General features: G+C 41.2%; 2 protein-coding genes across 8 annotated transcripts; one reads left to right on the top strand and one right to left on the bottom strand.

The window, feature by feature from the left end:
* The first annotated feature begins 10,686 nt into the window (after window positions 1-10,686).
* On the top strand, window positions 10,687-86,842 carry ROS1 (ROS proto-oncogene 1, receptor tyrosine kinase). 5 transcript variants are annotated; one of them, XM_068938124.1, is made up of 45 exons: window positions 10,687-10,975; window positions 12,741-12,794; window positions 14,594-14,653; window positions 15,317-15,343; window positions 18,175-18,235; window positions 18,909-19,057; window positions 20,392-20,530; window positions 22,040-22,241; window positions 22,919-22,995; window positions 25,373-25,495; window positions 26,516-26,700; window positions 27,881-27,978; window positions 28,476-28,987; window positions 29,622-29,834; window positions 30,837-30,947; window positions 31,427-31,608; window positions 32,565-32,756; window positions 36,930-37,030; window positions 38,650-38,864; window positions 39,208-39,371; window positions 39,967-40,129; window positions 40,937-41,199; window positions 42,089-42,152; window positions 42,751-42,953; window positions 43,487-43,698; window positions 44,047-44,333; window positions 45,263-45,439; window positions 48,116-48,333; window positions 48,990-49,134; window positions 52,571-52,803; window positions 55,276-55,452; window positions 56,451-56,625; window positions 57,078-57,195; window positions 60,170-60,357; window positions 61,008-61,100; window positions 61,810-61,945; window positions 62,375-62,537; window positions 62,813-62,877; window positions 65,414-65,543; window positions 66,556-66,653; window positions 67,287-67,490; window positions 68,663-68,797; window positions 73,960-74,123; window positions 77,054-77,116; window positions 85,164-86,842. In XM_068938124.1, the coding sequence occupies exons 1-45, from the start codon at window positions 10,853-10,855 to the stop codon at window positions 85,307-85,309; spliced, it is 7,008 nt and encodes a 2,335-aa protein (XP_068794225.1). In that variant the 5' UTR covers window positions 10,687-10,852; the 3' UTR covers window positions 85,310-86,842. The 5 variants fall into 5 exon arrangements, with proteins under 5 accessions (XP_068794225.1, XP_068794224.1, XP_009680007.2 ...); XM_068938123.1 differs by having other exon boundaries at window positions 48,984-49,134; XM_009681712.2 differs by lacking the exon at window positions 77,054-77,116.
* Window positions 86,843-100,722: 13,880 nt separating this feature from the next.
* Window positions 100,723-108,100, bottom strand: VGLL2 (vestigial like family member 2). Of its 3 annotated transcripts, none has more exons than XM_068936453.1 (4): window positions 107,977-108,100; window positions 105,134-105,425; window positions 102,845-103,354; window positions 100,723-101,852 (listed from the first exon to the last, which is right to left on the bottom strand). In XM_068936453.1, exons 1-4 carry the CDS (start codon window positions 108,055-108,057, stop codon window positions 101,812-101,814), a joined length of 924 nt encoding a protein of 307 aa, XP_068792554.1. In that variant the 5' UTR covers window positions 108,058-108,100; the 3' UTR covers window positions 100,723-101,811. The 3 variants fall into 3 exon arrangements, with proteins under 3 accessions (XP_068792554.1, XP_068792553.1, XP_068792555.1); XM_068936452.1 differs by having other exon boundaries at window positions 101,718-102,014; XM_068936454.1 differs by lacking the exon at window positions 107,977-108,100 and adding an exon at window positions 107,773-107,841 and having other exon boundaries at window positions 101,718-102,014.
* Between the last annotated feature and the right edge of the window lie 22,474 nt (window positions 108,101-130,574).

Genomic DNA, 130,574 nt, shown 5'->3' with positions numbered 1-130,574 from the left:
AGTTTACACTAGGTCTAGCCCTTCTTCCTTACTTCAAGTTTTCATACAAGTTTTTTGCAGGATGCAACATGAAATCAGGCAGAAAGTCTTAGGGTGAGTATCAAGATGCTTTTTTTTTTAAATTCAGTTTATTTCTTTGAGGAGAGAGGGGTGGGAATCATGCTTATTAATTTAGAAATTGGTTATGGGTGGGTCTGTGCTCCCTCCCCCTCCTCTTGCTCACTTTGGGCCTTATTAAAGCCCACATTCCTCGTGAGCTTCACAGAAGTAAGCCAGTTATGCATAGTGGAAGCATGGGTCATAAATCTGTAATAATCATTATGTGTGGAGAAAAAGCTTCTTGTGCAACTTTTCCACATAGCATTGGGGCATTATACCAATGAATTACAAGGTCAAATTCCTGTAATTCATAAGTGTCACAGCTGTGAATTACAACTGTATATATAGTTTAAGGGGTCACTGTCACTTGCTTTTAAACCTAGATTATCTATTACTTGTAAAAAATTGATAAAAAATCATCTGAGTAAATATGTCTTCTTTTTTTTAATAATGCCAAAAAAAGTGCTTGAGTTTGGATACTGTCATATTTTTAATTACAGTATTCAATACATTATTGTGCTTATATGTGGGGAAAAAAAAGCACAGGGCTTACCCATAAGTTCCTTGTCAAGGATAAATGGATAACAGAAAGTTAACTTAGTAGGGTGATGAACGCTCAAATCAGTGTTAAACATTTATTCCTCATAGCGTAATAAATGAGCAGTAGCTTCAAACTTTTATTTCTTAAAGCTAGGTTTATATGGACAGTATCATTTTTCAAACATTCCTTCTCAAGCTAAGAACTTCTGGCATCCTTCTATCCACTTCTTTCAGTCAAGTACTGCATTTTTAGTTAGTCAAGACACACATACTGTGCAATTGGTTGTTGCTGACCTGGTGGTTCAGGTGCAGTCCTAAAGACCTGGCTGGATTTTGAAATGTGGTATTTACACATGCAGCCTGGTTAGATCTCTCATCTAGACTTAAATTCAGCCTGAATTTCTATTATTTGCATGACTCTCTCTGCATATCCAGCATGACTCTCACTCATACAAACTGAAGGTGAGGGTACCCTCTTTCCCTTGAACATGGTGGTGTTTTTGGTGCAGGAGAGCTGGGCTAGGCTCCTACATGCCCACATGGAGTCAAGCCTGGGTTCGCCTTCCTGCAGGCTGCTTGCCTGCACCTGCGGCAGAGGTTGGGCCAGGGACAGGCTTTCCATTGGTGAACAGCTGTGCTTTGTGACCGCTCAAACCAGGGGAAAATTGACCCCAGTAATACTTAGTTGATATAGTTCTGCAGTAAAAACATATTTCTTGTCTCTAGAGAAAGGCTAAGCCCCTGCAACTTCTAACTTTCTCACTCAGCACCACGTTCATCTGGGAATTGAGAGGACTCAGCACCCCTTTGGAGGTTGCCATCATCTTTTAGGCTCAGACTTCTCTTGGGTACATTTGAATATTGTTGCCTTTATGCATTTGTAGATATTTGACCTACTGTTTCAAAGACAAGTGTTCTATGTTAATCAGTTAGCAGGATTCATATTAGCACTGTTAAACTCTTTCCTGACTGACTTAGATTTTACTTGCAAAAGAGAGAGATCAAATGGGCTGTGGTTCGTGCTGAAGGCATTAACTGGCCTCTCTCCCTCATTCCCAAGTCCTGCCTTGTTGGGTCTACCGGGATCCAGAGAGGTAAAGCCAAGCAAAACAGTGGTCAAATGTCCTCTGTGCCACAGTGAGCACTTCTACTACCTGTGATATGTCTGGAAGGGTAGTGAATTATGACTTCCAAATCTGCCAGTTTGATGACTACTAAGCAGAGCAGGAGCGGGAAGCCAGGCTGCTCTTCAGCCTCCTCTGGATTAGACACTATTGTTGGAGCATGTGCAGGTCATCCCACACTGGTTTGCTCTGATTGCAGAAGCTGCCTTTGGTAGACCGTGAACTTTCACTTACTTGCCTGTATTTTAAAAACAATATATATTTTTTTACTATTCCTTTTTCTTTGTTTCAGTGTCCCGGGGATTTTTTTTGTGGAATTGCATTAATATAATAAAATAGCAAACAGTGAAGCAAAAGAAACAAAAACAACACGGCAGAGATACCACAATCAGAAAATACTGATAATGTTTGCAGACAGCTACTCTACTGAGTAAAGGCTAACTTGTTGCTACATAACAATAATATTTATAGCTATTTTATTTTCCTGGATTTATGGAAATCCACATACAGTTGATTTCTGTAATGCACCTATTTATTTGAAAACTGTGTGTGAAACATCAGTAAACTAATGTTGACCAGCACAGAGCCTTTAGGTGTATGCGCGTGCATGCTCTTTATGGACCTGGAAACTCCACCGCAGGAAGCATTACTGCTTGGCAGTCTTGCTTGGGCAGAGCCTTTGCCTTCTGCTTTGCTCTCGGGCCTAATCTAGAGTGCTTTGAAGACAACAGAGAGCTAGTGCAGATATTGCTGCAGTGGTTTACAATGGTGCTGTGCCCAGGGTGCTCTGCTCTGCTCCTGCCCTTTCCAGAGGAGCAGAGTCAGCCAGAGAGAGTGTGTGCCTATACCTCAGCTGTTCAGCCCTCACTTAAATTGTTTTTAGGGTGGGTGTGCACTGGACTGCAGACACAAACCACTGAGGAGGTTGAAGGATATGGTCGTTTCTCCAATCTCTGCTGCGGGTAGTAATTTTCTGCAAAAGGGCACGGTAGCCTTTTCTCCAGAGTAGGCTTTCTCTGGTTTATAGTTTAGTCCACGTGCCAGACATTGCTAGAAAAGAAAAGAAATATAGAAAGACCTCAGAAATAGTTATTACAGTGACGGTTGTTGTAAAATAAGCAATTCTGTTAAATCTATTTTCATCTTGTGTTTTTCTTCCTTGCTTCACTGAGCCCCACTGACTCCTGTCAGCATTAAAAGAGGAGTGCGAGTGTATGTATTTGTGCCTACGAGCAATATCAGAAAAAACAATGCACTTTCCATCAGCCAATTTATATGTTTAATCTTAGGAGGATAAACGTATGAACCACTATGAGAACCCTTGTTTAATGCTTCCCTTCTCTTATCCTGCTTTACCTTGACATAGTGTTTGTCATTACAGCTTAAACATGTCATTGTTGTTGCAAATCTTTTGGGAGTCCAGCTGTGCTCACAATTAAAGGCCAACTCTTATTATTTGTATTACAGTAATGCAGAGAGAGGTCACTGCTCTATTGTGCTAGACAGCGTTCGAATGCATCCCGAGCAGCAGGCCCCACTCCCCTGGCTTGTCTCTGTTAAGGGACAATGACGTATTCTTAACCCCAAATTTAGTTAACAATAGCAGCTGTTAGAGTGAAGATTCAAACCAGCTGGGTCACAGGGCCCTTTTCCTGGCCTCCCTTCCCCTCTTCCCGGTACTCACCTGGTGTGTTAAGCCAATTCAGCTTGGCAAGGCAGCAGAAAATTTCCTTGACAAGGTGAATGGCTTTCTGTTGTGTCAGTGAGCTGAATTATCTCAGCCAAGGCTCAGAAAAGCACAGGAGGCAGTGTGAAGTGGGGGGCTACGTGGTTAGGGTAGGGCAAGAGAAGGTGAGGCCTGGGAACATGGTGGGGGGAGAAAATGTCAGGGGCAGGACCCCTCTCTTTCACAGGAGTAGTAAATGGGCTCAGCCTTGATGTACATCCTCATCTTTTGTTTTTGGGTGGAGATCTATGAGATTGAACCAACCCCAAGCAGGGTTGCTGCTTTGTATTCCCACCCCCTTCCTCACGCTGGCATCTCTCCGACATCTCCCCTGCCCAGACTGGCAGCAGTGCCTGATGCCCCCCAAGGGCTGCCCCCGCTTTCTAGTGCCAAATCCCTGCCATGGTGCCAGGTGCATGTCTGTGCCCTCGACAGCAGCAGCTCCCAGCCGGGCTGTGCTGGCCGGTGGTGCCGACCCCCCGGCAGGGCTGTCCTCAGGGCGCCTGGCCTCTCCTGCTGCCCACCCTTCACAGCGGTGGCTCCCACCAGGGCACAACTAATGTCTGAGGAAAGCAGGTGTCTTAAATGGCTGCAGCTGTTTATGCTCTGGGAAGGGTTTGGAAACCTTTGGAGGGTGAGATCGTAGGGTAGCTAAGGCTATGTGGTGTTTGCACGTGTTAGCGAGTCGGGACAAAATGCTGCCTGTCCCACAGCCTTCACCTTTTGGCCTGTTAGTGCACATGAAAACTACTTGCTGGGTTACTGTCACCAGGAGTTTCTTCTATTGGTAGTCCTAGTTAACTGTATTTTTCCTAGTGGACATTACCACCTCAGAAATTACAGCCAAAAACCAGAAAGTGGAGATGTGGACAGAGACCTCATCCTGCGCAACCGCGCAGCGTCAGCAGCCCGGATATCATGGGAGTTAGCCCTGTGCTTGCGCTTGGCTCGTCGGACCATGCTCTCTCTCCAATGAGAAGCGATCTGTCATTTGCCCCGCTATTTGAAACAAGCCTGTTTTGTCCTTTGGAGGCTCAAAAGCATTTTAGAAAAGTTGTTTAAGTTTATTTAAACATTTAAATTATTTTGCGCCTCTGCCTTTACTAATTTTTTGGCTGCAAGCAGCTTTGCTTTTGCTGGTGCGGAGAAAGGGAGTTACTTATCCCTACGGGCTGGTGGGGATGCCTGTACCCAGGAGAACTACTCAGCCAAGGGGAGGGGAGAGCAAGCTTTGGATTCCCCCCCCCCTCCTTTTTTTTTGGCTTCTCTCCCTGCAAGCTTGTGTTGGGGGACTGGGCCTGAAGCTCCAGGTATCTCCTGAAAGAGTGGCATGTCCAAACAGCACTCTAGCAACACTCTTTCACGGGCAGATAGTTGAAAGGGTCAGATCCAGCCCCTGCTATCTCCCCGCCCCTCCCCAGCAAGGGCTTTGCAGCTTTTCAGGCTGTCACAGACTCCGTGCAAATTGTCTCTTTTCTGGACTGCTGGCTGAGAAATTTCTTCTTAAGAGACTACCAGGAGATAAAATGTTCGGGTATTTTAGAGTACCGCAGAAACCAGGAAGTGCTAGAGGTGAAGCCTTTTGTGGGAGATGTTTACGCAGACTGAGTATTTGACCGTTCTGAGGATCTCTACAAAGATTATGTAATCTACATTATTGTTTCTATTCCTTTTGTCTTTTGCTTCCAATCTTGGCCTTATACCTTCTTATGCATGATTACATGCTCAGACCAATAATTCACGGCCTTTGCAGTAAGCAATCTTCTCCTCCTTCTGTTCCTCTCTAAAAACCTTTGCAAATCTTTTCCATGCAGTCCTCTTCAGAGAGGTTACATCAAGCTATTTTACACTTAAACTGTTGTCCCATCTGATATTTGTGTATGTTGAAATCTAATTTTCTTCATTTTTCAAACTGCACAACTAATTAATACCAATCAGAAGATACCTAATAGATAATATTGTTGAAAAGATCACTAAAGAGTATTGCAAATACCCTTGCCAACCTCTCCTTTTTAAAGCAATACAAAGGGCAACCCAAGTTTTATCTCCTTAACAGGAAGGTTTTTCTTTCATTGTTGTTTTGTGCTAGCAGCTCTCTTTCTCCCCTGATCTCATGTAAGATGATTACTCAAACATAATTTAGTAAGCTCAGTATATTCTTATTTTAGATGTGATCTTTTTAGCAACTAATGATTTTTTTTTTTTTGGTAAAGTTAATTTTTGTAACTAGCCATAATACACACTTGGCCTATTTATAGATCCACAATGCTCTTTAGGCAGTCGTTACATTTTCTGTCCTAGCCTAGCTTTTAGATCTCTTGCTATTGTTAATCTCCACAGCTCAAATTTGCCCAGTCTGAAATCCTTCATTGTACGTCATTTAATGAGACATTTCTGCAGTCATCATTACTACAGATCAATAGAAACAAATCCCCGTCTCCTGACTGGTTTAGCTAAGTATCTCACGCATGACTGTCTTTCCAATTTTATCCAGTGTAACAGTCTGCTTTTTTTTTCCCTTTTCTCCTTCTCCACTCCCCTAATCTGCAGATAGATATAAATCTTGAGTCAGACTCCAGGGGGTTTCTCTTGTATGCTCTTCCCTCTGTTTGTGCAAAGCGTTCCCTGACCGGTTGGCTGTTTTTTTCCGGCCAAACAGCTGCCTTAGCAGTTGCACTAACAAATAAAAGGGGTGGGCAGTGGGCAGTGGGGGAAGCTCTTTGCCCTTAGGGTCCGTGTTCACTTACTTTCCCGAGAAATTTGAAAGCTAATGAGGGCCCATTGCTGGAGGGAAAATGAGAATAATCTGTGATCTTTGGGAAAGAGTGAAAATCTGTCACCACTAGTAAGTGCTTCATGTCAGCATATCTTTTCAGGACTATTCCCAGAAGACAAAGGAGTTGGACACTGATAACTAAAAGCTGAGATTTTCCTTTTAATTTCTCTGCTCAGTAGGCTGGCTGTGGGATGGACAGTCTCTCCTTGCTCCCTTCTCCCCGCTTCTCTCCCCCACCAAGACAGGATCCACAAATGTTGTTGCATTTTCAAGGAATTTTTATTGCTATGTAACTGGACACAGGCAGTCCACATTAGACGCAGATATTTTGGGGCTGGCTGGGGGGGGGCGTCTTTCCCCTTGCCTCCTCGGGCACCCCCTTTCCCGTTTTCTCAATCCTTCCAACTGCTGCTGGGTGCTATAGTTTTGTGAAACTGCGCTTAAATGGCAGCACGTATTTTACTCAACGAGATTTTAGGAGCTGGACTCACGCGTGACAGCAGGTTAAAATTATATGGCTGCAGTGGGTACTGGCTGGGGCAGCTCGGGGCTGCCCCTTTGGCGGAGGACCCCGCGGCAGGGAGGGCTGAACACCTCCTGGACCCAGTCTGCCAAGAGCTGCCCTGAAATTCGAGAGCTTTTGCTCTGGACTATTGAGATAAACGGAAGCTGACATTAGTTTATGTTCGTGTGTTGGGCTGTAACCTTTGGTAGTTCAGGAAATGCTTCCCAAAGGGATCAGTCATTGTGGCTGTAGGGGCAACACCCCCGTGTCTGTGTGCTGGGGTGCGTGGTGGGGGGGTACTGACCACCTACCTTGAGCAAGTGATCTCAGGCTACTGCTGTAAGTAAGTTAAGAGCCCTAAAACTGTGTCTGAGTTCACTAATCTGTATATGTTCATATCATTCCTATATACATATACATTCAAGCACACTGCCTTTACTGATCCTGATAATTCCAGTTGTAAAGAAGATGTTAGTTACTTGTGCTGCTGGCAAAAACATGTACGTTTTTATCCCCTCAAGATATAGTAGCCCATATTCATACCTATCAGAGCTGATCGTTCATTTGTATGTATTTTTGTTGTTCTCAAGGGAATTTTAAAGATGAAACTTCTCTTTGTGAGGTGCTCTGCTATATGCTATTTTCAAATATGGAATTGCAACAGAATTTACTTTTCTCTAGTAGTCACTATGTTGTTGTTTTGCTGCTCATTCACACTCCTCTCCTTCACAAATCCTAGAATTTTCTCCCCTAACACTGATCTTAAGGATGAAGGAAATGATGTGTTGCAAGTGGATCTATAATATAAAGAAGAAGCTTTATTAATCAACTCTCATAGGGTTTGAATCCCTAGTTCTGTGTCAAGATGCAGTCTTATGGAAGAGATGACCTTAAAAATAATAAACAAGTTAATATTCCACAGATTTTACAACCCCCCCACCTTTTAAAGTTCAGTTTCTAAAGTCTACAAATACTCTCTCCCTGAAGGCTGCCCTTGATATTTAAGTGACAAATCCAGAGGCTTAGACGGCTGCTATCATTTGTTTGGCCACTGTGTTACAAGGAACATAACAGGAGACATTTCCGCGCTTTTTTTTTTCTTTGAAGATACTGGTTAATGGCATGTTACAGTGACACCTGGTGGAAAACAGTCTCTGAAGTCTAAGAAAAAATTTTGGTTCTTAAGTTGTTCTTTTCAGTAATGTCTTTAATATTATTATTTCATTAACTATCCATATTGCAGTAATGGTTACAAGTTCTCCTCAAGGACAGGAGCCCATTTTTGCAAGGTATGCATGTCAGTACCCATATATAAATATGCCAGTGATCTCACACAAGATTTATCAGCATTAGTAATGACAAATCTTTCCAGTTATAAAGAAAATGTTAGTTACATGCATTTGACAGCAATGAATGTACACTCCCCTGTAACTCCTCAGGACTTGCAATAGTCTGTATTGATTCTTAACAGAGCTGAATTTTTGTTTCATATACAAGTTAGCATATGTAGTATTCAGTATAGTGGCCAAATTTCCTTCCCCTAAGACCTAAATACTAATACTTTTTACGGCTGCCAAACTTCCTCTTCTTCAGTTGTGCCTTGATTACATTCCTCACCAGGACCTTAACTTGATCCCTCCCGTTCCCCCTTCCTACTCCTCCTTATACGTCCCCAAACAAGAACCAGAACACATCCTTCTGTGCCCTAGCCTTATTCTTCCTGTCAGTCGTGCCTTCCCAAGCCCCATCTGCACCTGCTCCAGGCTCCTGATGTCCTGGACATTTATAGCCTTTGACCTGCGAAGAGCTTGCAGTGTCAGGCTTTTACTGTCTTTTCCCTCCAGCAGGGCAGTAGGAGCTAGGGCAACGTACTTGTCCCATCCCAAACCCGTGTGCTGTAGGGTCTCTTCAGCTCTGTGATCCCACATGTTGGATGCGGCTATTCAGTGTGATCAGTGATCTGCCAAGCAGCTGTACCTTATACATAACATTATGGAGTAGAGGCCCAAGTTAAGTGGTGCATCCAGGGGGATAATGCAACCTTTGGCAGTCCAAGAGCACAGTCACCAGCTGCCTTTGTGGTGACCCAGCACCAGCGGGATTGACTCCACCCCCTGCCATGGAGGATGGGGCATCAGGTAAAGGGAGCTGTAGGAGGCAAGCTGTGATTTGGCTGCTGCTGAACTATACACTTCTTCAGCGTTTGCATAGATGTAGCATAATGGTGTAGTTGGTGCTACCCCAGAATGAATAATGGAGATAACCAAACAATTTCTTAAACAAACAAACAAAAAAAAGGTTGAATAACTGAGAGCAACTCACAAAGTTTTTTTAAAGACTTTAACTTAGGCACACATGTTTATCCAGGCTACCTCAGCTAGTAAATCAAAGCTGTGCCAGGGAACGTTCCCGATCGGTAGGTTTTGGTAACTACATGGATGAACAGTTAGGTTGTTAGAATGGTCCCTGGCATGGTTTTTGTCCGTGTCAGCACTACCCCAAACAATTGCCAGGAACAGTATGGGAGCTAGTAAAAGCCAGGGACCATTCTCCATAGGTGTTTTGGTTGTGGCCATCTTCTTTTGGAGTGCCAGAGAGTTTTCAAGTGTGATGTGGGCTGTTCCATACCACTTGGCCTGCATGCCAGGGTTTTGGCCTGGGCACATTTAATTTGCCGGCCACAGAAATCAAATCCTGAGGGTCCTAGAATTGCCTAAAGATCTATCCAAGGACAGACTGCTCTACCTCTGGAAGAAACTCCAGCCTACAGCTACCTCTCACTGGCTCCCTTTTCAGTTTTGCTGCTCATGTAAGCTCTTATGAACCTTCTTCAGCCAAACTGAGCCGGATTAGCAAAGAGTAACTATTTAAGCAGTCAGATTAACCCGGCTCATTTTAGCTGGAGCTAACGAGTTCCCTCTGGAGTAACTTCACTGGTGGGTTGGAGGGGAAGTGTTCTCCTGGAGAGGTGGACAAGCAGACGGGGCAGTAATTCTCCTTCACTGATACAGCTAAAAGCCTACAGTCTCGCTCTCACCTAAGTACTCTTTCGAGCAGCAGCAAGGAGGCTGAGATGAAGCACAAGAAGGCCCCTAAATGTGAAAAGAAAGGAAGGGGCCTGTTCCCTTCCTTCCTTGGGCTACCTCATACCATGTGCTTGGCTGTATTTATTGGCTCTCACCATCCCAGCTCAGCCTTTGCTCCTGTCCCTGTGCTGTCAGTTCCTTTCATCTACCATGTGCCGGCAAAGCAGCCGCTATGGGGCCGTCCCGTGACCTGAATCAGAGAAACCAGCATGGAGGTTGGGCTAGATGATCTCCAGAGGTCCCTTTCAACTTCAATCATGCTGTGATTCTGTGAATTTATCTCTTGGTATCAATTTCATCATGGTATGGGCACAAAGTCATTAAGACAATTGTACCTACTCATATAGAGACTCCCTTACAAATTGACCCTAATTAGTTCATGTCTGCACTGTATCAGGAGGTAAATAGGGGTCTGTTTTGAGTGGAATTTTTGTTTTAAGGTGGAACATTTGGAAAACTATTTGGAAAGAGTCATTATAAATAGAATTAATTAACATTTTTGGGCTGACTGATATGGGCTGTAGCTACGGGTGATCTAGCAAAGTTATTCTTCATCATGAATAAACTTTCTCATTTGTAGCCACTTGAATATTTAGAAATGGCTTAACCGTAGTAGAAATGAAGTTCTGGCTAGGCTTCTGCCACTCTTTCCCTCTTTCTTTACTGTTTGTAACACCTGATTAAAAGCTTTCCACTTAGTTTCCTCTTCATGGCAATGCTATTCAAGTAAGGAGATACGCTGATTTTCATTGGTCACCTCTTTTGTTTCAGTGGTTTAATAAGAAACTATGAAATAGATGTTGCGCAATTTGCAGACAAGTGCTCCAGGAAGCTGAAAAGTTGTAGAAGGAATGGATTGTAAACAAGGATTTAAAAAATATTTAATAAATTGAAATGTAGAAATTTCACAGTTGGGTCTCCGTCATCTAGACTTAAAGGAATTTGTATGGCTGAATCAAGGAAAGTATCGGACTGCCAGATGAACTTGTTTAAGTTATGAGGAACACTTACCTTTGGAATCTCCCGCTAAACAGACTTGCTGCTTTTTACTGTGTATGGATTTCTGCAGTGTGTTGTACTTTCTCAAAGAATTGTCAAAACTTATGTACAAGTAACCTGGTAAGTTTTTAGAAACTATACATAATTTTATGAAACATATGTGGTTGTTAGCACTGTCAGAATTTTCTTCTACAAATCAGGTTTTTTATATTGTTTTTAAAGAATGAATTGAGTAAAAGCAGAGTTTGAAAAGTTATGTTTTACATTTGAATTTGTAGAGTACCTTGTAAGGAAAAAAATCATATTAACCAGACTGCAAGGTTTTTGTTTTGTGCCTTCTGTTCCAACAGTTGCTGAAATTACTGTAAATGCTAAGACCCTGGATGGTGGAGGGGGAAGCCCTTTGTTCTTTCAGTATATTCACTGTACTTGTGGATTTCTGTCCAGTCTATGACTGTTTTTATATAAAACTAGGAAAATTATAAATTCACGACAAATTGGCTAGAGCTCTGTGGCTTGCATATACATCCTGAACTAATTCCAGCTTCTTTTTATAATTGTCTATGCTTTTAATAATGGCTATTCCTTTAAGAAGAAAAGTAAGTTGTTAGATCCTTAAGGTTATGCTTTCTCAGTGTTCCTTTGAGTAGTGGAGTGGAATTTATTGTTTTTCCTTCTACTGATGCATAACAAAGATAAGCAAAAACCCTGAAATCCAAACAATAATTCCGCTTCAGACTTTCAGAAGTTACCTGCTTGTTTTTATCTGCCCTAGATGTTGATATTGTCTAGAAGACCGTGTACCTTTGCTCTGTGAAAAGGACATTTTGTGCCCTGGGGCTAATTAACTCTGCACAGCTACTGCAAAGAACTATCACCTGCTCTATTTCACTTCATACACGTGTCTGACAGTTCCTTTAAAACTGCTTCTGAACCACAGTCAACTCTGGCACCAATGAAAGAGCTAATTGCCTTCCCTGATCAAAGCCTAGTGTGAAATGATAGCTTTAAAGGGGATTCTTTGATTTAAGCTTAAATTAATTCAGAAGAAGAAATAGTTTGCTCTTCTTATCAGCTTTGAAAAACAGGCAAATGGTATTCACGTTCAGTGAACAAGAAAAAAAGATAGTCTTGGAGTCTGAGAGTTGTAAATCTCATTTTTCTCCTCCAGATATACTTGTGTGTTCGCATTTGCTTTGTGATAGCTTTGCCATGAGTGAGGGGTTGTCACGTTATGCCCTGTGTGCTGAAAATTTCTTCTTGAGAATTGTCTTGTCGAGGACATTCTTACCTGCTTGCAGGACCAAACTTAAGACCTAACATTCAGCTTCCTGAGGTTGGTTACATACCTCCCCGAATCGTTTGCACTTCACAGGAGGTGACTGGTTTTACACACTTTGAATGATGTTGTGAAAGAATAGGCACCTTAGCTCTGAACTACTTTCAGCAAGAGAAGGCGGCTGGTCACCATATGGCTGCATAAATCCCCTTCAAAAGGAGGCCAGACAAAAGGCATTTAGCTTAAAGGAAAATCGTTCTGCTCCTAAGAGGTCAAAACTACTTGGAAACTTTGTCATTTACACCTAACATATTTATGAAGCATTCGTGATCAGTGAACCAGAATTGGGAGATTAGGGCCAAGTTCCTACCTGAGATAATTTAACTAACACCAGCTGATTTTGCAGACTTCTTTGTTTTGATGGTATTCTCACATTAGTCTCAAATAAGAAGCTACTGGTGTGTCACCTATACATTTCTTCATATCAGGAAGCATTAGTCAAGGAAAATTTGTTATACAAGGAATGGATGTTTTAATATATTTTGATCAAAGAATTTTGGGGAAACATTTTCACTCACGGTAAAAAGAAATATATTTTCTTTTTAGGAAGGAGAACTTGGAATTAATAACCTTTGCAATGTTAGTGACATCACTGGAGCGGTGAGTAATAGTTTGCTTTGTTAATTACCAGTAGTTTACGTCACTGCTATTTGAATAACCTGGGTACAACGATCATATTGTCAAAAACTTCATGTAAGTGTGTACAGTTCTCTGTCTGGCATAAGTCATTAAGTTGCATGCTTAGATTTGGCTTAAATTATCAAGCAGACAATCCCTTCTTTGTTTGAAGCAAGCCTTGCGTAATAGAGTGTTGGTGTCTGCTGTGAGTTCTGTTGAGATTTGTGATCTACAAAATTCACAGTCTAGTCATTTTTGAGAAAATTGGTCAAAACCAGCATCCCCTCCAAAATGCAATTCATGAACACTGTTGTCTTTGGCCAGCCTTGTACAATGAAGTATTGTTGATTTTGTTTTCTCACTGATTTGATGGGAGAAAACATAAAATGACAACTGTTGAAACTTTAGAGTTATGTCTGTCTGTCTGTCTGTATAGAGGGGGGCCCTAGCTTAACAAGAGTTTCCATAGAAGCGTTCTTGTGAGGACCTTAGCTGATGTTCTTGTAGTTTGGTTTTCAATGCAATTCATGCTGGTAGTTGTGGAGAATTCATCGATATTTTCCACAGAGGCAAGCGGGAAGCAGCCTCTCAGCAGCTGGTATCTAGTGAGGCTGGGTAATTTATGATGGTGGGACCATAAAAGGCTATGTTGTCATGACAATACTTAGCAACATCGACCTGCCTCTTTAGGTTACTGTGTATCTTTGCTCAGCCTTATCAAGTTTTTTTTTTTTGAGAAAGTTTGCAATATACGATGTCCGAACTCCCTGCTTCTAGAATCATTCCATTCCAGCCTCTATTTTAAAAGAAAAATGCACATGACTGCTAGGAAGAGGATGGGACACAATGAACAAGAAACGTTTAACATCAAATACAAAGCACATGATATTTATTACATCTTTCAAAACTCACAGTTTTAAAGCCTATGCCATGCCTGTGGGGAGAGCGTGGGGCTTGGACGAGTCACAGCTTATGACTGTGCTTGGCCATGCATTGCACAGAATTTTGCATTTTCAACTCTGTAACTTCCCCCCAGTGTGTAAGTGGTAAAGTAGGGTTGGGAGAGATCATGGCTGGCCAGGTGCCTCATTCCCAGAGCAAGAATGTGGACTGGCTTAGCCAGACCTCCTTCTGCCCCTGGTGCTTTGTATCAGCCCCCTCTCAAGGCCTATGAAAGGATAAGTGCTCCGCCCCAGTGATAGTCACAGTCCTCTCAGGTGTCCTTTAGTCCTTTCAGTCCTCTCAGTACAGGTGATGGTATTACTCTTTACTGGAGATGGACATGTATTCTAGCCTCTATTATTTTGCACAAACCAATCTCTAAGAAAGATTTTTTTTTCTTCTACTCCATATTTGATTTTACATTGAGAAGGACATTATACAAGGTAACCCCACTAGCCCATCTTTGTTATACCTAATATTCTTGTTACAATGTTGTGAATTAGGATAGTGCTATAAATCACAATTTTATATTTTTTTATATATACACATATATATAAACAATACAAAAGCAACATATAAAACTATATAAACAAAAACAATATATATATATATATACACACACACACACATACTATATATATATATAATTTTACAGGGAACGAGTGCATGGAGAAAATAAACTACTTACTCATACAGCATGTTTTACTGCAGATGGAAACTGAGCTCAAGTTCCCTAACTATACTCCTCATGCCCTTAACAGTAAAGTACCCCTGCTCTTGAAAAGGACTTAAAATATATATACTTTTAAGGTTTTGAAAGTCACTGTCTTTCTTTGCAGTGCACAGAGGGATGTCAGTTTTGGAATGCAGTGGTGCAAGACAGCTGCCCACTGAAGTGTGTGAGTATTGCCTTAGTTGCAGTTTCACAGCACTTGCCTCGAATCCTTCGATTACATTATCCAAGGGTAGGAATGCAAAATGTAACCAGACCAATGTTTCTGTGATAAAAGACATAATGTCAATTTTTTCCCAGTATGTTTCTAATTTCTTTGTTGGGAAACTAATAATTCTTGTTGTAGGAGTCACTTGTAACATTAAAAACTTTTGTTATGTTTGTCAAAACGTGAGAACACTTTCATTAAGCTCAATCTCTCATCCAGATTTTCAGGCAGTGTTACTGAGTTAATACTTTTCAGGATTTGACCCTTCTTGGGCCTATCTCAAAGTTACATGCAGGAGTAAATGCAGCACATGCCTTTACGAGATTAATTTCTTGCTTTTACTAAACCGGATGAATTAGCACAGATTTACATGAAAGTTTTTAAACCGCTCTTCTTCTGGGCCTTTTTCTTGAACAACTGAAGCTCATTGAGCCTTGGCATCATTTTAGTGCTGGCTTTGTAATTTTTCAGGTGTAGGTTTTCCTTCTTCCGTTATTTACCAACGGTAAAGTTTTGTAGTGTACCTTTCACTGTAAGAAATTTGTAATTCATTGATATTATCTGTTACTCTGTGTTTATATTTATGCTAATCCGGTGTTTTTCCAATTTACCTCTTGGCAGAACAAGACATACACCAGAGAATGTGAGGTAAGTTAGGTGCCATCATATCAATACAAGCTTAAAAATCGTATTTTTTAAAATGTTCACTTACAGTGCTCACACAGTGCTAAGAAATACAATGCAGATACATGAATTAATGAATCTAGATCTCTAATTGTTTTGTGCTCTACAAAACTGAAGAAGGAGATAAGTATTTGAATATGTAATCCCTGCTCTCTAGCATGGTAACTAAGGATATGTTTGCCTTGAAGACTGCTGTGTAAAAATCATATTACCTTAAACAAAGCAATCTGATCATACCAGTATGGAACTCAGCGCAGACCTATTTATTTTCTAGGCTCTCGCAGGAGATTTGTTCTGTTCAGTTTTTCATTAATAACACAAAAGATAAACCAGAGAATGCTTATTAAGTCTGATATGACACCAGCCTGAGGAGAAGTGGCAAAAAAAAATTGGGAGCTAGACTAGAATGCAAAACATTCTTTTGATTGGAGAAAAGGTCTGAAATAAATAAAACGCAATTCAGTAAGGACCAATGTGTTGCCCTTAAGAAAGAGATGTAAAAATGTGCGAGGCTGAAATGAGGAGTGCCTGGTCCATCTGTGCTGCAGATGGACTGGCATTTAGAGTGATAAGTACAAGTCAACGAAGTGCTGCTGCTAAAAAGACAGTGCCTTTCTGGGGTCTTTTAACATGAATATGGCATGTAGGATCGGATGGTGATGAGATGACTGCAGGATTCTGGTTGGGGCTGTTGAGACCTCAGTAAGAAAGCTGTGTCTAGATGGGGGCTACACACTTCAAGGTGGCGATGGAGGAGTTGGAGCGAATCTCGAGTAGAACACAAACATGCTAAGAGACTGGAAAACTTGATTGAAAGGATTGCCTTTTTTTTTTTTTTTTTTTTACTTCCTAATCCGTGAAATTATGAACATGACAATGGTTTTAAAATCCACTAAATATTTGTTTTGGAGAGCAGGGACAGTCCAAGGAGTAATCAAGTTACTTTGTAGCAACAAGGAATTAGTTTGATTTTTTTTTTTTCTTGTCTGGCTGCACAATATGCCAATTCAACTCACTGACCCTGCAAGGGTTTTTTTGCTGGATTGTCTTTCTGTTGGATCATCTGGCTGAGTTGTCTTCGTATGTGGTCAGGTGAGCACCAGACCAGCGCACGCAGAAGTCATTACAGTCTGCAGGGGAGAGGAGGAGACATGAGAGTGAGGCTTCTCCTTTGATATTGGCTCAGCTCTACTGTGCAGCTATATCCTGGGGCTCAAGTGTGGTAGTATTACTCCTGTTGAAAATTACCTCTCTTCTAGAAAGAGCAGAGTGCCGCTGAATTCAGTGGGAACATTCATGAGAAAGGGCATCAGAATCTGGCTTATAAAGGGGCAGTTCTTACGGATGGAGAATACATGAGGATTTCTTGTTTTCAGGGAGAGCAGAGGACAAATTTCCCTCAAAATTTTTAAGGGTAGGAGCTTCAATAATCCTCTTACTTCAAGTAAAAATTGGATTTATGGCTCTGACAAAGATCAGAAGGAGAAAGAAAAACATGATAAAAGACAAATGGTTGGAAATGTCTGTGTTGAAAGAAGCTGAAAATGCTATGAATCAGCATGTAAATCTGAGGATACCACCCCCTACAAAATAAAGGTTTCTTGGATGTAAAGAAAAGCTCCAGTTTATTGATAATAATTGATATCTGTTAATACTCAAACTTTTGCCTGCTAAGTTTCATGATATTTTACTTAGAAGTGTTTAATTTATCTGAATATGAAAACACAGGGAAAAACTTTAAATGCTTGCACTTGGCACTGGTTGTCTAGATGTGAGATAATGTATATTGGAATACAGTTATAAACTAGTTTTTAAATCCATCTCAGCTGCAGCTGTGAGTGAATTGTTTGGGAAAACTCGTCTGACTGGTTTCCATGGGGTGCTGGAAGTGCATCTCCTAAAACTGAAGGTAGAGAGCAAGCCAAAAAAAAAAAAAAAAAATCCAACCACTTAATATAATGAATTGCCTCTGAATAATCTAAAGGTTAATTATCACTTGAAAGGTGGCAGCTGTATGAAGTAAACTTCAAGCTTTTATAGGCCAAATCAACTCACAGAATAAATGAGCCCAAATAAAATGCCTGTTTAGAAAAAGCTGAAGCCATCGCTTCTGTATCGACTTTCAGGAGACCCAGTCTCATAAGTCATTTTTAAGCTACGGGGATCCTTTTTGTAAAATGTTACCACCTCTTTAGTTCTTCACCTATAAAACAGAGCAACACTATATGTCTTCCCTCCCTAAACTGAAAACTCTTTGAATTCTTAGGGTGCGAACGCGAACTGCCCTGGGGTCTTTGTTACTATTGCAGCCTGTAGGCTGTGAGCAACTACTAACAAGGAAGTGTGAGCTGGTCAGGGCTGCTGTGAAAAAGCACTATTTTCAACCATTTTGAAAATTCATAGGAAGTACATTCATAGGTTTGTGCTTCACTCATAGGAAATACACAAAGTGGGAAAGAGTAAAACCCAACATGTAGACTGTATCCTTATCAAGTTAAAAACATTATTTCCAAACTCCATGATTGTCACTGAAGTGTATTTCCAACTTAATTGCCCCATGTTTGTGCTTTCCACAAGGGAACAGTGTATAATGAACAAAGACCCTAATTTAGTGCCCCATTTAAATTGGTGGAATGGTTTTCAGTAAACTCCTTGGAGAGAGTCTGTCATACTGTTATTTTTTTAGAATGAGTGTAATCATTTCCGCAGGGTTTGTATGTATTTAAAAAGTGTCTCTATATATGTAGTAAGAAACTGCATTTACACAAAACTAACCAGTGAGTTCTGCATCCCAGAGAGTTTCCTGCAAGTTTGGCTGTAGCCGTGCAGAAGATGCATACGGTGTTGAAGTACAGGGTAAGTCTGAACACAGTGCTATGTTGGATTCACAATCTGATAAATTCAATTTGAAGAGTAGAGTTTTGCTCTACTATCAGGAGTTCTTCAAAAAAAAATCAGGAATGTCTTGTCATTTTTGATTTATCAAAAAATTACTGCGCTCTCCTTTTTTTTATTTTGGCAAATATAATGAAGTTAACTCTATCTTACAGTAAAATTGTTTTTTCCCTTCGTGTGAACATGTGACCTTTTGAATCCAACAACCATTTAAGATGGCGCTTGGCAGTGCACTCTTCCTTGATCAGACTGCTTCTGTTGCGATCATTGGATAAAGCTCCTATGACTTACATGGGAAAAATTAGGCCAATATAGTGTTATTGAGATAGGCTCTTAGAAAACCTTGTCTTCAGAAATTTATCATATCTTCTCCAGGTTTCTGTTCATCAACATTTTACTAATTACCCGTGACTAAAGGGGCATTTACCCAAGTGCAGTGCTGGAGTCATGTTTATTAGCACTGAATTTTGCATACTTCAGACTTACTAATCAAACTATGTGTTTGCCTTATGTCTTGCAATTTATTCTGCAACATTTTTAATATGCTCTTTACTGTATTTTTTTTGGCTTCACAGCTCTAAGGTGTAAGGTAATATGTTTTTACCATTAACATACTATTGTATTTTCTCTCCAGGCTATTTGAACAAGCCTAGAGCACCATTTGCATCTACCATTGGAAGCCACAATGTGACATTAGGATGGAAGCCAGCTAACATTTCTGGGGTAAAATATATCATCCAGTGGAAGTTCAGCCAGCTCCCTGGAGACTGGAGGTACACAGAGGTAAAGAAGGAAAAATCCTTTTACTTTTCAAGGAAAATGAGTTCTTGGTTTTATTTCTAATGCAGTCCTATTTCACTAGGAAAAAGTGACAATTATTAACAAAGTGAAATCACATCAAAAACCATGTGAGAAAAGAGAGTAAAGACCAGACTCTGAAGCAGAAGTTGCTGAATGTGAATGAACTGGTTCCTTTACCCTTCTGTAGCAGTTGACTAAGAAAGGTGAAACGTATTAGGATTGTTTGTGTACTTGTAGTGCACTGGCTGTATTTGTTGTCTCTGCTCTTTGCTTTATTTTAGATAAAAATGGATATTATGTTAGGCACGTGGCAGAAGTTTATGAAATCATGAGTAACATGGAGAAGCTGGACAGTTATTTCCTGTCTTGTCCTGCATGAGAACTAGGGACTTTAACAGAAACAGGCAGGTTCAAAACATGCAGACAAAGGTATTTCCTTACAGAATGCGTAGTTAAGGTGTTCAGTTGCATCCTGGCACACGTGAATGTTAAAATTTAGAGGAGTTCAAAAAGTGACTGGACAAATTAATGGAACAAAAAAACTGACTCCTACTAAACACAAACGTTACCGTTGCTACCCATTGATCCATGCTCATAAAATGCAAGGACTGAGAGTATTCTGGAGAAATATCCCTGTAGGCTTTCTTTGTTCTTGTACTTTTCCCTAGAGATCTGCTTTTGGTTCTTGTCAAATACACAATACTTGCATAGATGGACCTTTGTTCTGCAAGATCATTCTTTCATTATGTTTTTTTATGTCAACTGTATGCTTGTTATTTCACCATCATACCTATCAGACCAGTTTATGGAACGTGACAAGTTGGTGCCAAAAATCACAGTTAAAGATCACTTGCTAACTAGGAAGTCTTTCTGAATCAACTACTGGTGAAATAATGGGGAACGATGACTTCAGGACATACATATATCAGCCTATCCAGAAGCCTTTGAATCTTAAACCTTCAGTATGCCTATCAAAAGCTCAAAACATATTGCCTGGAATATAGTATTATTTTAGTTCTTTTGCCTTATCCTTCAAACTTACTATTACCCATCCTTTCACCCATCTGATCATCATTTAAATTTGGTAGTTTGTTCTGAAGAAAAGAGAAGGGAGAAAGTTCTGAAGGGAAGAAAAATCAATGTTTTCGGTGAAAATACCTCCCAGAACTTTTTCTTATTGAAATATAGGATGCTGAGCTTTAATATCCCTGAGTACGTTTGTTGTTGCATCAGACCTATTTAGACTGATAACACCCTACACAACAACTCCAGAATGGAGGAAGGAAGAAAATGATTGTGTGTATGCATTGGTTTAGGTGGTATCTGAAACTTCATATGCAGTCAAAGATCTTCAAGCCTTCACAGAGTATGTGTTTCGAGTGGTTTGGATCATCACATCTCAGCTGCAGCTCCATTCTTCATCGAGTCCCAGTTACCGAACACATGCTTTTGGAGGTAATGAATTGCACTATTAATAACACCTTTCAGGATCACGTCAGAAACATTTAGGTTTCCTTGTTGCTCGTTTAATAGAAAACACTGATGCTTAATCTTCAGAAGCATATGTATGTTGTCTGCTGGGTAGCTGCAGAAGATTGAACTAAAATATTACAGGTTCTTCTATTTGAACTAAAAGATTTAGGACTGTTTCCTGCTTTTAGTTTAAAAAATACGCCCAGAAAAGTACCTGGTCAAAATTGTGAGAGCACATTGTATACTATATGCATAAATTATATGCATGAACTCTTTGAGTGGAATACACACACATTTTCCCAAATTCACCTAGAAGTTAACTGTTGCTGAAATGTTGATTATGACATGTCAGTTAATATGTTCATACTTTAAAATATGTAGATTTACAACAGAAAGATAGTAAACTTCCAGCACTCCACTGTGTGAAATAAAAATGACTTATAAACAATGCTCCTTAAATAAGACATCATGATGAGATGGGGGAAAAAGATGGTAATATTCTTACCGCAACAGAGATAAGAAATGGCTCCCTATCAGGAATGCTGCACAGAAGCAGTTTTCAAGATATAAGTTCCTTTCTATTGACGATACGTGCACAGTTTCATTTTAAGAACTAGATGTGCTCTTGAATAAGGCACTGGGGAAGATGTCATAACTTTTCAGTTTGCTTTCCATGGCATAGTGAACGTAATCCCTTAGAAAAGCTGGAGAATATAGATGGTTTCAAATTGTTTTGTTTTCCAGCTTCACTGAGCTTAACATTGAAATAATTACTACAGCTTTGTTCCATATCCCTAAAGGAAATACATACTTTTTTCATTTTCATCTTGCATCTGCTGTTTAGGAAAATAAATTAAAACAACAAACCCTCAGGACTGGAGGTTGCAGGAATGAACAAAACTTCAGGGTTTGTACCTTATGGACTGTGACAAACCTATTTGACCAGAGAATACAATATAAGGAAAGGTCTATGGAGGCTGAAGATTTGGCTCCCAGCAGGATCCCTTGTATACTGTAGCAGGCATCCCAGCTATGTGAGAAATCAAGAGCCATCCCATAAGGCTAGGTCTGTCTCTTTCTTTCTTTTTGTAGCAAGGTCATTCTACAGGTGCCAAATAAGCTTCAGTGACAATATGATAAGGATGCAGCATTGAAGACTGCACTCAATCTAGAGGATAATGAATCACAGGGCAGACTACTCTTGTTGTGCCCTCTCTCACATGTAGCAGAGTAAGATATGCATTTGGGAGTATAGACCCAAAGTGGGAATTATTTACCTTCTGCAATGTGCAAGGAGTCTACCCATTTTGCATGATCATCTGGAAACAGTGCTGGTCCTAATGTCTTACTTCTCAACAGCTTATGTAACATGAATTAATACCATCCCTGATCATATTTATCAGTATAAATTAACAGGCACAAATTTAAAGAATGGAAAAAAATTAATGTCTTAAATGCCATTCCTGATACAGTTACTTCTGTCTTTTACAGCTCCTGCTACACCTCCTGTCATTAAAGATATTCAGAGTTCGAGTCCTAACACTGTTGAAGTTAGTTGGTCTCCACCACGTTTTCCCAATGGATTGATTGTTGGATATAACTTGCTCCTGACCAGCGAAAATCATGAACTGTTGAGAGCCTCAAGAGGGCATAGCTTTCAGTTCTACTCCACCTTTCCAAACAACACTTACAGGTACAAAAAGAAGTAACGAACATGACCAAGCGTGTCTGTAGCACCTCCTGCCTGGACAGTACAGGATATGACCAAATACCACTTCTCGAGGGCAAAATTCTCTCCCTACTTACGTTGCCAAAAACAAGGGTATCTTCATTCAGATAATGGAGTTACTTGCACATAAACAGCCATCTCATCTGGAATAATTAAAATGGGGAGGAAGGAAAAATAATTTGACACAGGGTAGAGGGGCTGGATTTTCTTTGCTGAAGCCTTTTTTATGTTTTCAGTGGATTCAGGGAATGACAGAGCGACCCTCTCTCATCCTTTAAGCATCTGGAAAATTTCTGTCATTTTTATTGAACACAAACGGCTGCATTCTGCTTGCCTTTCTTTGCAAATGCACACCTTTCTTTGAAATGAAACTGAGTTGCCCTTCTGAATCTGCAATTCCATCTGGCATCTTTGTTTACCAGAACTTGCTGTTGCTCCACCTTTTAAAGCTGGGGAATTCAGGTTCTAGTTGGTTACATTTTTATTGCAAGTTTCCCAGATATTTTGTTTAAGTACATATTTTCCAAAAGCAGGAATATGGAGAGCACTTCTGTAACAGTTGCCCTGCTTGATAAAATGTTTTTTAGGCAATAGTTCAAAAGATAATCCCAAACCAAAAACTGCTTTTTGATTTCCTGTAGGTTCAGCATTGTAGCAGTGAATGAGGTTGGTGCTGGACCACCTGCAGAAGCCAATATCACAACTCCAGAATCCAAAGGTACAAGACTAACAGAGTCCTTATTGCTGTCTGTTCCTAGAGGCAAAGTCACATTCACTGGGTTGCAGTGTACCCAGAAGAAGAGAGTGATATTTAGACTGTAAACAGTCAGGACAAGGAGTCATACACTGAGGAGCTGATAGTACATCAGGGAGAGCCCTGTTCTTTGGCTGTAGGCGTTACTGGAATACACGTCACGGTAATAATTTGAGATTCTGGTAGATCCAGACAAATTCAGCTTGAATTGCATTACAGGTGAAAAACACCTCAGTGGTCTGAGGGAGTGACTGAGAGGTCACACTTTCGTTTTTGAGATGAGACTTTAACTGTTGGCAAGCAAATGCATATCTTCCAATAATATTAAAAATTTCATATAAGACTCTCTTGTCAAAAAGTCCTAATTTCTCTTATGCCAAACATGTGAAATCATATCAGTTTTCTTTGATGCTCTTTCATTATTGCATTTATTTTTACTATGTATCCTTATTAATGATAAAAAGATAGATATACCATAAGTACCACTCAAAGAATTGCTGAAATGTTAATTATTTGTCAGAGAAAGGTATGTATTAAGATAGAGTGTAAGTGAGAATGAAATTGATGTTACCAAAATGTATCTTTAGAAAAGAAAGCAAAGGACTGCTACCCCCATGAAGAAATCAGTTGTCAAACACCTGGAAACTGTTAGCCAAATTCTAGCAAACACTTGAACTCTGTCTCTGAATCACCAGTCTTCTCTGTTGATTGGAGAAATTAAGTCCATATCTACATTAATGCTTTTAAAAATGTGACTTAAATTGTTTTGTAATTAACCTAAAATAGCTAACACACTAATATGTGCTCATCTGGGCGCTCTGTAGCGATTTACTCTGGGACTGGCTGAGCTGGAGCCGTAAGCATTTGTGCCATTTGTGAAGTGTCTGGACTGGTATATCTGACTGCGCTCATTCACTCAAGCCATTTATTAGCCAATTAATTAAAGCTAAAAAGCAAAAAAAAACCTCTCCCTCCAACAAACACGTTCTGGTGGTGGTGGTAGGAGGGAAACACAAGCCTTTCTTAGTTGCCACCTAAAACTTCAATTCATTCCTCTGAGTTCCACTGGTATATACTTTCTTTCTATGTCAATGTAATCGGGAGCAAGCCTTCCTGCCTGTATCACATTCAGAAATGTTTTTACTGCATCAGATACTGAGTCACCTAGATTTGAGACCTGAGTCGGGAAAAGAATCTGTAAGGAATGTTCCCGGAAAAGAAATAAGGAAGTAATATTAATTTCTTGTACTCTGCTCTGATGAGATCATTATTAAAATGACTTGCAGTATGTGCATCCCATGAGAATATATGCAGCTCAGACTGTTTAGATTATCCAGGAAAGGATTGAGACAGCATTCGATCAGTCTCCTGGCATCCATGTAAGGAAATTTTGTCTCATAACACACAGTGGTTTATACTAGAGGAAAAAGACAAATGTGGAGGTTTATTTAGAAACTGAAATTAGCGAAATTCAGACCTGAAATAATGCACCAGTGTTTAAAATGAGTTAATTAGTTTATGAAGCAGTTTAGGAGGGGTTGTGGTAGACTTTCAGGGATTTGAAATATGGAAGCAAGGCCAGCTATCTTTTCTAGAGCTATGCGTAGCTCAGATAGAAGATATGAATCGGCTGCAGAAGTTTTTAAGTAAGATAGTTGGGCCTGTATAAGCAAGAAGTCAGGTTATGCATCCGTAACTCTCCTTCCTGACCTTTAAAACCCTTAAATTTATTTAAAAATATTATTTCTTATTAAAGTTTATTTACTCTAAAGAAGATGATAACAATACTGTCCTATTATCAGCCTTTACTTATGAAGATTTCTTGAATATTGGATTACTTGTTCCTTCAAACAACTGCCAGTTAGCATGATGAAATACATGAGTTCAACATACTTGCTTTGCTCTTGCTCATCTATGTGGGATAATATTATAGTTTGACTGGGATTTTTAAAGAGGCTTGTGAGGGCTAAATATCCCATTTCCATTGGATTTTGGGGTGATATAGATGTCTTAGTGCTTCTGTTTTCTTGGGAGTCTGTAGGGTCTTGTTTGCTCTGGTGAAAGGCAGCTTTTCCTCCTTCACTAGGGATTCGCTCGTGTTACAGGAAATACTGGTTTAAAATTCATGTGGTGCATTTTCACCCTGTGTGAACAGCCTGAAGGCACAATAATGGTGAATAACTCAATCTGCTTTCCAGACTTAGAGAGTTAGTTTTAGTCAGTCGTTGCCAGTGTAAGAACAGGTGCACAGGCGTACATGCACAGATATTAATGACATATCTAAGTTAGCAAGATTCTGCTTCAATTGTCTACCTTAATTATGACTTTCTCCTTTTGTTAGTTAAGGAAAAAGCAAAATGGCTCTTCCTATCCAGAAACCAGTCCTTAAGGAAGAGATACATGGAGTCTTTCTTGGAAGCAGCCCAGTGCCTGCAGAACAATATTATACATCACAAGATTACAGGTAAATCAGATTAATCTCTCTCATTCTCTCTTAAGTATAACTTAGACTTCTATATTCACCGAGGACAGAATACATCTCACCTAGGCTGAAAGAGTATCTAGCTTCCTGTTATATCCAGTGGGGAGACACAGGAACTTTCAGGACTTGATTTAACGTGTTTGACGTGACAGACATTGTGAGGGGATGGGTAGTTTCCCTGAAGTGCAACCTCTTCTTCACTGAATCTGGGCAGCTAGTTCAGAGGTGGACTTCTACACAGTAGGTGTCTAAACTGAGACAAGATGAAGCCCAACTAGATGTTTCCCTATTGTTAATGAGTGTTTTCTCTCAACATAAATGTGAGGAAGGAAACTAGTTCAAACTAAATAATTAAATTATTTGAAGTGTCAAAGGATACTGACCAAAAAACATGCTGGTGTGTTAGTTGGTCTGGGGCAAAGAGTTTTGTAACTAGGCATTTAGTAGTCTAAATCGCCAAACAATCATGTTTTCTGAAGTTGGCCATGACGCCATGACCCTAATGCCTCTTATCTGCCCTGTTGCTGTATTTAGTCCTTGGAGACAATATGGAAATCAGAGTTCATCTACCATAGTTCACAGAGCCGCAAAGACGCCAGCAGAATGAATGGTGCCTCAGACTAAATACCCTTTTATAGTAATGTGGCCGTACAGATAATGTCTAGCTTGAATCAGAGCGAATGGTGCTCTGTGAGGAGATGCAAATTGCATCTCTTTGCCCTGGGGAAGGGGAATCAGTGTCAGCTGGTCTGCTTCTTACTTATCCTGTTTCCGATTACCTTTCTGAAAAGCAATTGTCTACGGTAATGTCACTTGCATAACATACAGGAAAGTTTCCTTATTATTTGAATGAAGACTAGAAATGGAGGAGATAAACAGTTAACTATTTTCCAACGATGTTGGATTGCAGATTGCAAAGTACCTCATTTTAAGGCAAAAGTAACTGAAAAATTGAAATGTATTTCTCACATTATGTGTGTGCACATATATTTCTATTTTTAGGAATTTCTGTGAATGTTTATCAGCAAATGGTCTACTTTTCTGAGGGGAATTCCATCTGGATGAAAGGCGCTGCAAATATGTCCGATGTGTCTGACCTAACGCTCTTTTATACTGGCTGGGGGAATGTTACATCAATCTCGGTAGATTGGCTTTACCAGAGGATATACTTTGTCATGAATGAAAAGGTAGGGCTCTGTGACTTAACTTATTATTTCATATGAGTCATTACTGTGATTTGTTCTGCATGAGAAATTCTGATTTATGTATAGTTACACATGCATAAAATATAATTATAGAAATACATTCTTTAGTTTAATAATATTCACATATTTCAGAGATTTAAAATAGAGGAATAAGCTCAAATATCAGATCATATTTAAAGTAAGCAGGCTATACAGAACTCTGGCTCTTTGTCTTACTTTTCTTCTCAGGAAAGAAAAAGCTGCATTGGTTTCAGCTGCATTGCTTTTGAGACCGACTTCACATCCTGGTCACACCCAAAATGAATGACACTGTTTCTGTTGCTCTGCTTTCCATCTAGCCTGTTCAGTTCCTACCGTGCCTCAGAAAGGTGGTGTGATAACTAGTTGGTGATTATAATACTCTTCATAAATGGAAAAGAAGGTGTTCAAGAAGGAAAGAATTTCATTCCGGTGATGACAGCTCAGGTTAGAGCTGTTTCAACCTGAAGTAAAAATATAGATGGCAACCCTGCACTTGATAAACTTGAAAACTCACAAAACTTCAATTATGTTAGTGGCCAGATTTTGCATGCCCTTCTCACTCCTCTAACGCGCACAAGTTGACAAGAAATGGGCAGTGGGAGAATTTTTTTTCTTTTCTTCCACAAGCCTCTTGCCACGTCTGACCTTTCACTTACTGCTCAGGGAACATACAGTAGCAAGAAGAGAGGTAGTGAGAAAACTATGCAAATACAGCTGTAGACTAGCAGACTGACGGCAGAGCTTTCTGAAGCCGTTATAGGTTAGAAAAGTCCTGAAGTACCGCTGCCAGGATCAGGAGAGGGCTTCCTTCCCTCTTATGCCTTCCCTATCAGATTCTTTTCAAAGCATAGTTTGCCTGCACTCCAAAATCGGGCTTTTCCCCCCAGCTTAGAGACAGGAGGTTGAGAGGAGAGTGACTGACAGCTCTTTTGACGTAAGTTCTCATGGGTGCCGTCATACTTGCCACACTGAGCAGGTGTTGTACTTGGGTGACTGACAACACAGGAACCTGGAAGGACCTCAGATTGCGAGAGGTGTTTCGTTTCCAGCTTCACACCCCTGGAGGGATCTCAGACCAGGTTGTTTGCACTTTCACAAACACCCTATGAATGCATCACCAGTTTCTCTTCTGATTCCCTAGATACACGTCTGCCAGTTGGAGAACTGCACGGCAGCTGAAGACATCACTCCTCTTTCAGTTTCGTCCCCTAGGAAGGTTATAGCTGATCCCTATAATGGGTAAGTGTCCTCCTTTGAGAACTTTGTGTCAGAGGTGCTATAAAGCTTGTCTCTAATTTTCTTCATTAACAATCCCTTTCTTGTTTCAAACCCTTCCCTTACCAAAACAAAAGTACAATGGCAACAAATAACAAACTACAGTCAGAACAAGAGTGGCACCATACAGTATCGTCTTCTGCATTTTTTCTCCCACGGGTGCTATCAGAGGAGATAAAGAATTTGCAGTGCAGAAATTTGATGTTTTAGACATTTAGTGCTTTATGAGTATAAAGCTCTTTGCATTTTAAATGTCTGCACCTAACACTTGAGGTATTATGGAAGAATATTCTCAAATAATCCGCCAGCCAGATGCCCTGAGGTGAAAAGCAATAAAAGTAAAAGCATTTTGCTATTGTCTGTATAAAGACGGGCATGTCTATGAGCTGTTAAAATATTTGTGATTCATCTACACAGTTCTTGTGCTGCAGTTATGTGGATCTTTTTTGCTCCATGACCAGGTATATTTTCTGTCTCCTGGAGGATGGCATATACAGGGCAAATCTTCCGCTCTTTCCTGAGGCTGCCTCCGCAGCTTTACCAGTTGTGAAATCTCGTGCTTTGAGAGACTTCAAGATCAACTTCCAGACTAAGAGACTTATTTTCTTCAACAAAACAGAACAGGCTTTTGTGTCGGGTTTTCTCGATGGTTCAGAGTTTCACACATTGCGATCACATGTGCCACTTAACAACATAGAGAGCTTTGTTTATGAAGATAACACATTTACTGTCACAGATGGCAGGGCAGTCTTCCATGAGGAGCTGTCTCCAGTAGGGAGCTCTAGCTTCAATGAGTATGTAGTGGATTGCAGTTTGGCATATCCAGAGTACTTTGGCTTTGGCAACTTGCTTTTTTACGGGGCATCAACTCAACCTTTTCCTTTACCAACTCCTCCTCGGCTTGTCATGGTGCTATTTGGATCAGACCAAGCTACGATCAGCTGGGAACCACCTGAACTCACTATTGGGACCAGTAAGTTTGACTGCTTCTTCCTGAAAGTCCAGCCCTTTGCTTTCTACAGGAATAACTTCCTGATTTTCCTTTTCCTGATGACTCTCTTGGCTGTGGGACTTCAATAGCCTGTCCTGCTGGAACATGTGGAATTACCTGAATGTGAAAATTGTAAACCAAGATTTGCCAATAAAATAACTGAATTGCTTGACTAAGCTAATAAAAGTTTATGTTAGTAAATTAACTCATTTATTACTTGCAAGGGATTTTAAGCAAGGCTCTATCAAGTATGGTATAGGGTGACAGTATGGTTAGTTGCTGATATCACACAGAAAGTGCATGCCGGTAACATAGTGGCTTTTGATCAGTGAATGTACTATGGCCTCTATCCTCTCTGCATATGTGTTTAAACAGTGACACCAGGTTGGGGTTGGGGAAAATTTTGGCTCTTTCGAATTGGTTTATCTTCATAGGGGAAAGGGCCACTGCTCTTTCTAGTTCCCTGGGTAAATGTAAATTTTTAATTTATCTCTTTCCTAATTTCTCTGATACTGGTGTTTTTTGCAATAAGTCTCTAACTTAGTTTTCTCAAAGATTATGTGTCTTCTGCTATAGTCATCCAGTCTGTAATAATGTCTTTGTTTGCATCTCACAGGTCCTTCCGCTTGGCAGAACTGGACCTACAACCTGAAAGTATCCTCTCGGTGCCCCTCTGAAGAGGAACGGGTTATTTCAAACATTAGTGACACCAGGTTTACACTGGAGGGGCTGGCCAGCTTCACAGCATATGAAGTGGGAATCAGAGCTGTGTCTCCTGCTGGCGAAGGGCCATGGTCAGAGCTGTTTAGAGGCATGACTTTAGAAAAAGGTGAGAGTTGCTTCTTCACCCAGGAGAAATGAAAAATGAGTCAGTATAGCTTTCTACCTGGTGAGATGCCCAGGCTTTGGGCAAAGACTGCAAAATGAGTGACTCAAGAAGGATTGCTTAGAAACTTCAAAGAATGTCGGCTAAGTAAGCTAGCATTTAGTTAAAGTAGTAGGATTCTCAACTACAATATTGGTATTTTATTATATACTAATCTTATTATATAATACTGTATGCTAATAGTATATAGTAATAGTATGTCATTTATAATACTATATACTAATGTTAGTATATAGTTAGTACAGTATATACTGATATTATGTATTATTAATATTAATATCAATTTTTCTAATATGACTATAATAACAAATGCATTATTTGATATAGTGTCAAGTAAACATGTACAGGAGAAGCTTTATGCTTTCCTGTGCTCTGCAAAGCACTTTCTATGATAAAGTGACAAGAATAGCTGTCTTTGGTTTGAGCAGTGTCTTGGGGGTTAATTACAGTGTTCAAGGTAGTGTAGGCACACTAAAGGAAATAGCTGAGAACCCTTGCTTTTAGTATAGACAATGGGGGAAATGGATGTGTGCACAATATGTGAGATTATACATCTTTGGAATGTTTTCTGAAACCTAGTTTACCCATAATAACATATGTCTGAGGGGAGAAGAGTTTTCAACTTAAGGCACTGGACCGGCACTTGAGATCTGGGATGACTTTTGCATGACTTGGGTAAGGCAAGGTCCAACAGTGGTGTTCAGGCATCTAATAAGGTTTCAAATCACCTTAAGATTCTGGGTCTAAACCTATCTTAAATGTCTCAGTTTTTCAAGTTGTTATACTTTCATGCCTTTGTTCTTCCTCCATTACTCCGTAAGGCAAGGACAGTTTAAACTGTGTTTCCGTAACTTTCCAGAAACAGACACCCCAGTTATTAGAATATAAACATTACAAATTAACTGTTTCTTGGAATGCATGATTGCTGTTTTATGTGTTTATCAGCCGAAGAAGAACCGTATATATTGGCAGTGGGGGCTGAAGGGCTCTGGAAGCAGCAGTTGGATAGCTATGGGCCAGGAGAATTCCTCTATCCTGATATAAGAAATGTTTCAGGTAAATACTAACCAAGCTGGGTGCTGCGGCTACCAATTTGTCTGCACTTATCAGAACTCCGTAAATTTAATCAACAGGATTGAAAGATGAAAGCTTTCATCACAGCTGTCCAGGCTTGAGTGTGCAGTGCAGCAGCTTCACTGAGTCAAGACTTTGTGTCCATCCTCTTTCTTCTACTTATGGATCGAATTAATCCTACTGATTTCACCACAGCAGACCTGAATTCAGCTCTCTGGGCTGAACAGTTGCGCCTTCAGAATCTCAATGTATATGTAATATGTTTATAATCATTGGAGCTATATATATGCAAGTGTGTGGTTCCTATAGGAAAGTATTTATTTTTATGTTAACTGAGTCTTAGTGTTTGCTTATACTGATTTTTAAAAACTGTGAAGTGTCTGGTTCCTTTTTATTCTTCCTTTATTTTTTTTAATTAGTGTATTTATGAAATGCTTAATATCTTCCCTTCCTTCTTCAAGACCTTGACTGGTATAATGATACTCTATATTGGAGCAATTCCATGGGGGAAGTTCTGACCTCATCATTGAACAGGAGAGAGGGTACCACTGAGAATAATTATGTATCTGACATCAGAAATGCAAGACTGTTGGCCTTTGACTGGTTGGGTCAATGCTTGTATTGGGCTGGCAAAGCAAATACGGTAGGTAGAGTTGCAGTTCTGAAAAAATGAATGTTATAAAAAAGGCTGTAAAACAGTATTTGTGCAGATAATCCTTACTTCTTGCAACCTGAGATGCGTTTGGGCCTTTGCTACAGTAATACACAACAAGGAGGCCTTTCTTCCCTTGTGCGGTTTTCCACAGTTATGCAAAAGTTTGGAGTAAAATGTTCATTAATATTCACTTATGCAGGATGCTGAAATCCAGGTGCAAAACAGGCAATTCAAATGTTATGTCAATAGTTTTGTAGAATTCAATATTGTAAAACTAAGTGAAGATAGTGAAAATGGAGACTGCCAAGTTGCTCTCTGCTAAGAAGCAGATGGACTTTATTTTAATCCTTATATATGTAGCAAATTTAATATGACTTGTTTACACGGGGATTTTCAAGACTGGCCTCTGTAAAGTGATATTTTGCAAATACCTGCTGGTAAAAAACAATTGCACTTTGTGTGCTCTCATATCAGGAATATTGACATGTGAATTATTTAAAAGGTATTTGACTTCAAAATTGCAGTGCTAATTTATGCAGTGCTGTCAAATTATGCCTTTCATTTCTTGTAAGTGCAAAGTCAGAAGCTGTTTTAAAAACTGGAGCTAGAAGGCCAGATTTCACACTGCCTTGCACCCTCATTTACACTTGTGAATAGTGAATACGAAGTGGGTGAGAAACTTAGTCAGACAGAAGGCTGCCAAAACTGGGAAAGATAAGGGGAAAAGAAATTTGAGTTTTTTCTTTTGTTACTTTCTGGCAAACATAAACTAATAATTTTGCCTTATTCCTCATCTTACACTTTAAATGCAAAGGCTTAGGTTTTGAAAGCCTAAGGCTTGTATAGGTTCGAGGTTAACGACTGTGGAAAAGTACTTATGTGTATACAAAAAATCACGACTGATAATTTAGGTGTGATATTAAAAGCAATTCTTTCGTCCCTAGATATACAGAAAATCACTGCTGGGAGGCCATATGGATGTTGTGGCTCATGTTGTGTTCCTCGTGAAGGACCTAGTAGTGGATTCAGTAAATGGTTATCTTTACTGGGCCACAATGTACTCAGTGGAGAGTGCAAGACTGAATGGAGAGCATTATCTTATGTTACAAGAACAGCTACAGTTTTCTGGTAAACAGGTGACTGTTTTTTTTTTTTTTTTTGAAAGGGTGTTTAGTGATTAGGTCTCTAGGATACAGTCAGTGTTTGTAGTTGTCAAAATCACATTTTTACAACCAGAAGAATAACATGCCTTGCATGTAATAGCTGTATGGAAACTTTGGCCTTTAACGTTGAAATCAAACGCTTGCAACAAAAAGTGATATTAAGGATGTTTTGGTAGTTGTAAGACTACTCCCTCCCACATGAGAAGCATACTTGCCATGAGCAACTAGCTGAACATCATTTCCCTCAGTGACCGAACTTACTTTTCCCAAAGGGCCTAGCTCTAGATGTCAATTCTGACTTTCCCATCAAGTTGTTACAGAAAAGAAGGGCCAGAGTTCAGTGCTCCACAGCATCCTGCCTTCTCTGTGCCATTGCCCAGCTCGCAGGTCCTAACATGGCCATTTTTGGGCCAAGACACTTCTCCATTCACCCCTCTCTGACCGTCCTGTCAAACCTACGCAGCCAGGGAGGTGAGGGACTGAGCTCCCCCCATGTAAAGACCTGCCAGGGTCTCAGCAGCTACAGTTGCTGTGCTTCCTTCCTTCGCCCTACGTGTGTGTTTGGGAGAAAGGAGGTGGACGACGCAATTCCTGGGCAAGAAAACCCCTTACTGCTGCAATGGGTCCACAGGACAGAGGGGGTTGGTGTGATCAGAGCCCCAAACGTAGCAAAGCAGGTCGGACTGAGGGCCATCCCACCTACTGCAGTGCTTTTACTCTATGGACTCAAAGAAAAGCTGAATGTTCCCCTCCTCAAACCTCTATGGAGTTTCTTCCTCTGTCCCAAGAATTTGAATGATGCACAACCTGACTGCCAGAGAAGGGTTAAAAATACAAACACACACAAAAAAAACCCTCAGACATATTATTACTGCAAAAGATTTCTTTAAAACACAGCTCTTGCTAAATCAACCTTTTTTCTTTTGTTCCATCTGTCCTATAAATTGTGCTCCCACTTTACCTAAATACATATTCTTTAGTAAAAATCCTCTCTGAACTTTAGAGATTTATATCTCTTGGTTAGCCTTGTGTCATTCCCCAGAACATTTCAGTCTTCTTTGCCTAGATGAAAAGATGCTGATGTTTCTCCAAAAAAAGCCTGGCCTGGTTAAGTCTCTGACAGGCAATTAGCATTCGGAAAGGTCAGCCGGTTTCACAGGTCTCTGTTACGTTCGTTCTGTGAGAGGGTTTGGTGAGAAAAGGGGAAGCTGGCTCCGGTGTGGCCCTTGCTGTGCTTGTAAACATAAATACAGAAGAGCTGAAAACCCTTTTTCATATATAAAGAATAATGTCTGTGCTGCAAAGGGTTACTGTTTTTTCCAGTACTAGCCTCACACCTTTCCTCAATGGCCGGTGTGGAGCACCTTCATGGGAAGATGTACACTTTCCCAGCCCCACAGCACGCTTATGTTTATCATATATCTTCTAGGTGACTCTCTTGTAAGAGCTGACAATTGGCAGTTCAACCTAAGCTGCTAAAGCCACCTTCCTTGCCCTTCTCTTTTGACTTTATTGCCTATTTCTCTGAATTACCTCAAGCTAACCTCAAATTTCTTATCCTCTGCTTCAAGGCCCTTGGCAGCAAGAAGGCTGCTTGTCTGCTGCTGTCATTTTTTTTTCTGCACCTTCCTCTATGTCAGTGATACCAGCCTTCAACCATCCATTTATTCACACCTCCTACAAACAAACATCTCTTCTGCTTCCATGCTGCCCCTAATCTATGCACTGACTTCCCTGAACTCAGCCTCCTGCTGTGATGCATACAGGAAAAAAGCCAAGTAAAAATGTCTAGATCAAGAAGTGACCAGTTATAGCTGACAGGTGTTTATTCATTAAAATAAAATCCAAAGCAAACCCATCAGAACAAGACAGTAGAATACACTTTAATGATGAAACTATTGAGCTGGTTGTTACTAGCCCATTTAAATAAATAATAATAATGAGTTCATATTTGTGGAAGTAAAAATATGCATATCCCTTGCACAATGGGGTCCTTTATCCTGAAAAGAGTATCTCTTACCTCAATATTAAGACATAGATGTAATAGTTAATTGCTGTTATCAAAGGTTAGAGAATGCTTCCTACAAAACTGGATCGGTGCTGGAATTTACTAAATGCTTTTCTGATAAAGAATAGCCGTTCAGTGGTCAGCACAGGATCTACAGCAGTGTATAGCTGCACCTCCTTTCAGCTTGAAATTTGAGTAACGTGAATACAAGATTCCTACTATAGAAACGATGGATTTCCTAAACAAATATGAAGGCAGAGCTTTAAAAGGAACTATGTCCTTTTATGACAATTATTTCATTTTGCAATCAATTGTACAGCTTAGCTGGTACATGTTGGCATAGTTTGATTGATTTTGGTAGAGCTACTTTGACATATTCCAGTGTAGAATTTGGCCCAGAGTGTCCCAAGCACTTAAATAAGTAGTTTACAGTGCACAATCTGCCTGAGAGAAAAGTAATTTATAGAGGAGCTCTGTATAAGTGTACTGCATGCAAGTGGGGCCAGAACCCTTTAAGTGTTGCCTCTTATTATTGCTAGTCAAGGGGTATTTCAAGTAGCTAAATTTATGTGGCATCTTATGATGTGGAGTTACACTGCATGATCCCAACTATATATCATGTCCAGAGACTAATACCTGTCACGAAATGGAAGAAGTCTGACTATTTTTGAAGCATAAGAGAAGGGAGGTGTTACATTACTGCCTAACCCCTGAATACGAATAGTGCATTTCTTTGCCTTTTGTTGATAGGGATATAGGTGTGGAAATGAGGAGAATGGGCTTATCTGTGGGAAAATATAATAGTTGCAGAAAGAAAGAAGGAAAGAAGACCCAAACACCTTAAAAAAAAAAAAAAGTCAAGGTAGATTTAGGAAGACATAACACGGTGATGAAGGTGGGAGGGAGGCTAGGTAAACGAGATAAAATAGTGCATGCTTGGCTAAACATGTGCTGAACATGCACTCAGGCACATACGTACTGTGAGATATTTTTTAACAAGAAAACCTACAGGGGAAATCATTCTAACCTTGATTTCCTAACACATAACATCAGCAGAAATATACCAATAATGTAATTACATAAGGACCAACAGACAAGTAAGTTATATGGCATTTGCTTTCCTGTTAACATCTTCTGCAGTTTATTAATGAAGAGTTTAAAAAAAAAAGGAGATCCCTTTGCATTCATAATGGAAATTTAACCTTATAAAAGAATAGCTGCACCTATTTTTTGGATGAGAATGTGAGAATGCAAAGTTTGAGAGCTGCAGGAAAACATTTTCAGAAAGGCCCATAACAGCTTGTAAGCTGAGCTGATGACATGACATCTACTGAAAATAATATTTAGCAGTCTAATTTGTGAATGCAAATTTTTTGTCACTGACCAAACAGATTATTAGATGTTTGATTTCTATTATTTTTGCATATGGTATTGAATCCATTGTTTATTGCAAAAGCAAGAAAGCTCTATTTTGAATATTAGATCCTCTTAAAAAATCAACAAAAAATTCCACAGCTAGTCTAACTGAAAATGAAATATTGGTGCAATGAGCAGGAAGATTGTTTTTCCTCTGACTCTTATTTAATAACAAATATTTTACTAAAATGTGAACATTTGAATTTTATGTTTAAATTGAATATTTTACCAACAAATTATCATATATTTTCTATAAATAATGCACCACATTAAATATTCTATGCATAAAATCAAACCTTGGAAAAAAAGACAAAAGATCTGAAATATTTCTTTCAAAAAGTGATCCTGACTTTCAGACTGTACATCAACCATCTGTTTCAGACAAAGAATATTAAAATACCAGAGGTGTTCTGGAAATTTTGATGGGAAGTTTCACTAGCCACTTGATACACTATTCGCATCATATCTGAAGGCATCAGATGCTTTAGGGATGAACACTATAACAGATGCTCATAAAATGCTATCTAGAAAATCATCAGCTGCTATAAATAGGTGTCCACCAAGGACCTGATTATTTTCTAGCGTTGCCTCTCTTTCTATTAGACTAAATATTTATGGCAGTAATGTTATTTTTGCCAATAAAGAGGTATTCATAATGTTGTCTGGAGAACATCCATGCCTAAGGGTTTCTCAGAAGTGTTCAGATTGCCTTTTTTTTTTAGGTGGTTGGTCTAACTCTGGATCTCACCTATGGTTTTCTTTACTGGCTTGTGCAAGACAGTCTATGCATAAACCTATATAAAGTTTCTCTTTGCAAAGAAGGGTAAGTAAAGGTGTAGCACCGGTAAGAAAGTCTATACTTTCTAGTTTTTGTGATTGTGTCTCCAAAAAACAGATTTTTATCAAATGCTGAGCACGCTGTAGTTGCTAATTGAACAATAGGCAAAAAGAAGATCTAACACCTAGTTGTTAGTAAACTATAAGTTATGAGGTGGTTGTTACCATGGTTTTACAGTATGAAAAACATACAGCGAATAGGATGCTTGAGTGAACTGAGGTCATGCTCATCACTTGTTATATTTAATTTTGAGAAATAATCACCATTTATTTTCTATTTTCTATTGGCATTTGCAACATCTCACACTTTTCAAGAGCTATAACTTGTTCATCTTGCATGGAGCATGGGACTTGAATTGACAGCACTTTCTCCCCTGAGCAATCAGTACTCAGTGGGCTTTCCTCTTGATCTTCCTAAGCATGAAATGGCTCCCCTATTCGTGAAAGACAAAAGTTGAAAAAATGAGACAAGCTGTGTGTGTGTTTGTGTATGTGTGTGTGTATGGGTCAACTCAAGTATAAGTGATAAGACCACGAGAACAAATGATATTCTTTTCCGTATGTGCCAAACCCATCATACAAAAACTATTTTACAAGGCTGGTGAGTAGCTCATTAAACTGTATTTTTGCTCCCTTTTGTATGAATAGTAGCCCTTTTTCTACAAACATCAGATTAAACCTCTTGAAATCAATTATGTTTATGTGTGTGTGTTCATAATGCTGCAAACCTGTTTCATGTGGAATCAGCTGGTTTTTCTAATTGATCTGAGGCTTACCCTGGTCAATAGCAAACATTTAAAGAATCAAAATATGTTGACTAGTTTTAGCTAGAACATGCAGCTCTATTGTGGACCAATTGCCGGCTATAAATCATCTCTGGCATGGCAGAACAGAGAGATTAGAAGTAATCCATCCTAATGGACCTGATGGTGTGTCAAAGCTTTTCCAAATTTGCTTTGAATAGCACGTGTCTAAGCTGAACGACATTTCTAAGGTGGTAAAATGATGCCTCTTACAATATATTTAATCTCTTACCGAGAAGATAAATTGGGATCAAAGAAAGCCTTTAAGATTTGACGTAAAGGTAACAAGACAGATCAAATCACCAGTGATACTGGCAGAGGAAAATGGTAATAGAGTTTTATAGATGATGGAAGGTTAGCAGGAAAACTAGCAGGGTCAAATTCATCTGGGGACGTGCTTTAATGAAGTAGACTTAATCTCACACTGTGAAATAGACTCAATTGTTTCCCTGGAATTGCTGAGAGGAGGGGAACTGATTTTTCAAAATACTCAGTTTTCTACATGCATTCCTCAGAATACTTTCTTTAGATTTTTGGACACTTTGCCATTTTACAATGATCTTCTAACGAAACCAAAGGAGTAAAGGGTTTTTTTTTGCTGCTCCTGCAATGTATCATTCCGAAAAGTGTTCTGCTACAGAGAACTTAAAGAAAGCCTTTTGATTTATTTTCCTTCCTCCTCCATCAGTATTAAGAATTTGAATGAGGAAGAAAAGCACATTCATGTGTCAAACATTGCATAAATCCTGTTCTCTTTACGCAGTGTATTTTCAGTTTGTTAATGTCATACATGTTTTCACAGTTGCAGTAATGCCATAATCACAGAATTTGCAGCATGGAGTACTTCAGAAATATCTCAGAGTGCACTGGAATACTACAGTGGACGGCTGTTCTGGATTAATAGTCTTCAGTTCATTACAACACAAGAAGTCAATCAGAGCATTAGCATTCCCTTTTCACAACCGACGGAGTTTGCAGCCTTTACCCTTGTTCATCGCTCACTCAAACCTTTGCCAGGTACATTAATTTCTTTATCTAACCCCTTCAATAAAGGTATTCATTATCAGTCTGTAATGCTTCATTCTTAAAGTTCTTAAAAGTCATTTGACAAAAGATATGAACAATAGGAATTTATTAATAAATGTATGAGACTATAGCTGGATAAATGCAATTATAAAAGCTGATAAGTATGGCTAAAGATAATACCTAGTGTTGTTATTCATAGGCCATTGTTTCTATTTAACAACAACTTACCAGATTTTCCATAGTACCCTAATGTTTTAATAATCAGATCTGAAAACTCTATCTTTCACCTTTATTCTTTAAATTATTGCTATTTTTTCTGTCTCTTTATGGACAGGAAATTTTTCCTTTATACCAAAGGTGATTCCAGATTCAGTGCTGGAGTCTTCCTTTAGGATTAAAGGGAATTCTTCAAGTTTTCACATATTTTGGAGTGCCTCCACAAATGTGGAATGGGGAATTGTCTTCTACTGCGTGGAATCAAAAGTTCTACAAGACAGGGTATTTATGTGCTTCTTCCATATTATCTACACGTATTACTGCATCTAGTTGTTGTATCTATTTTGGAACAGAAATATAGTTTCTTTCTTCTCAAGCATTTAGGAACCAGCCAAGCAACCACACTGAACTGTAAATATAAAGCAAGCTGTCCTGTTTCTCCACCACTGAGGCCAATGCTGGAGGAGCATAGGCTTTGCAGTAGCCGCGGCTTAGCTGCTAGGGTGTGAAACGCCAGGCGAGGAGCTCCCAGCGCCTGAAGGCGTGTGAGAAAGCCTTCGCAGTAACTCAGAGCTGGAAGCATCCTCTGAGCTGCCAGTGGGACAACCTTTGCCTGAAAGTGAATTCTAGCCTTCATCCACACTTAATTTTAACACGTTTGACAAGCTGTACTTTCAACTCAAAGGGCAGATTGCTAGCAGATTGCTGTATGTTGTTACAGTGCCACAGTAGTTACTGAAACAGCAATCACAGCAAGAGAAGCTCTGCCTTGATTTAATTAACCAGTGTTGGTGAGGGGAATTTTGGAAAACTCAAGGTCTTTCTGAGAGAAAAAAAAAGTTTTGCTTTGGTTTGTTTTATTTTGTTTCACTTGCAGTCTTTGGAGAGTGAACGGTGCCTCCATCCCCATAATCTGACAGTGCCAGCCTACAGAGTTGATTGGTTGGAACCGTTTGTTCTCTTCGATTTTACTGTCACTCCGTACACGTACTGGGGCAAGGGACCAACAACATCTGTATTCCTTCGAGCCCCTGAAGGAGGTACCAGTATTTCAAATCCCATTCTTAGCCTTCAACGGGTACTGAGACTAGGTCATGTCAACAAGTAAAACCCTGTCTTCAGAGGAATGAGCCACTTTCAGGGCTAGTCAGCTGTCAGTGGAGTTGCAATGACACGGTCTTAAATATTGTTGGCAATTATCTGTTGCACATGTAGATGAACACAGTTGCAGTAACAGAATTTGGAGCAGAAAGCACTTGACAATATCCCCGCGTACCTATAACTATGAAGAAGAAAGAGAAGTTGAGATCTATTACAAAGACCATCAAAGGCTGCATGTAGTATTTGAAGCTCTTTTTAGGATTTTAATAAACGCTAAACATATTTTACTTCAGTGTATACTTTTGCCCACATAAAGTTGAAAATTAAATTAGCTAAGATATAGTCCTGAATGACAGGAGCACTGAGAAAGCAGCAGGTTTTGAGCTAGCAAGGAGGAGGGACAGAGTTTGTTCTACACTGTAAGAATTCTTGCAGCTCCGTTGTTATCTACAAGGCTTGGCTAAACAGACATGTGCCAATCTGAGTGCGCATGAGTGCATTTGAGTCTATCTGGTCATATATCTTTTTTTTATTAAGTGAATTAAAATCAGATACCTATGTGAAGATACAAAACAGAAAGGGGTCACCGCCAAGTTTTAGATACTCTTCTATAACTTGCACCTCATTGCTCGCTCTCTGTCGGCATTAAGGTTCAGAGCTCAGGCTCAAAACTGAAAGAGTTAATCAGGAAGTAAGGTGTGTTGTTTAACAGAAGTACTTAAATCTGTGTTTGTTTTTTAATACAGTTCCTTCAGCACCTCTAAACCCTAGAATATATGTGTTGCATAATAATGGACATGAAGGCAATGAGAAAGTCCGAGTGGAGTTCAGGTGGGATAGGCCTGAAAGGGAAAATGGAGTATTAATGCAGTTCAGGATTTACTATCAGCTATTGCATCAGAGCGGCACTATTGCCACTTTCCCAGCATGGAACATGAGCGATGTCGAACCCAACCTGATGCTCTTTTCACTCGAGGATGTGCTTCCCAGGCTCACAGTGAGGTTTCAGGTATGAAAAAGTGCTGAGCTTATCTAGGTCTTAGATGTTATCAGTACAGCTTGAAGTGTGTGTCTAGGAGATGGTATTGGGCTTGGGGCAAGAACTTGCGTTTCCTCTCTTGACTCACCAACTCACCCTTGGGTACCTGGCATAACCTTTCTGTATATTGTATTGCCCACTATGTAAGGTGGAAAATAATATTGCAGTATTATGCAGGTTTGGCCTGGCTAAAAGGAAGCTTTCCTAGAGGTCTTCCAAAGCCCCTGCTAATAGCTGCAGGTTAAACACGGATCCTGTAGAGCTAGTGGAGGGTCGTAGGCCAGTAAAGCAGGCACAGATCAAGAGAAGTTCCACTGCTGGAGAAATGCAGAGATTTGTGTGAAGTCTGTAATACGAAACTTCCCTCTTACAATTTGGCAAGAAGCCATGTTTCCATCACGATGAAAAATTTGAAATACAGAACGTGTGCTCAAAAGACACTGAGGCAAAAACGTGAGAGCGTGTGGCAGGCCAGCCATTGATGAAGGAGAACATCCTAGGCCTGAGCATCACCCAGCAGTGGGAATTCCTCCAGCCTGGGGACGGAGAGAGACCATCTGGCTTCCTTTGGGCTCTTAACTGGTAGATGCAGCATGAATTGTCATTCTCCGGGCCACTTCTAGAAACCCTTCTCATAGCCATGGTCCGCTGCTCCAAACAGCCTGCAACCAACATAGCCTTCAGTCATGTATGTTCTTAGCTTTTACACTTGGGCAGTTGGGGATCTGGTTGTGTTTGCGTCAGTAAGTTGGTTGTGTTTGCGTCAGTAAGTATCGCCTCCAAAGGCTCTCTGAATGCAGTCCTTTATGAGCGTTACTGCTTAACATATTTAACAGTCTCCTGTCGTATCTATCCACAGGTGAGAGCTTTCACCTCTGCAGGTCCAGGACCTTTGTCTGATATAGTAGAGAGGAATTCATCAGGTATGGACCACTCAGATGCCATCTTACGCTTCGTGTGTAGTAGCTGGTGAACTCAGTGGTACAGGAATTTGCAGGAATAAATAGGTTCCTACTCTGAGGGACGTTTGTTTCACCCTGTGGTAGGCTCTGCAGAGGAAATAGTTGCAACTTTCCACAGGAAGTGATGAACACATTTCTTATAATTTCCTTAAACTTTGTGAATTTTGAGCCTTTTCTCATAACTGTGCTAGATTAATTTTTGTAGGCAATCGCAGGGTAGGCTGGAACAGCAGTTTTTGGTCTTTAATCTGCGGACTACTAGACTATTCCTAATTGGGCTGTGAAAGGTAAGTAAGAAAGCAAATCTATTTTTACTAGGCTTAAATTTGTTATGTAAACAACCACAATGCTACGGAAAAAATTCTTGGGAGTCTACATATCATGTCAAGAAGACAACATCAAGCTTACCTTATCCATACAACTATTTGCTATGACATATTATCAAACACCATCTGTGTAGGGATAGCGTTTATTTTTATCTTGTACTTGCTTTTATTATGAATGACTGCTAATGTCTAGAGCATTTACTGTCAATTCCGTTGTGCCATTTTCCTTCCAGATCTTTTTCCTGTTCCAATTCTTATGACCATTTCTGCCAACAAGTTGATTCTTACTGACATAGACAATAATCGTACCATATGGGAGCTTTTGGCAAAGAAAAATGTAAAGGACATCTGCTATACTGCTAATGATGACACAGTGTACTATATCCTAGAAGATTCTCTTTTTCTTCTGAACTTACAGAGTACTTCACGGTTTCAGGTACTCTTTTGTTCATTCCTTTGCTTGAAGAAATCGATAAAAATGTGTGGCTATTATTGTCATTGTTTTGGAGCTAATTATGTTTCAAATAAATGAAAATTATATATTTAAAACAGGAAAAAAATAAATGTGATTAAAAAACACTTTTAATCGCAAAATGCACTGTGGAAAACAGAACTGGAAAGATGCAGTTTTCTTAATGATGGTCAGTTGGTATGAGATGTTAATATAAAAAAAGCAATGACTGCATAATTTATCTTTCAAGCAGGACAATAACAATAAATTTAATAAAATTTACACCCCGATTTTTTTTTTTACCAATAGCTATTAGAACAGGCCAGAACATACAATGGGAAAAGTTTTCCTCTTAAAAATATATGATTTTGGTGACAAGGATTTTTTCTTTTCTTCTTTCTTCCTTCTTTTCTTCTTCCTGGAAAATACCATCTCTATCAGGAGGAATATTTTTGGCAAGATATTGCAAAAATTCTGCTTCCAAGACATTTTAATAATAGTTTATTTTTCTTCTAAAGTTTTTCAGAGATGCATTTCTTCACAATATAACAGCCATCACAATTGACTGGGTTGCAAGACATCTCTTTGTTGCCCTGAAAACATCAAGGAATGAAACTCAAATATTTGTTATTGATCTTGAGCTCAAGACAAAATCTCTAAAAGCATTGAACATAGAGCTGGGTAACAGGAATTCAACTGTATCATCTCTGTTCGTCTATCCATTCTTAAGGTAAGACATATATTACTAATACCTTTTTTTAAACATATTTAAAACATGATTTTTATGAAATCATCAGCTTCCAAGGGCCAGAAAGTGCTTTCTACAATTAATAAGTATTTTGCCTTTGATAAGTGATAGAGTGTTCTGGGTATAGTTCTACTTATATAACCAAGCTGAACTAGCAGTATAAATGACTTTAAAAAAAGACATCTGTTCTCGAGTAAAAACTTCAAATGGTACTTAAATACTGCTAAGCTATCCCTATTTAAGTGATGCAAATGGACGTCAGTACCAGGTAACAATTTTTTATAGTAACCTTTTTATCCAGAATAATCAGTTATTGTGATCTTCTGATAGTCGTCTGTACTGGATGGAAGTCCTTGATTATGGCTGCCAGATGTTTTATTATGATATTATGAATGACACCGTGCACCACATATTGGGACATATATCAGAAGAAGATCAGATGAGGAACTACTGCAGTTGTAATGTGACAGAAGCAGAGCTAGGAAGACCCATGAGTATCGATGTGTCTGACTCCGAGAAACCTCAGCTCCTCTTTATCAAAGGAAGAGATGAAATATGGGCCTCAGATCTGGATGGTTGCCACTGCTGGAGAATTATCAGAATACCAAGTTTTCAAGGTCAAACAGCTTTGTTATGTTTCCAAATAGTTCATGATTGCTGTCTCTGTTCCTTTAAATAATGTTCATGTCAGTAAAATAGCATTTATGACATACTTTCTCTATTAAAATGACTCCTCTACAGGCAAGGCAGATGAAAACATTTGTGTTCTGTGTTTCCAGTTTTGTACCCGCTTGATACTAAAGCAGAGGAAAGAGCAGTATGGGGATATTTGTTGACACATATGGTATTTTAGTAGCGTGTCAGTCAAATGGAGGTGCTACAGCGTCAAAGGCTACTTGTCAATAGATATCACTTTATAGTATTAGCACGTTGTTACACAGTAGTGTAACATTAGATATGCCTATTACAACTTATCTCTGTAAGAACATACAATACTAGGTTATGCTTGAAAGTGGCATTGCAAACTTCACTATTAGATGTGGGGAGGGCACTTCTTGCTGGTAGAGTATTACACGGCAGTTCATCTGTGCTGGCTGTCTTATAATCCCTGGTCTTCATTGCTCAGCTTTCAGCTCTGTCCTAGAAGAGTGCTGGGTAAAGCTTTTACCAAAGGAGCTACTGTAATTGTTCCTGTGAAATGGCAGAGCTTTGCCTTTTTCATCTTGGAAAAATTATGAAAGTTTCTATGGATGACTTTCCTTCTTGTGTTATGCGATTTGTGGTGTTCATTAATTGAATTGCAGTTCTCATAATTAAAGATAATGAAAAGCCCTCAAATCCACATTTGTAAACCCATATAGCAAAACGTTGCAGCTTTGGGAGACGTACCAGAAAATATTCTTTCCAGAGGAGGTCTCTGAAGACATGATATGGTTGAGCTACTCACCCACACTGACTTGCAGTGAATACAAGCATACATCCTTTCTTTTAGAATTGTCTGTTCAGGGTTTATTCTGAAACTTAAATATACAATGTTTTCCCACAGATATGAAAGTTGGCAGCCTGACTGTAGACAAGAAATTTATATATTGGAATGTTGAAACAAAGGAATACACTGCAATTCATCGAGCAAATAAAGAAAGCAAAACAGTCTATTTTCAGAAGAGAGTGAAACATGAGTTGAAAATCTTAGCCTACAGCACAGCAGTTCAACCATATCCAGGTAGCAGGGATTTGGGTTTTCTGTAAATGTAACAAATCTGTTTCAGAGCATGCATTTGAGTTGCAAATCATGCTACATATATTTAAGTAAAATATGCTTGCTAGCTGCAGACACATTCCAGAGTGAAACAATTCACTATGTGCGTTGTGAAAAGAATGAAAATAAGGACTGGCCTTGTGTAGGATCACATGGAAGGTCATGATAATGAAGATTGTCTGTGTTTTAAAGGCGTAGGATGTTAGTGTCAGACCAAAACTATTTTCAAAGTTGTTTGGAACGTGCAGATTTAGTAAAGGTGGAGAATACTGAAACACAGAAAACCAGCAAACACTGTATCGCACAGATGGTCTGCAGCCAAAAAGTATTGTTGCAAGCTTGCTAATAATCCCCATTATGATGCTGACTTTTGTTGTTCTTCAGAAGTATGCAGAGCTGAAAACAAATGTATACGCTTCCAGAGACAAACGGATAAGAACTCTGCTTATTAAAGTGATTTGAAAATAAATGCCTGAGGCAATTACAGTTCACATGCTAGTAGACCCAAGCTTCACTTAGAACTCCTAATGTTTTAAACAAACCACCACAGAATGATTACAAAAGAAAAATAAAGATTAGTTTTACAAGTCATGGTGCCTAGAGCAATTATATTGGTAAGTGGGGAGGTTTAGAATAGCTATTAGCAAGCTGAATACGTTAAAAATAATTCTTTAACTTAAATTTTGCACAAAAATCTGGGAAAAATATTCTAATGGGATGGATTTATTTGGAAAGAATGAATTTCCTGCTGTTTGGGCCATCCACTGGAGTTATTCCTGCTCACAGCTGCTCTGACCAGCGCCCAGGCTATTCGTACCAGCAGTTTGGGCAAGTTAGTTCCCATGAGGAATTGGCATAAATTAGCTATTTTGGAATAAAAAAGCATTTTTAGCTATTTTGGAATAAAAATGCATGTGATGTCATATATCGACAGGGGATGTGATATCACCTCTAATAATTTTATGAACCATTCTGGAGCTCTCTATCAGGTGTTTTTTTCCACTGCTATATATCTGGGGGGCATTGGCTGGCTGGCATTGGTGCAGGAGCCTGGCTTGGCCCTGGCACAGAGCATATGAGTCCCTATCCCTGTCTTCAGGGGCAGGGTTTCCTGCAGGAACACCAGGCTATGTAGGCTTAGTTGGTGAGAAAGGAAAGCCCTGAAGTTTAGCCCTTGGGGATTGTTTCTACCCAGAGATTCCCACAGAGCTCTTTTTATTTGCATGGACTCCTGGAAGTATATTTAGAGGAATATATATATTCCACCAACCATTATACTGGTTTGGTGTTCTGAAAGGGGAAAAAATGCACAGAATTAGCTGCATAACTTTTTAAGAGAAAAAGAAGTGAAAATAGTAAAATAAGAAAAAACTTTATTTTCTTTTTGTCAGTGTTGAAACAAAATGATGTTTGCAAAGACCAGTTGAGTTTACTGACATGCTTTTTATTGCTTTTGTGATGTGTGCATGTAGCTGTGCTAGAGTTTTCTTTCATTCTAACCTATTTAATTGCTATTCAGAGATGTGATGTCAATTGATCACTTAACACATCAGAAGCACTCAGTGAAAATTATTGTCCTGTCACAGATTCTATGCGGGAATGATTTCTCTTCAGGGTTAGAAGGAAGGGGACTGAATATGCAGTGAAGGTTTTTCTTGTCAGGGTGAACATATTTCTGTAGAACCACCCGACAGAAGCTTTAATTCTGAGAATGACTCGACTCTTTATTCCATCTGGGATTTTTCCCATGGGAGTGCTACTACTCTGAGAAACTATAAAATTGACAAAAGCTCAACCTTACATTTATTTCTGTTGAACAGACTTTGCTATTCTCCTTCCCTTAATGTGCTTGAACCTGCCTCTGGTGGGAATGGAAGGGCTGCTCATGTAGGGAGAAAAGATCTCAACAATGAGGTCAGTTGTTCAGGCCTTAGGGCAAACATTTGTCCTAGTGCCCGCTCCCCAAGTATGCGTCTTAATCTTTTCCCTCAGCCTCCTGGCAGCAAGTCCATTTTAGCATATAGTTTTCACTCATTTTTAAAAATACATACAATAATGAGGGTTTATATTCTGTTACCTTTTGTATATTATTGAAGAGTATTTTTCTCTTTTCTCCATATATGAGCCCTTTCTTCTTCCAAAACCAGTCTCCCTTTTCCCTGTTACTACGAACTTTACAATTGGTAACTTGTTGGAAGAAAAGACGGAAAACATTTGATTGCTAGGGAAGGTTATCATCTACTCTGCAAATCCATCTTTGCTGTGACAAGCCAGTTCAAACTCAACACTCTGTACTGCCCCTGTACTGCCCCACAGCAAATAAGATCGGGATTCTCAGGGTATTTAGGTGCCTAAAGAAGAATCTAAATACTTTAGTAAATCTGTATCCCTTTACAAAAGGTAAATGTGCCTTTACTTTGGTGAATGCTGCTTCTTCAGCTAACAAAGTAGTCAAATATGTCACATTCAGGTACAGTTAAATATGTTGCATTCATATTACATTTGGTTTATGTTTGTGAAACCAAAGAAAAGAGAACACTTTCTGGTAATATTTTGCCATATGAATGGCGGTAGAATAATATGCTAATTTGGATTGTTCTAGCAGTAATTATATTTTTAAATTTTTTGATGTCTTTCTAGATAAAAGATGCCTGAGTCTAACACCAGGCTTTGAGAAACCTGCTATCCTTAATACGACGAACACCAGTTTTGTGTTAAGCTTGCCCTCTGTCTCACCGCAGCAGCTATGCCCTGGCGTATCCCAGCCTACGCTGACGTATCTGGTATTTCTCACAGGACTGACTAACAACCACAGGAGCTCAACCTACCATTTGTCTGGCATACTGCAAAAAGCAGTGGTATGGCTATTTTGGAATAAAAATGCATGTGATATCATATATTGACAGGGGATGTGGTATCACCTCTAATAGTTTTATGAACCATTCTGGAGCTCTCTATCAGGTGTTTTTTTCCACTGCTAGATATCTAGCAGCAATTCTCATCTCTGTTTAGTGTTCTTTGTTTAAATGGTAGATTCCTTAGCAAGTACTCCTCTACTTTTTAACATGCCCTTGCTAAAATCTTTGTTGAAATGGGTCTCCACTTTCTACTTGTGGTTGATATTAATCTGTTGAATAGCTATTGAGACTGTTCAGCAGCCATATGGTATGGTTTTGCGTTTCGTGGTAGTTGTACTCGCCCTAGTAATTTTTTTTTTTTTTTACTTTACCGATTTCTATTTAAGTACTAGCTGCTGAACAGTATGGTATTATAGCGATGCTAATTATGACCTCAGCTTTTTTGCTGGTGTCCTAAGTCGAATCCTTAGGCTTGTACTGAGCTGTTTCCCAAACTGTCATTTTATCATTTTTTATACACACTGAATTGTATTAGAGTACAAAAGTGCTACTGTATTATTTTTTTAGCGTTCCTGCTTCATTGACAGTTGATTAGTGTGACATGTGACTATCTTTTTTCTAAGAATACATGCTTATTATCTGATTCCAAGTTACAGGAATTTCAGGGGCCTACAGCTGTCGTAGACAACCTACAGCCATTTTCAAGTTATGCCATACAAGTAACAGCGAAAAACTACTATTCAGATTCCTCTGAACAGCTGCCTATAGGAAAAGAGATAATTGGCACAACCCTTTATGGAGGTTTGTTTCACACTTTGATTTTGATTGGAATTTTCATCTCAGTGAAAGGAAGGTGTGCATTAGCTTTGGTTATAAATCAGAAAGCAGAGAAATTTTCTGCTTAAAATGTAACCTGTGTAATCTGTAAAATGTAGTCTTCAGAAGGATTTGGAGACCAAACTTGATGAATCTGTAAGAATCATAAGTAAAGTGTATGTTTTCTACTGCTTTTAGCTGTTGGCTTCCTGAGGAAGGATAAACAGTGATTAAAAATGGCTAAAGAGTTACATTTTCTGCCTTGGACCACGCTTTCAATAAGTTGCACTTGAATGCATGTATGTGTTCAGGTGTGTGCGGGATGCATACAACATGAAGACTTCTTCTTCTCGCCTGCTAATGTTGACACTGCTCTCATAATGAGTGCTTCCTAGGGTAATTTAGGTTCTGTCATATCAAAATCTAGGGATACTGAGTTTTATGTCGTTGTGAATCAGGCTGAAAAGACACCAATTCATTTTTATATCTGTGGGCCAGCAGCATGCTTCCAGTCAGTTTCAATAATTTTGATGTTCACTTTTCAGCCCCTTTCACACCAGAACAGGAAAGCTAGGAATAGCACTTTTGTCCTGCATGTTCACTATGTCGTTTAGGGCAGAAAGAGGACTGGGTAGGGACTGGCTAAATATAAAAGTACATCCATAAGCATCTCTAATTATGGCAGAAGACAGCTAAGAAACTTTTGTGTGAGAGAACAGATGAGGCAAGAGCCCTTAAGAAAACTTCTGCTTAAGTCCCTCTTTTCATCTTGCAGGAACAAGAGGGGCAGGCACGGTACCTCTCTGCTCGAGGGATAAGACCTGCTCTACTTTGAAAATTCTCTTCCAATGCTGTCATTTTTCTTAACACCTAACAGTGAGATTTCTGAGCATCTGCAGTATCAAGCAGATAGGCTGTCATCCTATGTGGATCATGAAACTACTCCTAAGGAGACTGTAGAAAAAAATAAGAAAAGCTGGCCTATGATCAGTAGTTTTCACTTATTATACACAGGGATCCATGACTGTACTGGTAAATTTGTAGAGCCAACTGACCGAATAAGACGGAATGCAGGTGGGACATGGCAGGTGTTCACACCATTGCTTTTTTGTGCGGTAAACTGAGCCATCCTGCAGCAGGATGCATCCTTTCGGTGGAAAGACATAAAGGTAACACGTGAGATGGGAGGCGAAGTCACGCCACTGAAATGGAATTTTTCAGTCTCGAGTCAAAATGAAACACGAAACTCAGAACAGGAATCTCTAGTCAGGGCAAAAAGAAACACGAGGATCAAAATAAAAGACAGACCTGGAAGAGCAATAACAAATAAAACTCCCAGACCCTGAACATTTTTAACAGGTAATTTTGTCAACATCCAGAGCTTTTCACATTTTTCAGTTTTGGCAGAACTGCAGTTTCCACTGGTAAACTGCATTTGTCAAAAATTTTCCAATCAGCTGTAGCTAGAATGTGTATCTGTCCTGCCACTTATGTTCTCAATTTCATGAATGTAGCTGCTAGTTTAAATTGTAACCAGATGCTACTAGAACCTCTTGAAGTGTGTAAGCTATTTGACACCTCTGAAGCTGTGTGAGCTCCCTCTGTCTTTCTCTTAATTCTGTAACAAAATGAAAAATGCTTGGATTAATCTGAAATTTCCAACAAATAGTGAGATACAGTGAATTTTTTAAAAAAGGAAGACTTGGAAAAATAAATACGTTGCTCTTGCCACAGAGTGTCACTCTTACTCCACATACCTTCTACCTAACAAAGCAGGAAATTTGTCTTCCTAACCAGTTCAGCTTCTGCACGTTTCACTTTAAGAATCTGCAGTCTTGCAGTTAAGGCATAAATTATAGCATATGCACTCATCACCCTGATACGTTTGGGAATCTAGATAGAGCAAAACCTTATTAACTTTTTACCTGCCTGAACAGTTCAATAGGAAAAAAGAATTTTTAAAATGTAGAGTTTGGGCGTGCCATATGCCAGTTCAAAGCTTGTGATCTCTGAGCTTCAAAAGAAGGATTGACTTTTCCAAAACAGTTAGTGAGTAACCAGCTGGCGTGAGCATCAGACCAGCAACACAATTTCTTGTTTACGCAGCTCAGTAAGAGCATGTATTTCCGAGCAAAATAGTAAATGATGGCCAGCAATGCTTAGGAAATGGAGTTTTGTTCTGTCTTCTTCTTGTGCAGAGCCTACATAACGTTTTGCTGAACAGTTATATATAAAACTTTGTTCTTGGACTCTGGAAACATTTCTCAAAGAAAATTAAAAAAAAAACTTTAAATGAGAGATTCTAAATTGGGCAAAAAAATTGCTGCTGAATATATGGACTGATGAGAAATGAACTTTGGGGACCTTGTTCGATTTAATGGCAATTTCCCTTCTATCCTGCTTACATGATATATATGCAAATATTTTGATTTTCTTTTACAAACTGTTTAGTGGCCCATTTGACTTACAGGCCAGAATATAGTATTTCTGTTTATCACAGAAAATGGATGTAGTACATCTCTGAAGTTTGGAAAGCTCATTATGTTAGTTGGATGCATGATGTTTTACTATATTGGTATCTATCTACTCTTGGCTTACCATGAACAGAGTGACATCTTATATGAAATTAGGTTCTCTGTCTAAGGCCAAAACCAGGTTGAATGAGGAAGTGCTCTTGCATTATGATATATGAAATGTCTTGAATTTTATGATTCCTTTTAAAGAGAGCAGAATAAATAGAAGCTGTGCAAAACCTTAAGTCTTTCAGAGATTTCAATATAAAGTGCTTCAAAATAACTTTTAAAGAAATCTAACTTTTAGATCAGACAAAAAAAATTTGAAAAATTTGAAAAAAGCAGTTTCACACTATATTGAAAGTGCAGGATTTAAAGTACCAAAATTAAGCAACTTAACTTTTCTCTGAATATACCTTATTATTTGTGTTGCAAGATTTTGCCAAGTTTTCCTTTTTTTCCCAGACTTTTCTATTGATAAAAAAAAGTTTCCAATCGCTATAGTACATGGGTACTTTTTTTAGCACACATCCAAGTAAGCATCATACTAACCTCAGATCTGAGATTCTGATTAGGAAACTAAGAGGGAGTAGGAGTTCTGTGATAGGACTATAAAGGTAGACATATAGGAGGGAAGCTGTTTTTTCCTGATGGCATGATAGGATAGACAAGGAGATACTAAAATAGTCCCTCAAAATATTTTTGAGCTTGTGTACTGACTGACTATACAAAAAAATGGGTTTTGCATATGTAGAGTATAACTGCTGGAAATGGATAGTATGTGTGGATAACTTTTTTTCCTTCCTCATTAACATTTCTTGACTCCTCTGAAACAAACAAACAAATAAACAAAACCCCTCTAGTGAAATCCATACCTAAAAAGTCATCCATTTTTCTTCCCATTTCAGTACCAGAGGCAATCGGTTTCATTCAGACAGTGGTTTTGTCTGACACCACTATCAACGTATCTTGGACTGAGCCTTCAAAGCCAAATGGACCTCTAGAATCCATCCGCTATCAAGTTACTGTCAATTTATTAACTCCTGTCCCAGCAACACCCTTGAGAAAAAATGAATTTCCAAATGGAACACTTGCCTGGTCTGTCAAGGGGCTCCAGCCTGGAACAAAGAATGTATTCAAGGTATAGTTAGTTGTAAGCAGCTTTATCTGTTTGCTCATTAATCTGCAAGTCTTTAGAATGCGTGTCTTTAAAGTAAGGCTGTATCTGCATTTTGAAAATATGAGCTCAAAACTTGACAGACTTCTCGCAGTCCTTCAATCTTTTGACTAAGAAAAATCAAACATCACAGTTTCTTCCTATATGGATTTTTCAGATGTAATCCTTAAAATTGAGATCTTTTCTATTTGGGGGCACATTAGCAGACCTCAGGAGTAAGTAGTAATTTCTTCTCCAATCTTGTAATTGTCCTGATACTTGATGTGACACGCTAAGAGCCGGACAACTGACAGGAAATGCCAATTCTCAAAGGAGGATAACTGGATGTGTGACCAGCTTGTGAAGGATGAGGTATAGTTCAGTAAATAGGGCTATGAGAGTGCAGATAGGGCATGTTCAAATGATAAGGGCTTTTCTCAGGAAAGCAACAGTTTAATGAAGGGGAAACCTCTGTTTATTTTGTCGAGAGCAGGGGTATTGATATTTTTCCCTCAATAAATAACTTCTTATTTAGCAAAAACAATCTTTCCTCAGTTCCACAAAACAAAAAGCATCTGACAGATTAGCAGAGATATATGTCATGCTTGGCTTAATATTTTAGAGTACAATGTTGATTCTGTCTTGCAGCAGCCACATTTTTAAAGAAAAGTATATTACAAAATATGCATGCAGACTTCAAAAAAAGAACAATATATCAGTGTTAACTGTTTAACAAAGGCAGAAGATGAACAGTGACTTAAAAATGCGGGTAGGGGCTTGGCTATTTGGTGGCCTTCAAAGAAAATCTCTGTGGAAAAGAATATTGAAGGGTGGTTGCAAACCAGCTGATTGTGGATTTCACTGACATATGATGCTGTCAGTGCAATAGAACAAGTAGTTGCTTCCACTTTCCAGGCAAGTCATAGAGAGAGCAAGATCTATGTGCTTCTTCCAGCTGTCAAATCGAAGCAGGAATTCTTATAGATCCCAGAAACAGAGGAGATATAATAACAGGCCTAAACCAGAAGGTCTAGCAGAAGCAGCAGAATGGGATATCCATCCTTCAGCTGCCATAGTTCACATGGACTCCCTTGTTAGCATCAGGTGAAATCTTTGGCGTCTTGCATTGCTGTGCTGGCCTATGAACTGTAATAACTGAGGTGCAGCTACATCGCTCCTCTGCCAGTTCTGCTGTCAGACAGTAACTCGGGCAGAGAGGCTCTGTGGACAGCTGGGCCAGGGGTCAGCCTCCTGAAGTAATCCCAGTAACAACTGCCTGAGCACATCTGCCATTGCTCTAAGAATGAGCATAAAAGAATAGCTTCACATGGTGATAAAATCAAGAAGATGGAGGAACACAAGGCTTTCTAAATAAAAAAAGTTTTTTGGACAAGAGAACTGTGGCTAGGTATTTAAGACAATTGCTTGTAGCTAGTGGTAGTGTGTATTTAAATCAGCAGAATCTGATGGCCTTACCTTGCTTAGGGAACTGGTTAAAATAGTCTATGAAAGCTCACAATTATCTTCTAGAGCTTTTGGAAGAGGGGCAGTCCTAGAGGACTAGCAGAAAGCAAATATAGTACCTAACCTCAAAAAGGAAACACCACTTTTGTGTAACTTCAGTACCTGAAGGTATTATAAGAACTATATTAGGATAAATTTTTGTATACAAGCAACTAGAGAATAACAGGGGAATTAAAACTATCCAATGTGGATTCATAAGAACAAAACATATTACTCTTCCCTTTACGCATAAAGGAATTCTAGGCTAAAAGAAAAATAGTAAATGATGCATCTGGACAGCAAAACCAACATCAGAGTGACCTTTTCAAAAGCAACCAAGTAAACATGGGATTTACAGACTTACCCTTGGGTGCATGCGCAAATAAAGTCAGAGATTGGTTTTCACAGTTCACTCTTGGACTCAGAAAAAATGGCAGAGGATCTGTTCTGTGTTTAATTTGATTTTTTTTTTTTTGTTAAGAACTTGTATGGTATAATGGGGAATACATAGACATATATACATATGAATAAATATAAAAATTTGTGCATACAATATCTGTTGTATTTGATCATGGCTTAGTGGAAGGCAGTGTGCTGAAGTTCCTTTTCAATTGTGTTTTTGTGGTTCTAAAATAATGCCCAGCACGTGATGATGACATCTGCATGCCTGTATAAGAGCTTGTGGCATTTAGGAGAGGTCTAAAAAGAGAAGAATCTTAGCAGAAAGCTGAAATGAGAAACTGAGAAGAGTCTCTGGGCAGGGAGGATCCTAGAAACCAGGATCTTTCAGCTTGAAGACGTGCAACACTGAAGTTGTGAGGCTCAAAATGTTTGGTCCCACGTTGCCTGGGTATTGCCTTATTTGGAAACATCTGTTTTTCCAAACGATCTGAGCTGCTAAAGCCAGCTTTCCAACTGGTCTCATGTTGTGCAGTTCATCCTTTTCCTTGCTAGGTTCTTGCTTTTCACCCTGACGAGAACTGGTTTTCTGAAAGCGTCCCTGCCTTTGCAACAACTTTCGAGACTCCACCCGCGCCGGTTAACATAGTGCCCAGAAATACCAGCTTCCAGCTAGAATGGCAAGCTCCTCTGCACGTCAATGCAACCAGCTTCTGGTTTGAACTACATAAGGTAAAAATACCCTTTAGTTTTTTTTTTTTCCAAATCAGAGCGAACTGAACACAGTTCTGTCCTGATGAGCAGGATGGAGTGGCAGGATGTATATGAAGCGTCTCAGTGGCTAATTTGGGCGTAGTGACATCAGCCTTAGTGGCTCAGAGGGGTCAGGGTGGAGGCAGTGCTTGTCAGGAACAAGGGAGAGTTGCAGCCCATAGTGCCAAAGGACATCCTGGATGACCCCAGCAGAATTCCTCATGGGTCTCCTGTTTCAGTACTGTCCCCTCTCTCTTCTTTCACTGCCCTCCCCCAAAACTGACTGGTAGCTACAAATCGTATCTGAGCTCTGCACAAGAAAGAAAAGAAATGGGATTTCAACACTAACTATCAGGAGCAACCTAGCATCTGAATTTTATTTTCCTGCGATAGGGGTTAGGAGAAAATGCTGGAGAGGAAAACTGATTTTGTAGTGTGTAAGGTGGAAGCAAGTGCTGCAGTGACAGCAATATGGATAGAAGCTTCAAATTTAATGTCTGGACACAGAAAATGTCATGTGCTAAATTGGATCACATAGATTCCTTAATACGGATAATCAGATCCATTAAAGCTACATCAGACATTTACCATCTGCCCTAAAACAAATATCATAGCACAAATCCTGTAAGTCATCTCCTTTCAACTGCATCACGGCAAGCTGAACTCACGGTGAGCCAGAAATACAAGCTGCACAGAGATAAGCAAGGGGAAGGCTCCTTTTGGCTGTGCAAAGGGGTCACTTAATCTGTTGCCCTTTGTGGCTGCCAAGACTTGTTGGTCTCCTGAAAACAAAGAAAACACTAATTTTTCTGCCCTTAATCTCTAAGAGGACAAAGTCCCACGGTTGAAACAGCACATGCATAATCTCTCCCCTACGATATTAAAAGGTGGTCAAGTAGCTAATCTATCCAGGAATAGATCTGTGACAGTTTCAGTCGAGCGAGAAAGTTGACCGTGATGATATTTTATTTTTCTAGTGGCAAACAAAAAGTGACTGGTTTTCTCCTGAAAGCACTACCTGCACAGCAGGGCCTGTTTATACGTGTAATCTCACAGGAACTCTTCCTTCTACCAACTACTTTGTAAGAGTAACAGTAGTTTATGTCACAGGAGTGAAAAGCACTTCCTCTTCAACAAACTTTAAAACTACAGGTAAGCACTTAGTGTAGGATAACAGGATTTTCAGACTATTTTCAAGATGTAAATAATCCGAATCAATATTTTCTAAAATTTAGCAGGTAATTTTCCTGTATTAAGAACCAATAGTTGTGTGTTTGAAAGATACATCACACAGTTGCAAAAGTAATAGGAGGAAAGAAACTGAGCTTTACTTCCAAGTGGAACAGAGGGGAAAGAATGAAGGAAATGGAAATGAAACATCTGTGTCCATATGAACTCATAAGTGGTGAAAGTCTGCATGTGCATGAAAATTTTGAAATTTGTCCATTGAAAAGAGAAGGCCAAAAATTCATTCTCCCTAAAGATTACTGGCCTAGATCCTCATTTCTTTTGTACGTCTACACATCCACGTGCATGTCTAAATTTGCTCTATGATTCATGAGCCCTTCTTAAGGATTCTGTTTCTTCCCTCTGTTTGACAAAAGCTGGTGTTCCCAGTAAGCCAGGAGTTCCAAAACGAGCAGAAGACACTAAAAGCTCTGTACAATGGGAAAAAGCCGAGGACAATGGTAGCAATTTGACCTACTACATCTTAGAAAGCAGGTAAGCCTCGCACGCAGGTACTCTTTAGCACAGGACACATCTGGGCCTGGAGGGGTGGCAGGCTGCTTTCCAGCAGCTGTGTCTGGCCTTTCCAGTGAGATAGCTTGGCTGGCTGATTCAAGCACCAAGGGTGCTGTACATGCCTGCTTCCCTTCAAGGAAGCCCTGGGGCGCTGTGCAAACGCAGGTCGAGAAAAATCCCTGCCTACCTCTAAGGAGGGAGACCAGAAGCGATGGGGCTGAATTGCTTGGGAAGCAGCAGCAGCATATCTGGCAGCATGCTCTCCCGTCTGAGAGGCAGATGCGGCCTCGCCGTGGCGTGTGGCCTCCACAGCTGTGTGTCCTAAGTCCCAGGCGGGGAGGATGGCTGCAGGGCCCCCGTGAAAAGCGGAGTGTCGGGTGAGCGCTCTTGCACTGCCGAACAATTTGCCTTGCAGACCTGTTTCTCCGGAAATGTGACTACAAGTCGTGGACAGGTATGCGACAGCTACCTCGACTCTAACGTGCCAGCTAAGAAGCAGGTTTTGAGCCTCCCTTTGAACCTGAAACTGAGATTTTGAAAAGCCCTGAAAATCTGTTGTTTGTATCTTTGAAATTATCTTTGTTTGGGCTTCTGGGCAGATTAGAAGGGAAGATCAGCCTTGTATTTTGGTGTCTGGGGGTGATTCTTGCTCGTAACTTCAGCCTCTTTTGTACTGCTTTATTAAGGGGTAAGTGGGTTCATGACTTGATGAGGAAGTTTAGGGATGTCAAAAGCATAAGTATGAATTTTCTAAACTGGCTAACAATTTTTGCCTTCTCCATTTTGAATACACAAGTTAGACAATTTCATCTGTTCTGATTGTCAGCAATTTAGTGTTGTTACTTGTTAAAATTAAGTTAAAATTAGGATTATGTTAAAATTATGCTTTATCATTTTTTCTAAAGTTGGACAATTGGAAGTATGCTTGATACAGCTAATCATTTTAGCAAATACAGATCTGAGATCCCAGGGGTTTTCAGTTTGGCTCTGATGGGAAAAGTGAAATATCAGTGACCCAAATGAACCTGCTCATGCAATCTCTTCCTCAGGTAAACTCAGTACACATCATCTCCAGAAAATCCTAGAAATCTTAGAAGAAAATACATGATAACAAGATTTCCAGATTTCCAGGCCAATCCTGAGATATGGGGATATATGTAGATAAATACTGGTGAATTCGAAGAAGATTTGGAAATATTTTCAAATTATATTTCTCAAGCATTTAGTGAATATTGTCTATGAAATTATATAGAGAAATATCTTAGTATTTAGAGGACTTATGAAAAGATGTCATACAGCTATCAGAAAGGATCATAATGTATTCCCACCAAGATAGGATGTCTAGATAATTTTTAAAGTGCTCTGTGAACAAATAGAGATCACCAGGACTATACATGCCATGCTCATTAGGCATTCGTACAGTGCCAATTCACACTTAGTCGTGCCTTGGTGGGGCTGAATGGATAGATTAGAGTATATTGTTGGTAGTGACTTTGAAACTTCTAATTTTTGACCAGGACTCTGGAGGGGTCTTTTTAGGATAGTCAGTGCAAGGCTTTATTTAAAACTGAAGAGGTTCCTTCTGCTGAGATATTCGTATGACATCATTTAAATGAGGAGTGATGGAAGGAACAGAAATTTTAAACTCAGCTAGAATTTTTTTCCTCAGTTAACATAGTGCTTATGAAAGTTGAGGACTGACAGCACTGTGGAGCTGGGCATACTTTACCTATATAAGTTTTCACCCAGACATATTTTCCTGGTGCTGTAAGCTTTCTCGATACAGTCCTGTGAGTGCACAGCAGCACTGATCTGCACGCTATGAGACCACAGCCAGTTTGTACCTGGCTGGCTGTGGATAGGTAAAGAAAGGACAGTCCCTTGTCCTGTGTCTTGGCTGTGCTTTAGTTACTGCATTCTGCAGGCTCCAGCTTCTTACTTATCTTCTGGAATCCGTAATGCATCGTGGAGGTTGTTTTAGTTTAATTAAATATGATTTTCTCCTGTGATTTGAATGTGCATATGCTGATTTTTGACTGAATTTCATGTTGAGCTTTGTGGTCATTTTAACCCAGGTAGAAAAATGTGAAGTCAGACCAATAGTATTCGAGAAACTATTTGCATAGCCCTTTAAAATACAACCCCTGTTTTTCACACAGCTTTGATAAGGACATGAGTGTGCCAAGGACATGAACATTATAATTTTCACATGTCTGTTTGGTTTAGAAGTGTTTGTCCTTTTTTCTGCATTAAAGCATGTTGGAAGTGTGTTTGACATGCTGATGAAGGTCATTTCACATGAAATGTTACAATCTTGTGTGACATGAAATGATATTTCAGATATGGCCTTTCAAGTTTAAATACATGGTCTTCTTTTGGTTGGTGAATAATCAGCTCTGAATTTATTGTGAGCAATCAATCTCAGTCCAATGGAGAAAGGAAGAAATACACCCAGCAGTCAGCAGATGCTATGGGAAACTGGCTAGCTAAAGAATTGTGTCTTCACTGCCAGTGACTTGCTTCCTGTTTAGCTTGTGAAACCTGATGCACAAGAGCCACTGAATTACTCTAGGCCCAGGAAAGCAAAAACCTCTAATGGTACACAAAATAAATGCTATTTTTTTTTCTGAAAGCTAAATAAGAAGGTTTTGAAATCTTGGCTGTGAGGTGTACACTGAAGCAAGTGAAAGAATGCTGTAGCCTTTTACGTGTAAAAGGTTCTAGCATTTCATTTCCAATGCCAGGCTAAAGATGTGTGATTCCCAGCATTGCTGAAATGGCATGGTACAGTTTTCTGTTCTGTAGCCAAAGCCCCACGAATAGAATGAGCTTTCGTGCAGGCAGAGAGACTTCATGAAAGCCATGGTATTGAAATGAATGGCGAGGGAGAAGCAGCAAGCAGCACTCCCTTCATTAGTAATATACCTGTGTTATTTTGCTGTGCCCTTTGTAGGAAGCAGTCAGACAATGCTAGCAAAATGAAGTCCTTATGGGAGGTGGTTTACAACGGCTCCTGCACCAGCATTTGCACGTGGAAAGCCGAGAACTTAGAAGGAACTTTCCATTTCAGAGTGGCAGCTGCAAATGTGCTGGGACTTGGTGAATACAGTGACACCAGTGAGGCTATCTTTTTGGGCGAAGGTGTGTCCTGTACTTTCAACTTCTATTAATCAAGCTTTTTATTCAGAAGAATAACACTGATTTCTGAAGAGAAGCCTGCTATTTTTATGATGATATTGCTGCACAGATCAAGTTACATGTCTAAGACATGATAAAAGGTTGCATTCATCCAGTGATCCCAGCTGCCAGTGCTCACAGAGGCGCTTTGCATGCAACAGTGGGCCTAAGCTTTGCTTCTGCTTGTTTATACCAGTTTATCTCTGTGCCCCTGTACTCTGCATCACAAGATAAGTCCTGAAGTAAAGGTAGGCTTCCAGGCTGGCTAAGCCTGTGAGGACTTAATTGCTGCCTTCAGCAGGAATGTTAGACCGACACTCTGCAAGTGCTTTTGAAAATCCCACCTTAAGTGGTAAAACAGTTCAGCATTTTCTTTTTCCTTATACACAGTAGGTCATCACCAAAGGAATGGCCCTGATCTGGGGGAGGAGAATTAGTTGGATCAAGCATAAATGTTTACATATAGCCTGTAAGAGAGCTTTGTGCAGATGAAGACACACAGCATGCAGCTCAAGAGAAGTGAACCTGGGGTTCGCTCAGGTTTGCTTGGCTCAGTAGGGTTTATATGGTTTGTATACGTAATCATTTACTGACTCTTGCCTTCTATTTAACAGATGCTATGACCTCCCCAAACACCATCATTGCTGTTGCTGCTGTGATTGGAACTGTTGTGCTAGGCTTGACTGTGGTCATACTGCTTATTTTTGGTATGTGGCTGTTTTTTGCATCTCCTGGGTTTGCCAGGCAACAATAAAAGGCAGTTCAAATGGCAGGAAGTGACAGGCTTCTAGGCTTTTCCCCATTTCAGGGAAATGCTGAATGATCCCTGGGGTGGGAAGTGGAGGGAATTTAGGAGTTTTCATCCTTCAGGGCCCTAGAGATGGCTGGTTATGTTTGCAGTATGTGGGACAGGATATCAGCTCACTCTATCCTCAGGCATTTCTTTCTGTTGGTTCCCCTCAGGGAGAGCACAGGAACGCTGAGGGAGCTCTGATATTTTTGTATCTCCTTATGAAAACTTGTATCCTGTAGTTCTAAAGTTGGATACTGCATTTATTCACTAAAGGGTCCCATTTTTTTCTTCTCAAGTTTTATCCCTAAAAGGAAGGGTGCAGCCTTAAGGTGCACATGCCCTCTCATCCCTCCTCATCTACCTGGGACATAGCATCAGCCCTTTGGGCTTGGGTCTTGCCCAGTTTCTTGTAAATGAAAGTGGGCATGTGATTTCTCTGCTCAAGGAGCAGTTCTCTGTCTTCTGTAGGGAAAAGGTGTTGGCCAGATAGAATTGCCCTGTGTACGCAGTCTGCCAGGAGGTTGTAATGAAGAGAGCAGCAAATAACTTGTAGCCATTCAATGTGGTCTCATGCTAGGGTACTCTTAGAAATAAACATCTGATATTCTGCTTTTCTACTCCAGTATGGCATCAACGATGGAAATCCAGGAAACCAGTCTCACCTGGACAGATAGTACTTGTCAAGGAAGATAAAGAGTTAGCTTACCTCAGGGAAGAGGCTGAGACAGTGGGACTGGCCAATGCCTGTTATGCTGTGAGGTATGTCCTTGAAGCAAGTGTATGTTCAGGATGAAAAATGTAAGAGGGCTTCCCTATACTGGTTTTTATCAGTGCGCTCACCTCTGACATGGGATGGTGGAGTTAAAAGTCCTCTTCTGCACTGCAGGGCTGGTCTGGTCTGAAGTACGCCTTGTTGTGCTGGTTCCCTGGCACGCACCTGGGCTGGAGGAGGCCTCGATTTCTACGAGGCCACCCTGGCATGCTCACTTTGAAAGGAAATGCAAGTGCAGGGGAAGGGAAAGAGACCTGGTATATTCCAACAGCTTCCAAAATATCCAGGCTTTGCCCAAGTCTCCCTTAAATACGTCTGATGAGACAGACAGTGCCAGATGCATTTGAGGAAGAACATTAATGACATTTCAACCATTTTTAACTATTAAAGAGTGACCAGTGTTGCTTTTTTTGTAGCATTCTTCCTTCTCCACTAGAGGTTGAATCATTGCCAGCTTTCCCTCGGGACAAACTAAACTTACACAAATTACTGGGAAGTGGAGCATTTGGAGAGGTATATGAAGGGACTGCAGTAGATATCCTGGCAGATGGAAGTGGAGAATCCAAAGTAGCAGTTAAGGTAATCGTAGCTGCGTAATTTTCTCGCAACAGAATGGATAGGCAGACAAACTTGGCTGAGAGGTCATATCACAGAAATGGGAACTGAGAGCTTTAGGTGATTTCACTGCAGTATTTTGAGCAAGTCACTTAAAGCTGAAACTATCACCTCATGATTCCTGAAAAATATTAAAAGTGAATGTAAGGCTGTGTCTGTCTGATTGCTTTACTTAAGCGCTGCATGATAGTGGTGTTGGTATCCTGAGTAGCATTACTTTTTTGCTCTCTGTTGATTAGACTTTGAAGAAAGGTGCGACAGACCACGAGAAGAGTGAATTCCTGAAGGAAGCACACTTAATGAGGTAAGGATAGCTTTACTACTAGGCACCCTTTAAAGCCAGTACACGTGAAGGCTGTGGCCTTCTAGAGGACTTGAAGAGGACAGTGGGGCTTTCATGCCTCTAAGTAAATTAGTAAATTGGCATTTTGGGAAGCCCTTCTGTTTCTGCTGAGAAATTATATCACTACTGATGGAAGCAAAGCTGTAAAACTGATTTGCAAAATTTAAGATGCAAACTGCAGGTTCGGCAGGCTTTTGAACTGAGACACTTCAGCATCTTTGCTGCCCTAGAAGTAAGCTAATTGTTAAACACAACTGGGCAACATTTGGCTAATCCTATATTATCAAAATAAACTCATCAACACAAGCTGATGCCTCAAAAGTTTCAATTTACTGCGGAAATCTAATTTTAAAATGTGCACCTTTACCACTAGAGGCTGCCACATACCTTTTCTACTGAGGTTGATGCAAGCAGATAATACACTTTTGCCAGCAGTGCATGAGTTTTACATGGAAAGGTCTGTGATTTTGCTGAAACTCTGGATTTCCAGTGTCTCCACAAAGACTAGCAAAAGTTGAGCTGAAGTTTTCAGCTCATAGCGTAAGACTAAGAATAGGGTTCATTTTCAGGTGTGCTGATCTGCAGTTCTCTGACTTCCATTTTGTGTGTGCAGAATTAGAACCATCTAATCCACCATTGAACAATAGAGGATTTCATATTCTGTGCAGAAAACATAATGTTATTAAATTTGGAATTGCTTTTCAGAAAATTCTTTTTTGCTTATGTTTCCATATTAAACAAAAATCTTATATTTCTTTGCCTAACTTTTTCCACACACTCTACACTCAATGAGGAAAAACCCTTGTGAAAATCTCTGAAGCATCCCCAGTTCTGCTTTCTTTCTGCAGACAATAGTCCAAAAACAGAAATCCTGGAAAAATATGTAATTGGAAATTATTGTATTTAGATGTAAACGCAATTGCATGCCTATATGCAAACTAATACAGTAAGATAAAGAAACCAAGAGAATAGGAAAGTTTAAACATTACATTTACCCAATAGTCATTAAATCAAGAAAAAAATTGATATGTTTTATATGCTTTAAAACTTTCTTTCTTGATCTAGAAAAGAGTGATTTAATTCTCTCTTGGAGGGCTTAGTGATACTTCTTGACATTCATCTACAAGGTCTCTTAAATTAATCCAAGGGCAGAATGAGAAACAAGTGAGCCTGATTGTTTACAAGTCCTCATGTTCATTATTTAAATGTAACTTTTATTTTCCTTTCCATTTGAAAGCATGTTAAAATTCATCTGGCAGTGTTATGCACACTGTCCCAGTTGAGCAAGGACTATTTGTTTCTTCTATTTTTACTATGCAGCAGTGGGAAAATATTTGAGTTACCTGTATTGCAAACAGTCATTTGACATTGGATATTGGAGAGTCATTTGTGTCCAAATACATGTAGCAAATTCTTGGGTATATCCCATCACTTGGGAACTAATGAATGACAGCTCAGTGGAGAAAGGGCTGGGTGAGCTGAGCTGTAAGGAAAGTGCCAGGTGCTCCTTCCTGGGTTATTTTTTTTGTAAGGGCCAGAGCTTGTCTGATTGAGAGGTATGTGCTGGGGGTAAAGGGGGAACTGTCAAATTCAGAATCACATTTCTTGTTAAAGAGTTTCTGCCCACACCTAAGATTACTAGAACTGAAAGAGGTTAGAAGAAAAATGTTTCTCTGCTTTATTTGTTTGTTTACACTGGTGCTTTTGACAGCACCTTAGATAGCACCAGTTTCCCCAGTAGAGTCAAGTTTCTCTGGCTGTTGATGTGAGTCCTTTCACACAGCAGTCAGAAGGGAAAACTGTTTTCAAACACAAGACATGTAATTGTGAAAGCTTGGGCACTGACAGAGCCCATAAATATTCTCTGTTCTTTAAAAAGTACTAAATGTCAGGCTGCTGGTTGCTCCGTCATAATCCCTATCTTTTTGGACACACACAAAGCAATATCTAGCATATCTTACTCCACATACTCCTCCTGCATATTTTATTTTTCTTGAAAATATACTGTGAGAAGCTGTTCTCCTTTGGATTGTGTAAATAATACGGTGTACCTCATGCTTGTACCTTTCTCTGCACATTTCTCTGAATCAACAGTTCTAGTCTGATTATAGTAGTAAAAACAATCTGTTAAAATACTACAGATTCCTTTAACTTAGAGGTTGCAATTCATGTTATTCTTAGCTGAGATTGCCATTTGGCTACCTTGCTTTACTTCCTTTTTCCTAGAAACATGATGAAGTGTGCTTTTAATATGCATACATGCATTAGACTGCGCACCAAAATATAGTGTAAGTCTGTATTTTGAATGAATGCCCCTGAACTCTCCCCATGACTGAGCAAATTCAGGCATTGTCAGTTACTGAATCATGTTGTTGGTAGAGGCAGGACTGTAGATGTCAAACTGCTCATTCATTGCCGGCAGCTATGTGCAAGTTATTAGCTATCAACAAGCTAGAATTTTTCATATATAATCTCACAGTCATTTCCTTCTCTTTAGTAAATTTGATCACCCTCACATTCTGAAGTTACTCGGAGTGTGTCTGTTAAATGAACCTCAGTATCTTATACTGGAGCTGATGGAAGGAGGGGATCTACTTAGCTATTTACGAGGAGCCAGGAAGCAAAAGGTGGGATATGAACCTCAACTAATATGTTTTTTAACCTGTAGCTGCCCACTGTTTCTCTTTTTCTTTTTGCTCAAAGGCCATGTTGATGTCCAACTGTTTCTGCATCTGCAGTCTCTGACCTGGCTTTTCCCTAACACCCTGGAACCTCAGTGTTCAAGTGCAGAATTTGAATTTGGAGGTGCTGTGAAATGGACTGAACATCAGTAGCCCACTGACAAAAATTATTTTTTTAAGTCATGGCATGCCTATTGAGTTTCTTTCTATGAATGTGACGAACAGTGCTTTGAAAAGTGTTTGTAGACTTGATGATTGATGATGATCACATATTTGGTCTATTAGACCTCATACACCTATTTTTTTTCTTTGAATAGCAAAAGTGGTAACGTACTAGGCAGAGTACAGGTACAGAAGAGGACACTGTCCCTACCTGTATCCCCAAAAGCTTTAGAAAGAACGAGGAAAAGAAAAAGGGATAAACCTTTCCAATTAAGTCTTTTTTTCATAGTCAGCATACAGATTGAGAACATGGATGGTAGGACTGAAGGCCAAAAGGACTCAACGCTGAAACTTGATAGCATTACAGCAATAGCCCAGTTCATCTGTATGATCAGATAAAATGCACACTTAGTATTGAATTCAGCAACATGCAAAATGTATTCTACTGATAAATACAGCAGCAAGCAAACCTGATGTGGTATTGGGAGAAAGTTTTCAGGGTCCCATTTCTTCTGCTACAGCAAAGAAGCAATTCTGAAGGTCCCAGGATATTCTTAGCTCCAAACCAAAGAACAAGGTATGCTCTCCTGCCTTGCAGTGCAATGGTTTGGCAGTTTGCCCTGCTGGTAATTGACGTCTGCTTTTTTTACGTACAGAGATTTTGCACCTCCCTGTGTTTTGGAAAAGTTCTATAAATTTCAAATGAGAAAACAATACCATATTGGCATGGTGAGGCTGTCTTTCCAAGCTGGTAAAGCTGGAAGACACAGCTGACTTCTGTCTCTGTTTCTTATAGCTCCAGAGTCCATTACTGACAGTGACTGATCTCTTGGATATATGTTTGGATATTTGCAAAGGCTGTGTCTATTTAGAAAAAATGCATTTCATACACAGGTACAGAACTTATTTCCTTAGTCTTCCTATGCTTACCCACAGTATCAGGAGTAATTATTTTACTTGGAAAAAGATTACCTGGGAAAGATGTTACACTGTAGTGGGAAGGGGAAAGCACTGGAGTGCGATATAATTTTCTTTTAGCTTGCTAGAATCACCTACAGCTCTCTCACAAAGTGGTGGGCTACACTGAAATTTGAACCCAGGACCCATTGCCCAGGAGGCAAGAATCATATCCCCGGCAACAATGAGAAGGGCAAATGGAGAGATCTGTTTACTGTCTTCACGTGCCTAGTGGGTGGTTATAGGGGACACAGAGCCAGACTCTTCTCAGAGGTGCACAGGGAAAAGGCGAGAGATGATGGGCACAGGTTGAAGCTGGGGAAATTAGGAGGTATTCTTCACAATGAGCAGGATCACTCACTAGAACACGTTGTCCAGAGAGGCTGTGAAGCCTTCATCCTTGGTGACATTCAGAGCTTAACTGGGTGAGGCCCTGAGCCACCTGTTCTAACTTCATGTCTGGCACTACTTTGAATAGGAGGTTGAACCAAATGACCTCCAGAGGACCCCTTTGGCCTGAGTTATTCTGTGATGCTAACTCAATCCTCTTGTTTCTGCTGTACAAATTAGGGACCTGGCTGCTCGCAACTGCCTTGTATCTGTGAAGGAATATGACAGCTGCTCCCGGGTAGTAAAGATTGGTGATTTTGGACTTGCCAGAGATATCTATAAAAATGACTATTACAGGAAAAGAGGAGAAGGACTACTCCCTGTGAGGTGGATGGCCCCAGAAAGCCTTATTGATGGTGTCTTTACTAATCACTCCGATGTCTGGTGAGTTCTAGCAGCCACACAATTATAATTATGCAAATAATAATGCTAAATCCCACAGAGAAAAAGAATGGTTCACAAGAGCAATGATGAATTTGTATATTGCCATCTCTAATTATTTATAGGCTAAGGGAAATATCTTTCTAACTGATATTTTCATGAGCTAATGAAAAGTTTGGCACTATGACAGTACCTGCATGCATATATTTCTTTACTTAATGCTTTGGGTTCTAACTTTGGATTCCAGCTGGGAAGAACTAGTGTCATTCGACTAAACAATACTATAATAAACCCACAGTATGCTTTTTTGCTTGTTTGGCCAGTGAATTGGCTACCAATATCTTGTTCTTTCCATTCAATCTTCCATTAGATTAATTGGCAGTTCCTTCCTACAGGCCAACAGTTTCACCTTCTTCTAGTGACTTCTTTATTTTTAAGCTCATATGTGTCATTAGGCCTTTATCTGGACCCAAATTTCTCAGCAAAGTCAGGGGAAGGTCATAGTGCTTTGTTGCAGTGGTATGGTTGACATGGACATTTGGCTGGGTTTGAGTTTATGGTGAAGAAGCAGAGACACCCTGACAGGATGCCTGGAAAAAAAAAACAAAACAAAACAGATCCATTAAACCTGAGATTCACACAGGTTTAAATTTGGGTAGGCATAGGTACTTATGAGTGGGCTGTAGCCCACCAAACTTTTATCTAAGTCTTCAGCCCCTGCAACCTAACCATTTAACTGCCACTCTTACATTTATCTAAGAAAACCATTTAGTGCTCTGTGCCAAACCCTATGAGGTGCTGATTGCTTTGAGAACAGTGCTTAGGAGAACTTGTAACTCTCTCAGTTTCCAGTGACACCTCTAGAGATATCTAAACACTTAAGTGAGGAAACCCTCAAATGGAGAGTAGTGCCTAGAGAAGCGGTGGGTGCTCAGAGTCTTCTAAAATGTATCTCAATGAGTCTAGAAAAGTACGCTCATTCCATATATTTACTTTAGCTATGTCAGAGGCTGGCTTAAGGATGTAGGAATTGTTTCACATAAAATTAAAACTTCTTAGTCCTAATTTTTATAACTGAGCCTTATTCTTAGGTTGGAGACATTTTAGTTAATTGCTGATAGGGAGATTGCTCATGATCAATAAGGTAATTAAAATTATTTGTTGATGTTTCTTAGGGCGTTTGGAATCTTAATGTGGGAAACATTAACCTTGGGTCAACAGCCATATCCAGGTTTCTCCAATACAGAAGTTTTACACCATGTGCAATCAGGAGGAAGGCTCGAATCTCCCAACAATTGTCCTGATGACTTGTAAGTTAATTTTGGTTGAATATTGTTGGTAATATTTATAAGACAGCAAGAGGCTTATTGCCAAGTGACCATCATTTTAAATGTCTACTTAGGCCCATGCAGAGTTCGACATGGTCGTTTTTCTGTTCAAATAAAACAGCCTGCACCTGTAGCCTAGAGACCTGCACTAGCTCTCTACCAACTCATCCAGTAACTCAGTCTGTGAGCGAGAACTTCAGTGACAGCTGAAAATTAAGTCTTCAGCTTGAATGGTTGATACGTACCGATTTTTTTAACAGGACTTCAGAGACAACATAAATTCAATCTTGGGCATGAATCCTGTAGTAATTTAATAACAGACCAAGAGTGCCTAATTAAATTCAGTGCTGCTTTCAAACTGTTTTTCTATCTCTAAATTTAACCTATTGAGTGCAGATGTTGCATTTTCTTGTCTGAGAAGTATCTGTACAGAAAAAGACAGCTGGATCAAATAAATAAGGGGCAATGAGTAGAAGAACATCCTTTCACCACTGGAGCTTAGCTTTGATTCCAACCAGTTCATTATTGGTTAGAAGTTACGATGACTTTAAGAGAGAAATTACTGGTCCCTGTACACCATGTGCCTGCAACGTAATTGGGTACAACTGGCTCTCTCATTGGTAGCTGCAGATTTTATGTGGAAAACCTACCACGCTCTCTTTGCAGATGTAACTCCTAGAAAAGCCAATAGGAAAAGCTCAAGTGGAACAACAAGAGGGAAGTCTGCTCTTATGCTTAGTCTGTAAATGAACTGGATAAACCAAGCTTTCAAATTCCAGCTGTTTCTTGAGCACAAAATTCAGATGCAATTAGAAAAAAGACTGATATATATAGTGTATCAAACATATACTATCCAGAAGTGTATGAGGGAGGAAGTTGAACCAGATCCTGACAATCACTCAGTATTATCTAATTTCATATCTCAGTTCCGTATCGCCCACTCTGCTTAAGCAGTAACAGCAACTTGCTGCACTTGACAGCTGATCCTACAAATAAAAGAGGGTAGTTAAAGTGTAAAACTGTTACTCTTGTGACTCAGGAAATGATTTAGGAATAATTCTGTGATTGGCAAACCTGATCTCCCTGGTAGGTCTCACATCAATTACAATGTTCCAAGTTCCGGAGCTGCTGAGTATTTATCATTATGTAGGGATAGCAGAAATACCATATTAACAACAAGAACAAAACTTTTAGCACTCAGAGGAACTGAAGAACTAAAGACATTAGGATTTTGCATTAAGAACAGAGGGAGAACTGGAAATGTCAGAGCAAATGAAATGCAATTTCAGTGTCACTATATTTTGCTGAGAAGTTTTTCCTCAAAAAATTCCTGACAGCTGTCCCATGCATAGGAACTGTAAGTGGTAAAGTATATCCATACATTTGTTTTTTATTCAAGCCCACACAGAGACCCGTAAGCTGCCTTTAAAAAGAGCAGCCAGATCTTCAGAAGAATCATGAAAACTATGTTTGATGGAAGTAGTTCTTAAGGACCCAGTTACTAAAAATTAGTGTAGGAGGTAGGACCTGGTAAGTCTTAAAGGCTGGTCTACATGTTGTAACTTGTAGGATTCAGGGTCTAATCGCAGTAACCCCGTTTTTTGAAAGCCAAGGAGTTGAATGCGCTCTTAGACTCTTGTGCCATCTTTTATCTCATTTAGTGAACACTCAGCACCTGCAAGCAGCTTCTGTCAGTAGCGTAAATAGCTTTTTGCTACTTTGTTTGGTCATTAATGGCATGCCAGGATTCTTGACATTCCTGCTTCCTGCCCTGTGGTTTTGAACCTGTGTCAGGACATCAGCAGTCAGTAATTGTCTCCTTGGCACTTTGGCTTGCTCATTGTCATTTGACAAAACAAACCATCACTGATAGGAAGAGAGTTCAAAGGCCAAACTACTTCAGCTGAGAAGTGTTTAGGAATCTGTGGTAGGCTTACACTGCAAGGGCAAGTAGGGCTGACACAGAAACCTTGGGACATAAGAAAGCATTAAGGAAGTGGGATTGTATTGGGGTGGAGGGGGAGTTCTTCCTTTCTTCTCCTCAAAAAGGAGCAGCATTTGGAAAAAAATTGGAAAAAGGGCTTGGGGATCTACAAACAAGCTCACATTTATTGAAAAGAGAATCAGGTGTACGAATGGCTCTCATTTTATAGTCAGAGATCCACATCTGGCACGAGTGAACGGAGCTCACCTCAGGTATAACCTGAAAGGCTGTGGACTGCAGTTAGAAGAGTTTGTACAAGTGTGGTGCCACTTGCTGACCTGAAGCTGCAGTTCCACCAAAATGCTCACTCTGTGTAAAGTTACATGGTTGACTTTGATGATGAAACCTTGATAACTAAAAGCTTTTCCTTTCTGATTGTGTGAAAATCTGCCTGGGAGATTTGGGGTGTAAGAGAGAAAAAAGGCTTGCTCAAAATGCAAGTGTGCAAAATGAAGGTAGAGGACCTTGATGAGACCACTTCTCCATCACAACAATTTTTTTTTCTTTTCTAAGAAAATCCCCACATCAATGATGTTTTCCATCTTGTGTGAAAGACAATTGGTAATGTCCTGTAGCTCGTGTACACTGTAGGAAATTTTAGGGATAATTCACTTCGAGTCTCCGATATTGGTTAGCCAATAGTAGTTCTTTACTTTTCTGGGCTCTCAAGTCCTTATCTTCTCCACAGATGCATCTCTGTTTGATGTTTTGTTACCTGTTGTCTAGCCCAGATAAAACACAATTGTAAAGTGTAGGTGTACAGGTATACACCTAGGTGTACAGACAGGTTCTTAAACCTAACATAAACCTGGTGTTGTGTTTGGATCTGTTATTTTTCATTTCTTCTTGTAAGGCTTTCCCAGTGAAGTAGGAGAATCCTCTGAGCCTCTTCTTCATACTGAAAGAATTCACTATTTTTCAGCCCATGTCTGACCCCAAAGAAAATATAGGAATGTGCTCCAGCTGTCTGTCATGTATAACTTGGCATATTAGTCTGGCTTTTACTTTCTTGATCAGTCTCATGCTGGTGTATGAGGGCTAGTGAAAGTTTATGCTGCGTGGCTTAAAACTTTGGATGTCACAACAAGCCTTGTAAGCTAAATATCACACCACAAATAGCTGTCCCTGAAAAGTTTGCACATATATTCTGAGAAGGGGTGAGAGTTTTTGCTATCAGAAACCAAAAACCTATCTGAATTAAATATGTTATGGAAAATATCAATTCTCTCTGGTATTAATATTTTAAGCCAATAATCAAGTAATTTAATTTAGGAAATAAGAACACAGAATGTAATTAAAATGAGAAAATTCCAGTCCTGACTTTCAGCAACAATGAATGTCCCCACTCAGTAACAAAACTGAATGGCTTTGTGAAGTAGATTGTCTGTTTAAAAGCTAGTTATTTGAAAAGATGAAAATTGGTCTTAGGAATGCGAAAATATTCAGAGCTCACATTTGTCATGTTCTTGTTTCATAAATGACTTACGTATCACTTTCTGTTTCTTTCTCCCTCTGTGGCTTATGACTGTCCATTTCTTCCTCTCCGTTAGAGTAGAAGTGTATTCATTAAGCTCTAATGCTATTCTAGTTCATTGCTACAACTTAAATGAAGTTCTGCTCATAAGAGCCCAAGCACTAACCTGGAGGAGCACAGCACCTGGACTGATGTTCTCCTCTTGGATATCGTAGAAATGTGGATAACTAGAAAGCAAATTGTTTGGTTGCTAGCATTCAAGGCTTTAGACTTTAGAATTCAATGTGACAACCACTTGGCAGACAGTAGGAGGAAAACTTGAGTTATTTCACTTTGTTTTGAGTCTCATTTAATACTTTTTCATCTGTACTTCCTGTGACATCAATAATTAGTACAGCTGAAAGTAAGAAAGGAGTTGAAGTGATTCAGGATGGTAAGAAGTCACTACCACTCTTTAGGTTCTTAAAACACATTTTCAAGATTTCGTTGAATCATAAACAATGAAAAAGTAGAACCATTCTGTCCCGTTCTGCAACCATATGACACAGGTCAATGAAAAATGGTTCTGAAATTTTCTAGTCATGTTTTTCATTCAGCTCCAAAGTTTTAATAAGAAGTATCATTGAAAAAACAGAAGTCAAAAGATACGTCTCGGCTTTCACCAAGAGTTTTTCAAAATACCCTTTTGTGGAAAAGGACAGCAGTCTCCTTCCTTTTAAGATGGATAATTGAGGATCTGAGCAAGCCAATTCATTTCACATAACTCACTAACGCCTGGCATCACATAGCAGTAAGTCTTAGATGCTGCTTGTCAGGGGAGGATTTGAACTTACGGCTTAGAGGTGAATACTCCGCATTCCATTAACAGCTTCCTGAATCATCCTTTCACTAACTGCTCAAAGGCTACACACCCAGTTTTCAAATCCTAACACATCTCTGCCCTTTGGACACTTAGCATATCCAGGTGCTGGTTATATTTTGTTTTTCACCCTGGCTTTTGTAGGATTTGGATTTGTGTAGCTGGGACTCACCACAGTTCATGCCCTCAAGTAAGCAATACAAATCGGCCTTATCCTTTAGAGAAATAGGACAGGCAGGTTTTTTCACTGAATATTACCAAATGTTTTGTGCAAGATGGGCTAGGATTCCCCTAAATCCTGAGGAAACTCATACCATTTTTGCTTTTGATGGGAAAACCTATTTGTATTTGTTTTGGACTGGAGGCAGAAGTCCAAATTAATCCTCTGTGCTGGATTCTGCCTCAAACTTCCTCTGAGGTTGAGGTGGCATGAGTTCAGGTTCATTTCTATTTTTAGATATCCCTTCTTTTCTAAGAGAGAAATATCTCTTTGTTTGCTTTAACTGAAAATACTGGTGACTTCTTTGGTGAGAGCAGGTATTACCAGCAAATATGTCTTTTTTGCTGTAAAGTTATAGCTAATCCCAATCTCAAAAATATCCGGCTTTATAAAAATTAAAAACATTCATAGTAAGTATTCCTGACAACTGACCTTAAATTTGCTTTTCTTTCCTTTACCAGCTGATGAAAATCATTGTACCATGTATGAAGTTTTCAGCAGTTGAAAATCTAGGCTGAACCTGCCTGTCAGAGGATTTAATGATTTATGTTTGGAGATGAATGACTCTACTATCTTTAATATTTGCATTTATCTTTTCTTTTTCTAGATGTGACTTAATGACAAGATGCTGGGCCCAAGAACCTCATAACAGACCTACTTTCTTTTATATTCAAGACAAACTGCAAGAGATAAGACACTCCCCACTGTGCATCATCCACTGCCTTGAAGACAGGGAGGCAGCAACTGGAGTCATCAACCAAGCCTTTGAGGGTGAGTCTGGCCCCACTGCTTCTGCCCCATGAACCGCAACAAGTGGGATTCAATAATTCTTTCCATTGCATTTGTCACTACCTCTAATTTTCTACCTATAAAGTGGGAACAGATAAGACTTACCTCTCTCATAATGGACTTGTAAAGATGCATTAGGTATCACTAGGTACCATGCATGAGGTAAAGAGCAGACAAGTTCACCAAGCAGAAAAATCCTATGAAGTTGAGACTGAGTCTGCCTCACACAGACGTCCATCTTGCACCTAAACTTTAGATACCTCGTGACCCTGCTCTGCTATAGTGAGTGCTTATGTTCCTCATGGAGTCAAGAGAGCTTTTGAAGGCCTCTGGGTGGGAATCCACTTTCAAAGGCATCTACCCCTTCTCCGTTAGATAAACAGAGAAGTTAGGCACTTACTTTAGGAGGACTGGTTCAGTAGATGCCTGAGAGTAAAGCATAAATTAGGTTCCTTAGTAAGCTTTATCCTAGCCTGAACTATGATAGTCACAGTCAGGAATCACAGCATGCATGTGCTCGGTGCATTATGAATAAATGAAACATGCTGATGTTAGCAAAGATAAACTTAAGGGTGCAACAAAGTCCCATTACATAAGATCATTATTAATGTTGTGAAGATAGGAATTTGAAAACTAGGTAACGCCAAATTTGAAGTTTTCTGTGCAACTGTGATTCAGATCCTCTAACGTGGAAAGAACATCCTGACAGGACCAGAAGAAGAAGCTTGTCGCATCCTGTAGTAATTCCTGACAGGTTAAATACAGGGAAAAAGTGCAACCTTAGTAAATAATGTACTCTGAAAATCTGCAAAAAGAAAGTTTTTGCCAATTGAAATATTTCATTTTTATTTCAAACTTTTTTTACTTTTACATTTTTTTATGATTTTCTAGTGAAAACTATTCCTATTAAAAGAATTGCTTTCCCTTCTGAAAAATAGTTGTTTCTGAATTTTCTGAAGTTTTTTTTTCACAAAATGTTGTTAGACTGGAATACATCAGTACTTTGTGGTTTACTAAAAAAAAATCCTGATCGATTCTAGGTAGGGTACGGTCTTTAATTACACAGTGAAGTAGCTCTCTTTCTATAGGATTCTACCTCTGTTCAATTCACAGATATTGTCCAATGCTCAGTTAATCATGGCTCTATTTGATATTTTGCTCATCTTTATCATTTAGTATAGCTTTACTAGCGTCAGTCTATCCTATCCCATCATAATTTCTCTCTGCATCAGACCCAGCCTGTGCATGGGCCTGTGTATGGGCTGAGGTCATGAGGAAAACGTACTATGTCATTACAAGGCTAAAGACTGTATCACAGGCATGATGGGACCAAAGCAAAAATAGCACTGGTAACCTAGCGTTTTCTACTTTTTAACAGCTGATTTTACAGCCCTTTATCCTACAGTGAAGAGTTTTGTGCATGTGCATGTAATGTAATTTACTAGTTTCTTCAAGTGTATCTTCACTCTGAATAATGGAGTTCAGGAAAGAGATACTTAAACTGGCATAAATCTGAGCGTAGCATTGGCTCAGGAAAGTAGCGCAGCCAATTAATTAGACACTTTGCACAAGTGAATAGGCTTTAGGTTTTGGATAGACTTTATCTCACCTAAATGTAGCTATCTAGAAGTTAGGAATTCTGGTCTATGATATTCTTCTAGATATCTCTGTGGTCAGGAGAAATAGATGTCTCCAGAAGGTGTTGTCTCTCATAATTTAGTTATGTATCGTAGCATGAAAGGAGACACCCTTTGCCACTCTCTCCGTAGCTGGAATCTGGATGACTTGCCACATTGGACTTGGATACGACATCTTGGACTTTTTTAATATATAGGTGGCTACTACAATACCCATTAGATACAGGTCTGCGCTGTTTGGCTGCTTGCATCTACTTCTGAGCTAATGTAATTTCCTAGCTTAGACATCTTTGCTCTGTGTTCCCTAACTCCACTGACAATAGAGACCTGAAAGCTCTCTAGAGCTTAAAGGAGTTAAGAAATTCTTGTGGCATCAGTATCTGTTAAAATCTCAGAATCGTGAAATGCTTGAGGTTGGAAGGGACCGTTAGAGATCGTTTAGTCCAATCCCCCAGCTCAAGCAGGGTCACCTAAAACAGTTTGCCCAGGACCTTGTCCAGATGACTTTTGAATCTTTAGTAGGGCTGAAACTTTTACCTGTGCAACCTGCCTCTCTGCTGCTTGGGGCTGAGGAGACTTTGGAATATGCGTTGTCATCCTTTTGGTGGACCAGACCTGGCACAGATGTAACACAGTGCAAGTCTCTGCTTAGCATGTGCAAACTGTGGTCTTTCCCCATGTTGTTAACTTGGTCAATTTAGGCAAGTCAGTATTTTCACCGGGATGACAAATGCATACTCTTGACACAACAGTCATTATTAACACAAAAGTCATTCTTTTGCCAAAATTTCAGATTCTGCCACACACTGCAGATATCGCAAAGGAAAAAGCAGTGTTTAATTTGTTTACCAGGGGCAAAATAACGTTCCTAGAAATGATCAAATTATTGAAGATGAAAATACACGTTGAGACTGACGTCTGCCTTGAAAAGTTTGAGTTGTTCACATTTGAAAAAATAATTTACTACAGAAAATGTGGTTGTGTAATGGACTTTCAGGGTAGCTTTAATAATAGTTAGTGGTACTGCATAATGTAGGTTATGTTCAGGGATCAATCAGTAGTGGCCGTTTTTGAAATCAGATTCCCTTAAGCCTGTTTATAGTACCCTATTTGACAAAATCTGCTTCATTTGGTAAGCAGGGCAACTCATTGTAAGCAGAGCTTTGGCAACAGCTCTCAGAGCCAGAGCCTATTTTGCCTGGCACACTCCAGCCTTATCTTTTTCCCCTGCAACAGCCCTGTTCCCTCTTCCATCTTCCCTCTGCGCTCCCATAGGTTTCGCCTGGCTGTTGTTGCTGCAGTCCTGCTGCTGGATCTGCACTGGGATGGGAAGACAAGGTATCTTTTTTCATGCCTCTGTTTCATCTTTTCATGACTCAGTGCTCACAGCTCCTCCTTATTTCTGCTCAGGCTTGCTTGGTGATTATCACACAGGGGAAGCCCCTCAGACAACACTGTAGCTTGAATTTTCTTCGTATCATCCTTTCATACAGGTGAATACACTAAATATTTGTAAACACTAAGTAGTTGATAAACTTTTTACATGTATCTATAATGCACATACTTATTTCCCCATATATTCATAGTTTACCTATGTAACCTGAGGAAAGTTATCTCCTTTCCTCAACTGCAGCCTTTATAAGCCTGTTCAAATATTATACTACGTACTTTGTATGACTGAAGGTCTTGAGTACTGGCAATATTTTCATGTTGCTGGATTATCTGATCAGGGACATATGCATGTTTTGAAGCCCTCTAGGCCAGAGACTAACTCAACTGTTTGTCTGCCTGCCATGTAAATCTTTTGCAACAGATTGCAGTGAAATGCTGGCTCCGGAAGTGTGGTTGATTTAAACAAGAACTGGAAATTCAGGTTCTGTTCAGACTTTCAGACTAAAATGTGCATTCCTTAATGACCCTGTTGCAAACTGTTTGGGGCATGAAATATGTTTTGTTCTGCAAAGTATAAAATGCAGTGCACTAGATAAGCATTTTTTAATAAGAATAGGCCTAAATTTGCATTCATTTTTAGCTGGGACTAAATGAAGTACCTCCCATGTTAGCAGTAGTAGAAAGATTACAGCCAAAATAAACAATCCAAAAGATTGTTCCATGATAGGTTGTCCTAGACAACATTTTCCAAAAATGTTATGCAGTCTTTGGCCTTTGCGTGTAATGAAACTCCTGACATAAATCTCCAGCCAAGAAATGCTTGCTCTCACCAAGAGACTTGGTTCCAAAAGAAAGAGCCAAATGTCACGCAAAGTGAAATGATAGGCCTCAAAATAACTATGATACTTAGCCCTACGTTAGATCATACATCTTCCAAATTCTTTTGAATCTTTACATACCCGTAGTTAGCCACGCTGCTAGTAGGTCAGTGCATGCTATTATCACTATTTCATAGGTGAGAGAGCTGAAAAACACTAGATTTTCTCATCAACATTAATGCTGGTGCAGTATGACATGCAGACAGCAAGTGTGGGTGCACTAATGCGGGGAGTATTCTAGTGCCTTGGACAGCATGCTAACAAGACAGTATGGGGATCGCAAAGGGATACCAGCTCTAGCACTGCAGGAGTTACCCCTCTAAAGGAGGCATCTGATGGCAGTAAATATGCTTGAGCGATACCAGCAGCTCCTAGCACTGCTCCCTGGAAGGGAGGGAAGGAATCCTACAAGAGACAGACTTTGCAGTCCTGACTAAAGGATGGTTGGGGTGGTTGGCTATAGGTTATGGGATCTTTTCCAGGACCAGGCGATCAGGCAGCACCCACTGGGATGGGCAGAGCAGTTCTCTGGCTGCAGCAGCAGTGGTCCCTGAACAATACCATTTTTGCAGAATAAATATCATAGGCTGGAGAACACCCATCTGTTTCTCTTGGGTATCAGACTGCAGAATAAGCACCACAGTGAGTATTTTATAAAGTCCCAGCTGCTCTAAATGCTTTCTGCATTTTTGTTGGGACTCTGGGTATTTCCTTACCTACCTCTTACCAATTTCAACTGAAAGTTGTATCAGTGAGAGTTATGCGCCTGAATCCATCTATTACCCTGTTCCTGTTGCATATTAGCAGCTGTGCACAGCACCAATCCCAGCAGTTGTTGTAGGTGCTCTGCATCGTGGCAATTCTGAGCTCTACCAGTCTAGAGTTTTTCCTTCTTGCTCTTATGGGCTTTCCCAGGACATTGATTGCAGGCAAGCAAGAAGCATTAAGAACATTTTTTGAGTGAGGGAAGCAGTTTCCAGCTGGAGGACTGAGACACTAGCAGGTTACCTAAATGGTTTTGAATCAGACAGAAATTGTAAAGTAGAGGCTGATTCAACTCCCAGATCACCAAAGTCCCCTATTCATTGCTCTTCTCTCATTTCAAAGAGTGCAAATAAAGTGCTATAAATCAGCATGCTAACAGGATAGTCCTGAATTGCTGTGATAATAATCTATTTGCAGGCATAACTTTGTACTTTTGTACAAAAAAAAAAGTACTTTTATACTCTTGCAAGACAGTGCTGTATTTTTTCAGTTCCCATATGTGCCCTCTTTCTGGATGGAAACACATGTTTCTTCTGGCAAACATCTTTGCCTACATCAGGCAACTGGGCATTAAGAAGCCTGAGTGGCTCCTTGCCTTTATGGCCCAGGAGGACTGTTCTTTTCAGTGCTGCTGCTGAGTGCTCTCCATAATCCATTTTGGATCTATAAAGGAAACTGCGTGATTGCTCAGAAATTTTGTCTGGTCACTATGCTGTTACTGCAAGAAGTGGCTCCTCTGATGAGAGCAGATGTAAAGCAGTTGGAAGAAGCCTGAAGAAATCCAGGGCAGCCTGTTGTGCTGATCTCCACAGTCATCTTGTAGCTATTTTGTGGCTAGGAGACAACTTTCATCTATTGATCAACAGTGTTTCTTCTGTGCTGATTGTTAACAAATCCACATTATAAAAAAGGTGTTAATGTGCTGAGTGCTGTTCCTTCAATAAAACTATGTGAATCAATTCTCCTTTGGTTCATTCTTTGAACAGAAAAAAGTGTTTGGGAGATAAATTCTTTTGGACACGAACAGCATCTGAAACAAAAAACCCTCAGAAGCTGGTTACAGTTGCCTCCAATATTTTGTTTTGCTTAAAAGCTCTCTCTCTCTCTCTATATATATATACCCATATATATGTGTGTATATATATATGTATATACATATATGTATATGTATATATGTGTATATACACATTATTTTTTAGCAGAGTAAAAGGAAACACATTTGGTATCAAAAGGATCTATTTAATCCAAAATTGGAGATGGAAGAGCAAACAGCTAATCTTTAGTAATTTCTTCTTGTTTTGCTTTTCTTTCCCAAGCCCAAAATAAATACTCAGAGTATTTATTTTCTTCAGAAAGTAAAGTACTTGCTAAAAATGTCACTAGGACTTTTAAAATCTTGGTGCAAAACACCTCGTATTCAGGGGGATTTGTTATTAAAATCTGGGATTAATGATTTCACCATTAACTACATCTCTGCCCTCTCTGCTGGCTGAATAGTGCTTGTTTTCTGTTCCCTGTGTAAGTATCATCAGTTTATTTTCCTAAAAGCAGTTACTTTTTAAAAACTATTCTGGACACCTCTCTGGATTTGAAGTAATCACTTGGACAAACGGAAACTTCTCTAAAGCAGATGTGCAGATAAGAAACAGTTCTTAAACCTTGTATCTAGTCTCCTTTGTATTTTTCTGAAAGTCAGTAATCCTCTTTCTCACTTACCTTGGCGAGTGTCTGACCCAAAGCCAGTGGAGGTCAGCAAAAAGGCTTCTTCCAAAACAGTGAGTGGTTACAACACTGCAGGCGAAAGGGGACTTGGTGGAGTGATCGTTTCTTATTTGTCCCCTAGATAAATATAGTTTAATTACAGAGAGTACACATGAGCTGTATGATATTGCTGGAAAAGTAATGTAACGCTTTGCCTTGGTCTGAGGAAAAAACTCAATCAGATAATACGATGCTGTAACAATAATAGCTGGCATTTGTGTACTATGGGTGTATAGATATAGCCAATTAACCTTAGGCATGGAGTTTACCCTGGCTGTCTAGGCTCTTTGATAGTCACCAGAGTTGTAGGTATGTTCAGAGGATGTTACTCTGACTGTGTATGGGTAAAGTACTGTTAAAAATAAGTGTGTAAAACAAGCATCTCTGCAAAGTTACTCATCTTCCTTTCTCTCCGTTGACTGTAAAGGGAGCCTAGGCAAGGAGCTTAAACTGGACATGTAAGATCTGAAGGATTAAAAGTAGGTAAAATGAATTCTACTCTGTGACCTGCAGAATGGGAGTGCTTTCTTGTTTATACAGCCATATTGTAGAGCCACAAATGTGGAAATGGCCTTTCTTTGATACTTTTAGGTAACACAAATAATAAGCGATAATAAACAACTCCAGCAGGCTTATAACTGTATTCTCCAAGCCAATATCTTGCACACAGGTTTCTATCCACAAATTTCGCTTTGTAAAATCTATTAAAATAAAAGGAAAGACAGGTACTCAATGCTTTAAGCAATTTAGTGCTGTGAAAGTGCAGGATGAATAAAATCCTCACTTTTAGCATCATTAGCACCTGACAGAATAGCAAAGCTTAGTGAGTCACCCTCAAACCATATGGGATCATATGCTTGATTAGACAGGAAACACAGATATATCTCAACTGGTATGTAATACAGAATGAAGTATTAAAACGGATCTATATTTTTTCTATTTATATCAGTACTGGAAGAGTGCAGAAACTGAAATACAGCACCGACAGCTCCCGGTGGTCAACAGGTGTCAATAAAATACTCTATCCACAGAACCATCTCCTTGCTCTGACTAACATAGCTGAGATGGAGCAGTTAGGATTTGATAATCAAATTTTTCTCCCTTAATATTTGTTAAACAAAGAGGAGTCATCAAGCATTTGTTTTAAATGTGTTCACTATGGGGTAGATCTTTCTGCCATTCCCATAAATCAGCCAGTCTCTTGTTCTCTAGCACATAAACTGGAAGGAAGGGACAAAGGGCAGAATCTAATACATATGAGAGAAACAAGAGGATATTCATGGGACAAAAGTAAATGTGACCACTTTTCTAAAATAAGTGATCCTTCCTATACGAAGCTGCTAAGAATTGTATGTGAATGTATTATCTAGAATTAGTAACATCTCAAACTGGATACTTAGCTAGTGTAAATCACTGGAGTCCCACCGGTTTCTATGGAGCTATGTTAATTTACACTAGCTGCGGATCTGGCCTCAAAATAGTTTTAGTAGAAGATTAGCATCTCTAGATCACTTTGTTCATTCTACTAACCATCTTTTCTACTGACTTTTTTTTTTCTAATACATTGTCACCTTCTGAAATTAAACCTCTCAAAAGTCATCTATTTATCAAATCATAAAAATTTGCATCCTTCCACACAGGACTTCAAAACACTTAGTAAGTACACACAGCCTACCAAACAGGCAATGAAAAACACTCTGTGATTGTTTCTCTCCACTGAGGTAGGATCCACAATCCACCTGAGAGTCCTGGTCTGCGCTGTGTGCTGGCTTGGTACAGGAAGCAGCTGAGATGCTGAGATCTGGAAGTGGGAAATACAGATTTTACCAGGTTAGGACCAGTTTCCTTAGAGGAGACTAAACAAACAGACTCCATCCCTCATTAGTATGGCCAGGAGGTTGTAGTTTCTTATGTTGCTTGATGAGGTGCTCTTTAGAATAAGGTTGTTGCCTATGTCTGAAGAGGTGCATTGTAATTAATTTACCTGCAGCTTGTGTAGGATGTTGTGCTTAACATCTCTGCTGGGGCAATTGCACAGAAAGTCCAAGGCTGTATGCAATTAACACCTGACATAGGTGTCTATGCAACTACAGCGCAGAGCTTTGAACATGTCATTTTGGTTATTGGAAGGAGTCGACCTGTGAGAGCATAGGGCTTAGCAGGGACCTATTTCTCAGCAGTGTACTTAGCCTGTACATGGATCTGGACTTAGCCTACTTCATACCCTGAGATAGGTTGTTTAGGACTAACATGGGTAACTCTACACTATGCATCAGTTCACAGTGTAGACAGCCCTGCAGGATTTAAATGTTTGAAGTTGACTTCCCAGCATGACTTCAGATTCCGTGAAGGTGTTCCTTGGACTTTTCCTCTCGGGGCATTTTGTTGGTTCAGACAGGCTTTGCTTGTGAAATCTGAGGGGATCACAGCACATCATTTATCCTGCATTTACTCACATATAGCACAGCATGACTATACATCAGTTAACTAATTTTAGCAATGCTAAAACCGAAAAGAAAAGAATGATGTCTCATGAATATGCGGACCTGCCTCCCCACTCCAGCTTGTCTCTACCTTCCTTCAAATTCTTATGGATTTTTGGAAGGGTCTTTCTAACATTATTCAGACTTCCTTTCATTGCTAGCCATGGTTCATGGCTTCCCAGTCTTGGTGCTGCTTCTACTCCTCACGTTTTTGGGGGAATTTCACAACTTTTTTTTTTCTCTCAGTTGTTCATTTTCAGCATCTTCTGTCTCCATCCATCATATACCCAAATGAGCAAAAATTATTTGCTTGCTATGCTGACTTGAATGGGAGGCAAGAATTGTACTCCATAATCTGAGATATTTGCATAGACTTTTTGGCTTATACAGCAGTATACATGGCACTAAGCTTTCATGGGTGCTGAATGCTTTGCTAACAGGAGAAGACACAACAGTGAAGGAAAGGGCATGCACAGTCAAAATCTCATTGTGAAAGTAGCAATGCAGCTTATTTGTGTCATATCATAGGAGAAAGGATACAAGCCCTATAAGCTTTCTGTGTTTGAATGGGGTAATGCATATTTTGCAAAAATAGTCTTTCTTGCTTATTTTGCCTGCAAAGCTCAAAATGTAAAAAAGTAAGTAAGGTGTTTGTTTGATTTTTAGCTCTTCTTCTGTGTAATGAGAAATGCAGTGGTGTATAGGCTAAAAGAGGATTATAATATTTTAGATATTCTGTAGTTCTTCAGACCTGTTGGGGAAAGAATTAGTAATGTATCTATATATCTGGTAAAAATATCTCAGTGACCTCATATTCACATTTGTGTAAACATCACCTCATCAGTTCCAGATACTTATACAGGAAACAAATCTGAATGCTCCTCTAGTGTTCTATACTTAGGCAGGTCAGCCGGCATATGTCTGGTCCGTAAATACCCAGTTTTACTTGGGTTCTTATTTTAAGGTTTCTCTCTTAAGAGTTTGCTGCAAACATGCCCTCAGCATTTGCCTGCATGCCTTTTCCAAAGCAACTTGCCCCGGAGGGTTTTCATTAAAAGCTTTATTAAACAAAAATCAAATGTAAAGAAAAGCTGTGCTGGCTGGTGAAGGCTTGGAGAGGATTGAATTACTACATATTGCCATAATAGTCCTGAACTGACAAAGTGAGTATCAAATGATTTTTCGTAGCTGTCATTTACTGTGGTATGTGAACACAGTCTGCTCTATGTCTCAATCCCCGTCTCATTAATAAGTTTCTTAAATTAAAATTCTCTTTCATATTTTTTCCTGATAATCTTTCCTAATTAACTCTAACATGTGGAATAGACTTCTGATTTTGTAGCTTGGGGGCAGGAAGGTGGAGATTATAGTGACATAATAAACTGTATGTTGCTTGGTGCAACAATACAATGCTTGTTATTCTTATGAGTAGATGACCCTGAATGTCACATGCTTCATTTTCCAGTTGTGAAGTAAAATAAGGAGGGAGTGTAATAAAAAAAGGTATGTGTTACTAAGAATAAATACACAAAATAGCAACAATAATAATTTGAGCCATTAGTTAATTATTTTTACATTTAAAAAAAAAAGATATGTCCCTTGCAATAGACACTGGGCAACTCTGACTAAATGAACAGCTCAAATTAGGAAAAAAAAAAATGTTAGAATTGGAAAAAATGTGCTGAATTTTCAAGTTTAAGCTTCTAGAAAGACAGAATATTATAACTCTTCTAGAAAGAGAGGTGATTATAATTTAGTAGGGAGAAAACTGCCTGTATTACAAGATGCTTTAGCATACTGGATTATATAAAGGTACAGATTAAATGCACTTTGGCTTTATGTAGGCCACCTTTACTACCAGAAGCAGCAAATCATATGTTCATAATGGCGTTGCTACCTGTGATGGTATGAGTGGTGATGACCAGCCATTCCTAAGTGATTTGGTTAAAGATATAATCCATGCAGGCAATAGCAGAAAATAAGTTTGAATCATCAGTCATCCGTTATATGGTCACTAGACAAACTTTCTCCACTAGCTATCTAACTTTCTTTTCTTTCTAATACTATATGTATATCACTGGGCTATTGTTTTTGTTTTAAATGCAGATAGCGATGTTCCGTGTGCAGATTCGGACAGTATTCTTTCAGCCACATTAATGGAAACAAGGAATCAAGAAGGCTTAAATTATTTGGTACTGGTCAAAGACAGCAACCAAGATCAAGGAATCATCATTTCTGCTGAGCTTAGTTAAGTATGGTTGCCTCTGTTTGAGGACAGAAGAGAAAGCTCTACAAAAGAAGACATAAGTCAGCAAAAATACTGTGCATTTTGTCATACTTATAAAGACTTCTTAAAAAAACCCCCACCTCTCTAAAATATTTAAACTGCTAGAAAGTATCATAAGGTGTTGAATGATGTGTACTAGTATAAGCAGAGAATTACATATCTGTAGATTTTCTGAATGTTATGGTTTGGGTGTTTCACAGGAAATAGTTTAAGGGAATAAAACTTCTAATCAGCAGGCAAATGATTTTACTGTTATATCGATTAACTTTACTCAACCACGTGGACCTCACCTTTTTTAGTATATCTCCTCATGCATACTGTCCTGCTTAAAAAGGAGACCTGGTGTGCAGTCCCACCAATGCGACCCACTGGCTCATGAAAGCAAAAACAGTTGAAATCCATTTAGTTTTGTGCAGAAAAAAGATTTTATAGACTGGAAAAAGTAGTTTAAATTCTAGTTATGGTTTTATGAACACTAAATCAGAAAGCAGCGGAAGAAAGATGACTGAGTTGTTCACTGCTGGAGATGGTTTATTTTATTATTTAATTAAAAAAGCTGTGCAGTCATGTTGTGTGTTAAATTGTACAGCAATTGATCTGTGACTCTAAGTAAGCTTCTTTTCTTACATTTCTATTCCTTTTCCTTTTTAATCTCAATCATCCTCTCATTTCTTATTAGACTGAACTTTTGGATAAAGGGAAATACTTTTCCCTGATATGTTTGGAGATCAAATCAAAGTGTATAATAAAGCAATAGAAAAATGAATACTGAATAAAAAACAATATGCTTTTGGGAAAATTTCTTCATGAATAGCAATTTGCTAAGTATGCACAGCTATTTATTGGCACCTGTCGGTAAGCTAGAATCATGCCTTGCTTTTATGCAAGTATTTGATAATAGAAGACACTGGCGAGAAGTAGAAGCACAGTCTGATGTCAGTGTGTATAGATTTTTGAGATGCACCACCAAACTGAAATTGGGTTTCAGAAATTTCTTAAATAGAGATCCAACAGAGTGGAAGAGGAAATCTGATTTTTGACCTTTTGGGGGTTTTACTCAAACAAAATAAAAATTGGAGAGTTTTTGAATTAAGATCTTTTAAAATCCCAGCAAAGCCCATTTAAATGGTCTATAAGTATATTAATCAATTATTGTATTCATTTATAAATAAGCATACAAGCAATATTTGGTAATAAAAACTGCAGCACTTTAGCACTTTTTTCCTAAATTATGCTTACCACACCATAAGTGGCCAATAAATAAATAATAATATAATTTTTCCATCCTTGTCAAGTGCTGATTGATAGAATGATTGTAAAGCCATTCCTTCCATTTTAGTAACTTAAACAGGACTAACATTTGCTAACCAGTAACATGTATCAGCCAGAAACCAGGATGATCCCAGTTCTGTAGTTACTACGCTTGGATGATTTCACATTCATTTGTTATTCTGCTTAACTCAAGAATACTGCTCAGTCAGCAAGTCATAAAGATTTTAAAAAAATCAATATGACTTCATATGATTACTTTTTCTTCAGCAGAAAAAGCCTTGAATCCTGCCAATAAGTTTGTCTAGGCAACACCTTTCATGGGCCTCATGACTACATCTTGATATGATAACCCAAGTGGATTCGGTCTCATGTGTAGGTTTGATTTGGAAAAGAATTATGCAAGAGCCTATCTCACATAGGGAAATTGGGTTGGTAGGTGAGCTGAGTGTCAGTGACAGATGGCAAGAATAATGTGATCAGAAGAAAAGCCCTTGCAGTCTTGAAGTAGTCATAAATACCAAAAGCTATGTAGAAAGAACAGCGGAGGAGATGTTCTTCTGTGTAGAAGAATAGGAGAGAAGTCTTGTCTTGGCCACATTTTGTGAGTTTTCTGCAGGATAAGACTAGTCTTGATGAAGGGTTTATCACAGCATGATGAAGAAAGTGTCAAGTTTAATGCATCGTCAATAAGGACAGCTGAGGACTTTGACAAGTGCTCTATGGCTTTTGCACCTGAGTGTATGAGAAATGGATTGGACTGGGTAAGACACAAATCTCTAAGTCCAAATCTGAAGATGATGATCTATACCTTGCTAAAGTCAGTGGAGGACACAATACATAATCTCCCCTGTGCACAGAGAGTGCTCTGAGGCATGCTCTGCAGTAGACTTTGTCAGCTCTTGGCCTAGCCCTGCCTGTTACCCCATTCTCCATCTGCTTCATTTCCCTGCTATAGACGAGTAAGTAGGCAAACGCAACTATTTCACTGAGTTATGGTAAAGCTGACTTTGATGCGTGCAACCCTGCCTCCCTTGCACCCCCTCATACTGCCACTTGCGAAAAGTGTTTTTCTTAACCTGTCACTCTTACATATCGTCCTTCTCTTTACACATCTTCATCATTTAACCTTCTCTATCTCATCAAAGTGATGCATCTTCTCTTCACATTCAGACTCTTCATGATGATTCCCATTCTGCCCATCAATTCCTGTTCAGTATCAGGAAGTCGCCTCTTGCCTTCAAGCAGCCCCTTATGACAGTTTTCATAGCTACCTTTGGAGACAGCAGAGGAGCCACACATGTAAGGGGCAAAGAATATTCAAGGGTTTTTTTAGTACGTTATCACTCTGGTAGGAGAATTAGCACTACCTGCCCTATGTTTATTTCTAACTGTTGGCACCGCCTGCTGAGGCAGATCAAGGAGAAAGCCTTGAAATTAGCTGTCTTGACTTTCAAGGCTGTAGGTTTTTCGATAAATGTAAGTGAGTTTTAAGAGTGATAATGCCTTTTTAAGAAAATGATGTATTTAGGGGAGAAAAGAATCCTGACATGTCAGAAAAGCATACCCTGAGATAAGAGTACAAGTGAAACAGTCATTATGACCGCACTTGTTTGCTGAAAGCCTCAGCCGTAAGTGCAGAGACAACATTGTGTATTTTTACCTTCTTTAAGGCATACATTGAGATCAGGTCTAGCATGTGATATCTATGTAGTAAGAGAATGCTTCCTGTCTTCCCTGTAAGCCAAGGGAGCCACCTCAATAGAAGGAGAAGCCCCTCCTGGGAAGAATCCTTCTGCAAGAACTGGAGGAACTAACAAGTGATGTTTGAAGTTTGAATTATAAATCTACTGAGCATAGTGATTCCTGTCAGCAAGTCTGAAAGCTTCTTAATAAAAGCTTCATTCACAGACTATTATAAAGTAGACGGGCCCAACTTCATCTGCTGTAAATCAAGTTAAATATGTCAAGCTACGCATTGGAGAAACTGCCTCCTAGTGTTTAGCTTCTCAGGGTTTGGCATGATTTCAGCAAGTACCACTTAAGTCATTATAAACAAATTTTGGTTATTTCGGTACAGTGTAAAACCCTGGCCTCACAAGCATCAGCCCTCTAGAGATTATGGCTAGCATGGTGTTGAAAAATCCCTATTCAGATAGGAGTTGGAAGTGGAGAGAAATGTGAATAACAGTGCTACTTTAGATGTAATAATTTGATGTGATACTGCAGCCAGGCAGTGCATATACCGAAATTCTGACTTCTTTCATGTGAGCCAACATCCCAGCAACCTGAGAAGTAAAGATCCACAGGAAGATACTTTTAAACCTTAGTGTCAAGAGAATGCTTTACCTTGCTATTACTGCAACTCTAGAAAAGAGCACGTGAAAGAAAAGTTACAACTGTAGCTCACACCCTTGTGAAGGTTAAGTAAGTTATGTACACAAAATCTTCATTTTCAGTATGAAAAACTGATATACATTTTTTTTTCTGCCACACAGTTCAGGCTTGTGTTTATCAGAGGTTTTTAGAGTATTAAACACCTCCTTCTTCCTTTATTGGTCACAGTCTGGCATGTTGTGAGCTTCTGCATCATTGATGCTGTTGATTGGCTGCACAGTTCTCCTCTCTCCTGCCTCATAGGGGTCCAGGCTGCTTTCTCTCCTATGAATATTCCTTCTGGCACCCAGCATTTTTGGGGGAAATATTATGCAAGGTTATTTGTACTGCTCATTTCCTTAATTGCCCTAGGGAGGCATTGAAGGCTGCTGTAATGTGACATGGTAAAGCAGATCCTGACCTAATGTAGCATCATGTTCACCTATTATACAGCTCATCTTTGCTCTTCACAAATCACTACTGGTTTTATAGAACGAGGTGGACTGAGGAAGAAGCAAGTTCTGTGCAAACGCTACCCCTTAGAGGAGATTATCCCTACTGACCACAGAAGGAGCTTAGATAATTAGAGTAGACTGCCATGTTCTTATAGGGAGGGAGGGAATAGTCACTCCCTTTCCTCCTGCTTCACGGTACCATAACTCTACAGACCTCTATCATTCCCACACTCACCTGTGGGCAGTTGTCTCGTTCCCACACTGAGGGGTCCTGGTGTACTGGGTTGTTCCTCATAGAGGTGCTGCTCCACACCCATGGCCGTCCTCTCTGCTCTTCTCCACACCTCGTACAGTTCTGCAATCTCCTTTCTGAGAGGGGAAAGTGTGCACTATACACAGTATTCAAAATTCATTATACAGTGGCATAAAGGTATTTTCTCATTTCTTCTCTGTTCCTTCCTTAATCATTCCTGTTATTTTAGCTGCTTTCTGATCTCTCTGAGTGTTGAGATGACATTTTTAAGAAATTATCTATAATAATCCCCAAATGTTGTTGCCAAGTGAAAATGGGCAACTCAGAGCCAACTCTTTTATTTGTGAAGTTATAATTATAATTTTGACATCACTTCACTTTCTCTTTGAATCATTTTATATTTGAATTTCACCTGCTATTTTATTTCCTCGTCACTCAGGTGTGTGAGGTCCTTCTGCAGCTCCTCACAGCTGGGCCTCCTCCTCCCTGTCCTAGTGCCCTGTCTTTCCCACCATGTTGTTTCTGGCTATGCCAAATGACATAAGTCCCTGCATTAATCTCTGCTGTGAAACTCTCCTGGTGAATCCCTTTCCCTCCAAGAACTAACAATTTATGCCTATCTTTTTCTCTAATCTTTTAGCCAGTTATGTATCCAGGTGAGGACACTCCCTCATATGGAAAGTTTAGCTTCCTTAAAAACCTTTAGTGGAGGGCTTGGTGGAAAGCCTTTTGCAAACCCAATTATTTCAGCCAGAGCACCCTTTTCCACGTTTGTTGACCAGTTCAGAGAACTCCATTAGCCTGTGAGGCAGAAGTGCCTTTTTCAAAGGCCACTAGCTTTTCTCAGGTAGATTGAGTTGTATAAGACCGGTATTGATTTTTTTTCAGAGTCTGGTGGCTTTTAAATTTTTAATTTCTCTTTTCTTGTTAGGTACTTTGTCCTGTTAGGTACTCCTGCCGAGACTGAAATTCAGAAAGCTGAAAATACTTGCAAATGGGCAGGATGCTGTAACTTACTTAGATATAAAAGACATCAGTGCCATAGTTTAGACTATACTTTGTAGTGAGCTTTAGGGCTTTAGCAATTGCTTTGCCTGTGGGCACCCATGGGCACTGGTGTTAGCCTCCTCCAGTTTGGCCCAGGACCATGGGGAGGATTGGACCGTCCTTGGGCAGCTGTTGCTGCCCTGCCTGGGAGGAGGAACTGTGTGTCCCCAGGTGTTGATCGGGGGATGCCCCAGGTGAGTCTCTGGGCTGCAGCCAGGTGAGCTTCTCAAACTCTTCTTTGTTCCTTGATGCCAACACACTCACTTGGCAAGAATACTGAGCCGCAATGGTTAGCATGCTTCAGGATATGATACCACTGGTGACCTACTAGTGCCGGACTCTGAACTGGCAATGACTGAATTCTGATCTGTGCTTGGACAGACATGGACATACTAAACGGCTTTAGATGACTTAACTAATCTCTCAACAGCAAACCTGACATCCATATGAGCGGATGAGGAATATTTACTATTATCTATTAATAGTATTTACTACTGCCTACCATAAATGCTGTGGTGATTAATTAATAACTATAGATTATTTTATAAATGTGAAGGGCCAGGGTAGATTCAGGAGATATTATTTATTTACTAAGGCAGAATTTTCAGTGGCATCATTGCTATGTTTTAATGCATAGCAGATCTACTGTGCTCAGTGCTTGCAGTGTTTTGGTCTATACCAGGCAACAGCTATCTATCTGTATTTCTCTTTCTCAAGGTTGCTCACAAGGGCTTTTGAGCCAGCACACCAGTGACCAAATCTGTCCAAAATCTGATTACTTGGCTCTTTCAATTCCTGACCACAATCAAGATCCTACATTCATAAACAGATGCCCTATGGGAGAAACATTGAGTCGTTATGGGGTCAAAGAGAAAGTTATTGCAAGTTTGTGTGTAGCTGTTGATGAGAGAGCTGCTGAGCTTCAGTGAGATCGCTTGGTTTATTCCTGCATGCCACAGGTGGAGTGCTCAGCAATGTAAAAATGGGAGCTAAGGCAAAGTGACTGTCAGGAGCTCTGCAAAGAAAACTTAAGCAGCTTGAGAGGAGGAATCTCTAAGAGGTGATAGGAGAGGGAAAAGATGGTTTCGCTTGTCATTGCTTCTTTACAATGTACGGTATGAAAAATGTGGGGCATTAAGATGTTTTTTTTTCCTTTTTCATATTTAATGTTCAGATGTCTTGCACTCTAGGAGACTCTATCATCTGCAGTTCAATAGCATTGTCCTGAGATTCAGGGAACTTAAAAATGACCAGCAGAAAAGAGAAAGGTTGTACTGCTATACTGCTAACCCCAGATGTTTTCTAGAAGTATCTCACCTCCAAAGACTGATAGATGGTGCGGACAGGGAAGGCAAGTGCTGTGTGCACTGCACCCTCACTTACCTGAGAAGCTCTAGCCAGAATCCAGGCTTGGAAGCAGGAGGTCCCTCACCACTAGGCAAAGTTGATTTTCCTCAGCTTTCATGGCACCCTAGATAACAAGATTAATAAAATCCACAAGGTGCCTCAAAACATGGTTCCCTCACCTTCCCAGGCACAAGGAAGGCAAAGGTTCCTTTTTGAAGACTTTATAATTGCAGTGCTGTTGCACCCTTGCTTGACATCCTGCAGCTGTTTTCAGCAAAGAGAGTTTTACCTTGACCTGAATCAACTATTATCTCAATTCTTTCCTATTTTTTCCTTAGTTTTTTTTTTCTATTTTGTTTTCGTAGATATTTTCTGCATGCTGTCTATGATGTTTTGAGTACTATTCTCTGTGATCTGGGGTTAGGACTATTCATTTTAATCTTAACTGTGATGGCAAGCTTTCTTCTAGATTCAAACTTACCTCATCTCTACATAAAGCAAATCTTAGCTATAACAAACATAAGAATAGTTGTTATAGAAAAGAATGTCTGTAAAATAGCCTCTATAGCTCTGTTAGCAGTTAAAAAGTTCTAATTCACCTTTATTTCTTCTAATTGACTCGTTAAAGCTTTTCTCACATATGCACGTGCGCTGGAGTGAGTTGCAGGAGCTTGCATGCCGGGTGGATTTTTCAAACGATCGTGGCTCTATTTATAATGGCACTTGGCACTTCTAACTGACATTATGTTCTAACTCTGATAAATAAACAGAAACTCAGTGCTTCAAGGCCAAGTGATGATGCCAAAATATTGTCATTATTACCAATGACATGACTGACACTATCGTATAAAATAACCGTTTTTATAATGTGTTAACTTCTTCAGATGACATCTTCAATACGGAGCACATTGAACATTGCCTTTTACTTTTACTGTCTTATATAGTAAGGACTGTAAAATAGCCACTCTCTACTTGGATACCAATCCCTTTTGCAATGCTGCTGACATAGATGGCTCTTCTTCTTCCTGTTTTTCTTCTCCAATCTTACCTGACAGTGCAAGTCATTGAGTGATTGTTAGAGATGTGGCCATTGAAACACCTTTATTCTCTTATGCAGTATGGTATGCAACAACACTTACCTATTCATCTGTGCCATAGGAAATTCAGTGGAGTTTCAATGTTCATTTCTTGCACCCCGTGCAAATTCTCAGTCATTTCCAGTCATAAATACAGTTAATTTTCTTTTACAGAGAAGCACAAGTTACAGAATTCTGGGAGTCACAGAATTCACTCTTTATGAGAATATATCTACTTTCACATCTCCACATTTCACAGAATCACAGAATGGTTGAGGTTGGAAGGGACCTCTGGAGATCATCTAGTCCAACCTCCCTGTTCAAGCAGGGTCCTCTGGAGCATATTTCCCAGGATCATGTCCAGGCACATTTTGAATATCTCCAGGGAAGGAGACTCCACCACCTCTCTGGGCAACCTGTTCCAGTGCTCAGTCACCCTCACAGCAAAGAAATTTTTCCTATGTTCAGACGGAGCTGCCTGTGCTTCAGTTTGTGCCCATTGCCTCTTGTCCTGTCACTGGGCAGCACGGAGAAGAGAAGAATTTTTAATTTTTAATTTTTTTAAATTTAATAATTTTAATTTTCATTTTTAATTTTATTCTTTAATTTCTTCTTTCTCAAGATTTAATCTCTTTAATCTGACATCATCACAACCTTAAAGGATGGAAACCTGCTCATGCAGTCCAGCCCTATGCTCTTCAAGTAGGATGTTGCCAACTTTGTGCTTTCTTTACTTTATTTGCTGACATGGTCTTTACTATATTTACAGACACATTATTCTATAATTTTTGATCCTGTTGCTGAAGGCACTAAGCATATTCCAGAATTCTCCTCTACCTGAAACTGCTAGAGCATAGTGGAAAGGTTTGTGTACATAAACATATGAGTGTAGATGTCAATCTTGTACCTTCTAGGCTTTCTTTCATTATCCCCATTCTATATGTGCAGTGAGAGGCATTTTGCTAATTTGGGGAAAGCTTTGATAAGATTCACTGTGCCAGACTGATGCATATCTTCAAGCACAGACTGCTTACTCGCAAGGTCTCCAGCTGATAGAAAGTACTGATATAAACATTTTTAGATGGAATCTGCAAGAATCAGTATAACAGCCTAATGTCTGAGTACTGTGTTGTCAAGAAAGGTGTAGCTCACAACACCATATTATATTCAGGAGCTGTTAAATACAGTTTTCCGCTAAATGGGAGAATGAGACCAGCAACAGATGTACATTTGTTGTTACACCCATGGCTTTCACTTCCAAATTTTTAAAACCCATTGATCCCTATTGTGCACTTTGTGCATTGTGTATAGTTGTGTGAGTCTAATTCATGAAGAAAAATTTCCAAAACGTAAATGTGCAGTGTCTGATCCGACATTACTGTGCTACAGTGAGAATTTTGCCATTGACTGGCAGGAAAGATGACTAGGTTGTGCAGGTGATCACAGGCTAATTTCAGAAAGAAGGCAGGAACAGGCAATGTACATCACATGCATGCTTAATCCTTGTCTGAGCCTTCCCTTATGCTTGCTGCTGGAAACCAACAATAAATTGATAATAAAATAATAATAATTTTTTTGTAGTATGCCACTTAGCTTCTGCTTGAGGACAGGCAAATTAAGATTATTTTTCTGTCCTTTTCACACTGTTATTCTTTAAGGCTTTCCACTGCAACAATATGATGAGCTCATGCAAACAACTCTGCTCTCCTGTTTTGCACAGAGAGGTCAGGGAACAGAGAGCCATTATAAACCACAGTCACTTGTCAAACACGTCCTCTTGACTACTCTACCCAGAGGTGGCTCTTGGCTTTAGTGGCAGCGTCACCTGGTTAGATGCTGACATTTGTCTTCACAGCAGCAAGTTGAGAACGGAGTAGTGGTTCTGCCCCCTGCCAGCATTCAATTTTAATGTTAAATATTTAATACGGCATCAAAACATGAGGGGAAAATGACGCATTTACAAATATCTTCAGAAGTCTTTGCACACTTAGCCGTGTACTGCTCTTGCAGCTGTAAGATTAGGCAGTCACCAAGGGCGAGGTGAGGTATCATCAAGAAAAGGGTTTGGTCTTACTGTAGTCCAGTTGTCAGGTATGCATGTGCTAGTCATACTGTCACTAAAATCAAGGTTTCCCACTCCTAGCTTTTGGGTTGCTTCTAATTTTTTCAACACATTTTGCTTCACAGAATACTTTCTGAAATACCCTCTCGTTGTCTCAAGGTAGAAAGGAATTTCTCTAGGAAAAGTGTTACCAAAAATCTCTTAAACATTCTTTGATTCAATTTGATATCATATGAGTAAAATACAAGGATCTTGATGAAAACAACATAGGAAAGTGTGACAACAAAGTAACTGGAGCTGAGACTGTGCTATTGGTACTGTGTTTGCACAATTGTGCTCTGGCTCAAATCATAGACTCCTGCAGCATTTAAGAAATGTATACTTTTCTAGGCATGCAAACAAACAAAAAATATGAAAAGTAATATGCCTTTTGAAGATAGAGTTATGTGCAATGGGGTTGGGCTGTGACTAAAAATTTGTAACTAAGGACTACAAATTCTTACGATTTGCACATTTTTAAAAATTGCAGGAGTGGCTAGCTAAGTAGCAAAGCAAAACTGTAAGGTGCCCTAGGACGTATGCTCGCAAGGAGGGTAAACAAAAACACATGCAAGTGCCTTCTTAAGCACAGGATTTGCATTTTCTTAGCAGAATAAACTCTCTGCCTTGACTCTCTGTGCTCTCACTGGAGGTCATGGCTAGTGACAACTGGGAGCTGTTCCTGGAGTCTCTCTTGCCTTTTTAGGTTATGAGGGTCTCTGTGTGTTTAGGATAATATGATTGACAGCTCCACTCTGGCCCCAATTAGCACTCTATAATTTATTAGTTTCTCCTTTCAGATTATGCGCTAACTTCACAAATATTTCAACCACGGAAACAGCAGCTATCAAGTGTCTCTTTCCTGATCCAGCTCACTGTGGCTGCCATCAAATACAAGGAGGGAGCTGTGCAGGTCTGTCAAGAGAGAATAATCATTTGTGACTGTGTGCAACTGGGGCTGTCGCAGACTGTCTTTAGGACTTTATTGGTGGAAAAAAATAGTCGTTCCACTGGATTAGGTGTTAAGACTTAGTCCCTGCTGCAGGGGTATTGTGCGGGGTTGGAAGCTAACGTGCTGATTCTTCTGGAGAGGGTCTATGTTTGCCTAATTCTGTTGCTTGCATAAATACTGATGCTTCACTTACGTGCAGACAGCACTGATAGATAGGAAAGTTTACGTTCCTCCTAACTCCATTCCTTTGCTTCCTATTGCCAAAGTGCGAGGCCAGTGGAGCGAGTGCAAGAGAGAGGAGATGGGGTGAGCCATGGAGACTGGAGAGAAATGTGGAGGCAGTTTTGAACCTGAAGTCAGGGAGAGAAGGAAAAGAGCTGAGGAAGTCGGGGGAAGGAAGGAGGCCGAACCCAGCAGGAGTGCTTTCGGGCCAGGAGAGGTGGGAGCAAGTGTGCCATGTGCCACGCGGAGAGGGGGGATGAGGTTGGCTGTGGGGCGGCAGGGAGGGTGTTTGCCTGCCTCTGCCTCGCCCTCGCTAACCTCCCACTTGGTATTGCTGTTTCCCAATAGGACAGCTCTCCGTTTTGGTATTTACCCTGCCCTTGCCATTAATGTAAATAAGCAGCTGGCACGTCCTTGAAGAAACGCCCCAGTCCTCAGCTGGCCTGCGTTTCTGGGCTGCAGATGAGCTCCAGCCAAGAAAGGTTCCCGTGTGTCAGTGTGGGAGGGGGTCAGCAGGCTGGCAGGGTGGGTGCCCAGCCCTGTCCACCTCCATGTGGTGTGTGGCCAGGGGCTGCAGCACCCACGGGGCACAGGTGCCTCCATCTCCTTCCCTTGTCCTGCAGGAGGCTTCACGCAGGGAGCACACACAGGAGGCAGCAGCTATGCAGGTGCCCCCAGCTGCAGCACCTCTGGGTTTGGGCTCTGCCCGTTTTGTGCATGTTAATCACAGATTATCCCTGCGTGCGGAGACAGTAGAGTCACAGCAAAACTGACTCCTCCTATACGCTTACAGATGGACCTGGAGAGGGGCATCCTTCTAGTCTGAGTTGCTGGTCGCTACAGTGAGTTTAGAGACCATTGTAACCATGGTGGGAACTAAATTAGCAGTTTGGCTCCCAAGGCCACAACCTCCAAGCTTCAGAATGGTGTGAAGTGAGGCATTTTATTTTTCTTTTTTTCTTTTTTTCTTTTTTTCTTTTTTTCTTTTTTCTTTTTTTCTTTTTTTCTTTTTTTCTTTTTTTCTTTCTCTCTTTTTTTCTTTCTCTCTTTCTCTCTTTCTCTCTTTCTCTCTTTCTCTCTTTCTCTCTTTCTCTCTTTCTCTCTTTCTCTCTTTCTCTCTTTCTCTCTTTTTCTCTTTTTCTCTTTTTCTCTTTTCTCTCTTTCTCTCTTTCTCTCTTTCTCTCTTTCTCTCTTTCTCTCTTTCTCTCTTTCTCTCTTTTTCTCTTTTTCTCTTTTTCTCTTTTTCTCTCTTTCTCTCTTTCTCTCTTTCTCTCTTTCTCTCTTTCTCTCTTTCTCTCTTTCTCTCTTTCTCTCTTTCTCTCTTTCTCTCTTTCTCTCTTTTTCTCTTTTTTCTCTTTTTTTTCTCTTTTTCTCTTTTTTTTCTCTTTTTCTCTTTTTTCTCTCTTTTTCTCTTTTTTTCTCTTTTTCTCTTTTTTTTCTCTTTTTCTCTTTTTTTTCTCTTTTTCTCTTTTTTTTCTCTTTTTCTCTTTTCTTTCTTTTTCTCTTTTCATTTTTTCCCTTTTCCTTCTTCCCTTTTCTTTTTTCATTGTCACTAACTAGCCCCTATTTCCCCTGCTTCCCTATGAAAAATTACCTAACCTACGAAGTAAATACCTCTGTACTCCAAATAATCACACCACAAAGTCTAGCTCCTTCTCCTGCTGCAACTGCTCCTCTGAGTGGCAGGCCAGGGAAGCCGGCCAGGACACCACAATCCCCCAGAGGAGCTGGCTCGCCTTCCTCCAATCAAAAGGGCATGTTAATTACAATCCTTGTCCAGAAAAAGCTGCATGAGAACTGTCAGTCAGAGCACCCTGATGCATCCAAAACCACCCGTAGCATTTTCATCCCTTCTAGGAAGGGACCAACCTTTAAGCCCTCGCTAGAACTTGTCATGAACTTAAATAGGACTTCAAAGGGAAAGCGAGAAGGGATAGCAGCCCCTCCTGACCCAAGGAGGAGACAGGACAGATACATTTCCCCGGAGACGGGCAGCACACAATCCACAGGAGGCATGGAGGATTATTCAGACCCTGCCTCTCCTCCCCACCTCCTCCTCCAGGGGCTCATATGGAAAACCCACTGGAAAAGAAGGCAGGAAGTAAGGAACAATATCTTAAACCTAGCTAGCATTAGCCAGCTGTGTCTACTGTAAATGCAAGAACACCTATATGTTTCTCTAAAGAGATCTATACTGCATTCTCCCAGTTGCTGCTATAAGCAAGCTCCTTGGTAAAGGTGGTGGAGATTGTGGCCATAAATAGTATAGCCAATCCCCACTTCCATCCTTTCCCTAAAAAAAAGAGCAGTATTTCCTTGTACTTTGCTAAGTTTCAGTTATTTTCTGCACGGGAAAGAAATGTCTGTAGTGCCCATCACCAGAGCTCACTCTACAAACCATTAAAAGTTGCTCACATTGAGCCCCGGCAGATACTCTCCCTATGCCTGACACTGCAACATTGCTGCAAAGCCAATTGCTTTACCTCCTTCCCCAGACTCTGCCCGAACAGGTTAGGAGATGCATGTGTTTGCTCCAGCTGGGCTAGTTTGTTTATTAGCTCCATAACTAGACAGCACAAGCCCCGTGGTGCTAACCTACGTGCGATCTTCACAAAATGGGCACCGTTAGTATCTGCCCTTTAGGCTGCAGGACTGGGCTCTTCCAGCCCCGCTCTTCTGTTGTATGACAAGCCTGTGGCATATAAGACACATGCTATATATATATGTAAGAACTGTTCCTTTGGTATTCACAGGCTACCTGCAAACATCCACAGGTAAGCAACTAACTTTGTGCTGGGTGCAGTCCCCCTAGGGACGGCAGCAGAACCCCCATGGAGGACAGCTCTGCAAGGATTAGCCAGAGTAGCGCTCAGATTGCAATCCCGCCAGAGTGGGAGCACTTTTTAAAAGTTGCTTATGAAGCACCTAACACCCTAAGCCACAGTCTTGGCTTTGGTGTTTGCCTGCTTTCACAATGCAACAATAATGAGCACTTGCGAGAACTGGTGTCGATACCAATAGTAGTGTATTCGTTGAATAAACTATCGTGCTTGAAAATGCTCCCATTCAAAAGGGATTGTAAGTACCAATGAAGTAAATGACTATTTTTTGCTTACACAAATGTTTTCAAATATATTTTGGCTGTATTGTCCAGTCCTCCTCATTATGAGGTGCAGAGGATAGAGAAAAAAAAGAAAGAAAAAAAGAAATAGTTGCAGTGGAGCACAGCTAACACTAGAGCTAGATTAATCTTTTCTTTCCTTAAAAAACTTTTAAAAAGTATAAAAAATAGCAAGTAGATGTTAACAAAGTGATACTGTCACCCCAAGCCTCTGCAACAATAAAGTTAGATGCCATTTTTAGTTACTCTTCTTCTGAAAAGTGCTGCTGCGTTCTTAACATGAACCGTAGAACATTTTTGGTTTAACTGGTAATATAAACCCTGAAGTCCTTCGCTTGCCCTCTGCAGCTTGTCTGGGATCTGGCTACTTGGAGGCCAAGGAGGAAATTCTCATGGGTATGTTTGGCTGAAAGAGTCACAGCAAGTCACCTGCTGCCATTTGCAGCGCTCTGGCTGGGGATGCTCTGCACACGCTGTGTTCCAGAGCAACTCCCTGCCAGCTCCCCGTAACATTTACTCATGCTACTTTATTTTATTCTTACTATTAAGATTCCTTTTCTTTCCCATAGCTGTAGTTATTGCTGAGCTGAAACCTAGGAGAGGCAACTTAGTTATTCATAGTGCCACCTCCAACACGTGATTAACGTTAACAGTAGTCTTCCCTCCCACGTTATGTCAAGAGTGCTGGAAGTTAACAAACTGTCTCGTCACAGTACAAAAGTTTATTTTCTACTGCATCGTTTGCTGAGGGACAGCCACTTCTCCCAGTGTCAAAAAGGTGACGTCAGGACTCTCCACTTGAATGCACCGAACTTTGTCAGTCCTCAAAGACATTACATTAAAAAAAAAAAGAACAAAGCAAAATATGATAGTGTTGGGATCAAATTCTTTACATGTAAAAAGCCAGCTTTTAGGTATAGGGGCAAATTGCCATTTCTTCACTGTTATTATTAATTAGTTATCACTCCGTAATAGTTAAAATCCCCTCTTCTATCAGGTCTGTTGAGAAATGTGTTGTTACACAATGGCATCCTTGCTTTAACCCGTCTTACAGATATATCATACACTAAAATATAGTATTGCTATACTCCTGCATTTTTTCTTCTTTTGTATTTATCACTATATTTTATACCCATGGAGAAAATATTTTGCACTGTTAGGATTTCTATTCAGCTTTAATGCAAAGTAATAAAATAACTCGCTTCATCCACACTACAGGAATTTTTACTGTTTCATCCGGAAGTTTCCAGTTTGCCTCATTTTTATTGTTATTTAGTTTTAATTCCTCAAAAAAGCACACAGGGTGAAAGAAGGAGATACTTTTAATGCAGCTTTCCTACACTTAAATAGACAACTTATTTCCCCCTTAAAAAAAAAAAAAACTACTAAAGTGACAAAATGACAGCAACACATAGACAAAGAGAAATATTAGAGGCAACCCAAACCTATTGTCCCTTATGTGCCTTTCCTTCTGGTGTTCCCCTTAAAGGCTGTCGGGTTGGGGTGGAGCAGTTTCTTCACATTTCTCCCCCTTCTCCTTTCTTTAATAGAAATAGAAAACCTTTAGTAGGTTTTTCTTTCACCATAAAATGTTTCTTGTAAAAAAAAAAAAAAAAAGGAGATATATCCAATGCAAATGTTGTGCCAAACGCTGAGAAGTGCCACCTTGGTTTTCATATTTCTGGAGTTTGAACAGTTGTCCCTGGAACAGCTGCATTTCTGTAAGCCCAAGGCAGGTGGCCCAAGCTAGACACTTGCCACTCATAACCACAAAGCTGAAAGATCTGACCAGTTTTTTGATAGTCCAAAAATGTTCAAGCACTCCCATCTTCTTCTCTTTTTACTTTTCTATAATGTAAAGTAAAAATCCAGTTCAAAATTGCTAAATAGTTTTCCCACATTGCTTTCAAGAAATAATTTTTCACTGCCATAAAAAAATATTCACACCACTAAAAAAAGAAGATTTCCTCTGTCCCCTGTAAGAAGACCAGTGGTTTTGCATCACCATCTGCGATGTCATTTGACTCTTTTAAAGTAGTCTGACTGCAGTTCTGGGTGTGGAATTTGTTTAAATAAAAGTTCAAAGTCTTTGGCTCTCCTCTTTCAACAGAAGGATTGTCCTCTCCAAAATGAGTCTAAAGTACCATCCTTGCATTGCCAGGTTGTTTTAAGTCCCGTTGTCTTTCCCCGAGTTGCAGGGCCACGGTGGGCTTGGAAAAGGGCAAGGGGGAGGCTTTGAGGCAGCAGATCAGCTGAGAAGGGATCCACCACAGAAGGAGTAACGTCGAGCTGCAAACCAAGACCAGAAGCTGTTACAAACTGACCCGATTTCGGCTCTGAATGTCACCATGTCTAACAGGCAGAGATCTACAGGGGAGAGCCAGGGGAAGAGGAGTGAAGGACAGCTCTAAAACCAGTATAGATCCTTGCTTTTATCCTGAGGCTGCAAACCTGAGAATGGAGAGAAGAAAAAAAAAAGGGAAAAAGAAAAATAGGTATAGGCACTTAGGACAGAGAAAGACAAACTTCATTACTGCCGCAAGAGGTCAGAGACTCCCAAGCGCTGGAAGGAAGCAGCAAAGAGAAGAACCCAAACTAAACCAGAGACAGATGCACATCCCTTCTCACCTAGCGTGAGGCCACTGTGAGGAGCCCTTTGTGGATGGAGTAATCAAACTGTAGTAAGAAGAAGAAGGGACTTTCCCTGTCTCCACCACCGCTGCCTTGGGAACTGCTTGTGCTGGCTGTGCCTATGTCACCTTCCTGTCCCTACTGTGGCGCCCGGCCTTACGTCCAGGCACCTGACCAGGCCTGAGATTCCAACACCAACCTGCAATTCTGCCTTCCTTTCAAAAAGTGGGAGAAAAAATAAGGAGAGCCTAGAAATGAACCTTCAATTTTATGGCTGTCTGCACTTGTGCCCCTAGGTCAGCCCATGGAGGGAGGGAGCCCTTGGGGTGGCTCTGGTCTGCTCCCAGCTCTCACTGCTTAACACAAGAGAAGGGCCAAGGCCAGGATGAGACCAGTTTAAAGCGGTCAGCTTCTTCAGGCCATGTCTGGCCCAAGAGTCTCCTGAGAGGGCCACCAAGGACAGAGCTCAGGTGTCTGCCATGAGACCTCTCTCTCCCCTACTTTATTTACCCAAAGCAGCACCCCAGCTCCCCCTCCGCAAGGGCTACTTCCCTGTCACCTTAAGGATAGCCAGTCAGGGGGTAGGCGACAGGGGGCTGTGGTCGAGCTCAGCTGGGGGCTGCCCAAAGGGGCCAAGAGAAGCTCTTTACCTGCATCCACGTTGAGGCCAAGGCTCTGTGCCATGTCCCCTGTGGTGTTGGGGAAGGGTCCCGGTGTTGTCCAGGCTGCAGCGGCCCCCGCCTCGCTCTTGCCCAGTTCGCACTGGGGGCTGACTGGCGTGGGCACGGAGGCAGGCGTGAGGCGGTGGGGGCGGACGGAGGCAGTGGGCACTAGCAGCGAGCCGTAGCGGGGGTCAAAGTGGGGCCCGTAGACCTCGTGCATGGCGGCAGGGCGGGGGTAGGCAGTGCTCTGTGTCCCGATGTAGGGGTGGTGGTGGTGGTGGTGGTGGTGGTGGGCATGGTGCCAGGGCTCGGGGCCGCCCTGGTGCAGGTGACCGTGCAGTGAGGCTGGTGAGTAGGGGTCGGCAGCGGCGAAGGGTAGCTCGCTGTGGGCGGCAGCCGCCAAGGGGCTGCTCAGGGTGGCAGGGACAGAGGAGGGCTGGTACGTGCTGTTCCAGAAGGACGGTGGGAAGCTGCGCTGGCTCATGGGAAAGGAGCCGTCTAGGTAAAGAGAGTGGGACGGGGGAGACAGTGAAAGAGGAAAATCAGCATGAACACCCAGGGAGCACGGATCTCCTTTCCCCAGGGCTCTGCCCCTCCCTGGAGCACCCACTCAAAACCATACCCTCCAATTCCCTTTATCCCCCAAACAACGGCCAAACACAAGAAGTTCCTCTGGATGAATACAGATACCTCTCCGGCTAAACATCCAACAGACCTAGCCCAGAGCTTATCCCTGGAACTGGAACAATTTGCTCCAGGTTTCTTTTGGTGAGTATTTAAGGAAAAAACTTATCCAAGGTGAGGGATGTCTCTTTTCCTGAATAGTGGAAACTAAGTTGGAAACTACTGCCCCACAGTAGTTTCCAGGGTTGGGTTTTTTTCCTGTTCGTTTTGTAATAGTCTCCTTATCTACACATTTACAGCCTGCACCTTGGAGGATGCCTGACCCTGCCAGGAAACCAGTTGCTTCTCAGTGCAATTTTGAAGCAGGCAGGAGCAGGACGAGATTTGACTAGGGCTCAGCACAAATTTTCTGAACACCTGAGCGCAATTTCCCCTTCTACTACACCGGATTTATGCCTGGTTATATTAACATATAGTTGGAAAGCATTTTGCAGATCTTATTAGGACTGGCAGGGCAGAGGACCCTGCATTTTCGTCACCTGTTAAGCAGTGGGCAAGATGGAATAGTGATTATTAATAGCATAGACAGAGATGTTAAGCATTATTGATTGGGAATGCTGTGCATTCTGGAGACAAATAAAAACGTGCTCGTAACACACATCTGCCAGGGAGGTACGCCAGCTCTGCGCCTCTGGCATTGCTCAGGGGAAAGGGAAATGGTTCAGTACGGGCAAGGAAATCTCCTCTCCTGCCATCAATTCCAGTGCTGAATATTTTTCACTCGTAAAATATTTCAACTAGTATTCCAACCTTATTAACTACCGACAGGAATTCACGGAGAGGCTGGGAAATCTTCAGGCGGGCTCTCGGCTGGGCAGGGAGCCCCGCCGGGGAGGGCCCCCGAAAATCCAGCAGTGCCGACGCTGGGCGGCTCGGAGGGCAGAGGAGAAACTACGGGGAAGTTTAACTCCGGGTGTCCTCCGGGTGTCCCCACGAGTCGGGCGAGGGCAAAACCGGCCGCGGCTGGGAGGGCTCGGCGGCCGCCCCGCGCAGCGCGCCGCGGGAAGCTGCGCGGCAGGCTGTTTGCAAGCCTCCCTTTTCTACGATTTCGGGTCCTTGTCTCTGCTCCAGGACCAACCGAGGCGGTGCTAGGCGCAGGGAGAGATTTAGGGACGTAAATAATTTGCTTTTTAAATGTGGCAGGCTGGTGAAATCGTTTTCACTTTTTTTTTTCGGTTTGTTCCGCTTAAAATCTTCGATTATCAACGTAGTAAGCGTAAAGCTGCCCTGGCAGAGACCTGCGGGAGCGGGGGGGGGGCTCTTTCCAGCGCTGCTGGTCCTGCACTTCGCGCTTCCCTTCGAGTTTCGTTGAGTTTTGTTTCCCTTTTGCAGCCCCTGGAAAAGGGGAAAAGGGCCGCCCGCGGCTCAAGGACCCTTCTCTACAAGCGCGAAAACCGGCGCTTGCCCCGCGCCTCCTCCGGGGGCGGGTGGGGGGGGGGGAAGGGGGAAACACCAGCCCCGAGCACCCTCCCTCCCCGCCGCTGCGCCGGGCCCCCGGCTGCGTGCGCCGGAGCGCGGGCAGGACACGACTCTGCGCGGTCCTGCCCTGCGCGGCGCTGCCCTGCGCGGCCCTGCGCGGCGCCCTGCGCTCACCCCGCCAGGAGCCGGCGTTCCGCGCCGCCTTCGCGCTGCCGAGCGAGAAGCTGCTGGGCTGGCTGAGCGCCCGGCTGAAGTGCTCGTCCACCACGGCGCTGATGTCCCCCTGGAAGTAGGTGAAGAGGACGCACCGGGAGTTGATGTACTCGGCCTCGGGGGGTCGCTCCTTCTCGGGGCTGCAGTCCTCTTCCTTGATGCTGGCCGGGGCATGGCTGGAGAAGGAGCTGCTGGTGCTGGCGCTGCTGGCGCTCTCCGGAGCTTCTTGCATTTTGGAGTAAAAGGCGAGTTTCTGTGGGGCGGTGGGGGAAGGAGGGGAGAAGGGAGGGAAAAAAACACAGCCGGTCATGCCGTGCAGCGGAGCGGGGGGCACTGGCCGCAGGTCCGGCTGGCCCTGCCTGTGCCGGGCGAGATGCGGCGCCGGGCCCGCTCCCGCAACGTGCCCCGAGGATGCGAGAGCCGCCTCGCCCCCACGGGGCCTGCCAGCGAGGGGGCTCCAGCAGCAACTCGTCGTCCCTCCCCCCGGCCCATCGCTGCATGTCTGCACCCCCACGTCCCGAGGGGGCAGCGGGGAGCCTGCAAAGGCGCCTGGGGCTCCGACCCCGGGAGATGTCGACGCGGCTGGAGCAAGTCAGCCCCGTGCGGGGCAGAGACCGCGGCCAGACAGGGCTGCTAAAGCAGAGGCGGGTTGAGCTCCCAGCCCGGAGCCCCGCACACGAAGGCGTTTTCCGGCCGGCTGTCGGGGCACTGCGGTCGCTGAGGGGGCGAAATGCAGGGCTCGGGGGCAGCGGGCGCCAGCTCGGCTCCGGCGGGTGGCAGGCGCACGGCGGCCCCTCACCGGCCCCTCGCGGCCCCGGGCAGCAGCGGGGAAAGGCGAGCGCCGCTCGGCCCCCGGCTCGCAGAAATGTGACTTGCCGACAAGATCTGCCCCCAAAGAGTGTCCTGAAAACCACAGCGGCGAGGAGGAGAAAGGGGGAAAAAAGGCTGGCAGCCTCAAACACATTTCAGGGCGAAAAGCATTTTCTTGGCAAGCAAGAAGCTCCAGGTATTTCCTACAAGATTAGACCGTTTTTACTGGATTCCGTTGAGGGGAAAAAAAGAAAGAAGAAAAAAAAAGAGCATTCAGAAGTTTGCTGGATGATTCCCGTGCTCTCTTTATCCACGTTTGCGTGTCTGCAGCTGCCGGGAGATTCTTAGAAATGAGCGATGGGCCGCGGAGCCGGGCTGGGCGCTGCGGGCGGAGCGGCGCTGGGCCGGGCCGGGCTGGGCCGGGCCGGGCCGGGCGGCGGGGAAGCACCGGTGAGGGCGGCCGGCCGGGAGCCGAGTCAGCGTCCGGGGCCAAGACACGCGAGATATTTAATAATATCACTCCTTCATGATGTCCGTCTTTCCACTTGGCTCCCGGCTCGGCCATTGAGGTAATAATCATCCCTCTAAATAATGTCACGGAGCACTGGGGAGGGGGAGAAGCAAGGTGGGGGAAGACATCATTTGCTATTTGTAACAGGTATTCCTGGCCCTGTGCCAGGCGCTGGAGGTGGGTCACGGAGCCCCGTGTCACACGGGCTGCACCACGCCGGGGGCTGCGCAGAGCCGCGGGGGGCGAAGCGGAGCGGGGCCGCCTGGCCCCGGCCCTGCAGGGCCGGAGCCGCCGCCCGCCGGGGACCCGGGGTGCTTCTGTCTCTATCGATCCCCTTTTTCGTTTGCTGGGATATCTCGCTTTCCATTTCTAAAAGGAATAAGATGGAGGGGGAGGAAAAGAGAAACCCAGAGCTAGAAAGTATTGTCCAGCAGGTGCAGCCCGGGCAAAATGATCTGGGATCTCGATGGGACAGTGTACACCCTGGGGTGCAAAGTTCCCGACGAACTTTTTATGCAACGAAATACTCCCGCATCTGGCAGTATCAGTTTATCGAAATCCTGGGATTTTTCGATACCCGCGATAACCTGGCCTGAGCTGCACGCAGCTCGGCGGCGAGACCGTATTTCCAGCCACAAAACCTCCGGGTGTATTTCGAAGGCGATCGCCGCCGCCGGGCTCCCCGTGGGGCCGCGCCACGCCGTGCCGTGCCGTGCCGTGCCGTGCCGTGCCGTGCCGTGCCGGGGCCGCTGTGCCGGCCCCAGGAGCGGGGAGCATCCTCGGGAGCCGGCCGCCCCCGCCCCGAAGCCTTGCGCACCCCTCGGAGCCGGGGCTTCCTCCTCGCAAACCAGCCGGAGAAACCCGACAGCTTCCTCCTCGGGGCTCCGAGACACTCTCACATCCCTCCTCGCCCCCTTCCAGAGGGAAAATCTGGAGCGTCCCCCTTGGCCCCACATCGCAGAGGGGTGGTAAAATAGCAGCCCGAAGTCAGGCCTGGCAAGGCTTTTCCCCGCGGCAGCTGCGGGATACCCCCGCCGCCGCTCGCCACCCCCGGCCCCGAGGCACCGGCATCGCTGCCTGCCTCCACCCCTCTCACCCAACCCCCCCCCCCCCCCCCGCGGCGCTCCGCTGGAGCCCGTCCCGGAGAAAGCAAGAAAAAAGATCTCCCCAAACCGCACAAGAAAAAAAGAAAAAAAAAAACTATCGAAAAACCCGTCGAGGGTTAAAATCCCGCTCCCGAAGCAGCTCGCAGACCGTAAATCGCCGCCGGCGGACATACCCTGGGCGAGCAGCCGGCCGAGCCCCGCGCAAAGGTGGGATGCAGTTCTGCTCCGATCACCATCGCAGCCTCCCAGATCTTCCCCCACCCTTTCCCCTCCCCTTCTCCTTTTCCCTTTTTCCTTTTGGTAAGGCCCCAGACGGCCATTCTCCAGATGACACCCCTCCCACCCGGTGCCTCTTCACCGCTGCCCCCCGCACATACCTGGTGGTAGGGGCTGTAGGCTGCTGCGAAGTACGGCTGGGGAGGGCCGTAGACTTGGTACATAACATCCAAACAGCTCATGGCTGAGCGCGGCGGATAATAATTTTTTTTGTCATCAACTCGCGTTGTGCGGAGCGGAGCAGTGCTTCGCGGGAGGGAGGTTCCCGGGGGTTAAGAGGCACCACTCACTGGTGGGAGGAGTGAGGGGGGGGCACGAAACCGCGCTGCGCCGAGGCGACAACCCCCTCCCGTCCCTCCTTCCCTGCCGCCCTCGCTATAGCGCGGTTCCCTCCCGGCGCTCAGACGCCCGCATACGCGCCGGGCGGGCGGAGGGGCTCCGCGGGCGCCGGGGCGTTTCGGGCCTCCTCCGCGGTGGGCAGCGGCCGGGGCCGCTTCCCGCGCGTCGGCGGCTCCCAGCGCGGCGCGGTGCGGTGCTCGGCGCGCCCGGCTGCCCCGACAGCGCCGCGGCGGCCCTTCCCCGCGCCGGGTGGGGATGCGGCGGCGGCCCGCGACCCGCGCCCAGACCCGCGTGGGTCGCGCTGTCTAACGCAGTGCGCGTCCGCCGGCGGTGCGGCGCCGGCCGGGCAAAGAGGGGCGAAGCGGGGCTCGCCGGGCGGGGAGCTGGGGTGACTCCGGCCGCGGCGCCCCGTGGCAGCCACGTGCGAGCCCGTGCCGCCGCGAAAGTGCCAGAAGCTTAAAGGGCTGATAAACCAAGGCAGGAAAAGGTTGAGCTGTCTCAGCAGGAGGAATCTGCTCAGAAAGTCTGGAGAACGACCGATTCCAGGAGCGGCGATTCTTTCGCCTTTACCAGGAACTAGAACAACGCTTGCGCACGTGAAAAAGAACAAAATATCGTGAAGGTAAACTGGATGCAGGCCACAGCTTTCTGTGGCGAGCTGCACACACAGCCATAACGTTGATGAATGCATCTCAACCCTTAATTCTGACGACGCGACATAGGCGGGAGACTAGTCTGTAACACAGAGGTGTAAGTTCTCATTTCACTACCAACCCTTTGAAACGTTCGGATTCATAGCATGGGTCAAAAGAAATCCATGTGAAAAGAGACCCATTTTTTGTTATTTTTAAGCATATATAATAAAGCCAACAAAAATACAGAAAAAAAAGGAAAGGAAACAAAAAATGTGCTTTTTGCTTGTTGATTATTTGCAAAATTATGGAAAAAATCTAATAATAATGAGCATTTCGAATTTTGAAGACCTTGAATTCTTTAACTGAATTTTCTACAAAAATCCTTATACTTAAAAAATGAACTTTTGTCTATTGCTCTAAAAATTGTATTACTTATATTCCAAATGCTATGAATTGTTCTGAATGCTTATCCTTGACAAAAATAATAGTTCAGTGTCTAATAAGTATAAATTTAAAATCTTTCCATTCCTGGCGCAAATTCATATTTCAAACATTTCTTTCCTCCCTCCATCAGTTCTGTAAATCTATTTTTCATACTGATCTCCACTGGGAACTGAATGGCTGCACAGTTCAGCCCTAGCCCAGCTCCTTTCCCTATCAGAGCAAATTTCATGTCAGTGGTTGAGAAGTGAACAAGAAGAACTGTAAATGTTAGGCCTTAAAAAAGAAATGCATCTCATTCGCTACCATTTTATCTCTGTAGAAGTAAATAGAGAGAAGCAGCAAAGTAAAGACTCAGTCTGTGGCTGGCGCCCATCAAAATAAGGCAGTCTGCTAAGGAACAGCCCCTCCACTCCTTGTAGCAGGAGACTGAAGGTTCTCACTTGGGACCATGGGACCTCACTTGTGCTACTTGTGCTGCGGCTCTCCTGAGAGGTAGGGCAGGCTGGCAGCTTGAATGCCACCTTTCCCGCGGTGGAGAGATCTATATGCACATTTCAAAGGTAACAGTATGCGGGGTGGTATGCAAAATGATATCCATTTCTCAGAAGGCAAGTCTGCTTCAAATATATACTCTAAAAGACACAAGATACTTTCCTGCTCCTTATACAAGCTCTTCATAAGCAACTTAGTGCAAAACCAAGCGGTAATACCTGACACTTGCCAAGGCAAAGCATTTGCTTCATATAAAGAAAGAAAGAAAAAGCAACAAATTGTAAAAGCAATGCATGGTGCTGTGTGCTGTGATGCGGCAAATAGTCTAGGCTGTGTACTCCAGAGAATCTCTCCTTCAGGGCTGAATGTGGTGGACTTACTTCACGCTCAAGTACATGTCAGTGGAATTAGATCTGATGATGCGGTTTGATGTGGACTCTGCTTCTTTTATAAACAGCTATTTGATTGAAAATTAGGCTAATGTAAGACAAGCAAACTCGAGAGCTTTAATGCAGAGAATTACAAGCATTCATGAAAAAGTGCTGGTATTATTTTGCCTTTTCAATGCACTATGTGAAATCAGTCCTTCTATAGGAGATTATCCTGGAAACCAGGGGTCAAAAACTATCACTAATGATCTCACTGCATATTTCCAGTTATATATAAATAGTTTTTCTTGATTCTAACTAAAGAATTTTAGGTGGGCTGAGTCACATAAGGAGCTACAAAGGCTTGGAAAAGAGAGCTGAGACGTATCTCCCAGAGAAAAATCACGGCAGCAGTGAGGGAAAGAACACTTTTAGGAAGGATATGTGTTAGAACGGGCTGTGTATCATTAAAACACTGACATGGGCCTCGTCCTATGGTCATACGCTGGTAATGTTTCACAGCAGTAATGTTTTACTTATACCGTCCTGTTTTGTAGCGTATTGTTAGGAACAAAGAATTATGCGTTCTGATAATTAGAAGGATGAAAAAAATTACAGCTTTATTTGGAAAAAAAATCTTATAAAGCAATTCAAAGTTATCGTCTAAGTACCCTTTCACAAAAGAAGAACTGGGCGTTACTATGCATGGCTCAATGGACAAGCAAACAAATCATCAAATAAAGCACTAACATCTGTAAAAACTGGAACAAAAAAGTAAAGAAAATATGATAGCCCAAATATATTTGTTGCTTACCTTCCCTGGAAATAAGACATCCGATGCCAACATGTCCACTCAGTCTGCAAAAGTTTGACCAGAGAATCTCATGTTTAATCTGGAGATGAAATATTTATAATGCCAGAAGTGAACTCTCTCTTCTTGAATCTGATCACATATTTGCTTCATGCATTGATAATACACTTTGTTGCAAGCTCATAAAAGTCTCTGCTGATTAAATTACAGTATTTCAGAAAGGCATGCTGTCTTGACTGGAAGACATCATGAAATGATTGGAAAATTTAGCCCTTCCTCCAGCAGTTTGTTGTTGTGCTTAACTGTTTTCAGTGTTTCTCACTTCTAGTTTGAGTTGGTCTGGCTTCAGCTTCCAGCTGTTGGTTCTTGTAATGGCTTACCTCACTTAGCTAAAAAGCTCTTTCATATGTAGTGTTTTCTCCTATAAAATTTATTTTATTCCACATAATCACTTTTTTCCCTGCCAACTACACAGATCCAGCTCCTTAAGTTTCTAAGGCAATTTCTTCACTCTCAGATATTTTCTGTAGCCCTTTTTCTTGTACCCTGTAAAATTAGTCAATATTATGCTAAAAGCATTGACAGCAGAACTTGTTATTGATTTAATATCTCTCTTGCTAAAGGTATACACAGAAGTAAAATCCCTTCTTAGCAACTTCTGTTTACATTTGAGGATTACTTTTTTTTTCCATAACAAAATTAAACAGAAGGAACTTACGCTGCCTTGTTTTCCCACTGTGATCTCTACGCTATTTTCAAAATCACTGGTATGAGTTTGTAAAACTCATGTGTTTTGTGGTGTGGAGTGGACGGTACAGGGATATTTCTGCTGTTCCGTGACAGGGATATTTCTTCCGAGATCTCACACAGCTGATGGAGATTGTAGGTAACCAAACTCATCGCTTTGGGTGGTCTCGTGCAATCCTATGATACTTGCTCATGAGCCTTTGCAGAATCATTCTTTCCAGGATCCCTTCCATCACCTGCAGTCCTTACTCGTAGATGCACAGTGCTGCAAATGGTGCCAATAAACATGCTGTTTATTTGAAAGTGCCAAGAGACTTACCAAGAGACTAAGGTCTTTTCATATGTCCCATCTCCCATCTTACTTACCGTTCTTCTAGCCGTCATGTTATCGGTGTGATTTCATATTAACTTTCAGGTTACTGATGAATCTTGAATGGTTGACAACCTAGCTAATAAGAATACTCCCATATAATAAAGATTCTTGAATAATGCCAGTTTTATGCAAATTTTTGTCCATTTGCTATGTGCTTCATTTTTATTGTGTTGTGCCTCCTTTATGAGATAATAATTTCAGTTTTCACTAGGCTTCCTATTTCTGCACTCTTTTATCCTCTCTCAATCCATCAAAAAGAATTCAGTACACTTAACTTTAAGCTGAATGCACTACTGGTGAGTTTACATGGGTCAAATTTGGCTGAGATGATTAAGATCAATATTGCTGTTCTTCTTTCTTATCCTGTTAGTCTTTGTGTTCAGGCTCCCTAAAAGCTTTTTTTTTTTTTTTTTTTTTAGGACTTGGCAACTGTTACCATGGTGTTCCCAGGGTTTTTGAGGTGCAGTCTCTAAATCTATATTGATGCAGAAGACTTCAGGCTCAAGAGCTGCTAGTTCGGTATCTTTCATGGGCACCGAATTAACTGAAATTAAAGATAAAAATCAGTATGGTGAAACACAATCAGGACACATATTATTGACTTCCTTGTCTCCTTCACTGCTTTAAGGAACACAGTGTTGTTTTGTTTTTAATTTTTGAGATCAGAAACATTTTAGAGTTAATTTTAATCTTTCCTATGAGGGCATGCTTTTTTTTTTGTTTCCTTTTTTTTTTTTTTCCCTGTGGCTCTAAGATTTAACTGTTAGCTTCTAATTAATCACACGCATAGATACTATTCGGTGCATGTTTGTATATGTGACAACACGTCTACTCCGGTGACATAGTCTGCAGCAGCTGGAATGTACGTGGTGATTTTTCCTCAATGATGTATTTAATGGGGAGCCGCAGCCGGGAACAGGGCGCAGCATGTGCTGCGTGTCACTCACTCGCCCGAGCCAGCCCTTGCCGCGCGCGCCTGCTCGGGTGCTGCAGCCGTCACCTGTCTCCTCTCTACTGATTGCGGCAGATGAAGAGATCATCGTGCACGGCTGGAAGGGAAATCTGGAGCTATCATGAGGGACTGTATTAACATGTCTGAGAACGAACACACTGAATTTAGGGCTTGATTTGTCACCATGCAAACTCATGGAACTTTCGCCATGAGTCTATACAGGAATAGGCTCGACTCTGCCCTGAGAGGTGGAGCTAGCAGCTTTCCTTACACCTGTGCTGTGCCAGATGCAGAGCTGAAGGGAATCCCTGTGCGCTTCTCCCTGGCACTGAAACCCTGGAGGCTGAGGCTGCCTCGTTTGGAGATGCATTCACTAAGATGCTCTAGGAGTATTTTAATGCTTACATGTCAGAAGTATAAATGCAAATTTCTAGGGCTGTGTTCAGGACAGAGAGGTAATTTCAGGCAAAATGGTCCCTAACCACGACTCCTAAACTCGTCAGTACAAAATAGGCTTCTTGTGGTTTATTTTACCTTTTTGACTGCTATCACGCAAAAGTAAAACCAGGCTGTGTTCATTCCAAGTTCTGTCAAAGTTGTTTAAGCAGCAGCCCTACTCATGCAATATATGCACTAAACCCTTCAAGTAAATGTGACGTGGGATTCTCCACGATATCGAGTCTCAGGGATTTTAATGGCATGCGTTCATACATATGTCTGTTTTATTTTGAAAAAGAAATTGTTTTACGTAAGGGCCTTTATTCCTGCAAATGTTTTCACCTCAGAAGTGTTTTCCTTACCACTTTTCTAGATAGTATTTCAGACAGAGGGAGGTAGATGGCAGAGAGAGACTGCAACTTGAGGAAGTAAGTGGCTTGATTTAAGGAAATAACATTATTAGATTTTCAGTAAAGCACAAACAGGTAAGGTGCATACCTTGCTGTTTGCACAGATTTTCATATAATAATGACAAGATGACACTAAGATGGGGAAAAGAAGTGAACCTGTGAACCCCTTTGGAATGATATAATATTGCCCACTACAAGGAATAAAAGTTTCCGCTCCTGAAAGACTTAATCCAGAACTCACAGAAGTAAATGGGAGTCTTTCTTTTTTCTTCAACGTGCATTTGGCTAAGCCTGGAGAAGATGCCATTATGAAATGTCAGTAGAAGATATTTTACACAAAGTAAGGGCAAAATGAAGTAAAAAGAATATTCACAGCAAAATACTGGAGGTGGAGCCATGGTACAGGGAACTGTGTTCTCATCTCCTGGAATCGCCCCGAATAATGTAGTTCCTGGGTTGAGTGTAAATAGGTGTGATTTTAGAAATATCTTCCTCTTGATAAAAGGTTGGAAAATATCCTGATTTTGTCAAAATGTATGGAGCCCATATTTTAAAATTTCTGTGACTATACCTAACAGAGAACTTAGTCCTAATGATTTTAAAAGTATACCCCATCTTTAGAAAGGAAGTTGGAAAAATAATCAAGAAAGAGAAGGTGACACTAAGAAAGGGTGAAAGGTGGAAAAGAAGACGTTACCATGGAAGGTATGCACTCAATCTATGCGAGGGAGAATAGGAAAAAATGTCATTTGATTTTCATAATAATAACTATTTATTGTAGCTCAACCCATACACTGGAAACTCTGCCATAGTTTCTCATTTGTATTTCTGTTTGTTTATCTCATTTAACACTTAAGGATAAGAAGATAGTATGGAGATGAAAGATTCGTAATAATTAATGATATCCCAGACACTATTGAGTAGACATGTAATTTTTGCCCCACATCCCTGCTTGTACGCAAAAATACTAGAATAGGTACAGAATTCCATGCAATAAACACACCACCAAAGGGAAATCATAACGTGCCTAATGGGGCTCATGTGGTGGGATCTTTAGACATGATGGCTGTACACTTTCAAGCAGGATGTTTTTTCACTGTGAGGTATGAGACATGAATTTAGAGAAAGTAAGCCATTTTATACCTTCTTCCATGATAATGCTTTCTTCGCTTAAAAAGACTCAAATTCATTAAGTCACCTCTGGTCTACTGAGCTGACTTCATGGAGATAGTACCATACCAAATTAAGCTTAAGAAATGCAAGTCCGGTTTGTACATCGCAGTGTTTTAGTTGACTTTTAGTGTAGATAATGAAGATTGAAAGCTCATTTCAGAAAAATATGCTGATTCGGGAAATCTTTAAGTTCAGGAAAGCTTTAAGTTCCTGTTGGAGTTCTGTATTAGTTGATGAGAGCTAAGCACGTAGGGTAATCATATGGTAACAAATACTTGGAGATGCTGGTTCACAGGACGTGAACGAGAAGAAAACTGTTTAGGCACAGAATTTGGCATAATTTTTTGAATAATGGCTGGTGGCAATTGATATTAACTCACAGACGATTCACTGAGCAGATGGGAAGATGGTGTATTGTTGAGGAGAATATGAAAGCTGAAGAGCTGGCCAAACCCAGAGCGGAAGGGGAAGGCAGCTAAAGGAATTTCTTTATCCCTGATTGAAGGCGTAATGCAACTGCTTTTTGTTATACCAGCTAGTGCTGGTCATGGGGGACAATTTCACGCTTGACAGTGCGTGCGACTCTAGCCCTGATCTACCCCCACGTTCCCAAGGTGCCCTCCGTCCCGTGGAGCGTCCCCCTCTGATTCAGGCCCTGGGGTGCCTGGGGAGCTGCTTTTGCCAAGCGGGGACGATGCCATCCCCAGGGGCCTTCACGTGCCTTCCCATGGCAGGCACGTAGCGGCTCGAGCTGCTCCAGCAGAGCAGCTGAAGCAGAGGCTGAGGGTGGTTTCCAGTGAAATCAGAAAGGGGTGAGAAAGCACCAGGAGGAAGTCTGCCATGAGCTCCATGCTCCAGAGGAAGAGCAGGAGCGCTGAGAATCCCTCTGTGCTCCTTGGTCTCGCAGCTGCCCGGCACTATGCCCCAGCCTCTTGCCCGCCCGAGGACAGAAGCATGTCTTTCAGTATGCTGTATCTTTCCAGCATGTGCGTGCCAAGCCATACTTCAGTCTCTCGCCTTCCAGCACCATGCAAACTCGACAGTCCTCGCATTCCCGCAGTGCGGGGCGCCCCGCTCCTGCCCCTTGCAGGAAGGAGCACAGCTTGCTGCCCTGCTCTGGGAAAACACAATTCAAATTATTGGATGTTGTGCTCTTTTCCAGGTGAGCATCTTCTCATCTGGGAGGAGGAGAACTTTAATTATTTAGCAAAATACAGCCATGTGCCATGGTAATGGGTCCCTTCCCTATGAGGGTTATTACTCTGTTTGAAGCCAGTGTTGAAAAATATGCTGTAGCCTCCTTATCCCTCTGCTTTCTCTCACCCTATGGTCCTTAGATGCCAAATTGCAGGTACTCTGCTGCTTTTTTACTCGCAGCCAGTTAGGGGTGTGTGTCCTGCTCTTCCCTGGAGTTTCAGAGGTTGCCTGCAAGTTCTTTGTTATGCTATTTTTGCACGTTATCCTGACAGAGTGTCAAAAGGCAGTAGCCCATAAAAATATAACAGCATTTGTCCGTTCAGCGTTCTTCAGTTTGCCCTGCCCAGAGAGTGCTTCATCGACTTATTTTCACTCTGAACCTCACTGAAGAATGTACATTTTTCTTTCAACCCCAGTAGCATCCTAAAACCAACTGTCCAGTGATACTATCCTATACTCTTCTGTTATCTGAGAAAAGCAAGATGATGCCTGCTTTGTGAATCGAATCAGCGTTAATCTCCTAAATCAGTGGTGCTGCCTCACAACTTTTAGACAGATAAGAGAAAGCTGGCACAACAGTAAAATGAACTTTCCTAGGTTGTTCAGGGCCTGCATGTTTTCATCCATGTAGTTATATATGCTTTGGTCAGAATTGTGTTTTTTTCTGCATTTGGGAGGCCACATGGTAGAGTGTTGGTTATACATCTATACAAAACTCTAAGGAGGAAAAAATACCCTACCATCCTCATTAACCTACTACAGAGGCAAATATTTTTAAGCCAAAACATTTTTTACTCAACTGTGTTTCTATGTATGTAAAATGTAAGAAAATTGCAAATTTCTTTATTAGTACAAAGAGTTAATCCTTTTGCTTAACAGCAGGAATCAGAAAGATAAACAAAAATATATAAAATATTTTTGAAAATATGGACAAAACATATAGTCTTTCACAATGAAAAGCCTCAAATGCTTTGGAAGTTGTAGTTTAAACGTCTGATAAATTGCTCCTACCAAGATTAACTATCTGTCTATCTGTCTGTCTGTCTATCTATATATTTACCTCTCTATCTGCCTAATACCCCATTTTTCAAATTTCTCACAATTATTAGATACTCCAGTAGAGACTATTTGAAGGGAATTTCAGGGAAAGGGGAGGCTGAACTTCTAGTATCTAGAGGTCAAGCCTTCAGATCTATAAGATATGGCAAGGTAAACTCTAAACTGCAGATCTGAAAGAGCACTTCAGCTGCCCGGAGTTCAGGAGCCTGCAGTGTAACATGCAACAGTTTCACAGGCAAGACTCACCTCCAGTCTCTTCTCTTTTATGGACCGATAACTTTTTCTGTTGTCATTTGTGCAAACACTTGCCCCAGAGCAAAAGCACTGATTTCACATAACTCTAATAAGTCCATATTTTCCCCCTTTCTTCATTTGTAAAGGAAAGTTGGAAAGCTGTCTGTTGGGAACATTAACATCTTTATAAACCACAAAGCTGATTAATTAGCATTCAGCTATGAAATATGCAGTATAGCTGATCACCATTTCATTATGTTGTACTACATAGTTTTGATGGTATATGGTTTCCTTGATGGTATTGCTTTCTAATGTTTGGCCTTCTGTCATGGGGGGAACTTTCACCTTATGCCCTCCTCCTCTGCCAGAGCTGTTCTTTCCACTCGTTCTGCCTGAAGTCAACTGAAGTTTCAGCCCCTGTAGGTCCCAGTATGTTTCCTTCAGTTTTCTTGGCCAGATCTACAATATTTTGCTGCTTGTCTGCCTTCAACAGGTGCCCTGCATTTCTGTGTTTGGACTGGGACATTTTCCTAGAAACTTGCACCCTCATATCAGCCCTGCCAGTGTAAGTGACATTCCTAGCATGGATGGCCAGCTGGCTGCTATAGTCTTCTCTGACGCCATGCTATGCAAACCTACTCAGGGCAGGTCTTGTTGATGTGTGAAAAATGCTTTTGACAGCCTGCTCCCACCTGCACTGAGGTTTGCAGCTTCACAGACTCGCTGACCTAGAGTGAACAGCAGTTGAAAAAACAAGAAAATGGTTTTCCACAGGTAGGGCCTTCAGAGAAGGGGCAAGAAAAGGAGCGGAGGAACAGGGCTGGTTTTCAGAAGTACATAAGTCTTCAGAAGCACGCTAAATCAGTATTAACACCATGGGCCAACACCAGGGCAATAAGAATAAGCCTGCAGAAATACTTGTTATATTCATAGCTCCTTCTGAAAGTTGTCTTCTTGATTAATTTACATGCATTGGATTCTGTCCACCCATCAATTTGCAAACAATGTATGTACATTTGGCTTAACTGGTTAAATGGCGTTTGAGACTGCTCAGGATGGTACACCACTGCTATACTAGCGGTCTAGGCTATCCCCCTGAGTCACTATATTATTGTGACAAATGAACAGGAAGTAGAACTATTTCCTGTGAAGAAGACAAGAAGACTGTTTAAAAAGTTTAATTGTATACTGACTTTCCAAAAAAAATATTAACTTTAAAGAAAATGAACAGTGTATGCATGTGTATGTGTATGTGTCTGTATAGATATATACGTATGTATTAGTTTTCATTCTCTGGCAATCACAGTGAAAGTCTGGGGATTAAAATTGTCAGCAACCAACAATTTTTTCCCAGAAAACTACTGAAAACAAGGAAAAGGCCAATTTTATTTAAAAAATCTAATATTTGCTTAAAAAAAAATACCTCAACACAAAGCATTTGGCTGGCCAAGTTATTAATGCTTCTCTGAAACCAGAAGATGCCAGAAGCAGTTTCTTCTTTCTCTCTACTTCCACCCTGGAGGTCATGGAAAGTGGCTGTTCCCAGAGAGTGCCTGCAAGGGAATGCTGCCTCCCACTCTGTAGGAGCTCTCTCACTGCAGCTGCTCTGTCACCATGTACCACTGGTGATTGGAAGCATTGGTTGAACCTGTGGGGGAAAAAAAAACCAATGTTCATGTTCACATAACAGTGTTTGGTGTTAATATAAGAACTGAACATACGCTGGGGGAAAACTGGTCTTCATTTTCTATAAAGCAAATCAAATTTTCACATCACAAAAAATGTACTCTCAAGTCCACCACTAATTTTTGGTGCTATTTCAAAATCCAGGGGGACTGGGGTTAGGAATAATTACAGCTGTCCAGGAGGATTCTGGACTTAAATATGTTATTAAGCTATGTTTGATACCTTTTTCTGTTCCTTTTCCCCCATTTTTTGCCCACTCCTAGAACAGGTTGGAATGTTTCTGCCTTCCCCTGAACCCAATTTTTGAATAAGTAGAGAAAAATATCGAGCAAACAGGAAAAATATTTTGGAAAAAAATATTGCATCTCCATTTCACCTCTGGAAAACGGTTTTGCTGGCCAGCTTCACCCTGTGTTGGAGGATTGCATTTGTTAATGAGTGAAGCTCTTAGAAAGAAGTTTGCAGGGCACACGGCACATCTCATGAACATCACATTTAATCTAAAAGTGAACTGTTAATTGAGTCACACACAGGGCATTGTTAGGAAAAATGGGGTTTCATTAGGAAAAAGATAATTTAGAGTTAACAGAGTGAGAGTACATCAGGCTGTAAAAGTAGTTTTAAGCCACGTCCCCTTTCTACACATTCCTGGATCTACCCGTTTATCTCTGAGTGTGGTATGAACAGACCCCTGATACAAAATAGAGCAGCTCGGCACTTGTGCAGTGCCTCGGATGACCCTCAGAGAACTGTTCCCCTGGCTAAGCTTGCTGGAGAGAATATATTTGGATTATAACTGCTCATGGTCTTTGGTAATACTCTTGATTTTCTCTCAAGTCCTTCTTCTGGTGGGAAAATCATCACCAGCTCCCAAGAATGTCTTCATATCCCTTTTGCAAACCTCCCAGGCGCAAAGGGATCGTCACTTGGGTAAAGGAGTTATTTCAGTGATGTAGCACAGCATCTCCAAATACGCCCATGTCAACTGGGAGTTGTGGGAAAAGATTCTATCAGATTTTGGTGTGCAGCGGAGATGGACCTATCGAGGACAGTTAGGGTGTATACCACACGGGCCATAATCAGGCTTTATTGTAAGCTTTAAAGAAGCTGATGATAAGAGGATTTCTGTTTTATACTAGCTTTATCAAATCACAAGTGTAAAATAATTGTTATCTGAACCACTTGTGTAAATGGCCAAGTTTGGGAGGTGTTGAGAACTGAACGCTTTTGTCTCTACTCTACTTCTGCCACTTGGACTGTCACTTTAATTCTAGATACCATCCCCTTGTTTATAAAACTCTTGGTTGTGGTAGTCTAAATCCAGCCCACTGAGCAGAAGGCAGCCCCATAGCTCTGGATTTGCACCGAGTGATCAGAATCTTATCGAATGACTCCCAAAATGCTATTTTTAAAAAGAAATGTTTGAAGTAAGATATAAAAATAGGGATCCCTGTAAAATGTTCTTTTAAAGATGGGCTTGTATACATTGGTTTCATGTTATATAATGGCATTTCAGACATGCTCTGCCTCGATCCGATGGCTGAGCCCTTTCCACTCAATGCAGTACAAAGTGCACGCAATCCTGAACTGGTAACAACTCCATGCTTCTCATGGACAAAATATTTTGGAAGACATCAAGAGACTGGAATCAAAACAAATACAGAGAAAATAAGAAAGAGGTAATGTGTAAAAGAGTATTTCATGCCCGTCCAAATCATATCTGGACAAAATACTCGATGAGAAAAACAGCACAATGCAGAGGGAAAGGAAAATGCATTTTAGTGGGGTGGACAAAGAGGCAGCTCAGAGGAGACTGGCTGAACAGCGGTTACTGGGCTGTAAAAAACGGACATGGCAAATGTGCTGCATTTGCTAAAGACCCCATGAAACTCCAGGGAAAACAGAGCATTCACAGAGTGGCTCCACTGCCAGCAAAAAAGTTTCATTATTATTAGTCATATGCTGAGGATGTCAAGGAATTCTGAGGCCGCACTCTTTGCATTTTTAGAGGTTATTAATGAAATAGCATAGCAAGGTGAATTACATTAAAATATTTTTCTAACCATTCCAGAAATCTTGGTCCAAGTTGGCATAAGGCTGGCAAGTGGTGAACTTTTGACCGAAGCTCGGATTGCCGGGAGACACATCCTCCTTGTTAGTTTCGGGTGACAGTTCACTGTACTGGAGAGCTCCACTTGTGTGTAAAAAGGCGAGTGGGGGAGGAAGAGTTAGCGCCGCATTTTCACAGGGGCAAGAAATTCCATCCAGCTCAAATGTGTTTTGGCCCGCTGCCCGGCTCCTTGTCAAACACATGACCATCACTCGGCTTCCTATTTCTGGCCTGAATCTGGATCCTGGGGATAAGCAAGCCCCGTTAGTGGTTAAAATTAGGCAGCCGAGCTGTGACAGCACATGCTGACTCTCCGACAGAGGGTAGACATATTTAAAAACCAAAAAAGAGTGAGACGCACCCAGATTTAATGTCAGCGCCATGTGTAATTCATCAGTTTGGGCTCCTGTAGTTCAGGTGGCGGCTGATCTACTTCATGGAGAGGACTTAGCAGGCTTTTCTAGCTCCCTTCTAGCCACAGACTTCCTACAATGCCCGCTAAAGATAAGACTATGCCATCATGGTAGAAATCCGTATCCCTGGCTTCTTACCCTGACGTGATCCAGTCATATGACAGCAGGGCTTTCCTTACCTGAGAAGGGTGAATCACGGCAACTGATTTCAACGAGGTCATACTTCGACTGGGAAAGCTAATTTGAAATTGAAACAACAGCAGATTAGCTGGTTAGAAAATAAACGTTTTGGCTTGCTCAGCAATCAAGCACTGCCATTTGCAAAAATGAGTAAGTTCAAACATTTGTGCAAGGACTGCTTTCTCAGATGCAGCGCTCTGATAGCAGTTACACTTGTTTCCTCTCATACGTCACCTACCTCTGTCTGCTTGGTCTTCCACACTAGTGAGAGCAGCCTGTTTGGCAATGTCCAGCACAGCTGTCTGGGCTTTTTCATACTTCTCCATAACCCAAAATGGCCTTCTTGAACCCAGTACAAAAGAACATTACCTGTCCTTGAGATCCCTCCCTAAATGCTTTCTGTATGTTGACTGACATATAAGAAATCAGCTGGAGAATTTCAGGCTGGGTGAGTTGGCTATTGTCTTGACTGATATTTAATTATGGGTAATTATAATGAGTTAAAGAAGTGAACATGCATTTCCATGTAGACAATATACCTGTCCTCATCACCACTAACCTCTGTGCTGCTCAGTGATGACTCAGAACAGAGAAGTCTGATGGAGATGTCTTGCGTGGTGAAGCTCAAATTGATCTGCTCTGTTGTGTAATGAGCTCTTGCACTGCACAATCACCCATATATCCTCTCCTCTCCTCTCCTCTCCTCTCCTTTCCTCTTCCCCCTTCTCCATAATGAATGTTTGTACAATACTGACTGTGAAGGAGACATTAAATTAAATACCCCACACTTCCAAGACAGCCCTTACCACTGCTGCCTTTTGCCAGGCTCCTGAAAAGCCCCTGCCTGCTCTGGAGCACCAGAAAGAGGCAGTGGAGAGTGGAACTGAACCTCTCTACCCTTATGAAGTCCCAGGATTTACAGCAGGATTTTGGCTGTTCTGCTGAAACATCCTCCTAAGGACAAGACTGCAAGCATGTGTAAGATTTTGCTCCCTATCTCCTCCTGGATGGCCAGAGAGCCCATCACTGGGTGCACACTTCACGCGAGCTCTCCAGGCTGAGAGCAGTGCCAGCAAGGAAAATGATAACACTTCAGAGCACACTTGGCTGGGACAGCTCTCCTTGAAATGGGCACCAGACTCAGCTCCCCAGGCTGGTACGTCTGAAATACCTCTCTGCAAAGACAGGCAGCCTCCCCCTCAACAGAGTAAAGAGGTTCAGAGATACCTCCTTGGGATACTGCATAGACGTAGACAGGAGATACTTCATCTGATCTCTGCCAATAGCGTAAAGAAATAACTTATTTCCGAGGGCTCTAACCCTCCAAGCTGCTTAAAAATGTCTTGGTTAAAACTGAGATTTAGTTTTTATCCTGAGCAAAATGTGGTAGGTAATGCAAGCTTGAGTAACACATTCATTGTAGAAAACTCTGCTAGGGAGACTGCCTGAGATATGTTGCTCTAACAGATTTCCAAGAGATCTTCAGTTGTAGCACAAAGCAGCATACTTGAAGTTAATACGAAATACACTTACTAAACAACAGAGCAGTGAGAAATGTGCCCACTGTTCTTTGGCAAATGTCTGCCGCTATTAACAGTCTGGTATTTTAAACACTTCCAGTCTAATGAAAGCTTTGGAGCCAGAGAAAATACATCTGCAGAGCCATGCGCACACAGGCGTAGACAGAGCCGATTTCATTCCTCATGGGCAGATTGCTCTCTGCGAGTATAAGTGAAGCTGCAGAGGCAGAGAAACATGTGGCGCGCACTCCAGGTGTGCTACGCTTTGAGTCAGAGTGGGCTCAGGTAGAGTCATGTTAGACATAGCTGCCACGTTAAACATCTCTGCATAGCATTCTCCGACCCGCCGCTAGACTCAGAGGACAGTGAGGTGCAGCCCTACTGATGCTGGTCCTGAGCATGCTCCGGGGGTGTGGGCAGTGTGGTTCCCAGGCTAAGTAAGCCCATGCTGAGCCAGAAGCATGGGGGACTGAAGCGCTAGCCTAAACGCAGAAGTGATAATTTGGGCTTTTTGATTAGCTGAGCTATTCCAGCCGGCTGTTACCTGGAGCCATGGAGAGCTGGTTGTGACTGTCAGCATCTGAGTTCAGCAGTCATGGTGCATGTGTGCGTGTGTGTATGTTTTAACATTGTCATTGCAGTGTTTAAGCAATACAGTGCAGGCAAGAAAGGGTGCACAAGGTTGATTGCTATTTGGACACAAGGTAGTTAGAAAACCTTTAGTGTTTCAGGTCTGGTACAATAACCACCTCCTTTTTCCTTCTCTTTTCAGTGCTCTTTGCCCTTAGTTAGCAGGGTTTCAGATGGCTTTTCTGCTGTGCTTGGGTGTCTGCTGTGCCTGAGCCGCAATATGTCAGTGAATTCCCTGCGCTCGTCGGGTACTAGGAGCTGCCACTCAAGAGAGACGATGAAGAAAATTCCATGCAAGGCAGAACTGACCTGTCCAACTGGCAAGGGCGTTGTCACCAAGGGTAGCAGGGTTAGAAGAGCTGCCCATTTTAAAGCTGGTTAGTGATTATTTGTGTATCCTCATTAGTGAGATGTTAATTCTTAAGATTTAAATATTTTGCCTGACATCTTTCCACCAAGTAGTACAAATGTTTTGATAGCAGAATCTAGGGTTTAAGAGGTATGCAAAAATTTATCTTTAATACTAATTCCTTTATTGAAATGATGCAAGGTCTAAACTGTTCTTTGAGTACATTAAAACATACATTATTACTTTTATTCTCTCATTATTTGACTGCAACAAAAGTGATATGCTTTCTCTTTAGCATAAATTTAAATGGTGACCTTGCAAGCACTGCTCAATGACTTCTGATTGGCTGGAATGATAAGCTATTGCAAGAGGTACTAAAGGTTCCTCTCTCCTGGTAAAGCAGCTTAGGATTTTGAACAGTTCATTATATCATCCACAGTTTTCTCATAACAGAATTCCCTAGTTCTGTTTTAATATAAAATCAAAACTCTCTCTTTAATTTCATCACTATTGTCATCCTGTTGAATCAAAAAGAAAAACAATATTCAAGATCTATTCTGAATGTGCTATTCTGTGAACCTGATGGAGGAGAAGAGATAACATATATTTGACTTGAGACAATGGAACAGTAAGGACACAGAGAGGTCATGAATGTCTAGGGAAAGCCAGAAGATTAATTCCTCCCCCAAATATTCAGGCTTCTACATTACTTTTTTGATTTGACCTGCTAAATCATTTCAAACATATAGGGCTTAATTGAATGGGAGGGCTTTCTGTTCAATTTTTTTGAGTATGCTCTTATTGCTCTTGGTCTCTTCTTCCCCATTTGCTGCTGCCAATTGACCTGAACATTGCTGGCCCAACTGCTGTTTGCTTATTCCTTCCACCTCTGAGTTGCTTATTGCTTCCTTTTCACTTCATACTTTCTATAATAAAAGCTTAATGGAGGCTGGCTTTGCTGTCAATTAATTATACAGCAAGCAGATTGCGGCTTTCTGAAAAAGTTTAAATATGTACATCAGTGTAGATGGCTGGATTGCCATTAAGGAGCTCTTGCAGACATGAAGAGCCTGTGGTCTATGTCTGGTCACACAGAGCTATTCATCTCTGTCTCCACAGTAGTGACAAATGTCATCTATATACAGAAGCTACTCACATATCTCTTTTGGCTGACATTATTGATGCTTGTTTTTCTGGATACATGTATTGACTAATTGCCACTGCCAAAGTTTAAAGAGTCAGATCAAATAATAAAGGCTGATGCTGTCTAAGTGACGCTCTGAACTCCCAGGGCCCTTGGAAATATGGAAGAATTATTTCCATTGGTCTGATATGGCTTTCACAGTATATTAGAGAGAGTGTTCTAAAAATGTGCTTGCTCTGTACTTTTGTTCCCATAAACTTGCAATTAACAGTACCCTTCCCTGAAAACAGCCCTTCCCTATATCATTCCTAAAAAAGAAGCTGGTGGATGGGAGGGAAGAAAAGCAAGAGGTTTAATTTGGCACCTTGCTGAATGCTCTGAATTATTATCACATTTCCTATCTAAGTCTTGAACAAGCTGAAGCCCCGTAATCCATCCTTTATATTACCCACTCGGTGAAGAACTATTTCTAGTTCTTCTAATCTGACCAGAACTTCCTCTCTGTGATCAGAACTGTTGGTGAACAGAGCCTTTCTCCGGCTCTTCTTCCAACCTGCCTCTCCATCCTGCCCCGCCCAAAGATTAATGACCCTTTTTTGTTCTTGGGCTCTTCCAAAACAAACTTCAGAGACAGGTAGGTGAGAAGTAATTCCAAAGTGATGAATAAAATGGACCTCCTCTTCCAAGCATTTCCTCTGGATAATGAGAAACAATCTGTGGGTAAGAGATGTGGGATATCTGCAAGCTTATCAGAGTAATGTGGCTTTCTTAAGGGAATATTAGAACAATGCACCTTTGATACTAGAGAGAAGATAGGGCTGAAAGAAGAATTGATGAGTTCTAATTCTAGTGAGCAGGTAGCTCAGTCTGGGCATCATCAGGTCCTTGGCTGTACTTTCTCATGGGGCCACTTTGTTTCTCCACCTCTTTTCCTTTAGGTTGCACGTGTATGCCCATACATCCACAAGCACTTCCTTTTATATAAGCTTTGCTTTTGATTCATTTTTCTCTATTACAGAAGCTATCCAAAACATTTTTCAGACTGCATTAATTTCCTGTCCCATTCCTTATTCAAAATTTCAATGATATTCTCCAGGTTTTTCCTCGTTTGCTATGCAAAAGTACTAAATTTGCCTCAGAAAAGCATTGTAACCACCATATGCTGCAAGTCATGTCTCTTGCTATAAACGTCCAAGTGATACAGACATCTTGTTCAACCTCATGTAACTGCCTTTCTAGAGTAACTGTAAGCTCTAACCCATCTTGCTGACACAGGTATAATTAATTAGTGCTCACCTGACCCAGTTTAGAACACATTTTAGTTCACTTGACATTTAATAACTTGCTATCTAACACCTTGTTTATGTCCTCCTAGGCATCCTGTGTATTCTAAGCATCTGGTATAACTAAGACCGTGTGCATGTCACGTTCATATAGTCCTGACTTCTAACATTTTCACTTCTAGTCCCCTGCAGCATCCCCGTTCTTCCCCCCTCCTCTCTACTACTTGTGTATACTGAACATGACTTCTGGGTCACTGAACACGACCTTCTTATTTCCAGCCCTTTACTGCAACGCAGTGCATCTGATAAGCTGTTTGGGAGTTAGTTTGGCAGTTGGGAGTAGCTTTTGTCTCTCTGTATTCCCCAAACTACAATGAGTATGAGGCAGTTGTGTGTCAGGTAGACAGAGGAACGGTTCCATTGTTGCTGTGATGTGACTGTCCTGGCCTCCACGTCACTTCTGATCCATGAGACTTCTGCATTCAGCCATCTCCAGCGAGAGGCGAAGGGTCAGTCTCTGATTATCAACAGACTCTTTGTTAAAGAAAAAAACAGGAGGAGGGGCTGTCTCTCTCTCCTAAGAAGCTGCAGCTAGCAGTAGCTCATCAGTATTATTGTAAATTTAGGAGTGGTGAAGATAGGAAGACTTTATTCACTTGCTAATTATCATCTCCTTTTCCTTTGCAACAGTACCTTGAAGTGCTGTTGCAGGAATCTGGGTGGGGCCAGCACTGCAGTGGGAAAATAGGAGGCACGGCTGACAAGGAGAAGCAATGTGACTTCCTGTAGCTGTTTCTGGAGCTCTTCTTGGCCCACCAGCGAGCAGTCTGTTGATTCTGCGATTACGCCTCTGGGTGGCACTCTCCTTTCTGGCCAGAAGTCCAGGGAGCACACTCTGTCTTCCCATCTGAACCTATGGAGTAGGGTAGCTCCATCTCCCTGTTCACAATGAGTTTGTCCCTGAAACATTGTCTTGCTCTAGCACTCATCCTCCAAACACTGTCACTGAGGGGTTACCACCACCAGTCGATCTTGGGCTATAACCTTATCTTTAAATCCTAGGATCTTTTTGGAAAATGGTCTTTCCCATCTGTCTGGGAAATGAAATAACTGGATTCACAAGTATTGCAACTTTACCCTTTACCCTGTTTTTTCATTAAGGTTCACCTAGGCTCTTCAGAGCACCAAGGCTTACTGCCAAGGAGAGGAATTGCAGTCCAAGCTTGTGCACATAACTCCAGGCTTACTCTAATAACACCTTTGTTTTTTAAACATATGCTCTAAGCTGGCAGATATTATTTAGTTACCCTCCATTAAGCACCTGACGCAGGCTTGCAGCCTGGAAAAAGTAACCTCATGTTAGGCTTTGTGGATTGCCTAAGAACCTGATATTCCTAAACTCCCTCTGCCACCATCCTAATGAGATCTCATGGCAGTGACATGCCATATAAGGAGGGAGTATAGAATAAGAACTGCACGTGGCCAAGGTGTGGATCTCTGGCTGCCACAAGGCTCTGCAATAGGAAAGTGAAGCTAAGGAGCAGCACTGTATCTGTCCTCGCAGGGGGGTGACAGTGGGCTCTTCCTTCCCATTCATCATGACATAACTTTCATGTGGGGATTATGGCCTTGCTGACAAGGAAATGTAATAGTAGAAAATTATCTGATGCATCTTGATATGTCTAAGTGATATCTAGCAGGTGGAAACATGGAAAAAAGCTTTCATCTGCAACAGCAGAAGTTCTGTGCTTATTTACCCTGCCGTGGACTGAACACCCTCTGATCCTAAGCACGCATGATCATAGGCACCACACTTAAACAGTCCTTACTTTCATTTGCAGTTCCTTCTAGCCATGGAAAACATACCATATCCCCCTTGACATTCAGGCCACAGCAAGAGCTAATGGCCAGTTTTTCTCTATAAACCACAAAGTGAGAGTTGTCATAAACAGAAAGCTCCCCTAAGTCCTGCATTTATAATTTCAGCTGAAAGGTTTATTTTCCTTAAAGAAAAGTCCTTTCCTATTCTTGTTTTCTATTAGCAACACTTTATTCTTTATATTCCACAAGTAGAGCTGGCACACCTAGGCCAGGGCTGAGACAGCCAAGTTATCTAGCTGGGCGGAGGACAGAATACTTGACCAGTTGAAGAAAGGGAGCATGGGGAATGTGTTTCAAGTTTCAAGACAGACAAGAAGAGAGAAGAGCAGAGATCAGGAAGCAAAAACATGAGGAAAGGAAGGAGGATATTTGTGATTCATCCTGAAAAAGGCAAACATGATGATTGCAGTACCCTTAGTAAATTCAGGGACGGTGGAAGCTGCCTTTGGAATTAATGAGACATGAAATTGCATATTTGAGTTAATTCAGAGTTGTTACACTAGGGACTACAGTATGGTACCTCAAAGATACAGCATGCCCAGTATCAAGAGTGAATATTGGATGGCAGTCATGTTTCTACATCCTTCCCAGTCGTCTTTTTCTTTCAGCTTCTGATTAAAGTTAGGGCAGGGCGAGGAATACACACATGGACGTTTCCAGGCCTCAGAGCGAACAGCTCTGTCAGCTTGTTTTAGTTGCAACAGATTCAGTAGTGTGGTCTACAGCAGACCTCGCAATTGAGCAGTGTGCTTACTGTATTCAGCGCTGATATATCAGGGGACACTTCACAAGGTAAGGATACCCGTTCCTTAAGCGAATTTATTGGCATACAAGGACTTGCATCTTTCCCTGTTTAACCTACTAACTCACATTGTCACTGAATTTCACCGTGTACACCATCTTGTTTTGAAGACCCCCCAAACATAAAATTCTGTTCCATTCTGATTCGACTAAATACGAAGCAGAAGTGAGTTCTACTGGGAATGGTGTAACCAAGCCATAGCTTTCTGCTCAGGGGAGCAGGAAGAATACAGAATAATTCAGGTAAATCTAGAAAACTTGTCAATGACTGCTTTATGATAGGAACAGTGCCTCATCTTGCATATTCATGAAATCCTGTTGCTAAATATTTTACCCTGTTGTGTATTATCACAAAGTAGTCTTCTCTTAACACGTGGACTAATGGCACAAAGCTGGATGCTGATGTTCTCAACAGTACAATGTAGCAAGTTCAGTTGTTTCAGGTCCATTTTCCACCTAGATCATGAAAATGCTTTTAATACTTCTCACTCAGGCATAGCTGGAGCCTATCATTACAGAATGAACATTTTTCACACAAATTGGAGCTTCACCCTACCTTAAAATGTTAACGCCTTAACCTTTCATTGAATGAGGCTTGAAGATCAGCTTGATTAGGAAAACAAAATCAACCTATTTGAGCAACTGCATGTGGCTGGCTTCCACATAAGAAATGATGTCATCTACCTGGTGATACAGTGCTGTGACGGTGAAACAAACTTTTCACAGCAATAAAAGAAGTTCTTTCCACTTCAGAAGCTGGAGTTTCAGATGTCTTCCTGCAGTTCTGCAGCTATGTTTTCAGCAGAGTACTTTCCATGACTCAGTAGTGTTGCTGTCTGATGCAAATATGTCATGTGAAAAGACCACAGTAAGCAGGGTCTAGTCCTAGCTGCAGGGAAACAGCCTGTCCCTCTTTTCAAGAGCGAGATATAGGAATGGCAAGAATTACCACTGATTGATGGTCTGTTGACTTCTGTCTCAGAATTCCCATTAAAGTGTAAGATCTCTGATATTTCTTCACATGAAGTAG

The sequence above is a fragment of the Struthio camelus genome, chromosome 3 (assembly GCF_040807025.1).
Source record: "Struthio camelus isolate bStrCam1 chromosome 3, bStrCam1.hap1, whole genome shotgun sequence".
NCBI lineage: Eukaryota > Metazoa > Chordata > Aves > Struthioniformes > Struthionidae > Struthio > Struthio camelus.
Note: the sequence above shows the minus strand (reverse complement) of the source record. Positions and strands in the feature narration are given on the sequence as shown.

Bases quoted from the DNA above. Each gene is read 5' to 3' on its own strand.
- ROS1 (XM_068938123.1), top strand. From the start codon at position 10,853: ATGAGGAACACTTACCTTTGGAATCTCCCGCTAAACAGACTTGCTGCT. The intron at 27,979-28,475 runs GTAAGTGTCCTC...CTCCATGACCAG, and splicing joins ATAGCTGATCCCTATAATGG to GTATATTTTCTGTCTCCTGG. The intron at 49,135-52,570 runs GTTTGTTTCACA...TTCCCATTTCAG, and splicing joins TGGCACAACCCTTTATGGAG to TACCAGAGGCAATCGGTTTC.
- VGLL2 (XM_068936452.1), bottom strand. From the start codon at position 108,057: ATGAGCTGTTTGGATGTTATGTACCAAGTCTACGGCCCTCCCCAGCCG. The intron at 103,355-105,133 runs GTGAGCGCAGGG...CTCTTTACCTAG, and splicing joins GAACGCCGGCTCCTGGCGGG to ACGGCTCCTTTCCCATGAGC. The intron at 102,015-102,844 runs GTAAAGAGCTTC...CTCCATTCTCAG, and splicing joins TGGCCTCAACGTGGATGCAG to GTTTGCAGCCTCAGGATAAA.